The 122,066-nt window shown below is 32.2% G+C and overlaps 4 protein-coding genes across 6 annotated transcripts; 1 reads left to right on the top strand and 3 right to left on the bottom strand.

Annotated features, from left to right (window-relative positions):
* Window positions 1-3,289: 3,289 nt before the first annotated feature.
* On the bottom strand, window positions 3,290-73,810 carry LOC143064853 (uncharacterized). Of its 2 annotated transcripts, none has more exons than XM_076237995.1 (4): window positions 73,806-73,810; window positions 4,958-5,052; window positions 4,418-4,574; window positions 3,290-3,373 (listed from the first exon to the last, which is right to left on the bottom strand). In XM_076237995.1, exons 2-4 carry the CDS (start codon window positions 5,028-5,030, stop codon window positions 3,319-3,321), a joined length of 285 nt encoding a protein of 94 aa, XP_076094110.1. In that variant the 5' UTR covers window positions 5,031-5,052; window positions 73,806-73,810; the 3' UTR covers window positions 3,290-3,318. The 2 variants fall into 2 exon arrangements, with proteins under 2 accessions (XP_076094110.1, XP_076094109.1); XM_076237994.1 differs by lacking the exon at window positions 73,806-73,810 and adding an exon at window positions 5,491-5,549.
* LOC143064851 (2-amino-3-carboxymuconate-6-semialdehyde decarboxylase-like) lies at window positions 14,729-35,661 on the bottom strand. 2 transcript variants are annotated; one of them, XM_076237991.1, is made up of 10 exons: window positions 35,501-35,661; window positions 31,778-31,919; window positions 30,597-30,646; window positions 28,004-28,163; window positions 27,139-27,215; window positions 25,446-25,539; window positions 24,919-25,014; window positions 23,581-23,753; window positions 22,869-22,964; window positions 14,729-17,504 (listed from the first exon to the last, which is right to left on the bottom strand). In XM_076237991.1, the coding sequence occupies exons 1-10, from the start codon at window positions 35,555-35,557 to the stop codon at window positions 17,424-17,426; spliced, it is 1,026 nt and encodes a 341-aa protein (XP_076094106.1). In that variant the 5' UTR covers window positions 35,558-35,661; the 3' UTR covers window positions 14,729-17,423. The 2 variants fall into 2 exon arrangements, with proteins under 2 accessions (XP_076094106.1, XP_076094107.1); XM_076237992.1 differs by lacking the exon at window positions 35,501-35,661 and adding an exon at window positions 35,337-35,396.
* On the top strand, window positions 35,684-66,492 carry LOC143064852 (protein Abitram-like). Its single transcript, XM_076237993.1, has 5 exons — window positions 35,684-35,898; window positions 37,819-37,870; window positions 38,474-38,600; window positions 39,489-39,635; window positions 66,103-66,492. Exons 1-5 carry the CDS (start codon window positions 35,787-35,789, stop codon window positions 66,232-66,234), a joined length of 570 nt encoding a protein of 189 aa, XP_076094108.1. The 5' UTR covers window positions 35,684-35,786; the 3' UTR covers window positions 66,235-66,492.
* A 10,634-nt stretch (window positions 73,811-84,444) lies between the features above and the next one.
* LOC143064847 (growth/differentiation factor 8-like) lies at window positions 84,445-94,693 on the bottom strand. Its single transcript, XM_076237983.1, has 3 exons — window positions 93,376-94,693; window positions 91,667-92,019; window positions 84,445-87,137 (listed from the first exon to the last, which is right to left on the bottom strand). The coding sequence occupies exons 1-3, from the start codon at window positions 93,887-93,889 to the stop codon at window positions 86,748-86,750; spliced, it is 1,257 nt and encodes a 418-aa protein (XP_076094098.1). The 5' UTR covers window positions 93,890-94,693; the 3' UTR covers window positions 84,445-86,747.
* Window positions 94,694-122,066: the final 27,373 nt, after the last annotated feature.

Here is a 122,066-nt window from a genome sequence, read left to right as displayed (position 1 = left end):
ATTTGCAATACAGTTTTGCATTCCCTCTGCCGAGTTCACTTTCCTTTCAGAACTTACTTATTGTATGATTTTTACTGTGTTCTCGGCATCAACATAATATGAAATAGTTTCCATTGGACTTAAACCAAGCGTAAATTAATCTATAAATTTTGCAGTAAAATGCACGTAATCACAAAGCATAAACAGAGGTTATTTTCCATAGGAATACATTTTGAAACGTTGGAAGAAAAGACCCCGAGGGGGTCCAAAACTATACGGCTCAACAGGGTACAGGAATGTGATCAGAAAAGATTTCAATATGAATTTATTTTACATCTAGTGTACCCATAGTTGTATTTTCTTTAGAATATTATCACAACTTAAGCAAAACAATGGATAGGCATCTAATTGGCGATTTTATTATTATAAAAAAAAATCTGCCAGGGATATTATCAAGTAAAAATTGAAACTGATTTAACGTATAGATGAACCGAATATTTTCCAAAATAACTCTCTACTAACCACTACCGTGCCCTATAACTTTGATCCAATGCAATAACCTAAAATCAATACGGCAACCAAAAGTCGTATAATCCATCAAAACATGCAAAAAGGAGGTTGATATATTTAGTGGTTCAAAATATATATTTTCTGGAAACAAAACTTTTTCAAAAATTTAAGTAAAATATAGTCACTGTGGTCTTGACCTATGTTCAACTGTAACATACCTCAAAAGGGAAATTATCAAGGTTAGTTTGGTGCAAGTTAAACCCAAAATGTTGCTCCCTTTTGTATAACTCAACCAAGTTTAGTAAAGATTGATATTTTTGATTTTATAAAGTAAAATAACAACAATACCATAATCCAAGGAAAATTCAAAACGGAAAGTCCTTTATCAAATGGCAAATTAAAAAACGCAAACACATCAAACGAATCGGAAACAACTATCGTATATCTGAATAGGAACGGGCATTTCCTTATGTAGGCAATGATGGATTAAACCTTGTTTTATAGCTAGCCGAACAAAAACAAAAACAAAAATTTGAGAACAGCAGTCAACATTGTGGTATAATCGTAATCACTGAAAAAACAAATAACTATTTCAACAAAGAAATACAAAAGAGCATATATATACCCTGTAAAGACAAATCATATAAGGAAAATTAAAGACAATAATACAAAAAAGTCCATAGCACAATAGCATCAAGACGGGATGCATGAATACTGAGCTAAGCTAAAAGTATATTACCAAAAATAGACTAAAGAGTATTTTTAAAATATACAAAGACAAAAAAAACTATAACACGTAGTGATAAACAACTTCAGTACCTAGCAGCTATACTTCACGACCATCATGTATTAGTTGTGAACTTGATACGGGATATTCATCGATATCGTCTTGGTATCTTCCGATGAACTGTTTTAGACAAAGGTCAATACGTTTTTTTATATAACCTCGGTTTAACATTTCCTTGTTCGAAAAATTAATCTTAGGCCAATATTTCTATTTTCTTAGGCCAAAAAACAAGGAAAAGAGTGCATCCCATGCAACTGTTTAACGACATTGGTTACGGTGTTTTTACACGAAAGAAGACTGTGATACATGAATCAATAATTAACAAGCCGTAAAATTACCTTTGATCGTTATTCAAGAGTTCTTTGAAAACGTGATGGTGTGAGATAAACATTCAATTTAATCAATAGTTATATGAACCTATATTATTCTTTAATTTATAAATAAACATAGTTTTGTAAAAGTAATTTGACGACCAATATTGTGTTAAAAAATTATCGGACAAGTCATTATATCAAAATTACGAAACCCACAGGAACTAATGATACAAATTTCTCCTGAAGTAGGACATTCTTTAAAACATATTTGTGTTTTATTGACATGTTTTATCTGATACATGAACAAATGTACAGAAGCAATAATTGCTATTCTGATATTGTTTTTGTAAAACGATGAACAGAATTCATTGTTCAATTAGCCATCACAAAAACGGAGCGGTACACTCTGCCAGGGATACAGTTATATTTCATAGTCATGAAATTTGATGTCTTCGATAATAGGTAAGATGTCCTCATATGAAAATAATAACAAAAGTTCAGCATCCTTATTTTCCAAGAAAAAAAAAACAATATTTTGCACAAAATATTAGAGATTTATCCGAGTATTCGAGTAATTGCAAGTATCATGACCGAGAACTCGGGTATTAAATTTCAGATCTTTTGATATCCCTCGATATAACAAAACTCGTCTTTATCTAATAAAAAAATTTAAAAATATAACTAAGATTTTCAATTGAGTGATAAATAAAAATGAGAGAATTATTTCATTATGTAATACACACATAACCTGATAATACAAATCTGAAAATAAGAATGAATTTATCAGAAAATTAGGAAAACACAAATTTGTAAGACAACCTTTCGAACTTATATAGAAATAATAAAGGGTTGCCATATTTTCTTTAAAACTAAAAAAAAATAGGCAGCTCATGTTTGTTGTTTGCAAGGCATATCTTATACATTTGACCATTAATAAAAAAAAAAAAGGCAACAGTAGCTTACCGGTGTTCAATAGTCAACACTCGAAAGACAGAAAACAAACTAAAACCAACATTACTGATCGTCAAAAATACTCATATGTTCCCTTGTCAATCTGTTAAGTAATTGTAAAAAGTCAAAATAATAGGCATTTATATAGATGGACGACTTTGGTCTTTGTTATACCAAGGAATTGAAATTCCCATAAAAGTTTAACAAAGAAAGGCACATCTCTTTACTTTAAAAGTGAGGCATAAGATAGTAAAGGGTTATTCAAATTATATAGTTGAAAACAAACTGACTTTAATTGCCGACCAATTGGTATGGGGTTTTCTAATTGTTGGATTCCGCATATTGACCTGTTGTTGTTTAATTTCACTTCATTTGAACTTTGGTGTAAAGTTGTCTCCTTGGCAGTCATACCAAATCTCCTTATTTTTATATTGACAATACTATTGGATGTGACATAGAGATCAACCACGAAAATGTTTAAGGGTGGAACAAAAGATTTAAGCTTGTGCACATGATGAATAATTGTAAAAGGCTAAATATTATTGATGTTGTCTATGGAGAATGGTCATTGAAAAAGAACGAGAGAAAAACAATACCAAAGGATCAACAAAAAACAACAATAAATAGAAAAAGACAGCAAGACAAAAGCAGGGTAGTTTACACAAAGAAACAAAATTTTGAGCAACACGTAGATTACAAAACACTGGATGAACTTATCTAACATTATTCATAAAACAAAACAATATGCTGTTAATCTTATAGATTTATTTTCTGTATTTAAACAGTTGGTGCAACTGTAGCATGTCCAAAACGGTGAGCCAGACTCTGTAAACTGTAAATATAAAGCAATTAATGTTTTGATGAACAAAACAAAATATAATTTATTTCGTTTATATTATCTTCCGTCGAAGGTGTGTGGATCATATGTTACTCTTATATTTATTTTTCAGTAAAGGAAAACTGAGTGTTTTTTTTTTTTATTCTTTTGATTTCTCACGTAGCAGTATTCAACCAACAGCTGTGGGAAAATAAGGTAGCTGTAGTAGCGAGCACACTTTGACCTTGCTTGTTAAATCATATTCCGTTTAACTTTCATTGTTGAAGTAAGTGGGGAACATTTTGGAATGATTATATTGACATACAGCATATTGTATATAGTTGTTTGGTTTTGTTTGCACGTCTTTTTTTTATGTAATTTGTTTGTGTGGTACATTGTTCCGTCTATGATTTTTGGTACTTCATGTAATCCATTCTATGTAATATCAACTAATTAACTTTTAACTGTAAGTAAATATACCATAGTGTTTTCTTCTAAGAAGCATGTTACTTTAGCTTGATATTCACGACATGCTCAACTTGTTGATAAATAATATTGTTAGCATGCTAAAAAGGAGATGATAAATTTCCCTTGAGTCTTAATGATTCATACAGAGAAGGTCTTAACAGATTTTGTCTGTTCTATTTGGACTTATGTTTTAAATTTCCTTAATTAAAAAATGTATATATTTTGTATTCCAAACTATTGGATTAGGATATATGGCTTTCCAGAAATATCTATAGTACATATAACACTTGATGTTATTCATTTAAACTATGTCTTGTGCTTTCATGAGCTGAAAAGTATGTAAAGTTTTCCGTAGTTTAAATTCTATTTATCTAAAACGACAAGGACAAAGATAAATGACAATATATATGAAAAAAAAATATTTGAGTGTACTTGGAGAAATTTTTAAATCTTCAGAAATACATACATGTCCGATTCATTGAAAGCTTGAATAGACAAGAAATATTGAAACTTTAACATCTGTAATTTAACATAAAAATAAACAACCTCTTCTATATTGGTGATGGTTGGATAAACGCAGAATATGTTTACCTTTTACAAACCAATGGACATCCAAATTGAAGGAGATGATCTTGTTGGATAAGTGTGTGGCATTCGGCTTCACATGCTTGTTCAGTGGCATCTGTACCTAATGTTCCTACAATCCCATCTACTAAAGTTTTCAGTTCACCAGCTTGGAATAAAGTATCTAAAATAGAAAAGAAATTCTAACACAACTTTCTTAGACTATTGTTTTATCATCGGTTTATAATAAAGTATCTGAAAACCACTTAATCAAAACCATCAAACGTTATATTTAATAATTTACGTTATATGTATACTATTATATATAACTTTTGTTGAATCATGAATTATCCTTTGAATACAAATAGATTTTTTTTTCTGTCAATGTAATTTTCAAATATGTGAAAGTGTTAGAAATTTCTATCTTTTACTCTGAGTTATCAGTTTTCCCAAGAAGTTTCGGCATGTTAAACTGCTTGCAGTTTAAATATTCACCTGTTATAACGGGTTTTATAATTTTGAATAAAATATGTTTGTTGACAAAAACACAGCCCGGTCAGCACTCACCAAAAACAAGTCTTTTCTGTGGCATAGAAAATACAACTGGTAGCACCAACAATAGAGCAAAAGCAAGTTTCATCTTGAAGTTGTTGTTTTTTTTTTCTGAAAGTAAATCGCAATAGTTTATTGAAAGGGGTGTTTTTCTGAAAATCAAACAAAATACATTGTATAATCCATAAATGTCTTAATCGTATAAATGGAACTACATTTGATGTATTAATATGTCAATTTTCATACTTCAAAACGTTTCATTGAGAATTTAAAGGCAATCAATTATTGCTCTTGCAAACACTGCTAAATGAAAATGTTTAATGAATGACACATATAGCGGTATCTAGACATATTTTTTTGGGAAAATAGTTTTAATATAGAGATATCCGGGTTCAATAAAAAAAAATCATACAGAATTCAAGTATGTTTGAGCTTAACAAAACCTCTCAAAAGACTGAATGTAGTATAAGATGATATTAACCACTCTTATTTTAACGAATTTAAATGCATGCCACGCTACATTGGTAACAATTTAGATAATATCTTACCTGTTTTCAATGAAATGCGTTAGAGACAGTTTGTAAGCATGCATTGTCTTATATAGTCTCAAATAACCTCTTATCATCCATAACCTTAATACACTTAGTACCAAATGTCACGTTTGACTTTAAATTAAGACAAATGTCAACCACACGGACATTCAACGTGAATGCTTTATCCATATAAATTAGTGTTTCATGTTTGCCTTCTATTCACCAGTGAAATGTACCTGTTATTATCTTAGAACTCCCTGAGAGAAAAAAAAACAGAGGAAACGTTTTTTTAAATTCAGAATCATAAATCATCTTTGGCCACCATGTGTTTTTCATCTGATAGAAATAAAAATGAGGACTTAGAGAATAAAGTATTTATATCAATAGGTTAGCCTCATTCGCAAAGGCTTTTTTTTCTTTTAGATTTTCAACACAATTAAAATATTAACGACAAATGACAGAACACATAAATCGTCTACATTGAGGGACAATAAATGGATCGATAGAATTGAAATGACGTGAATCTTTGAATTAAATATAGGAAGATGTGGTATGAGTGCCAATGAAACAACTCTCCATCCAAATAACAATTTATAAAAGTAAACCATTATAGGTCAAGGTACGGCCTTCAACACGGAGCCTTTGTTTACACCGAACAACAAGATATAAAGGGCGCCAAAATTACTAGTGTAAAACTATTTAGTATGTTTGATAAATCTTCAAAACTTTTCTTATGACGACACTTCGTATTCAAAGAAATTATCACAAATCCAGTAAGAGCAAATAAAGCCAGTTTATCAATTTATTGCTGTTTTGATAATTGGGGCTTATGAATTATACTTTGCCAATGCTTCAAATTAATGTAATGTTAACCCCATCATAGATGCAGTTTGAACCATTAACAAAGAAGCGTGTTTTTTGGCGAAGTATTTATATATAACCAAACACATTTAATATGGAAAGACCGAGGAAATGATTGCAATATATGTTTTCCAGGTTCTGATGCATAATATGAATTTCACTAGAAATAATAAAAAGGGACAATTTTGGAAAAACTAATTGAATCTCAAAATCTTTAGCTTTAGCTAAAAAAAATTCTCTCCGATAATTTATATTCACTGTAATAGCAACACTTTTTGTTAATGATTTTCAATATAGGCAACATTAGTATATTAGTATTCAAAGGTCATAAATTGATGAATAGATAACAAATCCGGATTACAAAGTAAAACCGAGGGAAGCAAATCAGCTATAAAAGAACAGAACCGAACAACAGGCACACTCAAGAGAACAATACGAACCCCGCGAACTTACATAGAAACGAACTATTTGAAAACAACTGTCATATTCTTGACTTGGTACAGGACATTTTAAGAAAACATAGTGATTTGAACCTGGTTAAATGCCTAGCTAAACCTCCCGCTTTATGACATTGATTAAAACAGCATCGTTGACATAACAACACTAGGTGACAGAAATACAACACAAACACAAGCAAGAACATTCATCACAGAAAAAAGCACAAACAAATAATATAATAGTCGACACAACACCATAGGATATAAAAAAAACCTGACGCACTTATGTAACCAACATATTTATACAAATTTATACATTTATTTCATAACACTCGTCCAAAGAATTCTCATGACAATGATGTTATGAAAAGGAAATTTAATAATTAGTTGGACTACAAACGATAACATATTACAGATTATATAACCGAACCATAACAGAAACAACAAAATCGAATATGAATATTGAATGCACAAAACAAAGAGACACATCGTATAGTAATACAAATTCGGGAATATGACAATGGTGGTATTGATATGTAATTTTATAATTATTTGTACAACAACCGTTCAGACACAGCACATTATTCAACCGAAACCATAACAGAAACATAAAAATATATGCATGAATGTTGAAAGTATAAAATACCAAGACTAAAAATGCACATTGACTCCGATTAATGTGTGTTTGTAACGAGAGCAAAATAGACAACTTTCGAGTTCCATGCATTTCCGTCAAAAACTCTGGTTTTAGTGAACGTCATTTGTGTGTTTAGGGGCGTCGTCACTTCCATTCCAATGTTGAGCGAGTGGTTGGAAAACTATAATTCTATATTTTACGAATTATTCGGCAAATTGAATTCTCAAAATTGACAAATCAGCATTGCTGTCATTAGGGAATTGTCATTAAGTACCTACAGAACAACCATTATTTCTAGTTAATCCTGCACAATGACGATCACTAAGACGCTTGATGAACGTAAATAGTGCATGGATACAGGCGACCCCCTCTTTCTGGTAAATGACGTCATAAAGGCGCGTATAATTGACGAGTTTTTTCCGGTGACGGATGAACTCGAAAGTGGTCTATTGGATTAAGTGATTAATAATGAAACGTACATGTTTATGTAAATCCTATCAATTTTATAAGTACACTGTTGTCCGGAATGGCGCAGGTTTATTTTACTTTTTCTATTAAAATTATAGTTAATCTGACAAATGAGTCCACTGAATAATTTTAAAATGAAAATGCCACATTAAAAGAACTTTAAAATTAGTTTTCACTTTTGTTCGTATATTTGAAACAGTAGTAATTTCAGTCGATTGGTGAGACCATTTCCTAATATTAAAACAAAACAGCTAATTTTGTTCATGAAATTAAGTTGATATGTCAAAATGTAGATCTAAGTCACACTTCCTATACATTACACATATATAATTGAGATAACTATGAGATTTGAACAACGTATATTCCTTTTTCAATTGAACAATTATCAATAACTATGTATGTTTTATCCCAAATTTTTGGTGGGGTTCCAGTTGCTCAGATCTGAAGACATCCCTTAAGAGTCAAACTCAAATGATCTTCAAACTTCCAATCTTATCTTTGTACTTACCTGATTGTTAATATTTCTCATGTGCATTGTTCCAGTCATTTTTTACATGATAAATTGTAAGTTGTTAAACAGTTAATCAATCTTATGATTAAATCTTTAATCAAATGTGTTGATATGTGTTTGCTAAAACAAAGCTGTCAAAAAAGCCAAGGTGACATGAATTTATTTATAGCATTATGATTTGCATAATAACATAAACGTTACCAATTTTTCTGCACCAGATGCTTAATTCGACAATCAATGTCTCCTCGGTGATGCTCGAGGTTAAAATATTTTGAAAACCCAAAGCGTATTAACAATATGAAGAGTTATAAACAAAAAAGGACCAAATAGTATAGCCAAATCTGGGCAAGGAATCAGAGCTTTGCATGAGGAAGATACATTCCTTAATTTTAAATAGTTTTCAAATTTTGCAACAGCAAATTATAAGTGCATAAAATCTGTAATTTCATGCCGGTACCAAATTTCTGGCTACTGGGCTGGTGATACCCTAGGGACTATCATTCCGGCCACCAGCAGATGCATAAAGGACTACTTGTATGATCTTGTATAAGAAGTCTACAGATCATATCAGTTTGCATGACTACAATGAACATTTTCTATAAATACAAAACTATTGTTATCTAGTTAGAAAATCTACTATGCCACCATTATCAAGCTACAAAATCAATACTGAATAATATTTAAAATGTTAACACGTAAAAGTACAACAGATTTCGGCAAGAAATTTGTCGTTCAAATACCAGGAACAGATACTTGAATAGTACCGACTTCCATATTGCTTTTTGCCTTCATTCTTGCAAACTACTTTGCTCTGAGATGCCCACATTAATATAAAAGAGGGGCGAAAGATAACTCATAGATCGAAACTAAACTGACATACCCATGGCTAAAAAAAATATATAATATAAAGCAACAACCTTATCAACACACTAATTTACCACAAAAAAACATATACTAGTACAATAAAGATTTCAGTCAAATAAAATGTAACTTTTAATAGAATAATACTTACGTAATTGGTTCCCACCCACATGCCCACCCATTCGAATCTTTTTTGGCGAACACTTTTCGTCGAGAGAGACCTTGCTCACACCGAACAGCAAGATATGAAAAAAAACACCAAAATGACTAGTGTAAAACCATACAAACAGGAAAACAAAAGTTTTAATCTGTATAAAAAAGTGAAACGAGAAACACGTAAAAACCACATCAACAAACGTCTTATTTCAACGTGAGAACAGATATATCATTTTTTTTTTAATCAGAAATATAAATACGAAAGGATCTTACTTTTTTGCTAATTAAAGGCCAAAATCTTTCTTTTATCTTTCCTAGTCTCATTTTCGTAATCGGTATTTTTACCGTAATCTAGCTACAACTATTTTTTTCTTAAAACAATTCATGATACAAAATTACTGTGTATTTAAACCGTGATTATATTAACTATTTATCACCTACAATTCGCATAATTTAACATGATAGTGGTTGGGTATCTGCCTATAATATGATACAACATAAACTTGAAATTGTTATGGCACACATTTAATATTCCTTAGTGATTTATTGACAGCAATATACTCTTAAGACTCATTATTATTCTTAGTATACTGATCTTTGTTGTTACATGATTTAAGGGTAACAAAGAATACAGATTTTTTTGTATTCATATTTTTTACAAATGTTAAAATCAAGTATCCATAAAAATACAATTTTTCCGCAATGTACCAAAATTGGTACAAAAGACAACATGATATATTTCGATGGTAATTGTCATAAAGCGAAAATTCCTCGAATGATGTTATAGTCTTTGGCAACTAAACAAGCTGATGTTATAATTAAATTGAAAATGGAAATGTGGAATGTGTCAAAGAGACAACAACCCGACCATAGAACAGACAACAGCAGACGGTCACAAATAGGTCTTAAATGCAGCGAGAAACTCTCGCACCAGGAGGCGTTCTTCAGCTTATGTCATAAGTATGATTCTGGTGTCAAATCAGTGCAAACACCTGGCGTTTTGTACGCCGCGGAATGTAACAAAATTAGATAAAAAGAAATGTTTAGGTGAAAAGTGTGATTTTTTTTAAAATTTATTATTTAATGATATTATATTGGGGTAAAATAAAACAGCCAAAAAAATAGTGTGTAAAGGGCTTTCACAGTTGTCAAAATTACCATACTTCTCCGATAAAAATCGAAATAATTCTTTGAGGGTAGAATTTTTTCTATTGATTATAGGTTGGGCATTATAATTCGATTATGATATCCCGACCGCCCATAAAATTATGTTCTTAATCAATTGCAGTAAATTGTTCATTTTCTAAAGTATAAGACCATAGTGCTAAGTTTTAATTAAAGTCATTGATATAGTTACTGAATGCTGAAAGTAAATAGAAGTCAAAATTTAGAGACATTATCGGGAATAGTTTTTCTTAGAATAAACATGGAAACAACTACTTTTTATTTATTCAAAATGCGCAGAGAAATCGAACGCATATAACATTTTTGAAAATGGTCATTTAAAAAATCTTGTAAAAACCCTGTGAAAGGTTCGACACTCATGTGTTTATCTATTCCTGACCGTGACATTCTTGTTTGGTTTGAGGTAACATGTAAATCAAGCTGATAAAATTTCGGTCTCATTTCTGGAATTTCCACTCTAGTCGTGCTAGTGCTTAATCTGTTGCGAAGAAGAGAATTTTAGTCTATATTTAATCAAGTTGTATCAAACAATTATAAAAGGCTTTATCAGCATGATCAGTAGATAAAGTCCAAAGAATTTAATCAAGGCTTCTCACAAGGAATGAGTTCTGATGGACTAAAGAATGATGATTTATTCCCATCCCCATGCGAAGATTTATATAGTAACATCATATTTGCTCTTTTAGAAGAAGAAATTGTAAAGGAGAAAGTACACTGAGGCCAATTTGATTACCACTTGAAATCGAAAATAAAATAGAATTTTATAAAAAAAAATAGTTACTGTATAAATTAAAAGTCACATGAAACGAGTTTCATTTAATTTTTTACAGAAACAATGGTTTAGGTAATATCCCTGACTAGCTTACTGGCTAGCTGAACCGTGAAGTCATTATTAGGTGAGGTATACTACCCTCTTTTCGGAATAGTCTAGTCTTACAGACAGATAGATCGGTCATCTGTCGGACTAGTCTACTCTTAAAGGAGGGTAATATAAGTATTTCACGGTTTAGCTAGCAAGCAAGCTAGTCACAGATATTACCTACACAGTCAATGCATATTGCTGTAACCTAATCGGAATTATTGCCCCAATGCATGCATATGTACTGAACTAAGTCATTATGCAAGTTTTTTTTTTTAATATTTATTACGAATCTTTAACGCATTAATGACAAATACCAATTCTTTCAGTGAGTGTTGATTACCTAAGCTGTGTTTGGTAAATCTTGTACAGTATGACTTTTTGGTCCTCAATAGTCTTCAACTTCGTACATTATTTGACCTTTTAAACTTTTTTTAATCGAGCACCGACGATGACTTTTGTAGACGAATCGCGTGTCTAGCGCAAATACAAATTTCGATCCTGGTAACTATGATGCATTTATTGATCAAAATCTAATTCACTTTCGAGTTCGTTGATGAAGCTTACCGGATCGGTATCGACAGAGTTCATGTGGTGCTAGTGACAAATAAGTGAATTGATAGGTCTTTTTAAAGTTTCCAAACGTTTCAATTTGTTGATTAGACTTGTCCCAACTAGTTGTTGGATGATTTGTTGTGTTATTTAAGAATCAGTTATCACTGTCAACATTCTAGTTGTTTATCACTAGAACACCCACCGGATTTGTACTTCCTTGATCCATGTATCGGGTCCGTTCGAACCCGACAGGGTTCCACAAATGGAGCACGCTTTGCTAACCCTTCCGGAGCAGTGCCTGAGATCACCCCTGATTTTTGTTGGGTTCTTGTTTCTCAGTCTTTAGTTTTAATTGAGTACTGAGCGTCTGTACGTTGTTTTCTTTGAGTACTGAGAGTCTGTACGTTGTTTTCTTTGAGTACTGAGCGTCTGTACGTTGTTTTCTTTGAGTACTGAGCGTCTGTACGTTGTTTTCTTTGAGTACTGAGTCTGTACGTTGTTTTCGTTTTTTGCCATGACATTGTCAGTTTGTTTTCGACTTACGTGTTCAGATATCCCTAATGTGTATATGGCCTCCCTTCCACATGTAGTTACTTATGTATAGTAATTTCTTTTTAAATTGGTTATTCAAAACTCGCCAGACCTGTATTGAAGGGGATATAAGTGTCTCTTTTTGTGTAGATACATCCATCATTCAAGCAGAACTTTTTTATTTGAATAAAGCATAATATATAACTAAACGAAATGATGTAGGTAGATAGCGTTTGAATACATCTCCTTCTTTTAATGACAACTATAATTCATTTAAATAACTCAAGATTTAGTGTCGCCTGTAAAAGAGTTATAGATTTTTTACAACTATCTAAAATCAGTTAGACGTTTAAATAAACAAACAAATCAACTATACAAGCTGTTGCAATGCATTCATAACAGCCAGCTCAACACTTGCATCTAAATTATTAACATCAATTTTATCAGTAACCAAAGCCGGGCCTCAAAGTTATTATGAAACTGTCTATTCAAGAGGTGGCGTGAATCAGATGTGGATACTAAACAATTCCAAAGATCTTTTAGAGTAGATACAATATAAGTCTCTTAAATCTGGCGATAGTATTCAAACATTTGACATTTCTATACTTTACAAAGTATTCTCCATTCCAAACCATTGAAATATTTGGTATTGCATTGTTTCGTAAAAAAGAATGGTCAACGTAGATACAAACATCTGGGCTTAGAGAGGGATAGGTCCTACTTAATAAAGAATCACTCTGATTCAAACGAAAAAAATCTTTGAAACTGACATTATCAAGATGCTTGATTTCTTGACTAACAACATATTTGTTACGATTGGAGGACGTTTTTTTTCAATAAGCTATCGGCATTGTCATCGGAACCAATTGTGTCCCTCTTCCCCTCGACTTGTTCTTTTATTCTAAGGAAGAAAGACAAGAAGTTGGAAACTTTCCGCTATATAGATTTTCTGTCACTAAATAATTTTTGGTGACTATGTTAATCGCATCTATCCCATCGAACTAGAGATAAAGGATACAACAGATACAATTAAGTCTGCCTTTACAACAAAAGAGATGAGTTAAGCTTCTCAATTGTGAACTTTCCATTTCTATGTAGCAACATACCAGCAGCGACTGCATACGAAGAATATATCGATACGATATTCCCAGGCTTGTATTTCCTATCATGTTAATTTTACGGACGCCATCACGACGTGGTTGACCATTACGGAATATCCGTTTCACGGATTGTGTCGGATATTTTCCTTATGTCACAACTACAATCTTGTTCCCTTTTTACGAATATGAATCTAAGGGTTTGTAATAATATGAGCAATACGAGTGTACCACATGTGAAGCAGGATCTGTTTACCGTTCTGGAGCACCCGGTATCAACCCTAGTTTTTAATGAGGGGGGGGGGGGTGTTGTTGCTTAGTCTTTACTTTTCTGTGTTGTGTCTTGTGTACTATTATTTGTAGGTTTCTTTTTAGCTATGGCGTTGATAGTTTGCTTTCGATCTATGAGTTTTAATGTCCCTTTGATAGCTTTCGTACCTCTATTTTGTCTCAATATAAATAATAGTTGCTTAGACACTAGAAATGTTTAAACCTCACTTGCATAATGTTGTAGTCATTTTCATTATTATTTTGTTGAAAAAGAAACAGGGTCCTTACACAAAATCCATAAGACTTTATGTGAAATGAGTTGCAGAGTTTCATATATTTACAAGCATACCTTTGCTGCTGTCAAAAGTCTGAGAAAAAAGTGTTAAAAAAGAGGGACAAAAGATACAAGAGGGACATTTAAACTCATAAATTGAAAATAAACTGACAACTCCATGGCTTCAAAAGTAAAAGACAAACAATAAGACACAAAAAAAAAGATAGAAAACTGAAGACTAAGCAACACACATGTGCACCCCACTAAAAACTACAGTTATCTCAGGTGCTCCAGAAAAAGGGTAAGCAGATCCTGTTAAATGTTCTGCTGGTGGTTTTTTTTTAACAAACTCCCAATATTGCAGAGACTGGCTAGTAGAATGTGATAACATTTGCTGCTTTCACTTGCTATGTGCAGAATTTATAACATAGACGAAATGAAAACAGAAAACAGAGGATATTAATATCTACTACTTCCAAACTTTGAAAAGCAATAATACAACTATTTGAATCAAACCACAGTCAACATTTTAATATATTTAATGTTATAACGCCATTAACACTTTTTTTATTCTGTTATTGTTCTTAAAACAAAATACAATGCAAAGTGATTTAGAAATGTAATACTGAATAATGTTAAAACAATTAATGTAATAGAAAATAAAAGCCAAACCTTTAACCCTCATGTATTCTGGGTTTTTTTTCTGAATATACAACTGAATATAATGTAAAGTGATGTAAAAATTTAAAATCAAATAATGTTAAATCATTTATAAAATAGATATAAAATTAACATTTGAGATTCTTCATATTATGCTTAAACAAAACTGAGATATCATAAATGTATTCAATAAGGAAAATCTAATGATTTCATACAAAGTAAAGCACTATATAATGCTTTGTATTGTGCACCTTGTTTATTGTGGTATTCCTGCATTTTTATCCTAACAATCAAAGCAGTACCATTTACTCACAACCTGTGAATTTGATCCATTTATCAAAATAATTCTGCAAGGTTGCCACCATTAAACATTTAATTGGTTATTCGTCTGTAAAGATTGTGTAGTATTGAAATTATTAGCACTTCCAAAGTCAAGTTTGTCGGTCTGTTACAAGGATCAGTAAATGTACATTTTGAAAAAAATATTTAGAAATAATTTGGACAAGTCTATTTTTCAAATGGCAAAGAACACATAGGAAAAGATGATCTATGCATGTTTACTGATTCCAATTCATTGTGTGTGTATCACAGGTAATATAAATAAAAGGAACAATTATGTGAAAAAAATATCTAAATCACAAAACCTTTAGCTAATTTTTGTTTACTCTTTTGGGATGGGTCATAAAATGTACATATTCATCTTATCCCTATTAATTTGATTAGGACACTGTCGTCTAAAACAGCTAAGGTTTATTTTACTTTTTCTATATATAAGAAGTATAATCTGAAACAAGAATCCACTAAATCATTTTACAAAGAAATTCCACATTGACTGCATTTTAAAGAACGTATTTAAACTATTTTACCTTTTACAAGTTGGTTAGTGAGACCATTTCCCAATATTTATAATGCAGAACTGCTAAATCTTTCATGGGATTAAATAGAATTCAATTTGACAAAATATAAATCCAAGGAATGCTTTCTGTAAATTGCACACATTTAAAAAAAATAAATCAACCTATTACACAATTATCAATACTCATGTTTGATTAATCACATTTATGAATATTTCAATGGAATAAGCAATTTTTAACCAAAATTTTTTTTTATTATTCGAGAATCACTGGTGTATCTTATATAGACAAAATACATGCTTTGCTTACAAAACATTATTCATAATATCTATTATGAGTTTCTTTATATGTGTTTCTTAAATCATTAATTATTGGTGTGTTCACAAATAAAAAATATATATTCAAATACACATATCTAATTTTTGTTCTACATGATTTCAGAATTCGTTACAAAATTAGATCTTTCACTCTACTCCTTGATTTTTGTGTTGCAGATTTGAAGATCTGAAGACATCCAATAAGGATTATACTCAAATGATCTTTAAGCATAAATGCACAATATTTTGGGTTATGCTTTTGTTAAAATTAAATGAGACCAGAAACGAAATGTTACATACAATGAAATAGCCTTATTTGCTCAGAAATTCTAATTCCAAATGTCAAAGTCAGACCAGTTTATATCACCTTTTAAGTAAGTAATAAAATAACATAAATATGAAAGTATTAAGAATCTTGCTATTATTGCAATTCAAAGAACCAAATAATGACTCTTATCATACCTTATATTGTTAACAACATGTTTAACATCATAAAGCTACTTATTGAATCTTTTTCTACAAATGTATGGTTGCAGCTCATGTTGTACAATGCATGATAAAAATAGCTGTGTATTTATTTATCATGTTTATCAATCGTCTCAACTTTCTATCACCTTCAATTCATAATAACTATATATGAGAGTGGGTACGGTTTGGCTATAATATGATCAAACCAGAACTTCAAACTGTTATGGCACAAGTTTAATAATCATTAGCAATATGTTGACAGCACTATATTCTGTGGATTCAGTATTATTCTTACTGTACTGATTTTTGTTGGTACATAATTTAAGAGATAAAAAAGATACAGATTTCTTTGTATTCAAAATTTGTCTACCCAAAATAATACAAAAATTTCTTCAAAATCTACTAAAATTGGCACAAAAGACAATAAACAAATCTTCAATACTTGTAATCTTACCTGACTCAGTAGCATATAAGTTTATTATAAAAAATACTGTATAATTAACTACACGAACAGGTTGAAGCTCTCAATACAAAATAAACTGTTCCAAGCTAATTTTTTAAATGAAAATTATTAAAATATTTCTTAATTCAAATGTGAAAAGTGACATTATGGAACACACCTCTATACTTTAATGAAGAGGAGCATTACTTTAATACAGTTCAATATATAAAAATGGCTTCACATTTGTAATAAATTGTAAATCCCTGGTATACAAACAAACGACAAACACCAATCAATTATAACATTTCAATTGTTTTTGCACTGCTTGCTTCAGTAAACAAATTTTAAATACTTTTGCAACAAAGTTATATTAAAATCATAAATTTTAGATATTTAAAAAACATACTTAACATAACAAGATAAAAAACAAATGTTTATATGGATTGTTCAATATGACTGTGTTCATGTCTCTAATGCTGTGGTTCTGTGATGCAGTTTCTACACATCAGTGAAAGATAAGGTGCGGACTGTAGTCTGCTCGTTTGATTCCAAGGAAGTCACATGCATTCTTTACAAGTAATTTATCCTAAAATACAAACAAAACACATTTGAACAAAACAAATTTATATTTGATTTTCAAAAAAGGATGTGACAAATATAAGAAAAAGTATGTGATTAAAGCATTAAGTAAAACATAGCAAGTCATAGCAAACAACAGCTGTTGCTCACTGATCTTTATTTGAAATAATAAAAGTCTGTGGAAACCAATGCCCCACTCAAGCTTTCCAATTTTCCAAGTTGAAAAAGGACATCAAAATGACTCACTGCCTAATTTGCACTCTCTCTGTTTGTTGTGGTTCTGGCCATTGTGTATGAGTTTATAAAAACTGGATTAAATAAACTAAAGTTGACTACCGAAACAGATGGACAGATGGAACGGTCAAGGTAACACTTATTGTCCAAATCAGTCAGGGGACTTACTTAAATAAGTGTTTTTTAAATCACTAATTTAAGTAGTAAATTCAAAGTTTTGTCACAAACTGTGATTTTGTAGTTTTACCAAAATTTTAAACACATAGGTTTAAATAATAACTTTTCATTAGTAAAATTGAAAAAAAGATACCCTTTTGCTTCTTTTAAGTAGCAAGGTTTATGCCTTTAATGCTATCATTTAGCTGCAAATTCTATTTTAGTTGAAAAAAAATGCTATAATATTGGCTTTACATAATGAACTGATACTTTCTCAACAGATTTTTCCAGCAGTGGGAGTATTTTTCCTGTGAAGTTCAAGGTTTCATCTTTCAGATTATGTAATAAAATTCTACTGTTCCGATAAAAATTTCACTGTTCGGGGGGTGTTGAAATTACTGGGGGTTATTAAAATAATGATACTTAAAGAAGTGAATTTTGGGAAGGAAATTGAAGTATGATACTTAAACAAGTGATTTTTATGTCATTATCCTAGATTCAGTACAAGGTCATCACCTGAAATGACCTAGTCATCCTATCAACACAGATGTTGGTTCTGATAATTTTAGAAACATAATTAGTCCCTGGATCATTAGTATTCTATATTTAAAGCCACAATAAAATTAAATCACTTATTCTAGTGATTAATTTGTACTACTTAAATAGGTGATTATTAAAAAAAGACAACTCTTACTTTCAACCTTTGTGAAAATAATGTTACTTGAATCAGTGATTTAGAAAATCACTCATTTAAGTAAGTCCCCTGACTGCTCATTGCCTACATTTAATCAAAATATTAAGTTTAAAGGTTAGACTAAAAAAAAATCTGAATCTTTTTGCCACAAAATAACACTCAGGTATATTATTAGATGTAAAATTTTACGTTTATTCTAAAATATTGATATAGTTTTCAATAATTTTGTTTTCCCCTGCTCAATTCATTCAACTTTTTGTCTTATCCAATTTTTATGAAACTTCCACAATTTTTCAACTGTTCTAAATTAAATGTCTTTTACACAATTCACTCAAGATCAATTGCAGTAAGTTGTTCAAGTTTCCTGAAAACTATTTGTGATCAATATCCCTTTGTAATAAAAGTCCAGCTGAGGAAAGCCAATATTTTCACTAAGTTTGGAAGGAAATATTGGTTAACTTTCTGTACATGCATGACATGCTGTATGCTGAAAGTGAATATAAGACAAAATTTAGAGATTTTTTTTTTAAATAAGCAATGTAACAAATACTTTATATTTATTCAAAATGTTCAATGAAATTTAACACAATCCTATTAATCAAAAAAATTTCAATTGGAAAATGGAATTAATTTTATAAATTTTTATAGTTTCCTGACTGTGACGTTGGTATCTGTTGTTATAAGGCAACATGTAATCAAGCTGTTAAAATCTCGGTTACACTTCTGGAATTTCCAGTCTAGTCATGCTAATGCTAAATCTGTTGCACAGAAGTGAACTTTAGTCTAAATTTAATCAAATTATATCAAACATTTATAAACATGATAAAAGGCTTTATCAGTAAATAAAGTCATAAGAATTTGACCAATACTTCTAACTTGGAATGATCAGTTCCCATGCACTTAAGAATGAGTTCTCATGCACTAAAGAATGAGTTCTCATGCACTTAAAAATGATTACTTCCCATCAGTACACAAAGACTTTGGAATGAGAGATCGTATTTGCTTTTTTAGAAGAAGATATTGCAAAGGATATGGTATGATAAGGCCCCTTTATTTACCCCTTGAATTGGAAAATGAAAAGTATTATAAATTTACCAAAAAACACCTTTCAGGAATTCATATGACATAAGCCTGTTAAACACCAGTACTTATTATATGTCTTACATATTAGCTTTAGCCTAAGGTCCTAATATGGGTAGATGAATAAGACTAGGGCTGATATGGAAAATGCCATGTAATGATCTATTCACATATTAAACCTATGAAATTGGAATGAGAAAATAGAATAAACAATTTAATAAAGAAGATAAAATTGAGAATGGAAATGGGGAATGTGTCAAAGAGACAACAACCTGACTAAAGTACAGACAACAGCGAACAGTTATTTAATGAAATTTTTTAGCTTTTCAATTTTTTATGTTTGTTTGTTCTTGATTATTTCTTTAAATATTTTAACTTTCCATTGATACCTCAATAATTCATGAAACACCAACATGACCAAGATGTCACTTCAAAAATATAAGACAAGTTTGTTTTTTTCCAAAATTGCACTGTTCAAACTGATTTATAAACAGTAGGGTAATTCTTTTATCGAAAAAGTCTTGCAAATTGTACATGACTCTCCAAACACGAAGACAGGCCTTGTGGATTTTGAATAAGACAGCTGACATGGCTCTCCCATCGAAATTACATGGGAAGTCTATATCAGCTCAACTTTAGGCTGGTTATTTGCACCAGGCAGAATTATAAATAAGGCATACCTACATTTATTGTATATATATATATATTTATCATATACTTAGCATTGATATGATACCTTTTGCATATGTGTAATGAGCGGAAGTACACAAGCCATAATTTCCCACCCGGGCTGATAACCAATATCAGGTGCATCTCGTGCACAAAACCCATAATAGTGTCTCTTGTGCAAGTTACTTCCGGTATTTCCGGTATCGGTTGTTTTCTTTTCCATTGTGATGTCAGATATTTTTTATGACGTCAAAATTTACAGGATCTTTTGTGGGGATAGTTTAGTACTTGCTAACAAATGCCATTGACAATTATGAATCATTTCATAGTACAACAAACATGGAGTAATAATAATCATAAAACTCTTCCAAATTTTCAATGTTTCAAAATGCCTCGATAGGAAATAGAAACATAAATAAATATGGAGGTAGTGATGTTATTGTTGGGCAATTATAGTGACTGTATTTGTTGGATTCATAATTTAATATTTATATAAAGTTTTTGAGTATTTTAATTATTTCATTTGTTAATTTGCCATACATAAAACAATTGTTGGAAGTATATGATAAAGAGATTAATACATGGCCTTTTCCATATCGGCCCGGGTATCATCCTACGTCTCGGGCTGATATGGGGTCTCGGAATGATACCTGGGCCGATACGGAAAAGGCCATGTATTAATCTCTATGTAAAACCCAGGCAAATCTGCATTTATTACATTTGAAAAACCTAATGTCATTGTCTGTTAAAGACAATATCCTGTTATTGATCAAACTTTATAGAAATATATTTTTTTTACAATATAAATAAATTGCTTCACAGAGCCCAACTGGATACAACCATAGAGGTCCAACCTTGAACAGTTGGGTCAAAAATGGACAAAATATCCAAGCTTGATATGGGTGTCAATTTGGATTGTAATTTAATATTTGACACATAATAGGTTTCTGACACAGAATAAATGTAGTCAAAGAAATTAAAATTGGTTAATATATGATTTGAATTTATATTCAATTGAAGATTTCTCCCTATTGTGCAATACACTGTGCACTGCACTGTTGTCCATTACTTAGTAGATCTGTTTTCAGACTCTGTACAAAGAATTAGCTGTTGTGACACCCAATATTTCTTTGGAAAATTGACAATTTCTTAAACCTTGCAGAAAAAAAAAACCTTGTGGTACAATTTCAGGGCAATCAAAATAATTTGGGCACAAGTTATTGTCCTGAATCTAGAAAAATGCTTATTTTTGTCCATCTGATGAGTTAAGTCTTTTTTTCATCTGATTTTTATAGTTCGTTCTTATGTTGTACTGTTATACCACTGTCCAAGGTTAGGGGAGGGTTGGGATCCCGCTAACATGTTTAACCCCGCCACGTTATTTAAGTATGTGCCTGTCCCAAGTCAGGAGCCTGTAATTCAGTGGTTGTCGTTTGTTTATGTGTTACATATTTGTTTTTCGTTCATTTTTTTATATAAATAAGGCCATTAGTTTTCTTGTTTGAATTGTTTTACATTGTCTTATCAGGGCCTTTTATAGCGGACTATGCGGTATGGGCTTTGCTCATTGTTGAAGGCCGTACGGTGACCTATATATATAGTTGTTAATGTCTGTGTCATTTTGGTCTCTTGTGGACAGTTGTCTCATTGGCACTCATACCACATCTTCTTTTTTATATTGTTTGCTTCTTTTGGCCCCTTTGTAGCCCCTTATTCCTAAATGGTTTGGACCATCACCCCCAGAACAATCCCAACCTTCCTTTTGTGGTATTGAACCTTTTGTTTATATATTTTTAAAAGAGATCCATTCACTTAAACTTAAGTTATTGTCTTAGGACGACCACTAAGACAACGCAGACAACATGCATGATAGCATTATCCTATCCCCAAAATTTATTTGGCTGTCATATAAAAAGAATATATATTTATGCTATTTCATTCCAGACTATTTGCTAGTCAATAATATCAAATATAAAAATTAGAAGTGACATGATTCCCAATGAGACAACTATCTACAAGAGACCATATGATACAGAAATTAAAAAAACAACCATAGGTCACCTAGGCCTACAGCCTTCAACAATTAGTAAATCTCATACCACAGTCAGCTATTAAAGGTCTAGAAATTAAAAATGTAAAACAGTTCAAAGGAAAAACCTAACAGCTTGATTTATTAACAGAAAAATAAAAGAAAACAAATATAATATACAGCAATTGAAATACAAGCTCTGACTTGCAAAAGGCACATACAGAATGTTTATATAATTGAGCACTGTACAGTTTTTGTGAAAACATCTTGTGTTTTATTTTAACTTGTAATTTACCATTTCTTACACAATGACTTTGTTGCAGATTGCCTATGTTCAAATGTTGGCTCTGCAGCAGTTGGTGTGCTTTTTGATAGTGTTTAACTTATCTAAAAAAAAAACTTGCTGCACATTATTGTGGATCTGTTCCTATAAACAAGTGGGGTTTTTTTATCAAATAAATATTTTATGTTCAGTCTAGTCTCACTATTTACAACAAAATAGAAATTACCTTCAAGCTGTCATCTAAGTCCATTGTCTCTATAAGTTTACCTGGATGGTGTTCTCCCAAGGGAAATGGGTAATCTGAACCCATACATATTCTATCCTACAAATATCAAATAAATTGATTATTATAATTAGATTGTTAGGTTCCAAAAAGGTATCATTATCCATTGATATTATATATCCTCTCAATCCTCAAATGAGTAATATTGTAGTTTGGTCAACATATTTGGTTGATGTTGTCTCTCACCTGAAGTTAGATAAGACATATTTCTGTTTTTGGTTCTTGCTAAAACAATTTGAAATAATGTTTTAATCAAACTAATTAACCCTTCTCACCATTTTGTTATTTTAGATTTGGATTAAAAGGGGATCTAATCAGTCTTACACAATGTTTTGATGACAGATCTTTGTTAGTCTGTTAAATTTATTCAAAATTTGTTTATGTTCAGTCACAAATTACTTCTTTCTATATTATGTATCAACATGTACATCATAGCTGTCTATTGTCAAAGACCATATGTTAACCTATGTATCTTGTTAATTTTGTTCTGTTTGCTGCTTCAATGACCTTTACCCCACATCTTCTTTTATTAAATTTTCTTAGTGACCTTCCTGACGACTGCTGCCAAGGAGTGAAACAGAATCCAACTCAGACCTTATACTTATCAAACTAGAGTTGATAGTGGCATCTTATATCTCTTAACATATCTACTTACTTCTCCTATAACATCCACCAGTAGTTTCAGAGAAATAGGATCATGGACTAATGCATCAGTGTAAAACTTTCCTAGAAAGCTACGAGGGCTTTCTTTACAATCTGTCGCACATAGATCAGGCCTGACATTGTATCCATGTTCTATCCTACCAATAGTGAAAGGGAAAGCTCCTCCTAAAATATTAGAAGAAAACTAGTTTGTTTTTACAAATAAAGGTGTTTTTCTCTCTTTACAAAGATATAAGTCTTCCACTTCCAACATGTAAATGTACTTTAAACCCAATATGATATTTCCGTATTTCAATCACTGCACTTGTAATTATTTCAGACACATCTTTTATTTGTGGTCCTGCTAACTCCATAGATATAGTTCAGTGGTTTATTTCTGCAGAGTGAAAATTCCTTATTTCTACATCCTTGTAAAACTGTCTGTGAGTTGTTTTTCCTAGTTATTTCTGCTCCTGATTCTATTTCCTAATTGATCAAATTTAAATGAGGGAAAAGTTCTTCTATTTTATCATTATCTAAAAATTAGTGAAAAAATAAACAACTCACAAAACTTTCCCACTTAACAGTACATCATTTTAACACAAAATTAAATCATTATTTTAAGGAAATTGGATTTAAATATAGTTTTTGTAACTAATACGGTAATTGGGCAATGCTAAAGTTAGATATTTGGTTCCCTTACACCATTTGTACTAGTTTATTCATTTCTTTTGCTTATCCACATACTGTTGACTTGTCAAGTATAGTTATTGAGAGAGGTCCTAATCAAGAACACTTAACATGAACACTGGAGAATGGCATTAAAACCAGTCCATTGGCAATGGCAGACTGACAATATTCAATTCCTCAGTCAAGTTGGAGAAAAAGCTATTAGCACATTTTTATTTCTGCCGCCTAAGAAAAAGCAATATCTTTGGATCATCAACTACAACTTTCCATGAAGGTGAGACATAACTTGACAGAACATTTGCCCTACATAGATACAACTTGATATATTATCTCCAACATGCCCATACCATATGAAAAATTAGGAAGAGGTCCAATATACCAAATTTCTTTCAGCTGTTCAGGGAGGGGATATTTTCAAACTATTAGATATGAAAAAAAAATTATGTTATGGGAAGACTCTTATGCTCTAGCCTGCTGCCAAATACCACTTTCATGAAACTTTTAAGTGTAGTTTCATGAAAAGTAGGTCTTACAATTTCATCTGATATTCTCCATTACAAACTTACAACTGCAAACATCTTATAGTCTTTAAGCATATTGAAAAAGAGTTTTATGAAGAAGCTTGAAAATAATTGATTGTTATGACTGATAATAATTATACCTCCATGTGCAAAGCAGACCTTCAGTTTGGGAAATTGTTTCAACACCCCTCCCATTGTCATACAGCATATGGCTGTTGCTGTCTCACTAGGCATGCCTGAATAAATAAATAAAAGTTAGTTTTTGTCTTTCTTCTTTAGAACTGCTGCAATATATTAAATGCTACACATTCATGACATTGCTGTTTGTTAACTTTTGTATAAAATGGCATCTGTACAGATATTAAAGTTCTAAACCATCTTTAAGAATTAATTGTTTGGTGAAATGTCAAACACCAAAAGGTTCTACAAATGTTTGTGGTGTGAAATAAAATCTAGTGGTATTAACCCTACCTCTTAAATTAGTTATCTGGAAATAAAAAAATATAAAATAAATGTTGATAATAGGTTAAAAATGAATCAGAACTATAGAACTTTTCTTTTGACTCAAACAACAGAATAAGAATTTACACCAGTAAGAACTTGATTAAATAAGAATATACCAACAAGCCAAGGTAGCCAGTAAGAATTCTATTTAATAATAACTTACCAACAAGCCAAGGTAGCCAGTATTTTTTCATTCTTTCTCCCTGGTCCATATCCCATGGATGAACAAATATTGCAACTTCATGTTCCTCAGCTGCCTGTCAATATAAAAGTGTTAAGTTGTTATTAGTTTAGTTGTCTATAAAGTATGCATGAATTTGTTTAGTTTTCAATAGTTTAGCAGTCTACAAAGAAGGTAAAATGGATTTTAGTTGTCAATAGTTAATAGTTTGTCCAAAGCTAGTAATTTTGGCACAAACAGCAAAGCAGAACCAAACATAAACTCAATAAGTAACTCATCCTTATAGACTCACAAACTGCAAATCAGCCTAATATATGTGAAGTCTTTTAGAAAAAGTTGGTATAACTGTTACTTTTCATGAAATTTTGGAATTCCAAAGATGTAATTTTTCGCTAAAATCAGCATAGTGGTACCAAACATAAACTCAATCTGTAACTCATCATAGAAGACTCACGTACTAAAAATCAGCTAATATGTTAAGGCATTTAATAAAATATAAAGCTTTTAAAAAGATTGCTGAGGCTGCTACAGCCACCGCTGCTTCTGGCAGATCACTATCCCTATTTTGGAGTTTTATGAGACAGAATTCGCAGGTTTGAAAAAAATCATATTTTGCAGACTTTAATGTAAACATATTTTAATAAAGAAATCATCATAGCTCCAATAGGGTTTCAAAATGTTCAGATTTTACTGTGCGAGTGCAACACAGACAGGGGAAACTACTCTTTAACTCTTACTTAAATAAAATTATCTTAGAAATACAAAAATTCTAACAGAGGTTAGGTCACTACATTAAAGAAGGTGCAACATAAAATTAGTTGAAATTTGTTTAAAGGGTTTAAGAGAAAAAATTACAAAAAAATATGATCAGATATCACAATACAATGGAATAGCTTTCATAAAACCATAATGCAAAAATCAAACACTGATATATTTTTGGCTGAATTCAGTGATTTTGGATGAATAATATATAAGTAAATAATTTTATCAAAGTGTCACCATCAATCATTACTTTCTAGATACTGTGGATTCAATATATCAATTGTTGGAAATAACCATGAAATAACAATATTTCCTCAATCCAAGAAAATTGGTACCCTTGGAAATAAACATTGTAAATATTTCTTAGTTCTATGGGATCCAATAATTCTGATGCGCCTTTATATCTCAACTCTAGAGTACAAAATGAAGGAGGTGAGTAGCTAATCTAAGAGAAATGGGGGAATGATATATATTCAGTAGTTTGTGAAAGGTGGATTGAATATATCTTATAATGGACAAACCTATATATATATATAAACAATCTGACACATGGACATGCTGAAGATTATATACAGTGTAACCTCTTCTATCTGGAACATAAATATCCTACATATAGCTATTTCTGTATAAATAGTGAAAAGAGGATATGGAAATTTTTTAAAGACAGACATCATGGACATGCTGATTGTAATAAATCATCAGATATTGTTTCAAGGATGTATAGCAATATAAATAATACATGTGTTCATCTATAATCAATGATAATGCTTTACTTATACATATTTTGATACTTAACATTTGAGGCACCCAATGAAAGTCCAATTTTGAAAAAAAATTGTTTTTGTAAGTTGCCCGTTTTGTTTGTTTTTATGATTTATAATTTTATTGTAAACAAAAATATTTATTTACCTACAGCAAAGAATAGACGTAACTCTTCTGCATCTAAGTTCCAGTCGTTTATGTGAGAACCAATCTGAACACCTTTAAAGCCTAAAAATACATTTTATGTTAATTGTAAACATATATATTTAATGGCAACATTACGATCAAGTGTTTTTTGTTGATTAAGTTTGGCAATTATTTCAGCTACTGGGAACTCAGTATAAAAGTGGTACATTATGTTATTTCAGATGCTGGGTACTCTGCAGAGAAATTTCAGTATGCTTATCAATGGACTTATACTAATGTATACAGCTTGTCAGTGTCAATTACTTCTTATATGATCTAATCTGTAACACATGTATAACTTGTTGATTGTGTCGGTAAATAAATTTGAATCAACATATCAAAAATCAGGCAATGCTTCACAGTGATCTCAACTGGTTAATCTGGTTTAAAATATATGTTCTACAATTTCATACCACACTTCATTATTCTCATATTAACAAGGAAAACTTAAAGTTGACATATTTTCAATGAAAATGAAAGCAAGCCGAAATGAAACCCTGCAATATGGACATGCACATATTATAAGGGTTAGACAACATGGACAAGGGGTTCCTGATTCCTCTTTCCCCACCAAAACACTTAATTCCCTCCCTTTACCCCCTGCAGATTTTTCTATTTTTACTCCTCCTCTTCCGCAGGTTCCCATCCCCAGTTGATTCATGTTTCCCACGTATTTCAATATTTTCTGAGAAACATGAAAAATTCAGGAGTTTTAAGGGTTAAGCTCAATACATATGTCTATAATAAATAAATGTTGCATACAGGTACATGTATAACAAAAGTCTGAATATTTTTATCCAGTTTCTTTTCTATTAATCTAAGTCTATTACCTAGTTCGTATTTACATCTTTTCATTTCCTTGATGGCAAGATCTGGTGCTTGCATTGGTAAGGTACCTAATCCTATAAAGCGAGTTGGGTGAGCTTTTACTGTCTGAGCCAAATCATCATTGACGATCTGACAAAGGTCTAATGTATCTTCTGGTTTAGCCTACAGAAAAATGGAAAGATATAAATTGTGCAAAATGTCATAATAAACACGGGACTAAGAATTTGACTTTTATTACTCTAAAAAAATTACTAAACCTAGTTTTTATACCATAAATCAAAGAATGTATAGTATGGTATTATTTTGCGCTGTAAATCATTGTAAATAGGTGTATTGTCAATTTTAAAACCATAATACATGTAAAAGCCATACATCTACATATCAGGTAGATACGGTTACTAGTCATAAACATTTAGGCATATTTTTTAGCAGTGACTGTAAGTGGAACAAGCATGTTGATTCTTTAATAGAAAAGGTATCAAAACAATTAAATGTTCTTAGACGTTTGAAATTCCGACTAAAAAGGGAATATTTAGAAAGAATATATTTAACTTTTATAAGGCCTGTTCTAGAATATTCTTCTGAAGTTTGGGATAATTGTGGTCAGTTGAATTCTGAAAGATTAGAAAAATTACAACTGGAAGCAGCACGTATTGTCACTGGTCTAACAAGCTATGCTAGCGCTCAATCACTTTATTTAGAGACGGGATGGGAAAAATTAAAGATTAGACGGGAAGTGAAGAAATTAACTTTATTTTACAAAATTATGAAAGAGGACGACCCAGAATACTTATTAGATTTAATACCCCCTACAGTTGCAGAAACGAACAACTACAATCTACGAAGCAGTCAAAATATAATACCAAACCTCTAGCAGACTGTCTCTTTATCAGGAATCATTTATTCCATCTAGTATCAAACTGTGGAATTCGCTCGATTTAAGTATTAGAAATGAACTTTCTTTAAATATGTTTAAATTAAAAATTAAACAGAAATATTTTAAAAACAAATCACCCCCTACATATTTCAATATTGGCGATAGATATTCAAATGTTTTACACGCAAGATTAAGAAACAAATGCAGTGCCCTGAACATGGATCTGTATCACGCAAATATTAAAACTAACGCAATGTGTCAATGTGGTTATTTATATGAAAATGCTCAACATTATTTCCTCTCGTGTAAAAATTATACAGTGCAATGGAATAAATCATTTTTTGAACTTAGAAAAGAAAATATACCTACAGACTTTGAAAATTTAATGTACGGCAATGCTTTGTTTAATATGAACATAAACACGCTAATTTTTATAAAAGTGCAGAATTATACTAAAGAGACCAATCACTTTTCATAGTTTATAAACATTATGGTTAAATATATACCAATAACAATGTTATTACTTTTTGTCGACTTCGAATGAAATTGTTCATTTGTTCCTAAGACATGGATCATCAATTTGATTTTATTATCCATCAGTTGACAACAACACTTTAATTTAATTGTTCAAAATACAATAAAAACTTACCTTTTGAGTGAATATTTATTCCAAGATTAAAACAACCTATTAGGTAGGTCTTTCATAAAAATTTACGGTCAACTCGACTTTTAGGAATCGATGAACCATGTTGTATAAATTATTGTTCATTTCATGTCTTCATATTAATATTGTTTATGATGTTATTATTATGTATTTCATATTTGTTCGGATATGTATTATTTGTATGTAATGGAGAAGACGTTCTAAGTTGCAAAACTTGTGTCCAATCCTATTGTCAATGTTTTTTTGGACAATAAAATATGTTTAAACTAAACTAAACTACATAAAAGGAATTTAGTTTTTTTCAAATTTTGATGATCAGTTAGTTATTTCTAATGACATTTCACTTAACTATGTCATGTATGTACATAATATACAGATTTCAGCTATCATTTTATTTTAATGTTTATTGTCTTTTTTTCAGATGTATTTGTCATGGACTACATAAAAACATAGTTTATTGCAATTTACTAAATTCAGTTCTTTCAATGCTTTATCATGTTTATCACATTTTTCTTATGACATTTATGACTTTCTTTTCTCCTTGCTCTTTACGAGACTTTTTATTCACATTAGAAATAAAACCACATCTGATTACTGTGGCATATAACATTATAAATGGACCAAACTGAAGAAGGTAGAAGAGATGCAATCCAAATTTTAACTTCATCTGTATGTATGTGTTTTGTCATGTTTGTGGTAATAAGTATTGTGTATTCATGTTATTATTTTCATAACATTTGGTTGAGGCAAACTAAAGAAAGAGAACTGAAACAAACTTTCGTCAGGGGACATAAAAATTCACATATTACTGAAAATTTCAAGATGATGTGATAAAAACTTCATGGTCAACAACCTCAAATCTTATATTACAGACGAAATTACAGAACCTGAAAACATCATCACCCTTTTATTCTAGGTGAGGTATAAACATTCAATTTGTAACATGATATTGGTATATTCTGACAAAATTGTACATATTTTTTCTTTTTCATGTTTACTGCACTAATATTAACATTTTATTTTAATAACTTAACATTGTTTAAACAAACCTTACCCAATAACTGAACATAACAGGAACTGTTGATAAAACTTGTACACATACTCCTACAAAGATAAAAAATGCATTAAATATCTATAGATGATAATTTCTGTTTTTGTAACTTCCTACTTAATTTAATTTGAATTTTAAATAAAGCCTCATTTTAAAACAGAACCTGATTTTGTGGATAAAGTATGGTGGATGGTTATAAATTGCTATCAGTCAATTAGTATTTTTCAAGTTCCCAAGGCTTGTGGTTCATATTGACCTAAATTGTAACTGCAAGATATTATTTGCTATGTTGTCATTATCTTTATCTATGATTTTTATATTTTATGTGAGGACCCTTGGTGGCCTGAGTTGTCTAAGTAGTTCTACTACTGTAATCACTAGCCAGTCAACACTTACATGACTTATGTTTTGAGTTCAAACCCTGCTCATGCGTGTGCACTTGAATCCAATCTTAATTGACTAGGATTGTCAGTTTTTCTATCAAAGGTTGTGGTTTTCTCTGGGCACTCCGGCTTCCTCTGCCAATAAAAACTGTCCACCACAAAATAGACCAAATTAAGCGCTCAAAAATGGCATTAAAACACCAACAATCAACCAAACAATATATTTTATGTGAAATTGTAAATCTCGTTATTTCTATCTTGCATGAGGTCATGGAGGTAATCTTTCCTCTTTGTATCAAATTTCATTTTTAATGGCTACCGTGTATTATTGTTTGACCATGTTGACTCAGTATTATTCAAAATTTCTTTTTACAAAAAAATGTTTGAATTGTCTCTGAAATCATGGAAATGATAAAAATGATTTTTATTTGTTCTGTTAATATAACTTCTGTTATCATGGTTATTGTTAACAAAAGTGTGCGTATCAAGTCTAGACTATGACAAGTCAATCCACAGTAATTTTCATATTAAGGATTGTTTGACGTTGTTTTCCTAAAAAAAAAAAGATCCTTTATATTGATCATGTATACATATATGTATTTTCATGATTTTAATCAGAATAATAGCCATGATAGCTTTTGACCATGTTGACTCAACATGTTTTTCTGTATTCTAATAAATTCTACCATTTATCATAATGATCATGTTTGTTGCAGGTTTTTTTTAAATGCATGCCTCTGCACCACTTATTTCAAAGTTAAATATTCATCATGGAAAACATAAGTAATTCATGGTACTGACCTGTATCATTCATATCTCTTATTCTGGCTTCAGCACACCAACAATTCTCCTCAACCTTTCTAAAAAATTTGCCATTCTTTATCATGTTAGCCACACCTGGACAGCTATGATCCATCTGTACCCAACCTCCATAACCATATCTCTAAAATCAAAGAAATTTTTATCATTGGTGCCCAATTTCCATAAATGTATCTCTAAAATCCAAATTATATTTATCATTCGTAAACACAAATTTCATCTTGTGTCCATTTTACTGTGGATTCATTATTATTCCATGGATACCAACTTTCATGGATTTTGTGGGTACATTGAACCAGGAATTTAAATGTTTAATGAATAACAAATTTTCTATAAGTTTGTATGCAGAATTTTTCAAAACCACGAACTGAAATCTAACATTTACAAAAAAGGCAAGTTTTCCTCAATCCACAAAATTCGTTTTGTTGTCGTTTTGTTGAAATTGGTATCAACAAAAATAAACAAATCCACAGAATGTTCACTTAAGAACTTCACTAGAGCTTCTAAAACTTAGTCGTTATCATAGCTGATCACTACATATACTACATTTGTACTAGGAACATGACAAATAAGATGTCTAGTAAATTTTCTTCATTTACAATTTTCAAAAAGGTATCTAATGTGTCTTGACAGATTTTTGTGGTTTTATTAGGTTTTTATAACTAATTTGAACACTAGTATTACATTGAACCATGAGTATTTGAATTTATTTCTTCTAACATGTATACATAAATATAAAACATGAAATATGCATACATGTGTACCTGCTTCTATTAATTTAAAATTTTCTAGATATGGGCCATTTCAAAAACAATTAGGATTTTTACTTTTTGTGGTATATTTTTATATTAGTTAAGTTTAGAATTATAACACAGGTGTTATAAAATGCAGGATAGTCAGGGCTAGCTTGCTGCCAAGTTTCATGAAGATATCTCAAACCACTTCAGAGAAATGTTTTAAAAACAGGCCATTTTTGTCAGGAGTATGACGCTTTTAGCGTGACATTTAAAAAATTAGAAATTTTCAAAGTAGTATTGAAAAAAGTGGATCGTTTTTATGCTAAACTGAAATATTTCTTGTAGTTGCTACATTATTAGTCTTAAATATTTTTGTAATTTTGTCCAATAAAATTTTAAAATAAGTAAACACAGACCTTTATTGCGAAGGTATGTACAAAAAATAAAGTCTTTCAAAAAATGACACTTTTAAAATTAAAGCTTCCTTGTAACCATGTTTTAAAGTCCAATAATGTCAGTATGTGAAATAAGTTTGTATTAGTATATTAGCACTATAATTAAGGGTATGTTGGTGCTCTAAATCACATATTTTATTGTTTTAATGGACACCAAAGAGAGGCACCCAAAAATGTCAGGAGTGTGACAACTGTCTTTAAACATCTACCAAAGAATACATAGGACTTAAATATTTTCTTCTTCTTTATTTTTCAGAAGTGGCTATTCCAAAGAGAAGAAAAAAATTTATTACAACTGTGATATGTTTATATCATAGATGTGGGAGTGCATTATATATGTCAGGAGTGTGACGCTTTTTTTAAGGCATTTTCTGTCAATTCATAATTTCACAAGGACAAGTTCCACAAGTTTCTTTGTGTTAGAAATGTTAAAACCAAGTTATATTCCTATCATTTACCTCTTAAATGTGTTATTTATCATGATTGTTTTGGCACAATAAGTTTTAATTAGTCATTTTTCTATTTTTTGTACACAGTAATGCAAATTTATCAAAGGAAATAAGTGTGTACAACTATAATATCATATAGAATTACATCTGAATGGTTAATCCTTGAAACATCTTTAAATATACCATTTTAAATCAAAATAATTGTTCTATTTTGTACAAAATTCATTTCCTCACTTTCCTATATGATATTATAGTTGTACACACTTATTTCCTTTGATAAATTTGCATTACTGTGCACAAAAAATAGAAAAATAACTAATTAAAACTCATTGTGCCAAAACAATTATGATAAATAACACATTTAAGAGGTAAATGATAGGAATATAACTTGGTTTCAACATTTCTAACACAAAGAAACTTGTGGGACTTGTCCTTGTGAAATTATGAATTGACAGAAAATGCCTTAAAAAAAGCGTCACACTCCTGACATATATAATGCACTCCCACATCTATGATATAAACATATCACAGTTGTAATAAATTTTTTTCTTCTCTTTGGAATAGCCACTTCTGAAAAATAAAGAAGAAGAAAACATTTAAGTCCTATCTATTCTTTGGTAGATGTTTAAAGACAGTTGTCACACTCCTGACATTTTTGGGTGCCTCTCTTTGTATTTTTTTTTAAATGGCCCTAAAAAGAAAGTCCTGTTCTATGGCAAAAGATATCAGTAATTGAAATCAATGATATAGCAATGTGTTAAGTGAATTTTTGTGAAAGTTTAAAGCATTTTTCAATCTTTGTAACATATGTCAGGAGTGTGACAAAATACTGAAAATAGAAGGCTTTTTCTACATACAATTACATAAAAACGGTACAATGAAATGACATTTTTTTTTTGCAAATGATCACAAAAACTCAGGGCTTTCAAAGTTTACTATTTTAACTGAAATATATTAAGATTCTTTTTATTGGCAAAAACTTCAATCACTAGTTATTATTATTTTTTTCAAATTAAGCTATTCAATTTGATTGTTATTATATGATTTAGCAAAAAAGATGGAAATTTTGGTTTTAAAATTTTTCTTTTTCTATTGACTTTCATTTGGAAAAGGTTTGAGCAATGTTTTTTTAACTGTTTTATTACCAAACTTGTTTATAAGTAGTATGGTTTCTGTTCAAATTTTTTGAGATGTATGTTATTAAAATTTAAGATTATTCAATGTGTCTTTTTCATTCTGCCTGAAACTTTGGAATTATAAAATTTAAAGTATCGGTAATAGGGTAAGACAAAAAGAAATACAAAATATTGAGTTTAAAATTGGACCCCCATGTCACACTTTTGCCTCATTTTTTTTAAAATGGCCCATATATAACATGTATAACATTGTTTTAAGAATTCTATTTCAAATTTATAGGTTGCATTATCATCATGATCATCGTATCTCAATATATAAGAATATAACACAGTCTGCACCAAAAACTTTTTCAACTACTAGTCCGAAAACCAATATTCTGACATTTTTCTTATTAATCCAAACAAAGTTTTGCAAAAACTTACTAGTCCGAATGAAATTTTACTAGTCTGGGGCATCGGACTAGTGGCTAACCGTGCAGACTGATAACATACATGTATAAAAAGTAAAATCTTAAAAATACTAATTAAACTGAGGAAAATTTAAATCAGAAAGTCCCTTGTAAAATGGCAAAATTAAAATCTCAAAGACATCAGAAGAATGGATAACTGTCATATATTCATGACTTGGTACAGGCTTTTTCTTCAAGTAGAAAATTGTGGATTAAACCTGGTTTTATAGCTAACTCAACATCACACTAGTAAGACAGTCACATCCAATTCCATTATACATTAACATGTTATATGAGGGTATGGATGCCCTTTACCTTCAGGCTCATACATTCGTTTTTATTCTTAACTGCTGCTACATGAACATGTACTAGATTACCAACACATGCATTGTTTTTCAAAATGACCTTTTTGAAGGACAATTTGGCATTCTATTAATAGATATAATTGCAAAATGATTTTACATATTAAGAAACTCAACCTTTTCTAAATCAGGCCAGCTTTTTGGTAAAATGTGTGTATGGAGATCAATCTTCATATTTAGCCAGGTCAGATGGTAAAGGTGAAGGCTACTACAATAAACTTTAACCAATCAAAGCAATCAGTTTTGGAGGCAGGGTCAAATAAGTCGTATCCTTTCCGGAAGACTTTCTTTTTCTACTGTACTTCCAACTTCCGGTTAAAGTGAAAGTAAACCACATTTCAGATATTGTCAGCATCTCTACTGCCTTGCATGTTAATTAAGCCTTCTTAAAATCTCTAAGGTTATGGAAACTGACACAGAGCATGTGACCAATGCTCAATCTGAATCTAAAACTGTAACTGGCAAAACTCACTTGAGTGTAGTCGAAAGATACTATAAACCAAAGTATATTCTAGGTAATCGACATTTCGAGTATTTATCTTAAAGCTGTATCACCATAATAAATTCTTTATTTTAAGAAACCGTTGTTCAGTTGCTTTCTTGTAAGCAGGAATCCATTATCAAGAAAATCAAAGGATTGTTACAGTGAAATTTATCATCATGACCTATGGAATGATGAACACAGGCGTTAAGTCTTGTTTTTCTTTCCGTGATAAGGCATCCTATCCCTTTATATTATGACAAGCACATAGAATACCTACAACCTGTTGATAACCTTTATTGCTGAAACATACATAAATATTACGAAGAGAATTAGCAGCTTCAATCGTCTTATCACACCTTCAGTAATAATCGTGGTGTAGTGGTTAGTGCATCAGACTACTATTATAAGTTATATGGTTCGCTACTGACCCCCTACGGATCCATAGAGGGTTAGTAAAATCCATAGGGGGTGAGGCCAGAGGCCGAGTCCCCTATGAATTTTATTCACCCTCTATGGATCCGTAGGGGGTCAGTAGTTAACCGTATAACGAATTTATCGGACGCTGGTCTTTTTGTGCGGCGTTTTGTTGAAAAATAAACAATGAAACACAACAACATTAATAGATGACATCGCCATAAACGCGTCATGAACCCCATATGAAACTTACTAACCCCATACGGTCTCATAGGGGGTCACCACATGACGGCATTTAACCAATCACAACGTGATAATTCATCTGTGGTCCGATAATAACACAGAGGCTCCAGGTTCGATTCCCATTTGGGATGAAAATTTCAGGAACTCAATTTTCGGCTCTCCCTTGACACCATTTGCGAGTATGGTCTTGAGGAAGCCATGATAGTCTAGGAAGGGGACGATAAATGGCTGGCCCGTGTTAAGAGAGAGCTATATCTCTTGCACGTTAAAGACATCCTTGTAGATTTCGAAAAATAGTAGGCTAATGCCGCTACAAGGCAGCACTCGCACCCGCAAAGTGGAAAGGGATTAATATAAGTTGCAAAATTTGTTTCCCAATCCACTATAAATAAATATGTTTAAACTAATAAAAGTGAGACTGGAAATGGGGAAAGTGTCAATGAGACAACATCCCAACCAAAGAACAAAAAATAATGAAAGGCCACCAATGGGTCTTCAACACAGCAAGAAAATCCTGCACCTGAAACAAAAATGTGTACTAGTTTAGTGATAATGGAGGCCAAACTAAACTCCAAAACATACAAATGATCAAAAATTAAAAATCATTCAAGACTAAGAAAGGCCAGTGGCTACTTACTTGGGACAGGAGCCAAAATTTGAAGTGGTTAATATACATGTATATATGAAGATGTGGTATGACTGCAAATGAGACAACTTTCCATCCTAATCATAATAATTTGTGAAGTAAATCATTATAGGTCAAAGTATGGTCTTCAACATGGAGCCTTGGCTCACATGGAACAGCAAGCTGTTAAAGGGCCCCAAAAATGACTAGTGTAAAACCATTCAAACAGGAAAATCGACGGTCTAATCCATATAAGAAGCAAGAAACACTTATGAAAAATGTTTTGTGAGATCTCAACCCTCCCTCATACCTCTAGCCAATGTAGAAATAGCAAACACACAGCAATACGTACAGTAAAACTCAGTTTAAAAGGAGTCTGGGTTCAATATCAGAATAGGTAACAAAGGAAACTAAGCAAGATGACAATAATACATAAATTAACAAAGGACTACTAGCAGTTATTGGCATTCCAGCTCCAGACTACAATTAAACTGATTGAAAGTAAGTATATTTAGCATACATGTACATTTGTGTTTACCTTTCTCATTAATTAGAAAAGAAGGCTTGTCAGTATAAAACATGTCAGTATAAAATGAAAACATATATGGTAATAATAATTCTTATTATGTTGTATGCATAAATCTTATAATTATTTTAACTGTTTTATAGATTGTCAGGCTAATGAAGACGAAGATCTCTGTATACTCACACATTCAAACAGGTACTGTAACTTTTACCAACATAAATCTCTGTATGCTAATATATGTCTATTACTTTTGTAGACACAAATGTCTCTGACCTTTGTAAAAAGTGATATTTTCTAAATGTTTTCTTCCCTTGTTTTTATAGAAAAGTCTTGTCTTTGATCAGAACACTGGACATTCTGGATCTGACGTAAAAGAACAAATTTATCACAAACTGCAATTAACAGTTTTACAAAAAGGACGCTCCACAATTTTATTTTTTTAACATTCCTACATGAGAATTAGTAACAAGGTGTCATTTTGATTATTCAATCTGATAACATGTCCTCCTACTGATGAACTTGGTTAACTGATGATCAGATCGGATCAATATCATATACATTGTATTACCATCAGAATATTATGTTCAGCTGACTTTATAATTAGGTATTTATCAGTAACAGGTTCTGAAGTTGCTTTATTACATCTAGGTACACTTGATTATCAAGTGCATTCCAGTCTTTTCTTGACCAGCATTTTGGTTCTTGAATTCAATATTGTTTGGGTTTTTTTTATTGAAAAGCATAAATTTATATCAATCATAACTTATTTTTCAACATTTCCCTGCATCTGTCTTTCAGAATTTGCATTATTACGCTGGCGTCTACTCATCCAGTTGTAAGAGATCAGAAAACTATAAAACAGATCAGTTTTAAGGTTGGAGGTATTGATAGACTTAACAACAAAGTTTCTGGAAAAGGGAAACGGGTTAGTATATATGTAAGGCTGTACAGTGACCTATAGTTGTTAATTTCTGTGTCATTTAGTCTTTTGTGGAGAGTTGTCTCATCTGATTTTTGATACATTTCCCTAGTCCCAGGAAAAACTTTCAATCTTTAGTTATAGACGTTTAATAGATGTGTCGCATACCATTGAAGATGACCCCATAATATGACCTTCAACATAAAGTTCAAATATTAGTTTTTGTCGAGCCTGCAACTTTTGTTGCAGAAAGCTCGACATAGGGATAGTGATCTGGCGGCGGCTACAGTGGCATTAGCTAACTTCTTAAAATGTTTATATTTTAGAAGGTGAAAGACCTGGATGCTTCATACTTTGTATATAGATGCCTCATGTTACGAAGTTTTCATCAGTCACATGTCCAACGTCGTTGACCTCATTTTCATGGTTCAGTGACCACTTGAAAAAAAAGTTCAGAATTTTTGTAATGTTGAATTCTCTCTTATTATAAGTAATAGGATAACTATATTTGGGACGTGCCTACCTTGCAAGGTCCTCATGCCCGTCAGACAGTTTTCTTTTGACCTCGACCTCATTTCATGGATCAGTGAACAAGGTTAAGTTTTGGTGGTCAAGTCCATATCTCAGATACTATAAGCAATAGGGCTAGTATATTTGGTGTATGGAAGGACTGGAAGGTGTACATGTCCAACTGGATCATCTGACCTTGACCTCATTTTCATGGTTCAGTGGTTATAGTTAAGTTTTTGTGTTTTGGTCTGTTTTTCTCATACTTTATGCAATAGGTCTACTATATTTGTTGTATGGAATGATTGTAAGAAATCAGAAATGAAAAAAAAGGACTTTTGTTCAACTAAGACAACATTTAGCAAATTATTCCTGACTCTGTTTTAGGGAGCACAAGAATTAAATGCTGGATCACCAATATGCAAGATTGCATGTGTTGATGGGGAGGAATTTACTGTTTATTCAGGAATAAAAGGACAGCTAATTGAGGTTAATGAATGTCTGATACAAAACCCAAACTTAATCCTGAAAAAAGTAAGTTTTCTTGAACAATAGTTTTTTTGTGACTATACATTGTATAAAGTCTTTTGCAAATCCACACACAATTAATTTTCCTGTATTGCTGTCATCGATGAGAAAAACCCTTATTACATAGTGAGCTATAAAAGCCCTTATAGGAAATATGTGTTTTTCAAACCAGAAAACTAATGGCCTTATTTGTTTACAAAACACAAATGTGACTGACATCAACCCAAGACAACAAATAAATTACAGGCTGTTTATGTATTTTATCAGATGATGCCATCATGCTATAATATTAGCATATATATATACCATCATGCCAATGTGATGGAGGTATGTACAGGAACTTCCAAAGAACCTGGTCTCCTGTGGAATTCTGATGCTTATAGTATTTTCAAGCTACTTTTGAAAGTGACAAAAATAAAAATCTAAATTTTGTTCACCAGTACCATCAGATCTAATCAATCTGTATCAAAATCTTAAAACAATCAAAAGATTGCATGAAATTAACCTACAGAGTGAGGGTTTACAAATTAAGTGTACCTTATTGAGTTGTTAACATTTTTATGTCAAATAAAATCTTACAAAGTTTGGGGGACAAAGTGTGAAATACAAAATCATTATATGTTATAGGTGTATGCCATATCACAGAGTGTTAAAAGAGGCATACATTTTGTAACCAGTGCTAAATATATTGTTTTCTCTTTTAAAACTATAATAATAAAGTTTATAGGATAAAAGGGGAAACAAATTGTTGCTGGCAATTTACACTAGAAATTTTCCAGTTTATATATTCAGCTTATTTAAGCTGGTACTATTATACTGATAATTAACAGTTAGTATAATAGTCCAAGATCTAAACTTCAAAGTTACTTTTAAATAAGTTTTTTTTATACCTTGAAAAAGAGTTTTAGATGAGTATTGAAAAAATATTTCCTATTGAATAGTTATCAAAGGTACCAGGATTATAATTTAATACACCTGACACACGTTTCGTCTACATAAGACTCATCAGTGACGCTCAGATCAAAATAGTTATAAAGCCAAACAAGTACATAGTTGAAGAGCATTGAGGACCCAAAATTCCAAAAAGTTGTGCCAAATACGGCTAAGGTTATCTATGCCTGGGATGAGAAAATCCTTAGTTTTTCATAACAAATTCAAAGTTTTGTAAACAGGAAATTTATAGAAATGACCACATAGTTGATATTCATGTCAACACCGAGGTGCTGATTATTGGACTGGTGATACCCTCGGGGACGACACACCAACCAGCAGTGGCATCGACCCAGTTGTAAATAGTTATCAAAGGTACCAGGATTATAATTAAAAACGTGAGTTTCATCTACACAAGACTCATCAATGACGTTCAGATCAAAACAAGTGAAACAAAGAGCATTGAGGGCCCAAAATTCCAAAAAGTTGGTCCGAATACAGCTAAGGTTTTCTATGCCTGGGATAAGAGAATTGTTATTTTTATCCAATTTGTTATTGAAAAAGACATTTTGTTTTTCATTAAAGTTTTAAAAATTCTTTGTCTTTTATACAAATGCTTGTCCCTAACAACAGAATATGTGTTGATGCAAGATGATATAGATTGGTGTCAGTCTTTATTACTATGCTTAACTTTGCAAAGTAGCAAGCAAGCTGACTAGACATTCAGACAGTTAAACTGCTTTAGGTAACAACTACTATTTAATTAATCATAAACAAATCTTACCTAATAATTGAGAATAAGAAAATTGGTCTGGAGCGGGAAGGTCAGCAACTGCTAGTAGTCCTTTGTTAATTTATGTATCATTGTTATTTTGTTTAGTTTCTTTTGTTACCTATTCTGACATCGGACTCCCTTTGATCTGAGTTTTACTGTGCATATTGTTGTATGTTGTGGGTTGAGATCTAAAAAAAAGATATTTAACCCGGCCGCATTTTTGACCTTGTCCAAAGTCAGGAGACTCTGGCCTTTGTTTGTCTTGTGTGATTTAAAATTTTAGTTTCTTGTGTATATTTTGGAGTTAAGTATGTGACAATTTGTGAAAGAGGGACGAAAGATACCAAAGGGACAGTCAAACTCATAAATCTAAAACAAACTGACAACGCCATGGCTAAAAATGAAAAAGACAAACAGAAAAACAATAGTACACATGACACAACATAGAAAACTAAAGAATAGACAACACGAACCCAACCAAAAACTAGGGGTGATCTCAGGTGCTCCGGAAGGGTAAGCAGATCCTGCTCCACATGGGGCACCCGTCGTGTTGCTTATGTGATTACAAATCCGGTAAATAGTCTAATTCGGTAGGTCACATTCATGAAAGGGAAGGGGATTGTAGGTTCGACGTAAGGAACATATCTGATATCATTTGTGAAATGGTTATTCCATAACGGTCAACCAACTCGTGATGGCGTCCGTAAAATTTACGAAGGGATGATTTCAACTTCACCATTTGGAACTCTTGGTTTAATAGCTTCCTTGTGAGCAGTAACCCTCTATCAAGAAAATCATGATAGGAAATGCAAGCACGGGAATATCGTATCAATTGGGAGATATATACCCTGTATGCAGGTGCTGCTAGAATGTTGCTACTTAGAAATGGAAAGTTCACAATTGGAAAGCTGAATCATCTCTTTTGTAGTAAAGTTTTGTTTTCAACCGCCCCTCATTGTCAATTTCTAGATGTAAGTCAAGATATGAAGCCGACTTAACGGTATCTGTAGTATCCTTTATCTCCAATTCGATGGGATAGATGCGTTCCACATAGTCACCAAATTTTGAATTGTTTAGTGAAAGAACGTCATCTATATAGCGGAAAGTAGAGTTAAAGGATATTGCTAACTTCTTATCTTTCTTCCTAAGAAGTTCCTGCATGAAGTCAGCCTCATAATAATAAAGAAACAAGTCGGCAAGTAGAGGGGCACAGTTTGTTCCCATTGGGATGCCGACAGTCTGTTGAAAAACACGTCCTCCGACGTTACAAATATGTTGTCAATCAAGAAATCAAGCATCTTGATAATATCGGTTTCAGAGAATTTTTTGTTTGAATCAGAGTGATTCTTTACAAAGTATGATTTATCCCTCCCTAAGACAAGATACTTGTATCTACGTTGGCCATTCTTTTTTATGAAGCAAAGTAATACCAACTCTTTCAATTTGTCTTTTAGTTTGGAATGTGGAATACTTGTGTAAAGAGTAGAAAAGTCAAATGTTTTAATACTGTTACAAGATGAAAGAGAGTTAGATTGTATGTACTCTAAAAGATCTTTGGAATTTTTAAGTATCCACATCTGATTCACGCCACCTCTAGAATAGGCAGTTTTACAATAACTTTGAAGCCCGTCTTTGATTGCTGATAAAATAGATGTTAATAATTTAGAAAGAGGTTTCGTGGAGCACTTGGAAGACCCAGCAATATACCGTTGTTTGTAAGTTTAGGTATCCAATACAGTGATGGAAGATCCAGTTCTTCATCTTTGGTTGAAATACCAAAGGAACAAAGAACAGACCTATGATTATCCAGGATTTCCTCTTTGGTAAGTGTCGTGAGGGTATATGTTGAGTTTCCAAGTGAATTGTCTATACCTAATTCGTTTATCAAGCAATTAATGTAGTGACTTTTACAGACAAAAACGATGTTATTTGGGGCTTTGTCTGCGGGGACAACAACATATTTATTATGGAGGTCTGATAAGTGTTTAGCAACATTTGGGTCTTAAAAGATTGACGTAGCATGGGCATTGATGGACCCATTCAGTTTCTTGATTCTGATTTGTATTAACGACCTCACTGCCTTAATCCATTCGCCTGTTGTCTGCTCTTTGGTCGTGTCAAAATGTTTCCTAGAATATTCCTGTTTCATTTCTCCAATCATCTGAACCAATATCTCGAATGCACTTTAAAGAAAGGAACACAAAAATAAAATGGAAATGTTGTTATATAACTGAGCTGTTTGATGAGCAGATGACACTAGAATAACAAGAATGTGTTCCCAGTACACGGATGCCCCACTCGCACTATCATTTTCTATGTTCGGTGGACCATGAAATTGGAATAAAAACTCCAATTTGGCATTAAAATTATAAAGATCATATCATATGGAACATGTGTACTAAGTTTCAAGTTGATTGGACTTCAACTTCATCAAAAACTACCTTTACCAAAAACTTTAACCTGAAGCGGGACAGACGAACGGACGAACAGTCTTACTTGAAGAAGTAAAATTAATATACTTATCTGAGTAAATTTGTAGGATACTTATACAAGTGAATTTTATTTACTTGTATAGGTAAAAAAAAATGTTTGATGAGTTATGTCCCTTAGACATTCAGATTTTTTTACTTGTAGAAGTCAAAAAGTCATCCTATCTTCTTTTATTGAATTCTTATGATTTCTTTGCTCTAATAGAATTTTAAATTATCTGCCCTTTGCAGAAGTCTTTACTAATCAGTTTAAGTGCAGGGGCGGATCCAGCCATTTTAAAAAGGGGGGTTCCTAACCCAGGACAAATTACATGTCCCCATTCAAATGCATTGATCGTCCAAAAAAAGGGGGTTCCAACCCCCGGAAACCCCCCTCTGGATCCGCGCCTGAAGTGTAATTTCATGGACAATGAAAATCCCATTTGTCTGTTATCTTCAGAACACTGCTCATTTACAAGGGGCAATTTTTGAAGGCCTTACGCAAATACTTAAGATCTTTGGGCAATCAGTTTCTTTGTTGAATTAGTGAGATGAAACATTGAACTCTACTAAAAGAAATTGAACAAACCTGGAAAAAATCATTAAAGACATGAATTTACATCTCAAAACTTTGGGACTTTTGTTGGATTGTAAGAAAAATTTACTTATACAAGTAAATTTTTGAGAAAATTAAGGGGAGATTATTCAAACATTATTTATTTACTTATATGTGTATATTTTTTTACTTCTTCAAGTAAATAAAAATAACTTCTACAAGTAGTACCCCTGACTGTCCTATAAAAAGTAACGTATGCAAGGTATATAATATAAATATCTTTTTTTGTTCTCATAGTATGAAAAAGTTGTCGTGTCATGCTTCATACAAACACACTATTTACTACAAATGTTCTTTTTGTTATGTCAAATTGCATTGACCGTATATTTATTTGTGATATACAGCCAATGACTATATATCACCTTGTTTGTGATGTTGCTAACTGTGTTTTCTCAAAAGTTTTATCTAAGACATCAATAAAGAATACAGGTCCTTGAAAACTTGACCTTGTCCACTTTAAATTAACAAAACCATAAAAAAAAATATAAAAGTTGCAGTATAAAAAACAACAACCAAACATTATCTCGATATATAAATGCAATCTGTACTCGACTGTAATCAGGAAAGGAATGCTCCTGTGTCTAAACCATTTATAACAGTGGCGGATCCAGAGGGGGGGGTTCCGGGGGTCCGCACCCCCCCTTTATTTTGGCCGATCAATGCATTTGAATCGGGACATATGTTTGCACCCCCCCCTGCACCCCCCCTTTGCCCTGGGCTAGCACCCCTTTCGAAAATTCCTGCATCCGCCACTGTTTATAAAATATAGATTCCTACACTGCAAAAATGTATTACGATATTTCTCCACTCGAGACAGTAAAATTTTATTATTTAAAGTGCGAGGCTTGCCGAGCTCTTTAAATAACTAAAATTTAACTGTCGAGAGTGAAGAAATATCGTAATACATGAGTTATAGTGTCGGAATCTGTTTCTCTAATGATTTTTGGTGGAAAAAGACTTCAAGTCTTCTGAAGGCCTATGGTGCCGACTTTAAAATAATTGAACCTCCGTATGCCGCATTCGTTTCTGTGTATTACAATTTGATAACATCTTCTGATTCCTGGCACCGATTTTTACACATGATTAAGCATCTGAACCATTTAATTTGTAAATTAGGATTGAAAAACAATCACTATCGTAAATATGTACCCTTTTATTTATGTAAATTTTTAGATTTCATCTCATCTACATGGACGTTATTTGTTTACCTGTAACCGGATGTTTTACTTTAGATATTTATAGTACGCATGCGTGAATTTGGTATCGGGACAACTCGCCCTGTTGACATGTTCGCCCTTGGTCTGTTCGTTCTGAGTTCTTTCGCGCGTATAGTACGTTCGCCCTGTGTTCATTCTCTTTACTCTTATCAAGGACGTTTTATAATACGTTCTTGCATTTATTAAAAAATATTAATATTAAGGGTATCGTTATAAAACACGATTTAGTGAAAATCTTCTGTTCCTTGGTAAGACAATCGTGTTCAGCCAATCAATTCTGTGTTTCTTATGATCAATTAATAAGCCAATCAAAAACGTTTTCTCTGAAGATTATTCTAACATGCTAGATTTTGAACTTGTGTTGTTAATCGTGAACATGGCATGTGAATTTTCATCTGCAAGCAGGTTCTTACACAGCTTAAGGATAAAAACATGGCTGATTGACCAAATTCGATGATGCAATACTACCATAAAGATAATAAATAGTTTTTTTTTTCACTAACTTATTGACATGATACTTGTTGTAACATATTTTATTTTTGTATTCTATTAAATCATTTAAAGGACAATGTACTATTCTTTTTTCACAAAGACCAAGAAACAGTTGGGACACAGATAATGAGTGGTGTCCCTTAAATGAGGGAGTGTCCCTAACACAAGGGGTCATTTTACTGTTAAAAAAAAAGGAAGAAAATTTTTAAGATTTTTAACTAAAAAGTGGGAAAATTCATTATATTTGGAACAATTTTTTTGACATGTTTTGACCATTCAATACTTGATAGATGCATAGTTCTTGGGGAAAAGTTTCATCAAATAATATGAATATAAAGGTGCTCATTTTTTACAGTGGGTTGTAATGATCTTCCAATGATGGTTATCCTGTTATTTGGAGTGTTGTTCCCAACCTGTTAAAGGTCCATCTTTGTGCATAATTCAAAATTGGAAATTTCAACAAGCATCTAATATTCTTACACAAGAAAATAATCCCTGATCTGCTAGCTACATGGTCATCTTTTTTACACATTTAATAACTAGAATCATGCAAACGGACTAAAGAAAAAGGCATGTTAGTTCATTATACAAATATGACACTTTTTCTAGACAATCCAGATCGTGCAAAATACTTCGCTAAAAATTATAACCTTTACATTTGTTGCCTCTCACTAAAAAAAAACCATGAAAACTTTTAAAAGTTGGCGGGTATGTAACAAGTCTTACTATTTTTATGCCCCATTTATGGGCATCATGTTTTCTGGTCTGTCCATACGTTCTGCTTCAGGTTAAAGTTTATGGTCGAGGTAGTTTTTGATGAAGTTGAAATCCAATCAGCTTGAAACTCAGTACACATGTGATCCTTATGATATGATATTTCTAACTTTACTACCAAATTAAAGATTTTACCTAATTTTCACAGTCCACTGAACATAGAAAATGATTGTACGGATGGGAAATCCATGTACTTATGACACATTCTTGATTGAAGAAAAAAAAATACATCATAACGATGATAGAAAAAAGCAGGCTGGGTTAGTGGAGCCGCTTTTATGGTAATTCAAGTTACCTTTTATTCATCTTCTTCCACCTCAGAGCTATAAGCTCTTTGATTATCCTTCTTTTTCAAAGATTTTCAGAAACTTGTTTTCTTTATATGCGACTTCATCAGGCATTTCCGCCTTTTTTAATGGCGTCACAGTAGGAAAATTCAGAAGAAAACAAAACATTTAGACATCATAATCAAATTTCGACTAATCATTTGCAGAGAACAGATTTGTCACTAGTGAGGAGAAATTTTTTTCTCACACCGGTCAGGAAATGTGAAAATAGCACAAAAATTAGAGAAAATAGATGTTGTATTTTGAGACAAAGTAGATGTATGCCATATTCTTTATTTCACTTAAATTTTCTATAAATTTATGCAAAGTAGTTTATCTATGTTCAAATATAGATTCAGAAGTGAAACAAATAAAGGTAACACACAAATACCAAGGAAATTCAATGAACTAAAAAGGAGCAAGACTGGGTGCGTTGTCATGGTGTCTCCTATCATGCTTGCATAATCTGTCATGCAAATCCTTACTATGTCCAAATGCCTTAATCAGGAATATTAAGTAATATAACTGCAAAAACATGTCGCAAGTGAGCTAAGCTACAGACTAATTGCATCAGTCAAACAGTTTGTGATGGTGACTGTGAAATGTCTGTAGTGCTGAATTCAGCTGTTCTTCCTCATAACTCTGTAGTTTTTGTAAAAGGCCTGCTCATGACGTGTGTACAGCGCGAACGTTAAGGAGACTAATGTATCAATAGATATTTAATGTCATACAAAAGTTCGTGGAAATGCTAAAAACATATAAAGTTGATAATTGTAATCATCCATTCCAAATTTCTACGAATGCCATCACGAGTTGCTTGACCGCTTTGGAATATCTGTTTTACAGATGAAGAGGGATATGTCCCAACTTATGTAACCGCAATACCGTCATATTTTCCTCGAATGTGACTTACTGATTGTGTCATATGATCCAAACTGAATTTAGGAGTTCCTGAAGGACCCACTTGACAATGATTTCCTTCAGCTACTCAACCATTGTCTGATGGGCCAGTCTAGTATAATGTTAACACTGACACAAGATACCAAGCCATATATTAGCTAGATGTATTACCAAGGGAAAAAATAAATACATACTGTATGGCATCAGGACCCATCATCAACAGTTCTCAAGACCATGTTGAAATCATCCCTTCGTACACGGACGCCATCACGAGTTGGTTGACCGTTACGGAATAACTGTTTCACAAATGATATCGGATATGTTCCTTACGTCGTAACTACAATTCCCTTCCCTTTCATGAATGTGACCTACCGAATTAGACTATTTGTTATCACATAAGCAACACGATGGGTGCCACATGTGGAGCAGGATCCACTTACCCTTCCGGAGCATCTGAGATCACCCCTAGTTTTTTGTGGGGTTCGTGTATCTTATTCTCTAGTTTTCTATGTTGTGGCATGTGTACTATTGTTCAGTTTCGGTTTGTCTTTTTTCATTTTTAGCTATGGCGTTGTCAGTTTATTTTCGATTTGTGAGTTTGACTGTCCCTCTGGTATCTTTCGTCCCTCTTTTAATTTATAGAGTAGAATACAACAGCTACAACACTAGCATCAACAGTTCCGAAAACCATCATATATGTTAATTTAAGGATAGACTACAACAACTGAAAATACAAGCATCAACAGTTGCCAAGACTATTTATAGATGTTTATCTATAAAGTAGAATACAAAAATTGAAAAGAATCACAGTCCTGTAATATAACAATCACCGAGAAAGCCAACAATAGTATATTCGTTTTCTTTAATCAGAAGTCTACAGAGGCTTCATCGATAAGAATACATTATAGTATACTGACTGTGCAAGGGTTGTATAGCCAGTCAAGGTCGCTAAAAACTTCCATCATCATCTTCATTATATATGAATGGTGTTTTATTTTTGCTGTATACCCAATTCTAAAGCTTTATACGAAATAGTTTTTGTCAATATTTCACAATAAGTCCAATCTTTGCCTTTCCTTAAAAAAAACAATCTTCATGTAGTAAGCGATACTCAAACAACAAAAATGACTTCAGGTTGATCTGCGGTATGAACAATTGTCTTGCATTCTTTTCGATATTGTCTTTGTATGTAAATCGTCTTACTACGAGTGTCTTGTAAAAGAATTAGGAAAAATGAACACTCAGGTAATCCCGCATACAATGACATATCATTTAACAAGGGTGAGATTTCGGCGAATCATACGTCCTTCATGGCTTTAATGAACATTACATTGAACAACAAATGGGGGACTTATCTTGGTTGTATTGGAAACTAGTACACAAGTTTCACAAAATTCCATACAAACAACGGTACATTGCCAGCTCATCTGCATGTTCCACTAAAGAACTGTCCTTTAGATTGAGTATAATTCTGTCTACAGTGAAAAAGGGTCTTCAAAAATACAGTAAAACTGTTTACTGGCGTAGTGGTATTAACCATATGTGGATTCTTAAAAACGCTTTAGAACTTCTGGATAATTTTAAAACTGGGTCTTTTTCTGAAATTAGTTCTATCGAAACTTTTGATTTTTAAAGCCTGTATATATACCACCATTCTCCATGTGCAATTAAAAAAACCTAAAAGAATTAATCCACAATGCGTTTTTAATTTTGAAATTATCAATTTCCCCTACCGTAGTAGCAATATACAAACTTCAACTGCATATGGGATATACAATACTCAATTTACTCATTATTCAAGAGCTTGCATTCCAATTGGAACAAATTGTGCCCCTCTTCTTGCCGACTTGTTTCTTTATTATTATGAGGCTGACTTCATACAGGAACTTCCTAGGAAGAAAGATAAGAAGTTAGCAATATCTTTTAACTCTACTTTCAGCTATATATATATATAGATGATGTCCTTTCACTAAAAAAATCAAAATTTGGTGACTATGTTGAACGCACATATCCCATCGAACTAGAGATAAAAGATACTACAGATACAGTTAAGTCGGCCTCATATCTTGACTTACATCTAGAAATTGACAATGCCAGTGGGTTGAAAACAAAACTTTACGACAAAAAAGTGATTCAGCTTTCCAATTGTGAACTTTCCATTTCTAAGAAGCAACATTCCAGCATCACCTGCATACGGGGTATATATCTTCAAATTGATACGATATTCCCATGCTTACATTTCCTATCATGATTTTCTTGATAGAGGGTTGTTGCTCACAAATAAGCTAATATACTAAGAGTTCCAAATGGTGAAGTTGAAATCATCCCTTCGTTAGTTTTACGGACGCCATCACGAGTTGGTTGACCGTTATGGAATAACCGTTTCACAAATGATATCGGATATGTTCCTTAAGTCGTAACTACCATCCCCTTCCCTTTCATGAATGGGACCTCCTGAATAAGACTTTTTAATGGATTTGTTGTCACATAAGCAACACGACGGGTGCTACATGTGGAGCAGGATCGGCTTACTGTTCCGAAGCACCTGAGATCACCCCTTGTGTTTGGTGGGGTTCGTGTTGCTTATTCTTTAGTTTTCTATGTTGTGTCATGTGTACTATTGTTTGTCTGTTTGTCTTTTTCATTTTTAGCCATGGCGTTGTCAATTTATTCTTCAACTTTGTACTTGTTTGGCTTTATAAATATTTTGATATGAGCGTCACTGATGAGTCTTATGTAGACGAAACGCGCGTCTGTCGTACTAAAAAGTAAAATCACAAAAATACTGAAAATTTAAAAAGGAAAGTCCCCAATCAAATGGCAAAATCAAAAGTTAAAACACATCAAACGAATGGATAACAACTGTCATATTCCTGACTTGGTACAGGCATTTTCTGATGTAGAAAATAGTGGATTGAACCTGGTTTTATAGCTAGCTAAACCTCTCGCTTGTATGACAGTCGCATCAAATTCCATTATATTGTCACCGATGCGCGAACAAAACAAACAGACACAACAGGTAAACATGTCAAAAATAGGGGTACAGCAGTCAACATTGTGTTATCATCTTAATCACTATAAAAACAACAAATGTAACGAAGAAGCACAAAAAGGCATGCATCAAAATTAACATCCTCATTTTGCTTATATTATACAATTTTATTTATCTATGTAAAATACACCCATAAAGGATGGAAGGTTTTAAGTACTGGTGTAAAATTGCGTGTTTGAAATTCGCACAGGTAGAGATAAAATAATTTTGTCGTTCAAAGTATGACTGGATACATAAATACAATCACGTAAAATAGATATAATAAAAAACAGACTTAACAGAAATTAAAGTAATAATAGTAAATAAAATAATATTGTGGTTCAAAGTATGACCTCAAATGTTTATCAAAACATATATAAAAAACAGACTTAACAGTAAAAGTAATATTCATAAAATAATTTTGTCATTAAAAGTATGACAAGATACATTGGTACAGAGTCACATCATAAAATAATTTTGCCGTTTAAAGTATGATGGGATACATAAGCACAGAATTACGTCAAATGGATATCTCAACAGACTTAACAGTAAAAGTAATATTAATAAAGACAAATAAAAGAATAATATAACACTTTATTAAGATGATAAACAACGTCAGTACGCACAATCTATACTTCAAGACCATCGTGTATTATTTGTGAAATTGATACGGAATATTTATCAACAAGTTCTTGATACCTTCCAATGAACGTTTTTAGAAAAAGGATGAGACGTTCTTTGACATACCCCTGGTTCATCAACTTTCTGCTCAGACACTGGTGACGTTTTACAAAGTCTGAGTAGGAGCTACAAGCTCTTGAATACCGAATAAGTTTGGAAATGTATATTCCATATGCAGGTGAAGTTGCTACTAATAGTCCAGCAGCTAAGTCCAATATTTTGAGACAATTGATCACTTAATGGTAAAAGCATGAAACTTTGCACAGTGTTAGTTATGATGCTTATAAACATTTTTGGATATGGAGCCATAAAAAAAAAATCCACAATGGCCGTCAATTTCAAAATGGCTGCCAACAGTCATGAAGCTGAGTCCAAAAATATAGTATTATTTATCATTAGAAAATTATAGCACAAAACTTCGCATATTACTGGTTATGATGGTAATATATCTTTTCTGAATATGGAAAAATAAAAAAAAAATAATTCTATAATGGCCGCCAATTTCAAAATGGCCAAAAATAAGATATAATTTATCAATTGAAAATAATAGCACACCACTTTGCATATTGCTAGTAATGATGCTTATTAATCTTTAACGAATATGGAACAACCAAAAATAATCTAAAAATGGCCGACAAATTCAAAATGGCGGCCAACAGTCATTAGGTAGAGTAAAAAAAAATTGGTTCAATTGAACATTTGAAAATAAAAGCACAAAACTTTGTATATTGCTAAATATGATGCTAATTTATCTTTTCTTAATATGGAACAATTACAAACAATTCGATAATGGCTGACAAATTCAAAATGGCCGCCCAAAGTCTTATTTTCAAACATTATATCGTGTATATCTAGAAAGCCATTAACAATCAACACATAGTTGTGTTTTGCAAAAATTTCAAGATTTCATGTCATCATCTTGAATTACATACAATTTGTTTGTCTTTTTGACTTTTGCGATTCAAGCGTCACTGATACGTCATTTGAAGACGAAACACGCGTCTGGCATACAGAAGTTATCCACAAGGAATATATAAACAAATTTACGATCATAGTTCTTACAACATGGCTACTGAAAAGACATTCAGGGTATCAAGTGTTGAATATGACAAACCAACTAAATCAAATAATATTGATTGGGCAAATTGCATCTTATGCCAAGAAATTATAGATGAAAAACTCATATGCCCATTTGATTCTAAACGTCTCAATGTTGGGGCTGGTTATCAATCTTTAGCTGACAATATTAAGAAGGTTCATGCATTGCGATTGATGCCTGAAGGCATTAATGTGTGCATTGAAAACTTAGATGAGGGATCTGGAATAGCACAGTCTTTCATTGACCACAAGGCATGTTGGCACAAATCTTGCAACTTAAAACTGAACAGGACAAAGTTAAATAGAGCAGAAAAACGAACATCACGTGAGAGTATAGATGAAGCCACCACATCAAAAAAAAACTAGACATAGCTTTTCCGTTCAGTCCACCAGTAACCCGTCTGTGTGCTTTTTCTGTAATGAAAATGGCCAAGAAGCCCTTCACGAGTCCTCAACATTTGGACAAGATACACGTGTGAGAGAGTGTGCAGTAAAATTAAATGACACATTGTTGCTTGCAAAGTTAAGTGCTGGTGATCTAATTGCACAGGAGGCAAAGTACCACTCTAAATGTTTAGTTTCCCTATATAATCGTGCATCTCGAATTGAAATGAAAAATGATAATGTCGAATCTAAGAAAGAAAGGCAAATCCATGGCATTGCATTTTCAGAACTAGTCTCTTATATAAATGAAACAAGGTCATGCGATGAGATCATAAGTGTTTACAAATTGTCAGATCTATGTAAACTTTATACAGAAAGAATAACATGTCTAGGTGCAGATGTTTCATCTAGAGTTAATAGTTCACGACTTAAAGACAGAATTGTATCTAACTTCCCAGACTTAGATGCTTACAAACAAGGCTGTGAAAACATTCTTTTTGTTTTTTTAAGATGACATTGGTCCTGCATTGAAGAGAGTCTGCTTAGAAGACTTTGATAATGAGTTTGTCAACATATCAAAAGCAGTTCGTAAAGATATTTTTGCATCAAATTCAGAATTCAAAGGAACCTTCCCAAAAGGAATGCCAGGAAGCTTCTGTACCCCAGTCCTTGCTTTCTTTAATCAGTATGATTCAGTTTGGGCCCAACATTAAGGACCGTTCCTATTCTCAGTCGACATTAACAATAGCACAGCTTTTGATGTATAGTTGTACAAAGAAACAATCCAACCGTCACATGAAAGATCATGAACCTCCAGTTTGGGCTTATTTGTGAGTCAGGATCCACTGTAAGACTAGAAAACGTGATCTAGTAGATACTTTCTTCAAACTTGGACTGTCTGTCTCCTACGATCGAGTGTTAGAAATGTCTACTTCAATGGCCAATGATGCTTGTCGTCGTTATGTTCAAGAAGGTATTGTTTGCCCTACTAATCTATTGCAAAATGTATTCACTTCATCTGCTGTAGACAACATTGATCACAATCCAAGCAGTATATCGTCAAAAGATTCATTCCATGGTACAGGTATATCTTTATTTCAGCATATTTCAGAGGATGCTCGAGGCGTTGTTCAAGCATTTGACCAATCTGAAACTATGTTGAAATGTCAGTCAAAGAGAGTTTCTCTTTTACCAGAAAGTTATTCAAATCTTCCTCCAGCTGTACAAACCAGATATCCCATTAGTTGAAGGAGAACTTTCAATTGATATGTCCTCATTCCCAGCTGCATTAAAAGGGGAATTCAAATGGCTGAAACATGTTGCAGAAAATTCAAGTGTTAGGGCTACAGTGGGTACAAATATTTCATGGTCCGCCTATCATGCTGCAGTCCTGCCAGATGGGAATAAATTACCAGCAGTGTCTGCCCTTTTAGCTCTGTTTCATGAGCAAGTAAAATCTGTTGCAATGATACGACACGCATTGAACATTATTCGTAGCGCTGTACGAAAGCTAAATCCAGGCCACTCCAGTTGTTGCTTTTGACCAACCCCTTTTCACTGTAGCAAAACTAATACAGTGGAACTGGCCTCAGATATATGGTGAGGATCACTTTGTTATGATGTTCGGTGGCCTACACATAGAAATGGCTGCGTTCAAAGCACTTGGTAGTTGGCTTGAAGATAGTGGATGGACTAGTGTGTTAGTAAATGCACAGGTTACATCACCAGGTACAGCTGATTCATTCCTAAAGTCTTCTCATGTTACAAAAACACGTAGAGCACACCAAGTTACAGCGTGCACACTTTACCGTCTATTGTCAAATTCTTACTGTCAATACAAAGATGTTTTGAGGGTTGATGAGGTTACCTTAGAATTTGAAGACTGGTGTTTGGAACGATCTAAAGAATCTCCTCATTTTAAATTTTGGCATACAACTCTCCGATTTGAATTGACAGTATTAATATTTATAAGGTCTATACGTGAGGCTAACTTTTTATTATATATTGAAGCTCTCTCAAAGATCATTCCTTGGTTTTTTGCCTTGGATCACACCAACTCTTCACGATGGCTGCCAATTCATCTACGTGATATGGTTCAGTTGCCAAAAACGAACTCAGAAACCAACAGAGCATTCCTTGACGGCAACTTTGTTGTCAACAAGACGAGAAGAAATTTTCCTGTATGGCTATTGATCAAGCCCACGAACAAAATAATGCTTGTGTTAAAGCAGATGGTGGTGCTGTTGGGTTGACAGAAAATCCATGTCGTAGATGGATGGTTGCAGGGCCTGAAATGGCTAGGTTGGTAAATGAATTTGAAAATGTCACTGAATGTTTGTGAACACTAACGCATCTAATAAACTTCATCATGAACAAACATTATCCTTTCAAGAATCTTTCCGAAATGACATTGAGTCTTTGTATGATGTAATTGATGATCTTGGAAATCCGTTTTTAGAGACAAGTAAGGATTTGCTAGTATTAGATTCGTAGAACATTGTTGACATATCAGTTGTTAAAACTGTTAACATAATATAATCATTGGGACAAGAACAGTTTGAAAAGTATATGAAAGAACGCCTTGTTGATCGAACAACGTCTGTCTTTGATACCATCAACAGGAATAAGTTACCACTTTTCAAACACCACCTCCTGCAAAGAAAACGTCTACGACAAATCACAAGCTAATGGCTTTGAAGAGTAATTGTTCTTTATTTTCAAGATTGTATATTGCTTGTCAATGTCGATGGAAACCTTGACGATTTCTTCAGACATAAGAATCATGCTTTCCCTCCATCGCTTAGTCAAAATGGTACTATACGTCTAGGAACAAAAGCTGACCTTCTTTCAAAATGTCTGGAGAGGTTAACCCCTGCAACAAATGTTCAACCTGTAGTGTCTTCTGTTATTCTTGATGGATCTGCAATTGTTAATATGCTTAAGCCTGTCAATATCAATTCATTTAATGAATACGCTTCAAAAGTGTTTATACCGTATATTCAGAATATTGGAAAAGATGAACAAAGAATTGACATTGTATTTGACACATACATTGACAAAAGCATCTACTCGAGGAAAACGTGGGAAAGGTATTTGAAGACGAGTTCAAGATGAAACAAATGTACCAGAAATTGGCAGGAATTCTTGCGCCTAGACGAAAATAAAATTGAGTTTGTTTCATTTTCTCGCTGATAAAATAACCAGTGATAAAATAATCAATGAGATCGTAGTAACTGACAAGATCAACGCCCTTGGAAATACTGCAGAACACAGCTATGAATTGTTAAGCCCATGTTCACACGAGGAAGCTGATACTAGAATATTGTTGCATGCCTTAGATGCTTCCCAGAAAGGCCACAGCAGAATACTGATCAGAACAGTTGACACAGATGTTGTTGTCTTGTCTGTCTCTTGTTTCAACAGACTGCAAATTGAACAGCTGTGGATAGGTTTTGGCACTGGAAAGAACTTCCGATATATTTCAGTTCATGGATTGTGCCTTGCTCTAGGACCATTGAAATCGAAAGTCTTTCCACTGTTCCATGCCTTTACCGGTTGTGACACAGTCTCAGCTTTTTCTGGGAAAGGTAAGACATCAGCTTGGGTCCAGCTCACATGGTCCGTATATGAGGAGTTGTCAGAAGCATTTCTGCAGATTATTGAGAACCCAAATGAAGTGGAAATTTTAGAAGTGTTTAAAGTAATAGAAAGGTATGTTGTTCTTTTGTATGATCGGTCCAGTACAGCTAATACGGTGAATGAGTTAAGAAAACAGTTATTCACACAGAAGACAAGAACAATTGACAATATTCCTCCAACAAGAGATGCACTTTTTCAACATACGAAACGTGCAGTTTACCAAGGTGGTGTTATTTTGGGAAATTGTTTAGTTGCAAATCCAGGTATGCCATCACCAGATTTATTTGGTTGGCAAAAACTTGATGGTACTTGGGTACCATTCTGGTCTGTGCTTGCTGAAGCTTCAATGTCATTCCAAGAGCTCATCCACTGTGGATGTAAGAAAGGATGTCGAGGAGCATGTAAATGCTTGAAACCACCATTAAAATGCACAGCATTATGCAAATGCTCACCAGACTGTGAAAGAGAAATCGATTGAGACTGTGGTTTATTTTGATTTCCCTGCATTTGGATCCATTATTTTTTAATCATTTTATACCATATTCAAAAACAAACTTCAATTTTTTACATGTTAAACGGCGCCATTTTGAATTTTGCCGCCATTTTGAAAATATTATCTTTGTACCCAGGTATAAATGATACATTGTAAGCCTTTGTCAATATCAAATGATCAGTTTCACTGCTTTGGTAACTTTCTATCACATAATGATGGTGTATACATTCGAATACGGTAAAACTTAGACATTTTGACGCGCCATTTTGAATTTGGACGCCATTTTGATGATTTCTGTACCATAAGGTTTAACAAAATAATAAATATCATATCTCAATTGTATTTCCTTAAGTTTCTGACATCTTCGGAACTCATTAGAATTGGAAGACTTCATCAAGTGAATTATGTTATACTTATGTCGGCCATCTTGAATGTGGCGGCCATATTGGATTTTTTTTTCGTGGCTCCATATCTGAATTTTGTCTATACCCTTTAATCTTTCACTATGCCAAGTTTCATGCTTTTACCATAAAGTGATCAATTATTCTGATATCCGCTGGACTATAAGGTTGGGAAAGTTTTACAAAATCAAAATCGTCTCGTTTGTCATAGATTCTGGTACTGAGATGACTGTATAAAATTGAGAATGGAAATGGGGAATGTGTCAAAGAGACAACAACCCGCCCAAATAAAAAACAACAGCAGAGGGTCACCAACAGGTCTTCAATGTAGCGAGAAATTCCCGCACCCGGAGGCGTCCTTCAGCTGGCCCCTAAACAAATGTATACTAGTCCAGTGATAATGAACGCCATACTAATTTCCAAATTGTACACAAGAAACTAAAATTAAAATAATACAAGACTAACAAAGGCCAGAGGCTCCTGACTTGGGACAGGCGCAAAAATGCGGCGGGGTTAAACATATTTGTGAGATCTCAACCCTCCCCCTATACCTCTAGCCAATGTAGTAAAGTAAACGCATAACAATACGCACATTAAAATTCAGTTCAAGAGAAATCCGAGTCTGATGTCAGAAGATGTTACCAAAGAAAATAAACAAAATGACAATAATACATAAATAACAAAAGACTACTAGCAGTTAACTGACATGCCAGCTCCAGACTTCAACTAAACTGACTGAAAGATTATGATTTCATCATATGAACATCAGGCACAATCCTTCCCGTTAGGGGTTTAGTATCATACCATCATAACATATATGAGAAGAACATAACCCGTGTCATGCCAACAACTGTTTTTAGAATAAATGTGTTTAGTTCCGATGCAAAGACCTTATCAGTGACTCAATATTAACGCCAAAATATGCAATCTTTAATGACTTGACAACAGTATCGTAATTATATCCCTTCTTAATAAGTCTATTCAAAGGTTTTGTAAGTTTCTGAGGTGAATACGTATGTCAAATTCCAGGTATAAGTCTAAAAATGAGGCGGAGGAAGCCGTGTCTGTTCTCTTCTTTAATTTCTAGTTCTGGTGGATATATTAATAGAACCCAATCGGAAAAGTTCGGATTGTTAATGGAAAGAACATCTTCAATATATCTGAAAGTGAAATTAAATAACTTGGCTTGTTTGATCTTCTTGTTTTTGACAAGTGTCTGAAGGAACTCCGATTCATATGAAAATAAAAAGAGGTCAGCAAGGAGAGGCGCGCAGTTCGTTCCTTTAGGAATGCCGACAATTTGTTGAAAAAGTCTACCTCCAAATTCAACAAATATGTTGTCAATAAGAAACTCCAGCATACTGATCACTTGTTCCTCTGTGTAGCATGTTTTACCCTTTTGTTTACTATTAACAAAATATGCCTTATGGTATCCCAACGTAATAAATTTATAGCGTATGCTACCATTTTTATGATGAAAAGCATTGTGGATTATTTCTTTTAGACGGTTTTTCAATTTCACATGGGGAATGGTGGTATACAAGGTTGAAAAATCAAAAGTTTTGATAGAACTAATTTCAGAAAAAGACCGAGATTTATAATTATCCAGGAGTTCTTTAGAGTGTTTAAGAATCCATATATGGTTAATACCTCTACACGAGTAAACAGTTTCACAGTATTTCTGAAGACCCTCTTTCACTGCGACAGAATTTTAGTCAATCTAATGGACAATTCTTAAGTGGAACATGCAGATGAGCTGGCAATGTACCGTTGTTTGTATGGCATTTTATGAAGTTTAGGTATCCAATACAAACCATGTAAGTCCTCCGATTTGTTGTTCAATGCAATGTTCATTGAAGCCATGAAGGACTTGTGATTCGCCAAACTCTCATCCTTGTCAAATGATATGTTTTTGTATGTGGGATTACTTGAGTGGTCATTTATTCCTAATTCTTTTACAAGACACTCGTAGTGATACGATTTACATATAAAGACAATATTATTTGAAGGTATGTTCGCAGGGATAACAACATACTTATCTTGAAGAGATAATAGACATTCTACCGCCTCTTTGTCTCTAAAAACGGACTTTGGTCGATCATTCACACAGTTTTTTTAACTTGTGAATGCTGGAGTTGGACATTGCTAGAATTCTTTGATACTAAATTATAATCCTGGTTTCTTTGATAACTATTATGAGTTTGACTGTCCCTCTGGTATCGTTCGTCCCTCTTTTCTTCTCAGATTTTGTCAAACGTCACCATTGTCTGAGCAGATAATTGATGAACCAGGAGTATGTCAAAGAACGTCTCGCCCTTTTTCTAAAAAGGTTCACCGTTTGTTGATAAATATTCCGTATCAACTTCACAAATAATACACGATGATCTAGAAGTAGAGATTCTGCGTACTGGCGTTGTTTATCATCTTGATAAAGTGTTATATTACTTTTACTGTTTTGTCTGTTTTTTGGTGATATTCATTTTTCGTGGTTCTGTACTTGTGTATCCCGTCATTGTGTAATTATTCTATATTTTTTGTATTCTAATTAACATTCTGAAGAGGATATGCTTAAATAACTATAGACTATATTCTTTTCATACTTTAAACAACAAAATTATTTTATATATCTAACTGTGTGACGTAACGCTCGATTTTACAACGTACGTCAGAGTTATTGTTAATCTATTCGGTTTCAGTACCTAATCTTTCAATCCTTTATGGATGGATTTAACATACATAAATAAAATACTAAATAAAAAATGCATGATGTTGTTTAATTTGATATATGTCCTTTTGTGCTTCCTTGTTAAATATTTGTTGGTTTTTTTTTTGTTTTGTTTTTTGTGATTAAGATTATAACACAACGTTGACTCCTGTACCCCTATTTTTGACATTTTTACCTGTTATGTCTGTAGTTTTAATCACACATCGTTGTAAATATCATGGAATTTGATGCGACTGTCATACAAGTGTTCAATCCACCATTTTCTATATAAGAAAATATCTATTCCAAGTCAAGCATATGACAGTTGTTATCCGTTCGTGTGATGTGTTTGAGCTTTTGGTTTTGCCATTTGATTAGGGACTTTCCATTTTGACTTTTCATCTGAGTTTAGTATTTTTGTGATTTTACTTTTTTCCAGTAACCTGCATGACAAATGATGTGTATATACTTACAACATACACGCTGTAATTGATGACCTTACACACGCCGCTGGAGTTGGACATTTCTAGAATTCTTTGATACTACATATGTCAATGCCACACTCAGATCAAGTCCTAATTCAGAACAGGTTTTCAAACTAATATTATTCCACAGTTATTTGATGTAACTGATGCAACAGTGTCTGACATACTATCGATTAGCTTTTTATATGAAGCTGTATTTTACACTCAAAAATATAATTACCAAAATGTATATGATCGGACAAATAAACAAATCAACATTATTAGAAATCGTTGCAATCACTGTTAGAAATATCACAAATAAATCTGAAACGATTTTCTATATTTATTTTTACAAGCCGTTAATACATAGAAATAATTGTTAGTTATCTCTCTTTGATTAATATTTTGGTGTATATTTAAATCTAGTCGCTCCTCTTTATCGTAATTTGAAGAGGCAATTACATCTTTTGATTGCGCATATTTCTATCAAATTCTTTATATAAATAACAAAGGTGTTTCATATAATGTATGTAAATTTACCACAGAGGTATTTCTAAAAATACCTTTCAAACTTTCAAATTATTTGAGCCTTCCAGCACGTTCATACGTTATAACAATTTTAATTTTCTGCGGTTTTAGAAATTTAATTGGTTGTCTTGACAGTATCTTTTTTGATTATATGCGGGGGCATTAGACTGTCATCATTTCCTTCTATTTTTTTTTTGGGGGGGGGGGGTGGGCGGGGGGGAGTATTTGGCTTAATCAATACTTAGGTTAAAGACAATTTTTAAAGCACAATATGATTTTCTATTCATTTATTATTAAACTATTCCATTTTTTCTCTTGGGTTGATATTGACTGGCTTTACCAAATTCACGTAGAAAGTAACATCAACACAGTTTTATAGACAGAGCAAAAAATATATAATATTGTAAAAGAGAGAGTTATATTTCATCGTTATTTTTGGTTTTCCGATCTGAATTGAAATTGTATTATTTAAAAAATCATAAAAATACCAGGCTTCTAAATTACCTTACCAGATACATCTTCTTCGCAAGAGTAACCAGTGGTGCTCAAACAGTTACAAAGCCAGTCCAAATACTAGCGTATTAATAATCGAACATTCCGATCAACTGTTCCAACTACAGCTTAAGCAAGCTACTAGTACACATTGGGAAGAAAATCTCTTAGCATTTTGAATATTTCAACATTTAAAAAAAAACCGAATATATCTTAAATATAATTCCTGTCAGCACAGAAGTGCAGACTACTGGGATGGTGGTACCCTGGAGGACGAAAATCTCTCAAGCAGTTTCATCGACCTAATGGTCGTTAAATTTTTTAAGATACAAGAAAGACCATAACATTTACTTAGTGTAGGTTCCAACTAGACTTGAACCATATGTAAGACATGAAATGATTCAATTCTCTAATGTCTATCATTAACCTGATATATTTTTTTTTAAATAAATCAGATGAAAGTTGTTACTTAAATAATTATTTTCCTATGTTGTTTCAAATTTAAATGTTTAGAAAATCGAGCAAAGAATAATCTTCCAAACATTTTGACAGTAATCTTTGCCTCTCGTTGTTTTCTATTCTCGATATGTTTTTTTTTATGATTTACAGAATACCTATATTTATTATTACCATTATTTACACTAAGACACAATATGAGGCTGACTGATATAGGGCCGAGATGATATAGTTATCAGATAGGAATTTATAGTAGTTGCAAACTGTATCTGATACTTTGACATACATATTTCAAAAATAGCAATAATTAGTTGTGTCTTGTTTAGCTTTAATAGAATATTTTTCTTTATGGCATAAGTGTTTATTTCTGAAGCTATAGAAGACCCTTAACATAAGTACTTTGTCTTCTTCTTGTATCTTTATCTGAGACTAAAATACACCAATCCTGTATTAATGTATCATGATTTTGGTGTAGTATCCTTTCAATTAGTATTTATTCCTAGTCACATTTCTGGTCATTTGTCGTACAGTACTGTCTATTTCAAGAATCGGAAAATCTGTAAAAACATGAAAAAAATAGGTGACGCAGTGTTTCATATTGATTAAATTATTTTGTTTTATTTGCCGATCATTGTGAAATAGAATAACAAAGATACCAAAATCCAAGATAAATTCAATAAGTCGATAAAAACGGGCATTATCACACATGTGACTTGTCAACCAACGAAAGTAATAGAAACAAGTATTCCTGAATTATACAGTATTTTCGGATAAAAATGGTAGGCGAAACCTGGTTTTGACATTCATATAACTCGATTAGTTTACATAACTATACCAGTTATTGAAACCCGTGCAAAGTAATTTGATAGTTCGTCTTGTTTCTTCCCATATCCAGTAAAGAATTTTGTAACTATATTTGGTAGTAAGTTAATACATTGGTAAATCCTATATTCTTAGGGATGGTTATGATGATGATGTTGGAAAATTACGATAAAGAAAACGATTTACAGTATTTCTGCATTACTTAAGATGAAAAATATTAAATTATCGGAATGAGTGGGCATGTTAGGAGCTTGATAGACTTACATTTTAGTGACCATATTAATTTTCTTTAAAAACGATTTACAAATGTAAATCCTTTGTGATACATGCAAATGTTTCCTCATCATGCATTTATTTAACTTGTAGTTAATTTCTCGGTTTATTTTATGCAGATAGTTTATTAAAACATATTATGCAGATAGTTTATTAAAACATATTTGACAATAAGTATTACTAATACGCATTTATCGTATGAATGTTATGCAGGTAAGACAAAGCAGTATTATCCAAATCAGATGAAATATATAAAATGCTGCTGGTTACAATTATCATAAATAGATAATGTATGATATCAATAGAAACTAATTGAACTATTTCAGTAATGTAATAAAGATGATGCCCACATAATTACTAAGCTGAAGTACCAATTAAACAGTTTGACTACAGATAGAACTACAGAAATAGATATGACGAGGAATCTAAAGAGCTCTCTATTGAAAGTTCAATATGCTTCAAAGAACCTATCAATCATTTGTAATTAAGTTTGTTTACACCTGTAATTGTTGTACATAGTTGAAATACTTGCTTGGTAATACCTGCGTGAATCAGCTGATCGAGATAATAAATGTCACGTCTGTTGTGGTCATTTTTAGCACGGAAGTAATTAAGTATCGTTGATTAAATACAGGTTATCTTCCCCTACTTAACCTTGGTATAATATATCACACGTAAAATGTTCGTGAAATGCCAAGAACATGCTAAGTTGTTGATTAATAATGGTAGCGAGCCAGAAACCCTGACCGTTCGTTGTTCATTTACAGTACTTGAATTTCTGACAAATCGTACGAATTCCGATTGTATAATTTCGAATACCTGAAATGTTAAATAATTTACATGTAAGTTCTTCATATACATGTATGCACCTGATGAAAAGAGGCAATGCTGAACTTTTTTCCATAGTGTTTTGCCAGAAATATGCAGAGGAACCTTTTTGGTTTCTTCCTTTGAATCTACCTTATATACATGTACTTGACAATAGAAATTTGCAAAACTTCCCAAACAATCTAATGCTGTGTGTTTTTTCCCATATTGCAAAATACTACACAGGGCTTGTTATGTAGTGTCAAATATGAAAAAAAGAAGCTTTATATGTTACAATAGATTTTAAATATTACCCAAGCAAATACAAACACCACTAAAAAATATAAATCAGGCCGTTAGTTTTCTATTTTGAATTGTTTTACATTTGTATTTCGATGCCCTTTAAAGCCGACTATGTGGTATTGGTTAACTCATAGTTAAAGACTTATGGTAATCTTTAGTTGTTCAGTTGTGTGTCATTTGATCTCTGGTGGAAAAGTGTCTCATTGACAGTCATACTATATCTGGGTTTTTTTTAGACAAAAACAAAGAGATGTCGTATAATTAACCATGACACAACTATCTTTCAACGGCTCCAAGACAGACAGTTATTATATTGTTCCAGTTTAAATGCATTTCAAAGTTTAAGTTAGTTCTGGCAGATATTGGAATCACGTGTCAACTAAAGTAGATTCTAAAATGAAATCATTTTGATTTGTCAATGTGCAGTAAACAACAACTATAGAAATGCAACCAGCAGGGGTTAAAAGTACAATTTTGTGTATAATCATGACATCACGAAAGCGTGGTTATACTTTAGCCATGTTTTGACCATTTATGAACCTACCCCTCTAGCATAGTTATTTCAGGGACGTTAATTGAAGATGTTTATTCATACGTAAACTCGAACGACTCGCTCATAAAATAAATAAAATTCTAGATGAACATTTGTTCAATGAAATAATATTTGAAGCAGGACTTCACATAACTTAAACCAGCATCGTTCCTCTTGTATCACCCTTATATTATTATGTTTATATGTTCTTATGAACTATAAACTTACTCTTTTTTCAAAAGTTCCGTTTAAAATAAAAGGAAATGGTGTATATATTGGCATATCAAAAGTCTTTTCCAACGGTTTGCCACGAAAACGCTACATATATATATATATATATATATATATATGCATTTAAGTACGCATAAACAGGATAATATCCACAATCTGCACATAAAAACAGGCAAACAAGCATCTTACGAATGAAACCTTCGTACTTAATGTGTTTTCCTCGGTGTTAGTTTGTAACTCGGATTTGTTTTTGCCTATTCGATTTATGACTATCGAACAGCGGTATACTACTGTTGCCTATATTTAAGTCATGCTTTGTTCATCAATTCCGTTGTATCAAACAAAACAAACATTCAGACAACCACGAGGAACATGCTAATATTTGTAAAATGCCATGAAAAATGTATAATAGTGCAAACAAGTCTTATGTTCTCAGTAAATGAGAAGTAGGCATGAGAGAATAAACATCAAGCACAGGAAACTTTTTACTGTTTCTATTGCTATGATCAATTAGTGTTTATATTCACTTTATTTCTTCTTTGAAAGTAATTACAATTGATTTATAGATATAACATATTATTTTTAAAGAGAATTTCATCTTTTTATTGTTTATTAATTTGTAACACTTATTTTCAGCCACTTACAGAAGGATACATCGCCATTGTGTTACCGAAGCTTAAAGACCATGAACAAGTTCTTAAAAAATTAAAAACAGAGGAAGAATACAGACAAAGAAGATTTGACCTTCCAGATGCTGGAGGAAGTTGAAATTTTATAATTTGTTTGAAACACCGAATACTGTAATTAAATTTATAAAAGAGTGGCATATTGTAAATGGAGTAATGCTGCCAAATTGAACTAGTTGAACAAAACATGACAAATGTAAGAATATTCAGTTTTTTTTTTTTAACTGAATATGTATGTAATGACGATATTGGCTATGTATTGAGGACAGAATACTGCAGTTATGATATTGAAATATATAGAGAACCTATTGATGTCAAGTTTACAAAAATACGATAATTATACCCCCGCTTTAAAAAAAGGGGGGGGGGGGGTTATACTGTTTTACCTCTGTCTGTCAGTCCGTCCGTCCGTCCGTCAGTCAGTCAGTCAGTCCGTCCCATGAAACTTTCGTCACATTTTTCTCAGGAACTACACATCCACCCTTTCTGTAATTTGGTATCAACATTTATATATGTCAGCCATACCGTGTGATGCGTTTTCAGATTCATCACTTGACAACTTCCTGTTTACCGAACACTTGTCTGATTTTACACATGATAGCCAAGTTGAAAATTTTCGTCACATTTTTCTCAGGAACTACAATACAAGGATTTCTGTAATTTGGTATCAACATTTATATATGTCAGCCATACCGTGTGATGCGTTTTCAGATTCATCACTTGACAACTTCCTGTTTACCGAACACTTGTCTGATTTTACACATGATAGCCAAGTTGAAAATTTTCGTCACATTTTTCTCAGGAACTACAATACAAGGATTTCTGAAATTTGGTTTCAGGATTTATATAAGTCAGCTATACCGTGTGATGCGTTTTCAGATTCATCACTCGACAACTTCCTGTTTACCGAACACTTGTATGATTTTACACATGATAACCAAGTTAAAAATTTTCGTCACATTTTCTCAGGAACTACAATACAAGGATTTCTGAAATTTGGTTTCAGGATTTTTATAAGTCAGCTATACCGTGTGATGCGTTTTCAGATTCATCACTCGACAACTTCCTGTTTACCGAACACTTGCATATTTTTACACTATTAATATTATCCACTTGCGGCGGGGGTATCATCAGTGAGCAGTAGCTCGCAGTTTCATTAAAAATATGAAATACAGTTTTCCTTTTGAAATTTCTGTTTTATAGCCTTTAAACATTAGTATGATTTGTTATGCAGTCAAACGTTGTCTCTTTTACACCGTTAGACTAGTCACTATATTCAACAACCAATTTTTCACTTGTTTACTTATTTCTATAAACATATAACTTTAGGCCTACTTGTAAGATTGTTCTTTTTTCTATTTTCCCTTTTTTCCAAGAATACAGCAGAAAAAAAAACCTATGAATATAAAAAAGAAGATGTGGTATGATTGCCAATGAGGCAACTGTCCACAAGAGACCAAAATGACACAGACATTAACAACTGTAGGTCACCGTACGGCCTTCAACAATGAGCAAAGCCCATATCGCATAGTCAGCTATAAAAGGCCCCGATAAGACAATGTAAAGCAATTCAAACGAAAACTAACGGCATTATTTATATAAAAAAAAAACATAAACGAAAAACAAATATGTAACACATAAACAAACGACAACCACTGAATTACAGGCTCCTAACTTGGGACAGGCACATACACAAATAATGTGACGGGGTTAAACATGTAAGCGGGATCCCAACCCTCCCCCTAACCTGGGACAGTGGTATAACAGTACAACATAAGAACGATGCATAAAAATCAGTTGAAAAAGGCTTAACTCATCAGATGGACAAAAACCGTATTTGTAAACTAAAATGTATTTAATTGTGGTCTAAGACCAGTATATATCTTGCAGCTCATGCTATGCAAAGGGTCAATATGTTTACCTGCACGATATATAATAAACTGCAAGGAATCGTTTCACTAATTATCAATTGACCAGTTCAACCATATCTTTAGTTTGTCATCTTTCATATATTTAGCATAAAAATAATTGAATATGTTACATTGTTCTGATTGAAAAAGCAAAATACATATATATATATATATATCGAGTCTATAAGAATCTACCAACCAGTAAACTTAACAGGTATTGGATAATCAAAGTTGACAATAAAACACAAACAGGAAAAATTATATGAGTCTAAAAGATTGTTTAACAATACCGATAAATAGATGGAAAACAAAACACTAAAAAGTGTTGAATATCATCGCACAAAGATGGAAAAACAGATGATATAAATTATACAATAATTGCAAATATTTCGGCTCAACAAATGGCCTTCCTCAGTGTTAAAAGTTTTAACAATACTGATGTATAATGTATAAGGTGTAAACATAGATCAGTAACAATACAGGTAAGTTTTGGTCGATTGATTTTAATAATATAAACATTAGACTGTAATTTTAATTATTTCTTTCTATTGATTCCATCTGGATGGAGGACACCCAGTTCTTTTATCCAAAACCTTTCCCGATTCTCTCTTTGCCTATGTTGCCATGTAAAATCCTGTTCGATCACAAGGATCTTCATGTGATCAAAATCTTTCAGATTGTGATCTGGTAACCTGAAGTGTTGGCTTACATGAATATACGGTTTTTTTTTGTGAGGTCACTCCTGTGGCCATTAAGGCGTTTGTGAAATGGCTGCATAGATTCACCAACATATTGGAGACCACATATAGGACACTCAAGAACGTAAATCACGTTTGAGCTTTTGCAGTTGACATTTCAGAAGATGTCTTGTATGTCTTTTCTGTGGTCTTACTGTGAAATGTTGATGAATGCTGCAATTGGTTGCAACACTTGCAGCGCTTATCCCCACAAGGCTGGCAATTACATACAGTATGGTAAGGTTTGGAAAGGTCAGCACGGACAAGTATATTTCTCATGCTGTTAGGTTGTTTGAAGGCAATCATGGGAGACTCAGGAAAGATTTTGGATAACTTACAATGTTTCTCGATTGCTGTCCAATGATCACGAATGGTCTTGAAACTATTTCTCAGGCATGGATGGTAAGTGAACACACATGGGATTCTTTTACTTTTCTGTTTTTCTTTGTAAGTTAGCAGACTGCTTCTGGGGGTGGATTCCGCTTTTCGAAAACTATTTTTGATGTTTTTGTGTTTATATCCCCTTCTTTTCAAATGTCCTTTGAGCTTCCCAAGACGTTGTTTTGCAGTGTCTTCAGAGGAGCAGATTTGCCTTATTCTGAGAGCTTGGCTGTATGGAATGCTCTTCGTGCAGTGTGGAGGATGGCAAATGTCAGGCGACAAGTATTGATGAGTATCTGTAGGTTTACAGTATATATCTGTCTTTATTATACCTACAGAGAGGATGCTAGATGTATAAAGGACGTTTATGGTGGAATTAGATGTTTCATGGGTGAATTTGATGGTAGGGTGTTGATTGTTTGCATTTGTTATAAAAAATTGTAATTCTTGGTCTCCCTTGTCCCATTTCATGTCAACGTCGTCAATGAATCGATACCAGGAAAGCGGTTTTTCGATGGAGCACTCCAGCAGTTGCTTTTCAACTTTACCCATGAATATATTGGCATAAGATGGAGCCATTTTTGTACCCATAGCAGTGCCATTTGTCTGTAAATAGTGTTCTCCTTGGAATGTAAAGTTGTTCTTTTTCAAGACCATAGTAAGCATTTTTACTAAGCATTCAGTAGGTGGAATTTTAAGAGATCGAGAGTCCCAAACTTCTCTACATGCTTCAATACCATCCACATTGGGAATATTCGTATAGAGGGAGGTGACATCCATTGTGACAAGAGTAGTATTGACAGGTAGAGGGTTTAAATCCTGCTTTTTTAGTAGGTAATCTGTAGAATCTTTTATAAAAGATGGCAAGTTTTCTACATGTGGTCGAAGATAGTAATCCACGAACTCGGATATTTTTTCGGTGGGATGACCATTAGCTGAGACGATTGGTCTTCCTATATATACTGATCAATGCAGGCTATGTTCTTCTCGTATATTTTATGATGGTATGATACTTAACCCCTAACGGGCGGGATTGTGCTAGATTTTCATAAGTTAAAGACATAATCTTTTCCATCAGTTATATTGGGGTCATGAGCTGGCATGTCAGTAACTGCTAGTAGTCCTTTGTTAATTTATGTATTACTGTCATTTTGTTTAGTGTCTTTTGTTACCTATTCTGACATCGGACTGAGACTTCTTTAAAACTGAGTTTTGCTGCACGCATTACTGTTTGTTTGTGTTTTTTTCACATAGGGGGTATAGGAGGAGGATTGAGATCTCACAAAACGAATTTTTACGCCTGTCCAAAGACAAGAGCCTCTTAGCTTGATAAGATTTTTAATTCTAGTTCATTTATATGTTTAGTATGGCCTGCATTTTCAATGAACTAGTACACATTTGGTTTCATGGGCCAGCTGAAGAACGACTTCGGGTCCGGGGTTTTCTCGTGTGTTGAAGACCTATTGATGGCCGTCGGTTGTTTTTAACTCTTTGATTGGGTTGTTGTTTCTTTGACACATTCTCCATTTCCATTTTGTTCAAAAACTTTAAAGTAGTTGACAAGTGCAAGTATAGACATTTTGCCTCTGATATACATAAATACTGATCAAGAAAATCAGGATTATTAGTATGAGTAGGTATCCTTTTGCCACTCACTCACTTCCAGGTACAGTGTTTATCCAGCTTATTGGTGACCCTCTGCTGTTGTTTTTTATTTGGGCGGGTTGTTGTCTCTTTGACACATTCCCCATTTCCATTCTCAATTTTATCATCTTATTACGTGTAAGTCCCACCATCCAGCTTTTCATTCTTGTTCATGACCTTTAATGATGTATAAGCTACCGTTAAGGTTTGAGGTTCTGTATCTGGTTCTATATTTTATGATGGTATGATACTTAACCCCTAACGGGCGGGATTGTGCTAGATTTTCATAAGTTAAAGACATAATCTTTTCCATCAGTTATATTGGGGTCATGAGCTGGCATGTCAGTAACTGCTAGTAGTCCTTTGTTAATTTATGTATTACTGTCATTTTGTTTAGTGTCTTTTGTTACCTATTTGACATCGGACTGAGACTTCTTTAAAACTGAGTTTTGCTGCACGCATTACTGTTTGTTTGTGTTTTTTTCACATAGGGGGTATAGGAGGAGGATTGAGATCTCACAAAACGAATTTTTACGCCTGTCCAAAGACAAGAGCCTCTTAGCTTGATAAGATTTTTAATTTTAGTTCATTTATATGTTTAGTATGGCCTGCATTTTCAATGAACTAGTACACATTTGGTTTCATGGGCCAGCTGAAGAACGACTTCGGGTCCGGGGTTTTCTCGTGTGTTGAAGACCTATTGATGGCCGTCGGTTGTTTTTAACTCTTTGATTGGGTTGTTGTTTCTTTGACACATTCTCCATTTCCATTTTGTTCAAAAACTTTAAAGTAGTTGACAAGTGCAAGTATAGACATTTTGCCTCTGATATACATAAATACTGATCAAGAAAATCAGGATTATTAGTATGAGTAGGTATCCTTTTGCCACTCACTCACTTCCAGGTACAGTGTTTATCCAGCTTATTGGTGACCCTCTGCTGTTGTTTTTTTATTTGGGCGGGTTGTTGTCTCTTTGACACATTCCCCATTTCCATTCTCAATTTTATCATCTTATTACGTGTAAGTCCCACCATCCAGCTTTTCATTCTTGTTCATGACCTTTAATGATGTATAAACTACCGTTAAGGTTTGAGGTTCTGTATCTGAGGTATCGATCAAGATTGATTGAATAAATCCGTTCAACATAGACACCATACTTTGAATTATTTTGTGTTATCGTCTTAATATCGGAACGTGAAGTTAAAGGATAATACTAGCTGATTTTCATTCAATCTTTGAAGCTCAAATATGAAGTCTGTCTCATATAAATGAAACAAGAGGAGTAGCAAAGTTACCAATTGTTTGTTGAAAAACACATTCTTCAAACATACAAATGACAGATAGATTGTCAATCAAGAAGTCAACCTTCTTGATTATTTTAATTCAAAGACTTTTTTTGTTTTTAGAACAGTATATTTATATTTTCACAAGGCATGATATATTATTCCCTAAAATAAGACACTTTGTATCTGCATAGGCCACTTCTTTAAATGAAACAAAGTTTGACGAACTCTTTCAACATGTCTTGAAATTAAAAGTTGGTTATACTTTTAACCATTTATTTTCGTGGGTAACAATTTTTGACACTTAGTAATTTTGGAATCCTGGTAGAACATGAAAGGAGGACCAAGTTCTACACCAATGGTTGAAATTCCTGAAGAAACAGAAAACTGAATTTTCAGAATTTTTGCTTTTGTGGGTTTAGTTTCCAATTGAATTGTCAATATCTTTATACTATTTCGTTATCAAGCAGTGTAGTGTGACAGACTCACAAGTCCGATATTTGAGTCAATGAAAATTAGCTTAAGTTTTCGTAGACCAATCCAGTTTTTTTGTTTGTTTGTATTTTTATCAGTCCTATCCCAATCGGAAAGAGAAAACATATCTTTTTTTTGGCATTTAACCCATTACCTGTCATAATTCTCGACTGAATCCCTAGGATTTTAATGTTGTGGTTCCAATTCTTGGATTTAGGCTTGCAGTGTTTCGTTCGTTTGGATAACACATTTCGCACAGAAGTGTTGTTGACATGTTCAGGTGACCAATGAAAAAACATGACCAGTCTGATTATTAAGAATGGGAAACACGCGCGGAGAAATCCACAGATTAAGACTTGATGTTCATAAAGAAATTGAAAATTTAGTCAAACTGGGTGTGTTATAGGAATAAGTTAAGGAAACAGTGGTTTACCGAGATGACCAACTCTCATTAGTAGATGTTGGGAGTCAAATGAGTTTAACAAACAAAAGCTAAAAAGAATGACATGAACTCCAAACGGTGTCGTCGACAGGGCAAGTATATACTGTTATGTGTGCATCACCTGCTATGTGAATCCGCACTCAGTCAAAATGTCACAATAGGTTAGATACAAGAAACTGATAAGACGACAATTCTGGTGACTTAAGATCAAACACTGTAAAAACATAACCGCTAGTATGTGATGAAAAAACACATCGTATCGTTCCTATTTTTAGAGGTGACTTGGATCAGATGTGAATACTTCAAAATTCCAAAGATGTTTTAGAGTTCATACAATCTAAGACTGTTTTCATATTGCTTATTACTTTTCTACACCTTACACAAGTATTCCTTATTCCAATCTAAAAGACAAATTGAAAGAGTTGGTATTGCTTTGTTTCATAAAAACTAAGGGCCAACGTAGATACAAGTATCTTGACATACTTGTCATAGGGATGAGTCCTTATTTGTAAAACAAATTATGATATTCTTGATAGAGGGTTGTTGCTCACAAGAAAGCTATTTAAACAAGACCTCCAAATTGTAAAATTGAAATCATCCCTTCGTTAATTTTATTGACACCATGACGAGTAGGTTGAATCCTGGTACCTTTGAAAACTTTTAACACCACTGGGTCGTTGCCACTGCTGGTGGACGTTTCGTTCCAGATGGTATCACCAGCCCAGTAGTCAACACTTCCGCGTTGACACGAATATCAATTATATGGTCAGTTATATAAATTTCCTGTTTTCAAAACTTTGAATATTTCGAAAAACTAAGGATTTTCTTATCCCAGGCATAGATTACCTTAGCAGTATTTGGCCCATTTTTGGGAATTTTTGGGTCTTAATGCTCTTCAACTTTGTACTTGTTTGGCTTTATAACTATTTTGATCTGAGCATCACTGATGAGTCTTATGTAAACGAAACGCGCGTCTGGCGTATTAAATTATAATCCTGGTACCTTTGATAACTATTGACCGTTATGGAACATCCGTTTCACAGATAGCGGATATGTTCCTTATGTCGTAACTTCAATCCCGTTCCCTTTTCACAAATGTGACGCACCAAATTCGACTTATTCCGGGTTTGTGCTATCTTGAGCAATACGACTGGTTTCACATGTGGAGCCGGACCTGTTTGTCCTTCCGAAGCACCTGAGATCGCATCCATGTTTTGGTGAGGTTCGTGTTAATTAGTCGTTATTTTTCTTAGTTATGCTTTGTGTACTATTTTTGTCTGTCTTTTTCTTTTAGTCATGTCGTTGTCAGTTCTTTAAGCTTTCTTTTTCTTTCGATGTCTACGTCGTTTGCATTGTATAAGAAACATTCACCAAGCTACAGGAAGGACTAGAATAAAGACATAGGGAGATTATAAGGGTTGTATTATTCATAAATCAAATAAGTTAAGAAATTGTTTGAATCTTCTTTTTTTGTGCTTAAAACCTTATTGATAAAAGTTTGTGTATCAGTATTGTTTACTATTTCACCTGGTTATTATTTAAATGAACAATAATTCGCTTAATTATTTTTGTGTATTGATGTGCTGTACAAATTAATTCTAGGCGTTCTATAACATCGTGTCTTCATTCTCTCTTTATTTCGTTGTGTTATACATTTATTGCACAGCCAGCTTAATATTTTGGAGTGAGATGCATGACTTTTTAATTAGTTGTTATAAGCTTTGAACTAGCTATCAGTCAGTAATTGTCAGAGTACACCTGTACTTATTGCATTTTTAAGGGGATGTATAAGTCACCTATCAAGTCCGGTCTGTGTTTTTTGTTAGATTTACATCTGCTTTGTGTCAATCTGATGAGTTGAACCTCAACTGATTTTTCTGGTTTGTTCTTTTGTTGACACCATTGTCCAATGTTGGGGAGGGTCGGCGCCGTTAAACTAGTTTAATCAATGTCTGTAATCCAGTGGTTGTCGTTTGTCGCTATATTTCATATTTATTGTTCGTTCATATTTTGTACATATCGTAAATATTACTGCTACTGCTGAAGACTGTATGCTAACTCTTAAAACGCAATGTTAATTGTTTTGCTAACGCCAACTAAGCAATAGCGGCATATATCGTACTCTGTAAGATTTATCTACGCGAGGATATCAATTCGGAGGGAAACTCGTACCGTGTACAAACACAGCTTAAGACATCTATCGCTGTATGACGTCACAGCTCTCATCTATTTATATTAAATGACTAGAAAATATCCGCGAAATACTTAATACACTCTGGTTCACATAGGATATACATGTCATTGTAAACTTATACCCTAGATGCTTTGCGCTGATCAAAATACCTTTAATTTAATGATGACACATAGAGTGAAAAGTGGCAATCTTTAATCGAAAATTAAAGTAATCCCCCACCCTTTTCATGTTGAATTGATGTGGTTCCCCGGAAGGAAAAGCCCTTGACGTTATGTTGTTAAATTGCTGATAGCGTCAAGGGAATGTGTATCACAAAGTGTTTCAGTGTAAGGTCAATATTTACCGTATCTGCTACGAAATAAAATTTCAATTTTTGCCGAGCAGATGTGCAATGACGGAAATGATGACGGTACGTAAATTTTAGAGCCGAACGTCGTGAAGGACGGTCGATCCGAACTGGTTTTTTTTCCGATTTTAAAAACAATATTCCTGGATTCTATGTAAAAGAAGAAAACGCGACACCCTATTTCAACTCTTCATTTAGTAATATAGATGTCTCATTACAAAAATATTCAATATATATATATATATATATATATATATATATCTCGTATACTAGCATCCTTAATATTATACCTGCACAAAGAAAGAATTGTAAGCAAGCATCAATTGGCATTTTCCGCTCTCAATTTACTACATTTTGTTTGAATTACATAAGTTTACATTGTATTTGACACCTCTTAGATCTTCTGATTACCTTCGTACGAAATTACATCGGAATTGTATGAAATGCTTTAGTATTCAGTCTATCCATTTAGGAGATATTACAAAAGCTATATGACACTGTTATAATTATTATTTGGTTGAAATAATATACAGTATGGATAATTTGTTTATCGTGTTGATATAAGAAATCATTAAGATTTGACACCTGATAAATAATCTCGCTGACTTGATTTACAATTGATTTAAATATCCTAAATGTATATAGTATAACCCTGGTTTAGTTTCTGTAAATATTTGACACCAGCTGTTTAAATGAATTAGGTATGATAAAATTATATCTCATGTAGAAATGACGTCTGAAGGTATTGCTGATTCAGCAATTTTTCTTGCTCCTGCATAGAACTTTCATTCTTAACCCGGACACCATGCCCCCTGGTTTTCTCTAAGTAGTTGATTGACATGTGCCATTAAATAGAGCAGACAATTTTTCTAATGTTGTCAGTAGTCCTGTTGAGAGTCAAAATTAATATACGTTTAAATATATTTCAGCTGTGTTTGATATAGGTTTTGGTTACTTTAATGTAGTTTTAACAAAAATGAAATTTCAGTAGCATTGTGACTATTTATTTTTAATAAAAAGCCAGCTTCAAACTGTTACACACTGATACACTCTGTTACTATTCATGACTTTTATACCCTATTTAAAGTTAATAGCATATATATTTTTTTTTTAGTTTAACTAAAGTCGATGTTTAACGAATGCGATAAAATTACATATTTCAGATATATCTTCTACATGTGACAAATATTCAAAAAAGCGCTTCGGACGCATGAAATTATTAAACGTGTTGTTTTCAATTTTTTACATCACTGGGTCGATACCTCTGCTGGTCTATCAGTTCCCGAGGGTATCATCAGCTCAGTACTTCGGTAATGACATAATTTAACAAACCTATCAAAAATTGTCCATTTATAAATTTTGAAAATTATTTAGAAACTAAGGTTTCAACTCCCTCAGGCAAAGTTGACTTTAGATAAATTTGGCTATTCATTTTAGGTATTTTTGTTATATATATAGCTCTTCAACGGTTTCGGTACTTATACATCCTAGGATTTCAAATGTTTGGCTTTGAGCGTTCCTGATGAATGTAAATCCAGAAAAGCGCCTCGGACGCATGAAATTATTAAACGTGTTGTTTTCAAATTTTTATAATAATAATATTGTTCTCTCGCATTACTTTTTTCGTGTCATACGGATTAGTAGCAAAAAGATTCTCCTTAATGCACTGACACATTTTGTCTTGTGTAGAGTATTCGCAGAACACCTCCCTGGTCACTTTGACCCCAGTATGAAAACTGAAACATCAGTATTAATCTTATTACAAAAACCAATGTGCTCAGAATTAATATTTTATCTTTTGTATGTTAATATTCACTATATATATTATTACTGTTATGCAAATTAGGTAATCGTTATAACTTGTTTCTAATTTTGATGCGTCCGAAAAGCTATTATGTCTAGTTGTCTAGTTATTTTCATCAGGAACGCTTAGCTAATAAAACAAAAAAAGCCAAGGATATAAAATTACCTTTAACACACGAGGAGCTTATGACCAAAAAGGATATAAAGAGAAAAAACAAATCCATCCGATGTCACCTTTTCAAAGTTTATCAACCATATGGCTTTATGTTAGATACCCTCTTCGAGTCCTAATTTGGTGGAAAAAATTCTTATTCGTAAACAAGAAAATACACTTTCAACAGAAAAAAATAGTTAATCAAGTATTCTAAAGACTATATGTGTTCAAGTTGTATCCCATATTTTGCACTGAAACTTTATTTTATCTTGTATTTTTAACAAACATTAATACAATCCCGTAGCGGGGATACCTCGACTTGTGTTTGGAGAGTAATCAAAATTAAATTTACGACAAAATGATTTCAGGTACATACAATTCAATTGACGATATAGGGGAGCGATCATGTCAAATCATATAAGGATAAGTGATAAACTTACTTCTCATATTAGTATATGTTATGCATTGTTATTTCTACCTGCTTTACTACAATCCTCTTATTATGGGAATATATATATAACTACAATAAAATAATGTCATAAATGATTGCTAATATAAATGTATGAAAATAGTTAGGTTAGATCTGTGTCAATTGATAGTTAATATTTTACGAGTTTCTTTCTTTATTTTGATTTTCTAAAGTTGCATAGTGACTTCATTTATTTTTCGATAATATCGAATCTGAAAAAAAATGTCTAATTTTACCCTTCATCTTCGCCAATGGAAATGTTATATAATGATAAATCGAAGAAACGTAGTTTTCCAAATAAATGATCTATGTAATCTATCCGGCTATATATTCTTGTTTTTATTTTTTCTGGTCATCAACCTTGAAAAGTGTTGTGTCCACTTTTAAGTCGCTTGTGCTTCAGAATATCCTTTGTAAAAGTCTTGCTCAATCAGCTTCATGTTTAATGCAACACTATTTCCTTGATAATTTGCAGGTCAAATCAGATTTTAGGCTGTTACTGCTTACAGGTGTTACATGTCTATGCAATCTTCTCATAACGCCATTATTTTTGTTATTATTATTAAGTAAATAATTTGTCCTTGTGTGATACAACATTAGATTTCTGTATAAGAGTACTTTGAAATATATATATATACTGTTGGATGAAATATGTCAATTGTTTTAACATTACGCCTGGCTTTCAAAGTACTCTTTCGTAGATTATTCATGTTGTATCACACAAGGTCATATAGTCCTTATCACCGAATTAAAATATAAAAAAAAAAATATTATTATCATTTTTATTATTATTATTATTATTATTATTGTATAGCAATATAATATTTCCAACAGAAAGTAACCAAAAGTTAGCGTGCAATAAATTTTAATATTGCACTAGTGCAATAAATCTTCAAAATTGATGACGTCATCAACGACAAAATCTTAGTTTAAACCAGTTTATACTTTTAAATATTATATTACTATACAATAAAAGGGTTATTGCATGAATATTGGGGAATATTGTCCCTCGTAGAACATATATTGCACTCGCAAGCTCGTGCAATATAAAATTCTACTCGGGACAATATTCCCCAATATTCATGCAATAACCCTATATTATCATTATTGTTATTATTATTATTATTATTATTATTATTATTCTTATTATTATTATTATTATTATTATTATTATTATTATTATTATTATTTTAGAATGATTGAAAATATATATGTGTGATAAAACTTCCTCAGAAAATATGAAGTGCGTAATTTACTAGGAAAACTGTGTCAATGGTTTAAAAAGCATGAATTCATCTTCATGGAAAGGCAATTCGGCGAAATTAAAAATGAAGTGTATTAACATTAATTCATTTGTTTTAACATTAAGTTTGGTTTTTAAAAATGAATTAATAAATGTATATAATTTCAGTTGGATCTTTGATCTAGCAATGGAATAAATATGAATAAATTATAAATTCACTACTTTCTTTTTTTATTTTAATTTGCCTTTGATCTGTCATTAAATGTTATAAATTGTTCGCCTTTAGCTGGTTTCATGTATTTAACACATATACTGATGTTTATTATTTATTGTTCAAGAATTGACATACTTTTTATAAACAATTTATATGAAGTGTCAGATGACAGTCCTTGTTATTTGTTTGATACTTATTTGTTCATTGTTTTGATTTTTACACAATTTCATTGTTCTACAGAAATTATATCGAATATGTGCAATTGATTTATTATTTAGTGTGAACATATTGTCGTCATAGATTACATATAACATGCATATATACGTGTAAGTGTACGTATTAGTAAGACTGACAACGTGCTAAAATGAGTAATTGTATGTAATTTGTTGGTTTTTACGCACATACTGAGAATGCTTTGATTGACAAACTGACATTTTAGCAGATGCATCAGAAGAGTAAACATTATCATATTTTTCAAAGTTTAAGATTTTCACTGCATTTCCGTTAGTCGTTATTCACCAACAAATAATTTGACCGCCTTTATAAATGTTCGTCTTAAAATTTATTAAGATAAGATTGATAATCATAATATATGCTGAACGATATTCATAGTATATACCATGTTTAATTATATATTTAATAAAGCTTTAAAATCTTGAGGAATTTTCGTTAGTTTCAATTAAAGTATGTCTTAAAGAGTAGTTCTCGAAAGTATGGCTATTATACTGTACAGATTACTTCATGAACCTATTGCTATAGTCATGGCTCGTCTGTGTTCGCTTAATTAATGCACGAATGTATCTACGCATTTTCAGAACTAGTGGGGTTTTCGGGAATTACTCCAGTTCTACAGTGTGTTGGTCATAACTGTAGACGGTAATTTGGTTTAGCTCTAATCATTTTCAAAAACTTGAATTAACTTTTTCGAGAAGTGCTACCTCACTGATCCAGTGGCGGATCAAAAAGAGGGGTTCGGGGTTGGAAACACCACTTTTTTTTTTTAACGATTAATGATTTTGAATGGGGTTATATGGTTTAATCTCAGTGATCCATAACAATTTAATCATTGGACTCAATGATCCACATTTGGACTCCTCATTACAAATTTCTGTAAGTAGGAATCTTAGTTTCAAAGGAACATTGCAATCCGTGTTATAAGCTAGAAAATTATGTACACTCAAAATTGCCGTTTGCTAGACTCAAGACGATTTAGAACTAGGCATATATAATAGACACCTGTCTATCATTAACGAAAGGAGGTTTTCTATTATAGATACCTTTTGATGTGATGTGTTATTGACGTGCATGTATACACTACAACTTTTTTTTATTGCATTTATATGCCAAAAACTAATTTAAAAAGTGGGTTTGAAACCATCAGTTCTAATTCTACAGATGTTACTTACATTTTGATATATGTTCAAGGGTCAGCTGGGAGGTTTAAAGAAGATAAATTATATATTTACGAACCAAACACTCTCTTTGATTTAGCTCTATATCACTTACTTAAAGCTCAAAACAAACACAGTGTCACCACTGCATGTATTTACTTAGTGAAATCAGAACAAAGGGCTTTAGAAAATTATGGATTTACTATTCAACTGCTAGAGTTATCTTCCTGCTTTACGCAACTAAAAAATGCAGGTTATATAATTTATGCATCCCTATGATGTCATGATTCATTCGAAAACTAGAACGCGTGTAGAAGACATGAACCGGTTGAGGAATAGTTGTCAATTGACTAAAACATATATGGTATCCAACAAACCTTGCATCATTCATCACATATATTTTTTTACTTTGTAAGGATTCTTTATATAAAAAAAAAAACCAGCTGTTTGAAACATGTCATCTTTATTTCGTCTCGAACCGTGAACCATTGGCTGTTTATATTTTCCAAATTCATTTAGTTATATATATAAACTAGATGATACGTGACGGACAAAACGTCGATAGAGAGAGAACAAAAATGAAATTTGTATTTTATTATTTAAATGAAAATGTTTCTTATTTGTATTTGATGTTCATTCATATGTTACGGGATCACATTGTGGTGCGAAGTTGAAATAATTGAGAAAATTTAAGTTTCAAGAAATTCTATCAAGTTAATAATGAACGTGTGGTACATGTATAAATGCCAATTAGACAACTCTCCACCAGGAACTAAAAGACAAAGAAGTAAACAACTATAGGTTCCCGTAAGGCTTTCAACAATGAGCAAAACCCTTACCACATACTCAGACATAATTTTTTTTTTTAATTTGAAAATATGAAATATCAAGTCGTGAGTAAGCATCAAAATGTTTTCGCCGTAAGAAATCTGTAGTTCTAAGGAAATACAAATACCTTTAATGAACAATATTTTTTACTGTACAAGTGCAAATCCATCGCGTTCAATTTCAATTGTATCAAAGATGAAAAAATAATTTGTAAAAGAAATGGTGTTCTATAGCCGACTATTCGGTATGATTTTTTCTCATTGTTGAAGGTCGTACGGTTGCCTCTTATTGCTTACTATGGCTAAATTTTAACTCTGGTGGAAATTTGTCTCATAGTCAATCATACCACATCACCTCATTTTTATATTACATTGGATATTAATTTTAAACTGAATTATCTAAGTATTCTTGGCGGCAACTTTTGTTTAAGATATAAGAAGATGTGGTATGAGTGCCAGTGAGACAACGCAACATGCAAGTCACATTTTTTTAAGTGTAAACCATTATAGTTCAAATTACTGTCTTCAACATGGAGCCTTGACTCACACCGAACAGCAAGCTATAAAGGGCACTAAAATAACTAATGTAAAACCATTCAAACGGGAAAAACAACGGTATAATCTATTATATAAAAAACGAGAAATGAGAAACACTTATGAACCACATCAACAAACGACAACAACTAGACATCAGGTTCCTGAATTAGGACAGGTGCAGACAAATGCAGCGGGTTTAAACGTTTTAATAGGTACCAACCATCACCCTTAGGCCTTACCTGAAACAATAGTGTAACATCACAACATAGAAAGACACACTTTAAAATCTATACTATTAAACGAGAAGACCTCATTTTGGGTGTCGCTTCTCTTCTTTCTACAATAAATTAACAAACAAGCCTCTGTGTCCTATAGGTACAGTGCATAGTCGCATTTGTCATCCATTCATATGATTATTCAGATTGAGTTATTTTGGGAGAAAAACGAGAAAAAGGGCATCCGTCATTGGACAAAATTTTAAGTCATACTATACTTCCGGTTTGCGTTTTTTTGTATACAAGTTTACGCTCTGAATGCCCGCGATTTCGAGGGTGTGTTCTAGTATAAATTGAAATGGCTTTACTCAATCAAAAGACAAATAAACACAAACACGTGAACATATACGTCTTGTTATGTCGATTCGCAGAAGGCTTTTGAAAACAGTAAAAAGCGAACATACGACTGATGCTACTGTAAAGCATAGAGTTTTCTGGTGAGCTTAAAACCAAGTGACAGGAACAAAAAATAGAACGAGAAATTGGAAATGGGTCAATGAGACAACAATCTCACTACACCATACTATTTGAAGGACAACTAATCAATCACATACGAGATTCATAACTTTCAACAGACAAATTAGCAAGTTAATAAGTTAGGTGAACAAGGTTTTTTTTTGTATTTTCTATCCGAAATAGTGGAATTAACAGAATACAGAGTAGAAGACACCATACAACTAATCAATAGGAAAAAAATAAAATCTTTATCATCGGTATTAAACAAAAATCATTACGGGTAAAACAACAATTAATATACACAAATACAAATTAACGTATACACGCCGTTACTGAAAACATACTTTATGCCCTTATATTTTTACAATTAGGGGCGTTTTGCTTGTGAGAGAGCTGTTTACATATTCCATTATCATTATCAATTTTCTATTTTGCTTTACTGTACCTTTTCTGTGTCATTTTGGTCTCTTGTGGAGAGTTTTCTCATTGGCAATCATACCACATCTTCTTTTTTATAATTATTTTGTTGACTAAGAAATCAATTTCCATATCTTGGCATATATATACCATTTAAGAAACAATAAAGAACCGTTGTGCACAAAATGAACAAAACACGTTATAATTTTAATTTCCCATCGTGAGTTTTCCCTTTATCGAGAAGTATAAAGTGTAGTAGATTGCAGGAGTTATCGTCTGGGTGTGCATAAGAAATGTACGTTCACAGTTAATTTAATCCTAAAGACCTAGTGAAATAAAGAGAATTCGCTGACATAGTGTCCCAGTATCACAGGATGTTTGCCATCGTAGAAACGAATTGTTTGACCATATAGTTATATAAAGGGGTCTCACATAATCTAGTAATATATTTCTAACGTGTCCCGTTTTCAGACCTAATCTGACTCATTTCAACATACTTTCTTCGAATACAGGGCAACATTCGGGTGTCGCATGTGGAACAAGATATACATATATTTGTTCGGCAGTTTAATATAACCAAGGACTTGTCCTTTAAAAATTCTTTCGCGTGACCGAGAAGCTATATTTCTTTCAATCTAATTAAAAACCGATCTCTCATCGCTCCTGTTTCTGATATGTCGCGTGGGAGATCTAACGAAACCCGCTTTGAGGTCACATGTGAGTGACCTCGTAGGTGTGTCTTTTTCGACCAATGAAATTGAGTCTTCCACGATCTTGGAAGTTTAACGTAAGGCAAAGGGATGTAACTCATTTTATTTACGACGAAATCGTCAGTCAAAATAATTCATAAACTTTTTTGATTGGCTTATTAATAGGTCGTCAACTCATTTGCATATCTTTATAAATTCATAACTTTTAGTTCACTCACATGTGACCTCAAAGCCGGTTTCGTTGGATCTCCCACGCGACATATCAGAAACAGGAGCGATGAGAGATCGGTTTTTAATTAGATTGTATTTCTTTTTTTGTCTATATAAATTATAACATCTCAAGAATCCTTGGCGTCATGTGTTGTATTAATAAAGCAAGAAAATATAAGATAAAATTTTTTATTTGTATTATCACAGTTCGAAACGTTGTTAACATCATTTTTTTCAAAGGCAAACTGTGGTCATATTGTTAGATGCAGTTTCCAAAAATAAATATACCTTACTAATAACAAAAGTAATATAAAGTGTTGTCCCTCTAAATACCCATTTTTAAAGACAAGTAAGCATAACATTTAACAACTTCACAAACAATCACTGCAGCATTTATATAACCATATTCTTTACAGTCATTCAAGCTACAAGTTTTCCTCACGCTAATATCTTTAATGCACATTAAAAATGGAATGCATTAGAATGTGGACCTCACTGTATATATATTGTCTGGAACATAATATTTGTAGAGAAAAAAGACCAACAGACAGATTATAGTTTGAAGATAAAAATTACTGTTTGCTGTCATAAGAAATATCTTCATATCTATATTTCAAATATGTCAATATCATAAAATACAACATTATTTAGTCTTCATAATTTGTTTCAACCACATACAATTATATAATTCTAGTATTTTGAGACACCGCAGATCCCATGTTGTTATCTTAATCACTTAAATATGCCCTATTTAGTCAATCACATGCAACTTGGTTGCAAATTGTGGGTTTACCCACCATTGCTAATACACGCAAATATTCATATCACAAAATTTGCCGATTTCTTCCATTAAATGGAAAAATATGTTTGAATTATTTTTTTTAGCTTGACATATTTCAATTGTCAAAAATTATTGTTTATGCTTAGTTTTGAAAGATAGACAAGGGCATCTTGGCAAATTCCAAATACACACTAATCAAATAGAAAAAAAACAAATGATTTTTAAAAAGATATTGTACCCGATTTTCCTTGGGTCTATTTCTCACTTATACTACGAAGCATTAATTTTACAGCACTAATTGTGCACCAAATACTGATGTATTTCCAATTTCACAACATCAACTAAGCAAAAGCACTGATAGGAAGTACAATTTGTTTTACGATGTGTACTCTATACATTATAAAAATAATGATACAATATGTATTGTTCATGCTTTTGAAGCGAACCAGACTACTTTAAATTACAATTTACCGCTTTAGCGGCCGTCATTTAAAATAGCTTAAAATATAAAGAATCTGTAAAGCACCATATTGCCATGTTACAACAATGAACACCAATGAACAAACAACAAATACTGTAAATATACAGTCGATCAAATGTTTCTGATATCTTCAAGAACAAAATATAACATGTAAAAGATATTCTGTAATATTGCTTAATATTTACTGACAACTCTAACTACACATGGAGTAAACGTCAGTAATATGTCAATTGTTCAATTCTTTGTAATGATTATAGTTTACTTACAAAAAATTTACATAAATTGTATTATTATTAATTATTACGAAGATTATTGACATTTTAAGTTTATACTTATAATGTTATTGTTAAAGATTGCAGATGTATGTGTATTTGATAAAAGGAAAATTGTACCGGAAAGCATATAATTTTCGAAGTTTAAAAAATAATATCAATATACACTTAAAAAATAAACTTTTGTTATCATTCGGCACGAATTAGGTCTAACAAAACTAAAGCAGTAATACAAGTACGCGAACAATATGTTCAACTTAAACGAGAGACTAGTTGTTCCAGGTTCCAGCTCTATTTTAAAGGATTTTAGTGTATTTAAATTTTTAAGACCGCAAATCAGTGCACTTGCACGACAACTATTCCGAATTAATTGGCAAATTCATATTAGATTTTCTTCTTATATTATCGCGTAAACTTAAGTTACTGAATAGAATAAGAGGTGATATAACGTTTCAGATCTACTTTCTACTTTTCTGATATTAAATCCAATGTGTTATTACATGTGATTGGATTTCCCTCCTTTATCATGCTTTACCATAGAATTAGACCAAATTACTGAAAGTTTCTCATCCTAAGTTATTAAAATAAATCCTTTTGGAAATAGTTTCCCAAAAAACTTACGACTAAGATTGATCGTAAGTATACTGAATTGTTCATGACTTACGATAAATCTTAGTCCTAATTTTTTTGTGAATATCTTGATGTATATTACATACACCCAATCGGGCTAGCTATTTACATGTATCTAATACATATATACATATATACAGCAATATTAACAGTTACAAATGATCGACTGTATCAGATAAACACGAGATCAATGATAGGATTTCTTAATAACAACAACTCTAAACAGCCATACACAAACGGGCCTTCCAGCTCATTTACACTGTTCACGAATGACAACCAACATGAAAGACATCTTTCGGAAGTTTGCATTGAGACTAAGTACATCCACATCTCTCAACTTTCATTCTCGGCAAGGTTGTGAATTGAATGTTCATTGAATGATCAAAGTAAAGCATTGATAGTTGTCCCATTCTAGTTGGGCTACAACAAGGTCCATGTTCAGGGGGTATCGCATCCACTTGTTGTCGTAAATATCCATGAGGACCAGAATCCATGTGTTGATTCCTACATTCTCCTGCACAGTAATATGCAGAATATGTTAACGGAGCTATTATGAAGTCCCATCCAAACTCCACAAAGTCAACAGTTAATGGATATCTACAACAAGACTCTGTCGCGTGTTCTTCGTCACAGTTGAGATATATTGACCGTTTTCTACGACTGTGCTGTTGGTGAAGCGATGTTCTTGTATCCAATACAGGTTCCTGGAAGAGAAATTATATGTTTTTCAACTGTTTGGATGTTGTTAAGCTTTTAATAATAATAAAAAAAAATCTGCAAAACATAGCAACCGCTCCCTAACTCTACTATACAATCCGCGTTATACAGCGAAAAAAAACATGGCAAGTGGCACACACAAACATGTATATTTACTAAACATGATGTTTTGTAAAAATGAGCATTTATTAGAGGTTCAAGCTGACAATGAGGATCTTGAATCATTTGTTATTACGATACCTTGAAGTAATTGGTATTCATTATTTTATTTCATAAATCAAATAGTCATGTGATATTGTTATAAAGAGGTTTGTGCTGCCTTTTTAACAGATTTTATTCATTCTGCAACTTTTAGAAAACGATGTTTTCAGTCAAACATCAAAAGACAGCAAACACCGTCAATTGATACAAAGATCCTTACTTTGGAAATACACTTATCATAACCATAACAAATGGACGGCGATTGTTAACTTGATCTTCTTAATAGTACTTTAATTTTCAGAATGCTTGCCCAATTTATCACAAAGCAGAAGAGACACCGGGCATTGATCCCACAATGTTGGACTTTTGTAATTAAAACCCTTGCGTGTGGTAATGTTATTGTCAAAACTGATGTCAACCTTTGCATGATTATTTAAAATCAACTTAATGCATTTTGATATAAAGCTTTTCACTTAATGGTTTTCAATTTAATTACTCTTTGGTGTTCGATTTTCCCTCTCGTGCGTTAATTGACAAAACATTATCTTTATTGTATAGTTTTGCATTACATATTGGCATTTGCGTTAGAGATTATTGAAGCTAAAACATTCCTAATACATCTGGTATTTCCACAACTATTTCATAATTAAAGCTTTTCCAAAAACTTCTCATCTTACAGAAATTGAGATTCTCGTTTTCAATGATGACTTAGATATGTTTCAGCAGAAACTTATATGAAATTGTTCATGTCTTCGGTTTCATGTTTTAGTAATTTATATACATTTGATAATTGTTTATAGTTTTAATCCTATCCCGCAATCATCTTTCCTCTTTTGTGAATGTGTACTGTAGCTTATATATATTTTTAACGACGACCTAATGGTTTTAAAACTCGATGTAGCTTATACATATTTTCAACGATGACCTGCAGGTTTTAAAACTCGATGTAGCTTGTAAATTTTATCAACGACGACCTAATGGTTTTAAAACTCGATGCAGCTTATAAGTTTTTTCAACGACGACCTGAATGTTTTAGTACGATGTATATTTTATAACATAGATATAGGGAGATTTTGTATGAGTGTCAATGAGATAACTCTCCATCCAAGTCACAATTCATAAAAGTAAACCATTATAAGTCAAGGTCCGGTCTTCAACACAGAGCCTTGGCTCATGTATTTATATTTTCTTTGTTAATGATTTCATTTATACTATAACACATTGGCAATTGTTATGGGGGAAAATAACACTGACAAGATTTAAGTGAATCGTCATAAATCCAACTCTGAAATCTTTAAAATATTTATGAAAGGCCTTTGGACATATGTTTTTTTTTTTACTACGCCTTGAAAATATCCTTGTAGTTTTGATAAGACGATACAGATGATTTATTTTTCTATTTCAAGAATCTAAAAAAGTGCTGATATACTCTTATCATCAGTACTTATATCGTTTATTTAATTAACCCGATTCTTGAACATCTGTTTGTAGAAAAGAAAGATAATCTTACACTTAAATAAACATTTAACAAATAACGAACTGTCATAGCACCTGTTAGTTTGATAGTATATTGAAGTACATAATTATGTTTAACAAATAACCTAGACTTGCTACATGTCCCTTCCTAATTATGTTTTTTCTTTTTTTTTTTTCTTCAATTTTGCCCCTTTAATAATTTTACTGCTATAACTAGGAGATTACAATTATACTGACATCTGCAGGAGGAACAAATAACCGTAAAAGATATATATTACATGGCTTAATTTCAGATTTGTCCCCTGTTCATTGTCTTGATAAAGAAAATGCAACTAAATGAAAATAACAGTTTATACATTTCGTGCGTCAAATATCTCATATTCGAATTTGTTGGAAAGCTTTTTACGTAAGATGACGGCATGCAAAGTTATATGTGAGGATTGCAAATTATACATAATCATCATGAATAATTTCATCCTGCAGTTGAATAAACGACACACAAATATAGGTAACTTTGTTTAGATTAATTTTCTTCTAAATTTTGACGTTATACTATAGCTTTCTTTCTGTAATCTGTATTAGCAATGCAACTGAATTAGACCAACAAGGCAGACCCTGGGCCTACTTTTATTTCTGACCCATTCTAAGTCAGAAGTTTTTCAATGAAATAGTTGCTGTCTTATTATTATATCTCCAGGAACGAAAGTATGGTATCCCTAGGTTTCTGTGTTATTTCACATCGAAAAGTAGTTTACTTGTTATACCACTGATGTATCACCAGGGCTTGCGTATACTTTGACTAAGAGATTTTATTTTAAGCTTTACAGAAATACCGTTTATGTTAGGGAAGATGAGAATGTCCTTTTGTCGAATCACACATAGGAAATTTAACCTGGTCGGCATTATGCAACAAAGAGATTTCTAAAAAAAAAAAAGTGTTTTCTACTTTGAAACAATAACTTCTATTTAACTACGCTCCATTATAGTTTGCTTGGAGAACTGAAAATCGTTTATCATATTTTTCTCATATGATTTATTGAACAACATGTTATGTAATGTATCCTTATTTATTTTGATTGAAAAAGCCGAGTCCAGTTATACTAAATAGATTCTGTTTCTAAACTAAGAAGTGACAGTGGTTACTGTCCATCTTAGCCAGGTTTATATACACAACTGCATATGGAGTTGTGTTTCTAGTTTATGAAGTTGTTGCTTTTTTATTTTCAATCTCTTTTCTCTCTTTTGTCATTTTCTTATTTTGATTTTGTGATTATGTAACGGTTCAAGAAACTTGTCGCCTTTTTACGAAACGTAACATGAATATTTTAAATATAATTTCGTTTCTATTTTTTTCTTTTTTTTTTTTTTTTTTTTTTTTTTTTTTTTTTTTTTTTTTTTGCTTTATAAAACGTCTTACAGCAAAACAAAAAAAAACATTTAAACAAATTTCGTGTGTTTTCGAACCGCTTTATTTTCAAATTATTTAACTTTCTCAGGAAAACTCAAACATTTGACATTTGAAAACATTAGATTTAACAATTATACGTTGAAACGTTGGCAGCTATATTACTAAGAGAACATGAAAAGAATAACCAAATAAATATAAGGCCAATCCTGCCAGTGGAAGTTGAAACCTCAAGATTTTTATAATTTCTTAATTTATTGATATGGAGATATAAATATGCTACGGACATCAGTTTTGTCCTATTATTCATCATTCTATAAAAAATATACTTAAGTACAATAATATTCTAATTTTTCTGTTGATTGGGTAGAAAAAGACAGAATTCAGGGTTAAACTATAGAAAATATACACTTGATGGTTTTCAAATTCCATTAGGAAACGGGAAAAAAATGTAAATTATCCAAATGTAATTTGAGAAAATCACGTATAGCATCAACCGAACTTAAACATGCACACATTTTTTATTTTTTTTTCCCGAATAAGATACAAACACCGGCAATGTATCACCTTAAATCCTTTATTTCTCATTATGAAAAACATTACAGTTACACTATTTTTTTAAAAGTAATTATTACATTCTCCGTAAAAAGGTTGTCTTAAAAAGAGGATTTTCAGGTAGCTACGAATAAACCATGCAGTTTTAATTCAAAAAAAATTAAGGTGACAATACTTATCCAAAAAACCTTTTTGTAAAGTATCTAGCATTTCCCTAATTCGACAAAACTTTTGGTCAGACGTTTGACAAATTTTCGAGTTACTTCTTACTTACTTGATTACGATTAAAAAGTTTAAAAACTGACAACAAAATTAGCGAAGTATTGATATGTAATGCAGATTTTTATAATTTATTTTAAAATAAAGAGTGTTATCATATGGTTACCAATACATGCTTTGATATATAAGGTAGACGTAATTCTTTTTTATATTCTTAGATTTGAGTTAATTTGAATGTTATGTAATACGGAAATTATATGTGAAATGTATTGTACACAGTCTCTCATTATTCTTGATAGACTGGCACATGTATTTTATCTTTGTGTACTGTATGTTTTTATTGTGTATAGACTTTGTATTTACTGTATGTTTATGTGTTGCAAGTGGTGAGACAAATAAAATAATCAATCTTGAATCTTTTATCAGTCAATTTAAAAAAAAAACTAATGGATACATTCTGTACTGTTGCTGTTAGTTGAGGTCTATTTTCAAAAATGTTATCAACACAAGCAAGCCAATGAATACCGAATTGTTTGATAAGTAACTAAGTATGCCACAACAAGCGAAAGGTCTGACCAGTACAAAAAAAATATTTTTGAGAAATCATAACTTACCACGACCCCTAACAAAACGTAACATTTTTATGTGAATAATACTTACATATCCATCATCATTTGCAGTGGGCAATATTATCGAATTTCTTCCGTTATCGTCCAGTGCTTCAACGACAAGACCTTTATTCCTCGATGGATCTTCTATCCATTTTTCTACTTCGTTCAAAATATTAAAATGTTGCCATCCACGGGATGATCTTTTTTTACGACTTAAGAATTGCTTTTCAATAAAGTCACTGTTTTTTGAACTTTTAACGAGTGAATATATATAAATTTGTGTAACATTTTGAGATGGATCAATATAAACCCACAGAAAAGCCTTCTCCAAAACCTTGTCCACTAGATCTGGTAAAGTGAAGTATATAGAATTTGGTTGTTCAATGTTTAGTTCCGTTGGAGCTGGAAAGAAAATGAGGTAAAATGAAATATCTGATTAATTAGTCTGGACAGCTATAGATACATTTTTTTTAACGTAGAATACATGTTTTTAATATCAATATAATTGAACATTTTCTTGCAATAGATTTGTCCTTAGCTTGACAGTATTAAGGTAATTGACGAGGCCACGACAACTTAAATACATGTTAAGGACAAGCTACGACAACATTGACGTGATAAATGATTATATCACACAAATAAACATATTCTTGCGTGATATGTACATAATATGCTTCAGGGTTTGAGATTTATGCAATACCAATAAAGAAACAAAACGACACTATTTTTTTTCATTTGTATCAATTCTCCAATATTATCTAAAATCATCCCAAATTATCTCATTTCTACTACATCATCTAACTTCTGTCATATAATGTTAGTATGTAACAATTCAAATTTACATATTAACCACGGTCTACAATGCACTGTGGTTATATTTTCTTGAATGAGCATGATGTATTTGTCACTGGTCAGTCAAAAGCACTATTTTTTTTATTATTAAAATAAGTATAATTTAAAAAATGGAAATTTGTGTTGCAAGCTGTATCTTAATTTATCTATATAAATATAGTATGAGGTTTATGATAAGTGTTATGAAATGATTACTATCTTATGCCATGTGGGACATATTAATGGAATAAATCATTTTGATGTTTCCTTTAAAATTATTTAGAATACGTACATTATTGTAAAAAGAAAATGAATGGTATATATGCATAAGAAAGAGGAGAATGGAAAGAAACATCCTTGACATACTATCTATAAACTGTAGAACTTCATTAATGAGTACTCTTAGGTTGTTTTGAGAACGGAAACAGTTATGTAAAGTAAAAATAATTCTACGGAAACATCTGTTTCCTTCAAGGTCCAAAATTCAATGATACAATGTAAGTTAATTGTATTATTGCCCTGTTGAGTTCAACGAACGTTTTTCTAATAGTTTCATTATATAATCATCAGATGCACTATAGAAACAAACAGATAATTTGTAAAATTTTAAACAATTTCAATTTTACACCATCGAACGTTCTTTTTTCAGATCAATAAATTATACCGAATTATACAAAATGTTTAATTTAGGTTTTTGATATGCTTGATATCTGAACTTTTCGTATGGAAATAAATATTTAGTTTTTGTTATTTCTGTCAAGAACATAAGTACAAGAATACATTTTACTGACATATACACATTTTTTTTTATCTTATATATAACAACTATCGAATGAAAAAGATTATAACCGTAAGAATTAAAACACTTCTTGCATTGATTTTATAGACTACATTATTTATAAATATGAAATAACGAATTATACTTACGAAGTTGAGCAAATGTATAAGTCCTTTGAGATTGTCCGAATTCCTCAACATAATCCTCCTGAGAGTTACGAACTTCGTCATTCTGCATATCTAAAGCTTCTCTTATTTCGTATTTTTGCTTTAATTTCTGAAATTGTGGTATTTTTGGTAGTTTGTTATTTGTCATATTTGGCTTCCCAAGAACATCTAATCTTAATGCATGCGAAATTCGATTTTTGATTGATTCAATTCTGTTTCTCTTCTGGTCTTCTCTGATGGTACAAGAAGTACATTTTGATCTATTTTGATCTCTATATTGAGTTTGGTTATATAGATGTTCTAGTAATGTTTCTTCGTCCGTTTCTGATCGCAATCCTCGATTTTCATCCTGTGTTACGACTCGCCTCAGCTGCTCGCTAGATATATGACTTAAATCATGGTCTCTTAAATCCACTCGAGCAGGATTGCCGTCCAAATATTTAAACAGAACGGAAAAAATTAAATAATTGAAGAAAAATGTTGATATTTGTTGCATTTTTCGTCTGCTGTGAAAACAGCTGATCGTTGGTACTTTCCGTTCCGGACCAGTAACTATCAAGGAATGCCCAAGGCTTTTATAGTGACAATCTGGTCAGATTTATACATCGGAAAATAGATATCAATTATACCATGAAAATAAGATTGACAGTAATTCACAAGCACAGATAAAAAGAAGTTGTCAAATTTATAATTCGCGTATTATATGGTTGTAACAAGAATACGAGCTGTTAAAAGTCCATTGAATCACCTGTTCGTTTTCGACTTCTTTTATACACTCTCGCTAGTTGATGTATAGCGTATCATGTAACCTTTAATCGCATTTCAAATCTTCATACATTATTTTTTTTTTGTTAACAGATGCCTGACATATACCTTGTGTCAAATCTAATTTCCCTCAAATCTTTTTATTCTTTCTGTGTATTGAGAATAAAGATGATTTACTGCGAATCTTATTTCTGTTTAACGTTTTTAGATGAGCACATTAAGTGTCAAGATTGTTGCAAGGAGTTTGTAATTTAACACAATTTTCTTGACATATGTTTTACATTATGTTCGTTAACGAAGCAAGCGATAACGCTACAAATCCATTTTGTTCGTTGACAAGCAGTATTTAGTGCTTGATATATCATATGGCTTCAAATCTACTGTTTGAAGTCAAATTTCAAGAAAGTTTGTAACATTTTAAAACGAATATATAACAAATATTTGATTAGCTCTGACCTGTACAAGAATTGTATGCCATAATGAAAATAATACTCTAAACTAAGTATTCCGCTTCACATTTTGAACTGCAGAATCGATATAACGTGTAATCACGCAAGGGTCATTATAATGTTAAGGATATTATGATAAATTAACCAAAGCATAAAGACTGATTCAATAAAAATAATAGTGTCCTTTTTAAAAGACACTATTTGAAGTGTGTTTTAATTTCAACTATGATAACATCGGAAAGTAATCAATAATTCTTCTTTTATTAAAATGCTGAACAGGCGTAAATAAAATGTTTAATCTTATGAAATAAGACTATCGCTCCTCCAAGATAAAGAAATGTACGTAAATCCTTAAATTTGATTTTTTTTTTCAGAATTAAAACTGCCAGATATACTGTAAAAAGGAAATTATTGAATTTCGTAGCTTGAGTTTTACAACTGACAATAATTCTAAAGTATTAGATGCAATATTCTTGTACATGTTGTAGTAATAATGAAACAAACAGAAATTAAAACAAATGAAAGCAATTTATACTACATCGCTTATAAGGCATACGTTGTCAGAAAATATAAATTACACGCACAGACATAAAAAAAAGAAGACTCCGGTTTGCTCATAAATATCATTGAAATGAAATTTTCTATTACTAAAAAACAATTAGCCGACTTAAGGCGTTTATCATCTTAATAAATGTGATTATTAATATTATCATTGATTATTAATATTGTTATAATTATCATTATTGTTATTATTATTTGAAATATACTTCAGTAAAAAATATGGATCGAGTGTTCACTGGTTAATGTATGGGTAAAATTACATTTTATTTTAAAAAGGCACCAACTGTTCCACTTCGCTAGGTTGTTTTCTTTACACGAACATTAGCAATCCTGTATATTACATTTAAAGTATGCTATGACTAGTTCAAGTTAGAAATCTATTACTTTATATCGCTAGTTGTTGTCTATAACGTAGTCTTTATCCTATACATATTTTGGTGCGATTGATAGATCTTCGATCTGTTTCATTTACAGATCTGCTAGGCTCTGGCGATCTCAGGCGACTTGGAGCTTAATATATATGATATTGACTTTAGCCTTTTTTCGAAGACTATATTAATACATTTGATATTTTGTGTTCCTTGTTCCGTTCTGTTTTCCGGGTTTAATTTGCAGTCTCTATGACATATACACCCTCCCCCAAATTCTCCCTTACTTCAAATAAGCAAACTTTCTACATGTAAATATCCTGTACTTGGTGATGTGATAGGACTTGGTTTGTGCTCATATTTTGTCATTCAAAATTAAAAGGTAAATCGCAAGAGATGGTCCTGTTTCGTTTCATAAAAAATAATGACCAACGTAGATACATGTATCTTGCGGCGCAGTGAGAACACATCGTATTTTGTAAAGCAAATCACTCTCAAACCGACATTATCAAAATATTTCATTTCTTGATTGACAACATTTATTTTTACAAATGACGTGTTTTTCAACAAAAATTTGACATTGTCATCGAAACCAACTGTGTTCCTCTTTTTGTCGACTTGTTCTTATTGAATATATTAGAACAAGTCGACAAAAAGACTTCATACAGGAACTTCTAAGAAGAAAGAAGTTAGCAGTTTTCTTTAACTTCAATTACCGCTATATAAATAATTGGTAGTTCCTCGATCCAAATTATCCTCAATCATCTGAAAGCAAATGTTATGCTTCATGCAAAGCAATTAAGCAATACAAAACGAGGGATTCAAATCCACATTTTTATGCAGTTAAGCTGCATTATGCGAGTACCCTAGATTTGTGTTCTACCCAATAAATGCTGAAATACTTGCCATTGTTATTATCTAGCTGGCTACTGTGTTATATCAAGGACGTATATGTTAGTTATACGTCCTTGGTTATATATAACTAATTGAACACTTTTTTAATACTATTTATTCTGGATTACAAAAAATATGACCAGAAAAACCTTACATGATCGTCGAATCATCCAAATGTTTTGAAGTTACACATAGACGTTACGCACGATATTGCGTCTCAAATGGTAACGTCAAACGTTTACGTTTTACGGCGATTAATGATTTTAAATAGGGATAAGTTTTTATTTCGCTTGCAATTTTTGTTTTACACATCAATATGGATACTCTTTAATTTTTGGTTGTACTGAATATGCATGAAATATTTCCCACTGAAAGTAACGTAAGCAACAAACAATAAAATATATCGTATTAGGGTAATGCATAAGTCTATATGAAATGAGAAGATATATATACGGTATGATGAGTACTAATGAGACAACTGTCTACCAGAGACCAATTGACATAAAACGTAACAAAATGCTATGTTTCCCTATTTAGATCCGAAAAGGAAAAAGATATATATTTTGCTATAATTAAAAAAGTTTGTCGGGAATTACAAGTTAAACGGGTCTTGCTTATAAATTTCATTTTACTTTATCTTTCTTTAATCACGGAACAATTTAGATTAAAAAATGAAATGATTGTCAGAAAATAAAAGGTTAATTATATTCATCTCATATGTTTACAAGCTTTGTATGATATGGAGAGGTAAAAATGTATATAGCCATCTTCAGGCCCAATTTTATATTCACTTTAAAGTTCTATACATATGAATCTAACTGCAGAGAAATAAAAAAAAATCGCAGTTAAAAGCTTCCAAAATTTGAAAATTCGATTTTATCCTCGCGTAATACACAACTTTTTCACAACTTAAGAACTTCATCTAAACAAACAACCCCAGTGATCGGAATTCTTATTATTCTTTGTGGTCTTATGATAGTATCTTACTATTTAGAAAATTCTATCTGAGGAAATATATACAGATGATCCACCATAAATAGCGTCCCGAATCGACAACGTTGAGAACGTATGAAAATCGTCCAGTGGACAAACTTGCAAGACATTTCATGTCTTTGAAAACGAAATCGTTATGACTACGCAAATTATCAAAAAGTATGTAGCTGTTTCGTAGAGTTTAAGCACATTTACGGAAAAGCACTATTTAGCATTCAACAAATCTAAATTTTTCATAAATCACGCCAAAAATGACAGTTTGTGCGTAAAAAGCGGTGAAATCCGACATTGGACATCTTGCAAGACAATTGCCAGAAGCCGTTACATTTTTACATGTGGTGTGAGTGCTGCAAAAATTTGATTTTGAAATGGTCTATATATTTACTTCTATAAACATAATTTACACGAACGAAATTTCATATAATCTTATATTTAAAAACCTATAAATTTTGATAACTTAACATTTTCCTAAATCTGACCATAATGAGCACTATTTGTTTTTGCCAAAAATAGCGTTGATAGTTACAAGAACGCATATTCAGTAATATTTTAATACTTTATATATAAAGCATATATATTCATTCGATTTTTTGCAGATATTACACAATTTTGAAGAACACAAACATCCCTGCTTAAGTTAAAATTCGTATAGTCTGTTACATCTGACACGCATATTTTTGACGTTTTGTCAATATGTTGTCCTTATTTTAGACTAATGTTAAATATGATAAAACCATTTGTAGTATTTTTCGGAATAGTATTTACCTGTCTCATCTATGGATATAAAATTTATATAATTTAGGTGTTATAATTTTTAAAGAAAATCTGTTAATTAGTGTGGACTGGTTGATTACACGGCATTGACGCAATAACGTGCTTAACGTCATAGGAAGTAGTGCTCATTAGGAATCCGTGTAGTTTATTTTGACCTGTGCTTTTGGTTAAGATGCCAAAGAACAATTGTATGAAATATTTAATCGCCGAAAATCTCTTAAGACAAGTTGTTTAGATTTCCCAAATTGCAAAAGTCTTAGGAATATTTTTTGTCATCAATACGTAATATAACTACGTCAGTATTCTATTATATAACAAAAGTTCAACTATTCATGCTGTTGGCGGCAATTTCAAATTAGAAGACGAAATTACGATCTTTTCAATTTGGAGGCAGGGGTGCAAATTAGCGGTGGTCCGAGGTCCACGACCTTCCACTTTTGCAAATGGAATTTCGACTGGGTTTCTTGCTACGCCCGACGGAGTCACCTTCCACTTGAAAGAAAATAAGAAATAACTTTTCAAACCTTTTCACCAAAGTCTCCAAATAAACGATCTAAAAACTTATTTTCATCATTATTATTCATGACAGCGATGTTCATTTTTTTCAACCGCTAGCTTTATACAGAAAATCGCCGACAAATAATGTGTAAATTTGAGTAAAATCGTATCTGATTGACAAAAACGACATTGTAAACACAATAACAATGGCTGCCGTGAAGACAAAATTTTACAATATCGGATCCGATTCCGGAAGCGAATAAGGATAATTCCGGGTTTTGGCGAATCCAGGCAGGTGATAAAATACATCTATGCAAAGCAGCATGGTAAATGAATATAAACACTAGAATTGAAAACCAAAATAAATAAAAGAAAGAAAAAGAAGAAGAAAATATTTTATACAGAAACTCAAAATTACTTTTTGACAAATTTTAATGTCAAAATCCATACAATGTGACAGCTGGGAACAGTATATCTAATAATATATATGTTCATGGTCACAGTATAATTTTATTTATCAGTGATAAATGATGATAATGCATGTGAGATGCTTTTAAAGTTAAACATATTACTGCAACTTTGAAGGGGTATTTTTTTTTCTCAATTTTGAAGGGTCAATTAAAGTGAGCTGGAAGTTTCTTACTTTATTTTCACAAAAATGCAACTGACTTTATTATATAATACCTGAATGTAAGCAAATCATATGATATATGGGTGGGGTTCTTTGGGCCACTCGACCCCCTCCTGTTTGATAACTTGGAAACGGTCGAGATCCCCACCCCTAAACCATATATTCAAATATAGGACAATATAATAAATCAAATAAAATATAGGGGAGTCCCTAAAGTCACTAACCCCCTCCTGTTTGAGAACTTGGAAACGGACGAGATCCCCACCCCTTAACCATATATATCCATGTTTGTGACAATATGAAAAATCAAATCAAAATAGGGAGAGTCGCTGGGGGTCACCACACCCTCCTGTTTTAGAACTTAAACATGGTTGAGATCCCCACCCCTAAACAATATATATTCATGTATGGGACAATATAACAAATCAGATGAAATATAAAGGGAGTCCCTTGGGTCATCCACCCCATCCTGTTTGATAATTTGAAAACTGTTGAGATACCCACCCCTTAACCATACATGTATATATGCACGTATTGGACAATATAACAATTCAAATGAAATATAGGGAAAGTCCCTGGGGTCACTGTACATCATCCTGTTTGAGAACTTGGAAATAGTCAAGATCCTCACCCCTAAACAATATATACTCATGTATGGGACAATATAACAAATCAAATGAAATATAGGGGAAGTCCCTGTGGACACCCCACCCCTCCTGTTTGAGAACTTGGGAACGGTCGATATACAGCCCGTAACAGAGAAGTGATCGAATTGATGTTTCTTTACCGTCAAAATTAGCTACGTTATCGACAAACTTAATTGAGTAGTGACCGAACTATTGGTATTTTAACGTTAAAAAGATTGACAATGCTGACAAACTTTCATGTGTCGATAATCAAGTTTAATACCGATAATATTGAAAATAATTCTTATAATATGAAACAAAATATGTCCATGCACCATTTCGATTGGGCGAAAAGTAGTCATTTCTTCAAAGTCAGAACAGAAAAAAAAAGATTTATGGAAGGACGTCTTGATAGTATTATTTCCTTTACAATTTTACCCAAAACTAAAAGAAATATACTGGTAAACAATTAAAAAGGTGTTTGATAGGAATGAATTTTAAAAGTCCTCTATTTTTTCGGACTACAATGTGTACCGTATGTGTGATGGATTTGAATTCAATCAATAACTTTGAAATGTGTTCTCATATGTATATACAAAAGGGAGGACTGGTATTTGTACTTCTGTTAGAAAATGTCTTAGTCCGTTTCACATGCCAAACTTTTTTCTAGTACAGTTTAAACGGGAAAATTTGTTGAGAATGTTTTTTAATATGACAAAATAACGCGCAAAACTATTTCTTGCAATGTCACACACAGAGAATATTTTTTTTAGTAAAAATCAGTAAAAAAATTTTTCTCCAAAATATACCATGGTCAGGACCTGACAGTTTTTAGCAGTGTACAAATGAAAATCGTCCGGAAAACTGCGCTTGCTGTCATTTTGAGGGATCATGCAACATTTCACACATCACCCATCAACAACATAGGTTCTCAATTACTAAAAAAAGTTCTAAAAGATAATTTCAAATCAGAGTAAACATATTAACTTCCTTATATCCAGTCGAATTTGTCTATAGGTTACACAAAGCTGGTTCTTAAAACGTTTGTATCAGGGAAAACATTTTTCTTTGACTTTTAAAACATGTAGGTGAAACGGATTTCCTAACCATTCACATATAATATTCCGTATTTCTAATTTTTTGTTCGATAACGTAAATTATACGACTTTTTTTATGACTACGTGAACTTGTGCCATTTATTTTTGCTGGTCTTTAGGAAGACAATTTACAATTGTGCAGTGAACGGAGGCACTTATACATAACCTTATAATTCTGTTTGGAAACAAAAATAAATTCCCAATATATAAATATACATGTATTTCCATACATGTATTATATGTCGTGTACATGATTGGTCGCACCAACTGTTTCTACAGCTAAGATCAGTTACATGTAACATGATCTCGTCGATTCGTACGACGAAGCCATTGTCTATGACAGAACACACAATCTAGATTATGTATTTTTGTTTCCGTCCTTTCAAAAGTATTTGATCATTTCAACTCCTTTGTATTTCATAATATGTGTCATGAACAAAGACATATGTTCGATTGAATAATGATTTCCTCGTAACAAATGACAGAAATTTCGGAGATCCCGTATTTGATCCTTTACCGTTAAAATGAAAATGCCAATGACAGAGGTTGATTATAAAAAATGTTTTACTGTGTTAAAAAAAACTTCGACTTAAACAATGAAAACTTACACGTTGGACATGAAATATTTTGTCGATGAAGAAAATTAAATTACGTCACTTCTGAAATAAGTTTGTCGATAACGTAACTTATTCTGACGGTAAAGAAACGCGAATTCGATCACTACTCTGTTACGGGCTGTACCCACACCGAAATAATATATATTCATGTATGGGCCAATATAACTAATTAAATGGAATATATGGGGGGCCCTGGGGTCACCCTATCCCCTCCTGTTTGAGAACTTGAAAACTGATGAGATCCCCACCCCTAAACCATATATATTCATGTATGGGACAATATAACAAATCAAATGAAATGCAGGGGAAGTCCCTATGGTCATCCTACCCCTTCCTGTTTGAGAACTTGAAAAACGTCGAGATCCTCACCCCTAAACCATATATATCCATGTATGGGACAAAATAACAAATCATTTACATTTACTATGGGCAGGTCCGTCAGACCTCACATTTGATCCCTGTAGTAGTGAGCATTTGTCTGATTCGTGTCTCATAACTTTTGTACTATAGAACACAAACTGAGTTTTCTTTCCAGGTAATACAGTCCATTCATACTATTACATGTTCGTACTAAGTCAACTTGTACTACTAGCAGTCAACTAAACCAACGTCAACTACCAAGTAGAACAACTGCAATCATTGCGAACTTGTACAACTGCAGATTCACCATAAAAATATACATTGATATACATGTATGCATTGCTTTTGAAACCTTGATAACATATAAATTATTTGCCTTAATAAATAAATAATTCATTAGATAAACATAAACGTACTCATTGTACTGTTGTTGTCGCTTTGACACATTCCTAATTTCCTTTCTAAATTTTATATATGAATGTTTAATGTTGAAGCACCAGTTTTCAAAATTACGTTTGCCTTGGTTTTTGGTCAACTGCCGTCAGCGCTTACAGCGCTTTGATTAAATTTTAACAATAATCTGTCTCCTCGTATATCTATATTGTCAATAGTATGTATATTCTCATAATTGATTTCTTCTACTTATTTGTTTTGCTGCTGTTATCACTATCAGAGCCGTTGTCGTGTTTGTTATTATGTTATGAAGCAATGATTTTTACTTCAATTCCTTCAATGCCGACAACAGGGTTATCCGTTGTGTGTTCAGTTGTATTTGTTTCTCGTACGACAGAAACATATTCTCTGCAATTTAGAGGATTAGTATTTTTTTCTAACTAAAATTATACGATGTGTATGCGATGTTCTTAATATCTTGATCTATATCAAATATAAAAAAGGAGATGTGGTATGATTGCCAATGAGACTACTCTCCACAAGAGACCAAATGACACAGAAATTAACAACTATAGGTCACCATACGGCCTTCAACAATGAGCAAAGCCCATACCGCATAGTCAGCTATAAAAGGCCACGAAATGACAATGTAAAACAATTCAAATGAGAAAACTAACGACCTAATTTATTTACAAAAAATGAACGAAAAACAAATATGTAACACATAAACAAACGACAACCACTGAATTACACCAAGGCTTCTGACTTGGGACAGGCAAATACATACATAATGTGGCGGGGTTAAACATGTTAACGGGATCCCAACTCTCCACTAACCTAGAACAATACATTATAAGAACAAACTATACAAATCAGTTGACGAAGGCTTAACTTATCAGATGGATAAAAATACAAATACTACAGATACAAGTGGACGTGGCCGGGTACTTGTACATCCCAACAACAAAACGACACTACGTACAGATTTGAGAATACTCGCAGTTAACTGACAGCTAGTTCAAAGTCAGGTATAAATCTTTTAAATGATCCGACTATATAACCTTAAAGGTTTATGTATCAAAATTAATGTTATTATTTATGTCTGATTATTATATATGTATGCTTATGTTAAGTATTATATTAAAGAAAACCACATATATAATAGTATCCATCGTAACGAAAAATTTGTCAATGGTTTATTTTGTTAGATTGACATGATCCACACTATTTCGAATAATAAATGACATATTTAACGACAATAAAACACATTTGTTAAAATCATGATCATATGGTTATATATCGGACGTGTTAAACAGAACAATTTTCTGTCATTCATCGGAGTGTGAATAATTTGAAGAAAATATTAAAGTTATGATTTTTTAAGTTTTCGATATTTCGTTGTCACTTGTAATATGAATCCGATGTAAAACATGCTACAAACATTTCTACTGAAAGCATGACATAACATTTGTTAGATTTTTTCATTATTTTTTTTGCACAGTTTACAAGGAGAAAAAACTTTAACATGCAGTGCAACACAATTCAATAAACCAACATACTGGCCAAAACGGTCCTTTATCATAGTGCCAAAGACAGTCGGTTTGTACAGGCTTTTCTGTAATTACTAGTGCGATTACCTGATTTCTATTGGCTGTTTTATACGGTCAGGGCCGTATCGCTTGTCAATTATAGAAGTTTTATGGCGAGTACCTGAAGCTAAAAATGTACTGTCATGTGGCACGTAACTATCACTCAATCCATTTTAAGCATGAAAACTGACAGTTTAAATTAAGAAGAGTCATAAAAGTGTTAGCATTTGGTAAACGGACAGTTATATGCATTTACTGAGACAAACTATCGTTTGATATTCTGTTAATTGACTCTTCGTTATGATAGAATTAATGTGAAGGACAGTTCATAATATATTTTGCGGTCTCTTTATATTTTTACAGAAACAAAATGGGTAATTCTAATGATTTTCATAAGGAGAAGAAAATTGACTATAAACAAACTGTTATTCAACGCGTTGGCTCCATTATTTATTTCTGTCATTCATTTGGCAAAAGAATACAGGCTTTTGTAAAGTGATAATTTAAACTTATACTAGATCTTTGAAAGCTCTAAATCATGGGTAAACATATTTTGGGATCATTTTGAGGTTAACGTGAATTTGTAAATAAAACTATCTTATTTCATGACGGCTAGATCCGACAAATATGAATAACTGATGATCTGTTTCTGTTACATCGTAAACATCTAATCAAAGAAGTACGTAGATATTTTATCATAACATAATTCTTTACAAACATAAAAGTGTCAAATCGAATTTCACTTGATATTATTTTCCACTTTTATTTCCTTCAAATATTCTAAGTATTGAAAAAAACACATGGTTTTGAGAGTGATGCTCTTAGTATATATATAGCCTTCTAAATCACTATATTTGAGTGGCTGCAAATAGCAACACAATCAATGTCATAGTTTCGCTTAAGTTGAAGCACGTGATCTGAAGTTAGATCCCCTACCATCCATGAGTTATTTGTAAAATAAAAAAAATAATTGTGAAGCATTTCGCCAATAAAAACGGTCCAAATTTTAATTATCGTTATTTTGTTCAAGTTCGTTTGTTCCTTTGTGCATGTGTTGGTTTCTGGTGGAACGTTGTCTCGTAAGCAATCATACCACATTTTCTATTTTTATATTTATAATACCCTTCACGAGTTTCAGATCATTCAAATACTCGTAAGCTTCAAAAATTATGTTGACGATTTTTTTTCTTTTTCTCTTTGATTTGCTTGTTTGATAATTTTATAACTTTTTATTTTATAAAGAGTAATTAAATGTAACTATTTAATCAAGCCATATTCCCCCTTACTTCATCTTATTATTGAACATTTGAAATTTTACACACCTAGCCTACTTGGAATTTCAAAGGTGTGCTCTTCTTACTCCTTCGTCATATTTTCAATATATACTTGATTAAATTAGAAAAATTAATACTTCTTTTATCTTAGTATTTCAGCACCAAATTTTCCTTTTTCTTGATTGGCCTATTTTCGTCTGCAACAGTTCTCTTTTTTTGCCCATTATTATTTATTCTCTTAATCACATCCGAAGAACGGGATCATCTTATAATCCAAAGAAATTTATTATAAGCCTATGATTCTCCAGACAATTTGATTATCGTTGTTTTTAAGAATGTGTAAGAAACCTCTTATTTCCAGAAGTTGGTTTGAACAACAGCAGGTACACGTAGCAGAGGATTGTTACATTTAATAAATTAATATGGTTATAATGGGGTGTTACAGCACAAATTCAAATCAATTCAAATTATTGATATTTGCAACTTACGAAATATCTAAAAAAAAATATCAACTCATATATATGAGACCAAGAATTAATAATTTCGTAACAACATTTACTGGAACTTGAAAAAGAGGATTAAGAAACCTCTTAGAAATACAATCATAATTGAAGATATCAAAAAGCAACCAAAAATCATAACTCAGAAAGGAAGAAGATACCACAGGACAACTAAAAATAATAACTGAAAATGGGAGAATTAACCTCATAATAACTAAAAATCTTTACTCGAAGTGGGAAAATTAACCTCTTAACAACTAAAAATCTTTACTCCAATGGGGAAAATTAATCTCATAACAACTAAAAATCTTTACTCTAAGTGGGAGAATTAACCTCATAACAACTAAAAATCTATACTCCAAGTGGGAAACTCGTAACAACTAAAAATCTTTACTCTAAGTGGGAGAATAGACTTTATGACAACTAAATATCATTATCCAAAGTGGGAGAATTTACCTCATGAAAATTACAAATGATCTTTACTCAAAGTGAGAGAATTTACTTCATGACAAGTACAAAAAATAACTGATTTCAATAACAGTATTACAAATATCCATGTTTATCAATTGGTATTATCATCGTTCTTTTAATATATTTTCAATTCGCATATAAAATAGGCAGTGGCTATTCGTCCGGCTAGCCGGACAAATAGTCAAAAATGTCTATTCATCCGGCAAGCCGGACAAATAGCATTTTTACGTTTTTTCGCTATTTGTCCGGCCAAAAATATGACGATGAAGATATAAAATCGTGTTTTGAAGGTTTTAAATAAAGCACGAGTTGTTTAAAAATATATTGTCTAACATTGTTTTATAAAAAAAGGACTCATTCTAATAAAAAAAAAAGTAAACTATACATTTGATTCAGATTTTTTTATTCTAATATTCTAAAGGAATTTGGGTTAGGGGTAGGGGGCGGGGCAAAAATGATTCTCTCTTTTGTTGTTCTGTCTATGAATTTCCTGTAAGGTAAATAGTCTGGTCAATCATTATTGGCTTCATCTATGATTCCAAAAGATCTTGAATTTATTGTTTCTGTGAAGTTTGGTTAAAGTAAGTTCCTCATATGATTATGCACGATTCTTCATTTAAATTGTTCGGCGATTTTTAATCAATAGGAACTTAGAGAAAAGGAAAGGCACGTGTAACCTGTCCCAAAAGTAGGATTGTGTTTTCGACAAGATATTTTAAGAAAAAAATGTATATTAGATACAACAGAAAAAAAGGGGGATACCCCAACCCTGATGTCATATTCCCAGTCCAGGCATATCAGTATGTTCATATATCTCCGTTGTAGTAAACTTGAAAATAATGCATCCAAGCAAGTTTGATATAGTATTTTTCGAATGCGTTTTGCCTCCATAAGGTAAATGGGGGTAAATCATCAATTTCACTTTGAGTTCAGGCTTATTCCTCACAGATCCTCACAGTTAACATGTACTGTATACGCTATTGTTCTGAAATCACTCCTGTGGACATTTGTTTAAAGCAATCGCATTCTCTCTGGTTTTCTCTATGACATATTTAACTATAAGTCACGATCTAAAAATCCATTGCATACGCGCGTGTGTTATCCGACACCTCATCCGGGACACTTTCCGCGTCACATGACACTTTTATTGATGTAGAAGATTTGCGCATCGGCAGGCGGATGGCCGGACGAATAGACACTCCGTATAAAATATGTACCATGATGGTACTCTCTTGAACGCTATTGTTGCGAAGTTTTCATATGGATTTTTTAATGCACCTCATGTGACTCTGATACTGGTTTTCCTGACTCGGCTCGCTACAACCAACAATTTTACACTGATGAAGTAATAATGTAATGAGAGGGAAATGCGTTGAAAGCATTGTGTTTCGATAACCTTTCAATTCATCAATTCAAATTACGATCCTTCCGAGTCGTATTTACAATATTTTTAAGTTTTTAAATGGGCGAAGAAATGCAAAGTCTCTTTTTAGTTTCTGAAGTGTTTAAAAATGTCCCACTTTGTAACGTAAGATGCTTGTTAATAAAGATAGCACGGCACAATGACAATGATTTAAAAGACAAATGAGTCAATAAACAGAATGGCAAGGGTAAATTCCCAGTGCGTCTTTCGTTGTTTTTCCCTGTTGTCTATTGTAAGGGAAACTAGCAACTTTAAACATGTCCTTTATTTCTGAAAACAACATTCGTGTACTGATCAGTAAGATTCAAAATAAAAGCTTTTTTTTGCATAGAACGTTGGGAAGTCTTGAAGAATTTTTTGTTAACGTTTTACTAGTGCAAGTAATATATAAATATAATTCAGCTGATCTGTAATAATCCATCTACATGCCTTATATTCATGCACTGTGTTACGACGCTAGAAAAAAACTGACGAGGAAAAGTAACAACCGGCCACCGAAGCTTGATTTTTGTCGAGCCTAGGTGGTCGAGTGGTCTAGCGCGCAGGGCATAATGCGATCTGGTGCCACGATATATCAGTAGCATGAGTTCGAATCCTGGCTAGGGAAGAACATAAATTTGCTTCCGCAAATTGACAGATCTGACATTGTTGGGCTGTTACTAAGACCATGGAAGTAATATTTAGAAGGAATAACAACGACTAATTAGCATGTATTTATAGCATGCTGAGCTCTGTACTAAAGTCATACAATTTCATCCAATTATAGTCTCAGCGGTAAGACCCCTTTGGTTACTATCTGCGTTACCGCGGTTGTAAAATGGCATCTGGAATTTCTTATCAGTCACGTGGTTTTATCGAGTCCGGTAATTTTAAAGTACCTGTGTGAAATCCGAGGTTTATTAATAAGAAGGTGGCGCTGTATCATATAAAACCTCTGCCTTCAGATGAAGTCGTATGATGTAAAAAACTTGAAAAACGGACGAGAATTGTTCAAACTACAGCAGTTTAACATGGAAAATTGTATTTAATTTAGCATATTTTTGCTTTTTACCTTTTGTTTTAAACTGTTCTAAAAGTATTTTCCGGTTAAAAGCGGATCCCGAGTTAAACAGATAAATACCGTTGAATCGATCAGGTTTCACATGATGTTAAACAAAATAGTGTAGGCAAATGTAGGCATAGATTTTTTTACTGTTGAAATGTGCAAAGTTAATCGAGATTGAATAAAAGAATATTTACTTTCAAGTATTCTAAATTTATGTATATGTCATAAATGTCATTGATTGCATTATTGAAACTGGACAACTAAAATGGGGATAATATTTTCGTAAATATATATTATTGTGGAATGCTTGTATTAATATAATTAGCTATACAGCAAAAATTATAACAAACCGACGAAATGGGCTTGAATCTATCTGTCTTACGGTAAATTCATTTTTACACAAATTAGTTTATGTATCAAGACCTTAAATTGAAGGATAGAACCGTTTAGAATTGTGAATATTTTAATTGACTATAAATACAAGAAGGATTTAGATTTTTCGTATTAAATAAAGGGGGTCCAAATGTATTTTTTTTTACAATCATCTTCTTAACTTACGGAAATGTTTTCTTAACTGTCTGTAAATATTAAAATTGAAATGACACAATCTTGTTCTATGTGATAGCTGTCGGTTTAAACTATTATGATCAAACTAACCAAAAAAAGGCAAAAATTGGACTATAATAAAAATTGAACGAATGACTCTTTCGGCAGCGTACATCAACGGAATGTAACGAATGAACTATTCGGGTTACTTCGCACGTATAAACGACAAAATCTTATCTGTTCGTAGTTCTCCGTGAACACGAAAATGACCGATAAGTGTCAGTGATTTGATCGATCACATGCGGAGAATCAACTTCCATGCCAGATATTGAACCAATTAACAAGTTATTGAAAGATGGGCGGTAACGCAGATGAAACCTTTGAAGTGACGACGTTGTTATTCCTTCTAAATATTACTTCCATGCTAAGACGAATGTATATGTATAGATCAGTTTAGCTTTATATGTCCACCACAGCATTCCCAACCACTGACAACATCTCTAATATTGATAAACATACCAAATATCTTCGACATTCTGAAATCAGTTGAAAAGAATGTTGTAAAATCATCATTGACTCCCTTTTCCAGAAAAAAAGAAGAAAGAAGATAGAAAGAAAAGAACGAAGATAGAAGTTTAATTATTCCCCCAGAAAAGTAAGAATACTGAAAATAAAAAAAATGCTTCAAACTTCAAAGTTGTGCCGTAATTTAGATTCCAAAATCAACTTCATTAACAGGGTAATCATGGAAAACTTACAAAATACAGACAAACACTGTCAAACAAGCCTTTCCCGTGGGAATATTGTGGAATGGAACTAAATTATCGGAGCACCCCATTCCAATAACAAGGGTTTATTTTCTTGTTGCAGTTTATCCTTAATTATTTGTCAGGGCATACGAACTTGTCGCAATGGAAAAAAATAACAAACTTATAAATCAAATAACATCAAAGTATTAAGACAAATACGGATAACGAAGCCAAATATAATTCTCAATTCTTTTCAGGTATACGGTTATAGTAACTATTTCTCCTATTCCCGTGTCCATATCCTATAACTGCTATTTCATGTGATATGGCTTCTCAATGTAAAATATCTTATAGTTCCCTCATAGCCATTCTATGGAAGTGAAGGGAGAAGTATATATATCCTACAATAAAACAGCAACTCAGCAACACAAAAAAGACAAACGGTGATATAGAAGAATAATACGACCATCAACAATAGACAGTTAATAACTCAGTTTTCACCCCTTTTAATAGTCTTGTATCACTTGCTGTTTAAAACAAAACTTAGGTTAGTTCTAAGTAAATTCTTTGAAATATACGTCACAGTTCAAAATCAGAATTACAAATTATCATAAGGCTTTCCACTTTGAGACCAAGTAGAGATATTAACCCACATGGCCACCGTAATTAGTTGTTAGATCCATTTCAAATGTTTGCCAACCGTTCAAATTATTAGCTTTAAGACATATTGAAAGAACAAGTCCAACTTTCTCTCATAAAACAGACTGGATAACGTTGAAACTAAAGTCTTAATTTGTGAAAGGATAAATCACATCACTTTGATTATTTACATGTATTTTCAAAACGTCTTCAGATTAGTCATTTTATTCGACTATTTTTTTTTATCATATTTCCTTCTTGTAATCTACCTACCCAAATGGTTTTTCATAGATGACTATATTTCTGAATTTATAAATCATTGTGCATTTTACTTCACCATATTATTATAATTGTAAAGAGTTAAAGGAAATAAATCCTTAAAATATAAGGCTATGGAGAACTATAAACGAAAATATAAACATGAAAACAGGATGTTTACTATTTTGTTTATTGAAATCAAGGCCGGATAATATCTACGTTGTAACCTTCAATTTAGATAATTAGTAGTTTTGTTTTAGATACCCTCGTATTGTGATTTATTGTGTTAGCTGTAGAGTCCTTATGATACCCTTTTTGCGTTCGCTTTTGTAATAACAGGTCATTCATTTCGTTGTTTTTGTTATTTAGTTGTTTAACGTCCAGTGGCAACTATAAGTGCGTTGCATATTTAGGACGCTGGTAACAATTTAAAGCATTAAACTGTCGAAAGATATTCCTTGTGTTATCGTTCTCGTAATGGACTACCTTTCGGATGAGTTTCGCTGATTTGGGAGAATATTACAGGTGCACATGTCCAACATATGAGTTCTGTGTTTTATTTGTAATTTTATTTATTCAATATTGAAATTAGGCATGCTGTGTCGATTTTTTCAAACGCAAAGTATTTCAGAAGTTAGAATTCCTGTTATGATAAATGTTTCAGTATTTTCTACAGTTATTACATGCCAGTAATATTTGTGTCTCTTAGGCATGACATAAATCACTAACTGCATGCTAATCAACATTTTACACATTTCATTTTCTGCCCTAACTATTGCTGTTGTTTAATGCTTAAGCTATCAAATATATGCATACCTAGCTAAATTAAAATACAATTATAATCATTGATACAAGGCTGTAAAGATTGTCCTTGACACGATGTTCTAATTTTAACAAAGGGGTAGAACTAAACCAGGTTAGTATTTAGTATTATTTATTTTATTTTCCTTACAGTTTTGTTGAAAGATGTTAAGGTATTAAACTATCAGCTCTTTAAGTATATATTAAAGCCAAAGGTTGTTTGTATTATCTATTATTCACAATGTCAAAAATGGCCTTTAGCTAAAATCAGTAATATTATAGGTAATTTTATCATCGTTCTCTTTCATTTATTTGGTATCATAGTATAAATATAATCTTCACAAAGTAAGGAATAAAATGATTTTATCGTTTTAATAATATGTCATGTAACAATGATGGCACAAAACAGCTATGTATGTTATATATAGAAACGGTAAATAACAAAAAAATAAAAGAGATAATTTTAAAATTAAGGAGGATTTTTCAGTTAAAGTTTGACTAGACATTCTTATGCGAAAGAGAAAAAAAAACACGAGAGAGAAAACACGACACAACTAGAACACGTTTGTTTAGATCAGCAACTGTTTCAAATGAAATTTATGTCATGCGGTATCATTACTACCATGCTTGTTATGTTATAAATTAAGCTGTTTAATTTATAACATAACCAGTCTATGGAAGAAGCAAATCGATAAAAAAACCTTTTTCTTATATCAACGAGCGATATTGTCTTATATCAACGAGTTGCATTGTGGGAAATTTCAGACGAATGTTAGCATTTGTACGAAGAAAGGCAGATTTCTTGGTATAAAGTAATGACTCTTTTCTTAAAACAGGGTGACATTTAACAGACATACGTCTGCTGTATAATTTCCAAGAATTATTTTATGTAATAACAAGCAAGTTGTATAAAACGAAACAATTGAATTGTTGAATAAATGAAACATAAATGTTTTTTTTTTATAATCAAAAATTTATGAATGCGATACTTTTCTAATTTTACTGCTATAGTTTTACATAATTCACAAACTTAGTTCATGACCGGCTAAACGTTTGGGAATCAATATCACTAAAACTTCGTATCTGTAACAAAATTAACGCTTACATGAACTTATCATTTTGAAAATGTTGCTTGACCCTATTGATAGTTGAAAGTGTTAACAACCTGTTCAGTCTATTGTTTTCAATCACATGGTTTAACCGAAAAAATATATTTGAAGTGATGATGCAATGGCGGAATTTAAATGCGGTTGTAAATAGTCTACCGACCTATTAGATTCTAATATAGTTCCAGTGGCGGATCCAGTGGGGGAAGGGGGGGGGTCCGGGGGTTTGGACGATCAATGCATTATAATGGGGACATATGGTTGGAACCCCCCTTTTAACCTGGGTTTGGAACCCCTTTTTAAAAACGGCTGGATCCGCCCTTTAGGTCACACTGCTATAGCCTATCCACATGGGTAATATCGAAATAGACAAAAACTATCATTATTAAAAAAACATTCATTCAAACAATCCAATCCAATACAGCTCCAAATAACAATGAATTTTCAAATGGTAAAATAAATATTCCAAACAAATTAAAATGTACAAATGCTGATGTCCCGAACTTTGAAGATATCAACTGAGTTGCCTCAGACTATAAATTGAACAACTTCAGATACAACAAAAATCAAAAATCTTGTCAAACAGAAAAATTATTTATTATTAACATAGAAAAAAAATATTGTGAAGGAAACTTGTGACAGTTCTTTTTGGATATCAAACACTTTTCCTGTTGGTAAATCGCATATGATGTTATCTCTATGAACATAATTCAGCTCGCCGCGTGGACGCTCTTTTACATCGCGATGACCGTGACATACATCATGTAATAGGTGAAATTGTCAAAATATGGGTACAGCAGTCAAATATTAAAACTCATAAGTACTAATTTTGATATAACAAAAACACCGCTATGATATTTTAAAAGTATCGCATTGATATTAGAACTAATAGCATTTGTATATAAGAAAAACACAGCACTTCAAATTTTACACGGACATAAACGTTTGCTTCTAACTAACTTCTGAATGTATATCTAGATTCAATTTTTGTTTATATTTGAACAATAAGTTTTAAAGTTAGTATTTTCTTAATTTTTCGTTGCTGAAAACAACATTTTCCGCATGGAATCTGCATATTTACAATTGATATTAGACAATATCGCTATGTGATATAAGAAAAATTTTTATCGATTCGCTTCTTCCATAGACTAACAAGCATGGTAGTAATGATACTGCATGGTTCTTGATTAAATAGTTTCATAACTTTTATGCCGGAGCCTTTAATATTAGATACTATACAGTTTGGATTTTTCTCATTGTTGAAAGACGTATGGTTGCATATATTTGCTTACATTTGCACTTGAGTGGATAGTTAGTTTAACCATATTTATTGATAGTGTATTGGGAAACAAGATATTGCTACTTATAATAACCACTTTCAATTTTGCGGATGCGAGTGCTGCCTTGAAGCGGCATTAGCCTGCTCTTTTTAGAAATCTACAACGGTGTCTATCACGTGCATGAGATATGTCTCTACGGGTCAGCCATTTATCGTCCCCTTCCGACGGTCTATCATCGTTTCCTTAAGACCATACTCGCAAATGGTGTCAAGGGAGAGTCGAAAATTCAGTCCCTGAAATGTTGTCACCGGAGCTGAGATCGAACCAGGAACCTTTGTGTTAGTAGTCCGATGCACTAACCACTACACTACGGCTCTCTGAGGCATAACATGTAGTTGTCTCATTGGAAATCATACCACATCTCCTTATTTATAAACATATATATAAGTTTGGGAAGCAATTTAACCAAAATGGACTACTTAGTATGAATAAATAATTAAAATTTTGAAAAAAATTAGGACAAGTTATAATAATCTTTTTTTTCTAATTTTTCACCAAACATATGATTTAATTCCGATAACTAAAAAAAAAAAACAACAGTACTGCCGTTTTTGCAATAAATAAATCAAAAGAGTCAGTCATTAATGTTTGAAGACGTATATAATGCATGTTAATGACACTTTTTTTACCTGTTGAATTCGAAAAAAAGTATCATGTTTCTCTTATATAACACCATAAAAATGTTAAGAAAACATAATTATGTCAAGGCTTTTAGCGTTTGTCGGCATATATTTGAATTGTGTAATTACTTATTTCCTTTAGGCCGTTAAATATCTTTAAACTTCTTGCATTTCCCAAAAACAAAAACCTGCAAAAATTGCATCGCATTAGAATCTGAAAATGAAAATTCATAACACATACATATATGAATATGTTTTGTCACATCACGGTCTCTTTGATCCGGTATTGGTGTTTTATGATATTTTTGTAGGGTTAGGCTTTTGCTTGTATTTTATTGATTAAAAAAAATAATAGGTATGCAATGATTATTTTTGCCGATTTTCGTCTTTTATGTTTATGACTTCTAACTGCGATATTACAAATGACATTTCCATACTAGTAAAGTGTTCAGACTTTAAAACTGTATCTATCAAATTGACATAATATTGTAAGGATTGAAGAAGTGTTCTCACTATACATTTGTATTTGTAGATACATCCAAGGGTAAACAACCATATTTGTAGTTATATCCAAGGGTAAACGTTGATACTCTTTTCCTAATACTGTTATTGTATGATAAACTACATTCATTAAAATAAGACTACCATAGCAAACTATGATGGCAACCCCTTTATCATTTGACTTAATACATAAATCATGGATATCTATTTTCATATCTTACTAATAACTGTCAGAAAATGTTGTAAGTAAATGACTTCTGTGTATAAATGTCACGTTTGATAATTGGAGGTGACTTATCTAACGAGATCTAACGAGATTTGATTTTCTCATTTCTCTGTAGTTTGACGAACCATGTGACAAAAAGATATCTGCTAACATCATCAAAACGGTCGTACATTTAAAATTTCAAATGCTGACCCGTGTAACTAGTTCAGTTTTATTCAAATAAGTATAAAGAAAGTTTAATTCGTGGTGATTTGTAATATTGTAACCTACACTTCATCATTTACCATCACTCATTTACAAGTCATATTAATGTCAAAGTAGATAAATATGGTTAAAAACTATTAAAAACGAGGTCAGGATAATATACCAAATTTTACTTAAATATCGATATATTAGCCTAATACGCAGCATTATCAACTTAACATGGTATTCCGGTACATAACGCAAACAGAATGCATTGCTAGATACAACCGTAAATATCTATCGTTTAGCTATGATGCATTTATATTTCGAAGCCGTAATGTAAATTACTTTTGGACTGATGTGCGAAAATTATTTCATTTTTTTCAATTTTATATGCATTATGAGTGGGTAAGAAGATTTTTCAACCATTTTTTTTTTAACTCTAAATATGCATGTTTTCTATCAACGTGAAACTCGACTATAGAGCATAGTCGAGTTTGTTAGAGGACAGGATCCTGTTATTAGCCCCTGAATAGTCCCTCCCCCTCATTATCATACATCCAAGACTTTCAGTATATATATCACTTACTTTTTAGTATTTGTTTGCCAATATATAATACTTTTACTCTGAATATGTCTTTTTACTACCAACGTGAAACTATAGAGCGTAGTCGAGTTTTACGTTGATAGTTCACTCTATTGTCGAGTTTCACGTTTTAATCAAAAAAATATATACTGATAAAATCTTAATTGGATTTATGATAATGAGGGGGGGGGGACTATAAGGGGCTAATAACAGGGTCCTGTCCTCTAGCAACTATCATTGATGTCTAAATATAAAAAAGATGTGTTATGATTGCCAATGAGACAACTGTCCACAAGAGACCAAAATGACACATAAATTAACAACTATAAGTCACTGTACGACCTTCAACGATGAACAAAGCCCATTACGCATAGTCAGCTATAAAAGGCACCGAAATGACAATGTAAAACAATTCAAACGAGAGAACTAACGGTCTTATTTATATATAAAAAAAAATGAACGAAAACAAATATGTTACACATAAACAAACGACAACCACCGAATTACAGGCTCCTGACTTGGGACAGGCACATACATACATAATATGGCGAGATTAAACATGTTAACGGGATCCAAACCCTTCCCCTAACCTGGGACCGTGGTATAACAGTACACCATAAGAACGAACTATAAAAATCAGTTGAAAAAGGCTTAACTCATCAGATGGACAAAACATCCCAACAACAAAACGACACTAGGAACAGATCTGAGAGTACTCGCAGTTATCTGGCAGCAAGTTCGGAATGCTTGATTTGCTGTAAGAAACGGGGTACTTGCAATTTACACAAGGTGTCTCTTGCAATTGAAAATTAGATAAAAAGAAAGAAAAAATAAATTACAGTTAAACATTACAAGCTATTGCATACATGAATAGATATTACAGGCTTTTATATAATTTAAGAGACATTACCATCTTTTGAAATGAAGTATAAATTATCCAAAAATTTCCCGAAACCTCCTGTCTTAGCTTTTTGAAGACTGAAACGTGTGAAAGACTTATTTGTTTATTTGTTAGAGCTGCGGTCTCCTCTAATAAAAGCTCTTCGACTGCAGGATTGTGCAAGTCGTGTTGTAACAGACAATGCTAACACATACTGATTATTTAAGCACCCCAGGATTACCTTAGCCGTATTTGGTACAACTTTTTGGAAATTTGGGTCCTTAATGGTCATCAACTTTTTACTTGTTTGGCTTTATAACTATTTTGATCTGAGCGTCACTGATGAACCTTATGTAGACGAAACGCGCGTTTGTCGTATCAAATTATAATCCTGGTACCTTTGATAACTATTTACTTGCTACTCCACTGGGTATGTATACACTATATATTGCAATGTACAATGTAATAATAAATTGCAAAACGCAGAATGGTGTATACCTTCTTCAGTGTCAATGTTGCATGTATGCAGTATGTTGGCGAGACAGGACATCCATTTAACAAACGCATGAATGTTCAGCGAAGGGACTACATCTGCAAGCCCGACCTCCAAGTAATTCGCCATTTGAGATCACCTGGGCACGCCCTAACTCGAATAATTATGCGCCCTCTAGCGGCCTATAGCCTATCGAGGGGTAGCAATCGGAGATTAGACGGAGATCGGCGGAATATAACGACTGACATTATTCGGGTTAGGCACGCCCAAGCTGATCTCCAATGCCTAAGCATCACTATCGTAAACTACAACGAGTGTTTGTCAAGGGCCGACAGACTTGATCGGGAAATTTTTTGGATACGACAGTTAAAGACAGTTTTCGGCCCCAGAGGCATTAATAATAAAAACATAAAATGAGTCCATATCATCACTTGTTTCCTGTAACTCAGGCTTCAGTACAGCACAGTTTAAAGGAATTGATTCCTCCTCCCAAACATCAATATTTAATGACAACATTATCATCGTATTGATTTGTGACAATTTGTATGATGTGTGACAATTTGTATATACGATCAGGTTTATATTATTTCAATTCGACTACCACATGTCAAGATTATAACCATTTCCAACTTACTGATGAAGGATATTAGTTATCCGACATATTTATGTTTGTTTATGATTTTATTATGTTTTGGTGATGTTGTACTGTGTTAGACGCTTATTATAGATTTTATTTTGTAGTATACTGTATCATATTAAGGACCAACCAAATATTGTGTATGATGTATATAAAGTTTTATGTATTGATGCTTCTAATGGCAAAACAAATGGACATCCAATGTAAGAGACCTTTTGTTTAGCTTAGGTTTGAATTATATATGGATTAACCAAGATCACATAAATGTGTCATTTGACCTTATTAAATCACGTATCAACGATCAATATTATCGCTGGTATGCTAATATTAATGCTTGTGAAAAACTGTCTATCTATAAATGTTTCAAACTAGATTTTTGTATGGACAATTATTTACAGTATGATTTTAATACCAATATACTTACAAAACTACGTAGTGGAATCTTGAAATTATATTTAGAAACAGGTCGCTATGACAATATTCCTAGAGACAATCGTATTTGTAGATGTTGTAAAATGAATAATATTGAAGATGAATATCATTTTGTGTTGATTTGTCCTGCATATAGAACATTTAGATGTAATTTTTTGCCAAAGTATTATTGTTCATGGCCAAATACACGAAAGCTTCTTTTTCTGTTACAAGCTGGGTAAAAAAGCTTAACTAAAAAACTATGTAATTATCTTAAAGCTGCATGGAAACTAAGATTGCAAATTATCAGTTAATATGTTATTCATGTTATTATAAGTTATCTCTGCATTATTTGATTTATTTTATTATTCTCTGTATTCTGTCATATTTGTCATATATGTATCCAATGGATTTAGTGTAAAGACGTCATAAACAGTCAGAGAAAAATATGACCTTGTGCAATGCCAATATTACTGATAACAAAATCAATATTTATACGAATGTTCTTGGAGATTTTACGAGCAATAGTAGGAAAAATACCAATGTTCTTGGAGATTTTATGAGCAATCGTAGGAAAAGTACCATTTCTGCCTGGTTAATTTTTATAAAGAATTGTATCGCCAGAAATACAGGGTCAAGTTTACTACTTTATTTTTCTAGTTCTTTCACAGAAATTATAAGTATCAACACGAAAATGTTGAGTAGCAACATGTAGTCAACCACAAATTAAATAAATGAGTTTTGGATCCGAAGTATAAGATTATAAAGATATATCTAAGTTCATCATCCAAAGAATGTACATACTTTATTTAATGTCTGAATAATAGCCAACAATAAATCTTTCGAGGCAATGAATGAATGAATCTTTATTGCATTAGCAACAACATTGCTTTAGCATAATACAAGCGTCCACATGTATGTTTGTCCATCTGATTAGTTAAGCCTTTTTCGACTTTTTTTATAGTTCGTTCATATGTTGTACCACTGTCCCAGGTTAGGGGGATCCCTCTATAACATGTTTAACCCCGCCATATTATGTATGTATGTGCCTGACCCAATTCAGGAGCCTGTAATTCGGTGTCGTTTGTTTAAGTGTTACATATTTGTTTTTCGTTCATTTTTTTGTACATAAATAAGGCCGTTAGTTTTATCGTTTGAATTGTTTTACATTGTCATTTTGGGGCCTTTTATAGCTGACTATGCGGCATGGGCTTTGCTCATTGTTGAAGGCCGTACGGTGACATATAGTTGTTAATTTCTGTGTCATTTTGGTCTCTTGTGGAAGGTTGTCTCATTGGCAATCATACCACATCTTCTCTTTTTAAACCAACACATCGTAAAGTATCCATGACCGGGATTAAACGAGAAAATGTGAATGCATCCCGATTAGAGGTTGCATAAGAATAAGAAAATGAGGGATGACAGAATGTAGCAACTTTCCAGCAGAGACCAAATTACCTAGAAGCTAGCATATTTAGGTCACCATGCAGCATTCAACAATAAGCAACATCTGGCATATAGCATAGTTAGCACAGCCTCGATTAAACTTTCGAATTGTATAGTCAATTTTTTACATATTAAACAACTTTAGAAAGGGGGCGTCATTCCCGATTATTGAACTTAAACAAACGAGCGAAGAGAGGCGAAGAAAAAAAATTGATTGTGAAAAACATTAGATTGGAAAACAGATTGGCGATACTTAATTCCCCCTGCATCCGCTAGTATTTGGGGATTCATTTTTAAGACAAATTGTTACCTGTGATACGAAAACAAACATCTATACAGTAGAAACAACAGCTGCAGCAATGTTAAAACATCGTGAACCTTATACACACCAGAATACTAGAAATAATTATATAAATCACCTGTGAGCTCTGGATCATTAATAGTGTTGCTATTTATCTTTGTTCCTTTCATGCTTTGTTTATTAGTAATTTGTACTCTAAAGTTTAGAGATTCCCAAGTACTTTGCTAATTTCTTCGTTTAATTTAAGTACAAATGATTTGTTAGAAATTATCACATTAAGTGTAATTATTACTGAGCACTTATTCTTTTATTCAGATGCATCTCTAAAAAAATCTTGAGGTGCACTAAAAGATAACGGTTTGTACTATTTAAAATAATAATATCGTTATACTCTTTATTGTTATCTTTTAGCTTCTCCATTGTTCATCTCCAATGTTGCAGTTACTTAGACTTGTTAGTAGTATCCCTAAGATTAGTTCCTAGATAGATTATAATAGTTCACATTAAAGGTCTTATCAAATTTTAATTTATTCGTTTTAAGTTCATCTATTTACGAAAGAATCAAAGTAACACGTTTTTTTTTTTTTTTTTGTTATCATAGTTTGTTTTTCGTTTAAACAGGCCAGGAGACCACGAAAGTCCTTTCTTGGATCTGAAATAGAAAATGTGTGTAAATAGATCACTTCATCGATGTATCTACTGAATAATTGCCTATTCTATCTAACACCTTCAATTGTCTATCAGGAATATATTATTTCATCCAACTTGGAAATTTAAATCAACAATTTTAGTTAAAACTAGAAACTGTTAAGTCGAGGTTACGATATGAATCATGTGTCCATGTAGATATATGAGACCTTAAAATTATACTAAATTTCATATAAAAAAGATAAAAGTCATTTATTAAATGGAAAGACTTTTTTACTGAAAATTGTGCTTCTTTTAGTGAATTATTATATTTATATCACTCCAAAACTTAACAAGATGGAAATGTTGTATGTGTACTTCTTAAACACATGTTTTCAATAGTTGTTATTGGCTTTGAACTAGTTTTCAGTAACTGTGAGTACTCTCAGATCTGTGAAAATAGTATGTTTGGTTTTGTGATGTACAAGTACCCGTTCACGTCCACAGTTGGTTTTTTTTTTTTTTATAAATTAGGCCGTTAGTTTTCTCAAGTGATTGTTTTATATTTTTCATGTAGGGGCCTTTTATAGTTAAAAAAGCAAGCGCTGCAAAAAATCGTTCGTTTCTGTACCATACTGTTTATTCCGTTCCTGTATACATGATATTCTAAATAAAATATACATACAATGATATAAGAGTAAAGGAAGGTATGATTGTATGTTTCAGCTTTTAGTCATTTGGGCTTGCTTTCAGTTACTGCGAGAAATCTTTAATATGGCATTGTCTTAAATTGTTTGTAATACGTTATTTTTTGTTATCCACTTGTATTATACCGCGATGTTAAAGTGAAACGTTTTAATTTCTTGTAGAAATTTTCAGTGTAAGTTCATTTAATTGGCGTATCTTTTGTTTGTCCTTTGAACGAGATTAAAGTAGAAAAGTTATCTTATAAAATATGTTAGGAAGTGACTGCCCAAATTCAGAAACCTTATCAT

This window comes from Mytilus galloprovincialis, chromosome 2, assembly GCF_965363235.1.
Source record: "Mytilus galloprovincialis chromosome 2, xbMytGall1.hap1.1, whole genome shotgun sequence".
Taxonomy (NCBI): Eukaryota; Metazoa; Mollusca; class Bivalvia; order Mytilida; family Mytilidae; genus Mytilus; species Mytilus galloprovincialis.
Note: the sequence above shows the minus strand (reverse complement) of the source record. Positions and strands in the feature narration are given on the sequence as shown.

Coding starts and splice junctions, on each gene's coding strand:
- LOC143064851 (XM_076237991.1), bottom strand. CDS start 35,557: ATGAAGATTGATCTCCATACACACATTTTACCAAAAAGCTGGCCTGAT. Junction 30,647..31,777: donor AAGAGATATGAATGATACAG/GTCAGTACCATG, acceptor TTATCTTTGTAG/GAGTATGTGTACAAGTTTTA. Junction 25,540..27,138: donor AGTTACGTCTATTCTTTGCT/GTAGGTAAATAA, acceptor TTATATTGACAG/GCAGCTGAGGAACATGAAGT.
- LOC143064852 (XM_076237993.1), top strand. CDS start 35,787: ATGGAAACTGACACAGAGCATGTGACCAATGCTCAATCTGAATCTAAA. Junction 37,871..38,473: donor ATACTCACACATTCAAACAG/GTACTGTAACTT, acceptor TCTGTCTTTCAG/AATTTGCATTATTACGCTGG. Junction 38,601..39,488: donor TTTCTGGAAAAGGGAAACGG/GTTAGTATATAT, acceptor ACTCTGTTTTAG/GGAGCACAAGAATTAAATGC.
- LOC143064853 (XM_076237994.1), bottom strand. CDS start 5,534: ATGCATGCTTACAAACTGTCTCTAACGCATTTCATTGAAAACAG. Junction 4,575..4,957: donor ACAGAAAAGACTTGTTTTTG/GTGAGTGCTGAC, acceptor TTTCTATTTTAG/ATACTTTATTCCAAGCTGGT. Junction 3,374..4,417: donor TGTCCATTGGTTTGTAAAAG/GTAAACATATTC, acceptor TTATATTTACAG/TTTACAGAGTCTGGCTCACC.
- LOC143064847 (XM_076237983.1), bottom strand. CDS start 93,889: ATGCAACAAATATCAACATTTTTCTTCAATTATTTAATTTTTTCCGTT. Junction 92,020..93,375: donor TTATACATTTGCTCAACTTC/GTAAGTATAATT, acceptor TTTTCTTTCCAG/CTCCAACGGAACTAAACATT. Junction 87,138..91,666: donor CTGCAAATGATGATGGATAT/GTAAGTATTATT, acceptor TTTCTCTTCCAG/GAACCTGTATTGGATACAAG.